The sequence below is a fragment of the Gymnoscopelus microlampas genome, assembly GCF_963454915.1.
Source record: "Gymnoscopelus microlampas genome assembly, chromosome: 24".
NCBI classification, from domain to species: Eukaryota; Metazoa; Chordata; class Actinopteri; order Myctophiformes; family Myctophidae; genus Gymnoscopelus; species Gymnoscopelus microlampas.
This window is the reverse complement of record NC_139961.1, coordinates 13,478,089-13,622,267: the sequence shown is the minus strand read 5'-3', so window position 1 is coordinate 13,622,267 and position 144,179 is coordinate 13,478,089. Positions and strand designations below refer to the sequence as shown.

The 144,179-nt window shown below is 40.4% G+C and overlaps 3 protein-coding genes across 9 annotated transcripts in view; all 3 read left to right on the top strand.

Moving 5' to 3' along the window:
- The window catches only part of dmd (dystrophin), a 555,891-nt gene extending 553,840 nt beyond the window's left edge, over window positions 1–2,051 (top strand). For all 6 annotated transcript variants that reach the window (XM_084050679.1, XM_084050677.1, XM_084050678.1 and 3 more), the window contains one exon: window positions 1–2,051. This exon is cut by the window's left edge and continues 1,326 nt beyond it. The gene's annotated coding sequence lies outside the window, so the exon portion shown is untranslated.
- A 33,500-nt stretch (window positions 2,052–35,551) lies between these two features.
- Window positions 35,552–62,750, top strand: LOC311040415 (protein NLRC3-like). The gene is made up of 11 exons (XM_084050695.1): window positions 35,552–35,617; window positions 42,051–42,130; window positions 42,258–42,354; window positions 47,722–47,808; window positions 47,979–48,221; window positions 48,419–48,466; window positions 49,045–50,827; window positions 50,920–51,090; window positions 52,034–52,207; window positions 54,898–54,953; window positions 61,408–62,750. The coding sequence occupies exons 2-11, from the start codon at window positions 42,122–42,124 to the stop codon at window positions 61,980–61,982; spliced, it is 3,243 nt and encodes a 1,080-aa protein (XP_083906821.1). The 5' UTR covers window positions 35,552–35,617; window positions 42,051–42,121; the 3' UTR covers window positions 61,983–62,750.
- Window positions 62,751–67,761: 5,011 nt separating this feature from the next.
- On the top strand, window positions 67,762–135,551 carry lrrfip1b (leucine rich repeat (in FLII) interacting protein 1b). 2 transcript variants are annotated; one of them, XM_084050702.1, is made up of 14 exons: window positions 67,762–68,070; window positions 92,765–92,851; window positions 104,052–104,102; window positions 113,601–113,636; window positions 114,535–114,660; window positions 115,684–115,854; window positions 116,511–116,603; window positions 124,240–124,332; window positions 125,398–125,533; window positions 127,777–127,826; window positions 130,030–130,144; window positions 131,396–131,475; window positions 132,095–132,199; window positions 132,511–135,551. In XM_084050702.1, exons 1-14 carry the CDS (start codon window positions 67,981–67,983, stop codon window positions 132,619–132,621), a joined length of 1,344 nt encoding a protein of 447 aa, XP_083906828.1. In that variant the 5' UTR covers window positions 67,762–67,980; the 3' UTR covers window positions 132,622–135,551. The 2 variants fall into 2 exon arrangements, with proteins under 2 accessions (XP_083906828.1, XP_083906829.1); XM_084050703.1 differs by lacking the exon at window positions 124,240–124,332.
- The last annotated feature ends 8,628 nt before the right edge of the window (window positions 135,552–144,179 follow it).

The following is a 144,179-nucleotide window of genomic DNA, read 5'->3' as shown; positions in this document are numbered from 1 at the left end:
CCTCACTGACTAAATCGAACATCATTTCGCAAAACTCAAAAGAAAGGTAAATTGATGGAAAAGTCGGCTCCTGCTTTTTAGCCTCTTCAAGCCTAAAAAAAACTGTTTTGTTTCTGACCCAGGGAACACATAAGGATATACAGTAGAGTACAAGTTATTATATCAAGAGTACTGTAAGGAGTTAGGAGAAATTAAACAAGCAAGTTTATCTCCTATTATTTATTTGAAAAACCGAGCACTACAGTGTTAAGAGGCTGCTAGCTAGCTTGAACCTAGAGGTCGTTGTTTTTTGTTTTTTTTCATTCGTATTTAATTGATTAAAATCTATAACACCCCGATTTTAGGAGAACATTTTTTTTTAAGTTCTGACAAAATCCAGTAAATGCAAGCTCTACCTCATTTGAAATTCTGGAGTTCCCACCATTTATGAGGCGACGGCTACTCTACTGTACTTTATATCCCTTGTTAGTACTCCCGGTTGCATTGGTCATACCGGGGAAGGTGTTGAATGCCCTTCTTTGATCCCTCCATGTTTATGCGTTGAAGCCTAATTTATGCTTCGTCGCCGAGAATAGCAGACCTACTGTACAAGCTCACAAGGCGCCGCGTTGTGAGCTTGTTAGTTCTGCTGTTCTCGGCCGTTTCCGGAGCTTCGGGGCATGAACTAGGCTTAGGCATTAAGGCTCTTCTGTCGGAGCCACCAATCTGAATGTCCACTCATAATAATACACTGCATTTCTCATTGCTCTGTACCGCGTTTTATATGAATGAGTAGATAAATGATACAGTATATTCATCGCTGTCGTGGTGGAAACCGTTACTTTTCAGAAACGGAACAGAAGAACCTGTGTTCCATCACACTGGGCAAGACCTAGCCGGTTGAGTGTCTAAACGGAAGTACCAGAATTTGGCGGAAGTACTACCGCCCAAGGAAAGGACTCTGACGCTTTACAAATCTGTTAACATTCTCCGTGAATGAAACAAGTGTTGTGATTGGTCAAAAAAAGACTGTTTCCGGGGGGAATACGTCTGACGGAAGTCCCGCCCCTATAGACAGTCTCTGCATTAGGTTGTGACCAGGCTTTTCTCTTCACAGAAGAGTAAAGGCTGGGAACGAGGCTAGTGTTCCACTGGATCCAATTTCTAATGGCTTTTATTTGTTTTATTGTCTAGTTACGAGCTCTTCACAGACAGACGTAACAACGTTCAAACTGTTCACAAAACAAAGTATAAAGTACGGCATTCATTTATGAACAACGTTAGATGGAATATGGAGAAACACGGTTTCTGCCCGACAGTGACTATTATATATAGTGCTGTCGGGCAGAAACCTATTTTTTCTTTCTTAAATCAACGCCCTACTTGATCATACTACAGCGTCACACAAAGGCATCAAAAGTAGCAGATCCACAAGCTTGAATCGCAGTGCGAAGCGACGCATTTTTGAGCTTGCAGATCTGCTAGTATTTGAATTTGAACAGTTTTGGACAGTTTTGGTTTCCACCCGACAGAGACGATATAGTGTATGAATCAGTGTGCACTACTGTCATACCTGGGACATACTGTAACTAGGCTTTTGTTTTCTCTAAGAGAGGGATTGTCATAGAGGTGTGTGTTTTGTTTTTGACTTATCGTCTTCCATTCAGTTAAAGGTATTTTTTTTGTTTTTGTGCAGTGTGAGCTGTTGGTAGCGTGTGACTAAAATAGGAGCCAGACATTTATCTAACGTGTTACCACTTTGACAAGGTGGGGAGACGTTGTCCTTGGCGGTGTGTTCCCGCAGTTTGAGCAGAGAGTTCATTTTTTTGTGTTGTTGATACCCATACACTGAATTTTTTTGATTGACTTTTACTTTCTAACGTTTTGTTTTGTTTGTTTCATCCTCCCATCGTTGTTTCAGTTTTTTTTTTCAATAACGCGTCGAACTTTCACAACATATCAGATTCCACCAAATATATGCCTTACTACTGTATTATAAAATGCTTTACTGTGTATCAATAAAGCACGCAGTTATGTTGAATCCAGCTGATTCCGTGAATCCTTTGTTGTTCTAGCTACTGGGATGATTTTTGTTTCGTTTTATGTAAATTTTAAACGATCACTTATGGATATGTGGATGAAAATAAGGTGATTATTACGTGTTTGTTAAATGCAAGTATAATACAGCTGGTATTATAGTGGTATTATACTGGTAGCCATTAAAGACAGTTAAAGTTGAATATTTAAATGTGTTGTGTTGCCTTACCCTTTGTGCCTAAACTTTTTTGAAAAACATTTTTAAATCGTTCAAATAGCCAATCTACAAGCTCACGTGTCGATGTAGATCGGCTATTTCCCCTATTTTAAAATGTTTTCCAAAATAGTAAAAAACACCCAAAAAGTTTAGGCATAAAAGGTAAAAGTGGCATGCACGCAAGATAGGGCGAGGGCCCCTTATGTTCAGTCATTTCACCAAGTTGTTGATTTGTACTGCTAAACATAAAACAAATCCTGCAATGCAATATTTGATAGCAACTACAGTATCATATTGTCATACTTGAACCGCGATTCAAATCATAATGCCTTGATGTCACAACCAGCATACAACCAGGTATCTGAAAATACGTTTTTGGGGAGACTTTATATTAAGGTCGGGTCTATAATGCATTATAACCACATTTATAATGCACTTATGAGGCATTTTAACACTTGTTATAAATTATATTATTATAATTATTTATAATTATACATTACATGTATAATGCATTGTAATACAGCACATGTAATACATAATGCATTATAATGCACTTAATGCTTCATAACACTCGCTATTAATGTTTATAATTATGCATAACATAACAAAGACACTTTATAACTAACTAAGTTAAAGTAGTTAATGTGCTGTTCCACTCAGCTTATAATGCAGTATGACCAGCACTTATAATGTTTGAAACATTATACTGTAAGTTGTCATACATGATTATAAACATTTTATAACAAGTATTATGATGCCTTTATAAGCACATAATGGATAATGTCATTATAATGCATTATAGACACAAACTTTAAGTAAAGTGTTACCGTTCTAGGTAAGGTATGGGGGTGAGGTGGAAGTTAAACGTGCAAAGCGTTGAAAGCATGCAGCCAGGTAAGCCAGGTGTATGCATGGGGGTGAGGTGGACGTTGAATGTGCAGGCAGCTCAAAAAGCTCTACATTACTGCCGGGTTGTGTGTGTGTGTGTCTGTCTGTCTGTCTGTCTGTCTGTCTGTGGTGGGCACAGAGATATGCCCATATATGGACTGGACAATTCACGAAACACGACACATTGTCCAACGCAATAACGCGGTAAACACAGCCCTATTGTGAACATGCACGACACCAGCGCAAATCGTCACACCACATGATGTTCAAATCATTGTAGTTAGGCAACGGGCCATGACATGGGTGGTGTCCAGTTAATTTGTAAAAACGTGGTCACACGGGCCATTAGTCAACACAGCTCGCAACATGGCCTCCACTATCTTGAAGTCCCTGAGTTCTGCTCCAGGAAAGGTGACAGACGACGGTCTCAAAGCAACAGTCATGACCTTGGAGCCTGACGCCGCTGAGGGGCTCCACAACTTTGCTCCGCTAGGCACCATGACCTCCAGCAGCCCTATGATGGCCCAGCCATCAGGGGTCATGCTTCAGGCTACAGCTCCAGGCTACACGTCCTCCAGGAACCTCGGCACCGACCCTGCTAATCGGGACAGTCCTCTACCCTTTGGACAACTCGATGGTGTCTCCTCAGACTCCACCGTAGACGTGCTCTATCGGCTCGGTACAACCCAGGACCCTGGCACCAAAGACAGGATTCACTCACTTCTACAATGGGTCCGTGACGTGAGCAGGGGCTCGTACTCCGTCGAAGGCCATTCTCCCTCAACGAGCGGGGCTTCAGCCACGTCCTCTTTGGGGGAGTATGGCATCCTCGAGCCTTCGCCCTCTCACCTCCAATGTGTTGCGGCCATCTTGTGGCACAGCTATGAGCTGCCTGTCGACTATGACCTCCCTGCGCTGCTGGACAGAGAGCTCTTTGAGCTGCTGTACAACTGGTCCATGTCTCTGCCCTGCAACGTGGCGATGAAAAAGGCTGTGGATAGCCTGCTGTGTTCCATGTGCCACATCAACCCAGATTATTTCTCCCTGCTCATGTCCCGGATGGGCATTGTGGCGCTCGGCACCAGCCACTGGCAGGCACAACACAACCGCCGTTCCAAGAAGAAGAAGCAGAATGATGCCAACATCATAAATGACTCGGAGCATGCAAGGCTGCTGATCAATTTATCACAGTCACAGCTGGCTACACTAGCAGCTGCTTCACAGTCCCCAGGAGCCATTAAGCAGCTATTAGACTCCGGCTTCCCCTCCCTGCTGATCCGGAGCTTGTACCAGCTCTGCTGTGGCCTCCTAGCCAGTGCCGAACTGCCTCTGTCCGCAGTTGCCACCTCCCAGGTTGAGGCACCCAGCCAACCACTTCTGTCGGCGAAGCTGGCCGTTCCGATGCTGTCCTTCCTGACAGAAGTGGGGAATAGCCACGCCATGAAAGATTGGTTAGGAGGACCGGAGGTCAGCCAGCTCTGGTCAGTCTTGCTCTTCCTGCTGTGCCATTCCAGTGCCAGCCCGGGTGCCAACACAGCCAGTGCCTGTGTGAGCGGCACTCAGGCAATGAAGCCTCAACCTTCAGGGTCCTGCTACTCACTGCCGTCGGCGGGCCTGGCCAGTGGTCTCACCACTCAGCAAAGGACAACTCTGGCGAACACCACGGTGGCCTTCTTCCTGCAGTGCATCTCCTGCCACCCCACCAACCAGCGGCTTATGGCACAGCTGCTGTGTGAGCTCTACCAACCGGCATCCCAGCGAGGGAATGTGCCCAAGTCTGGAAACCTCTCTGGCTTCATCCGGCAGCTTTTCTCGCAGCTCATGTTGGATGAGGAGAAAGTCACGGTTTCTGTCCAGTCCTCTTGTCCACTGTATCAAGGATGCAAGGACAGAAACGGCACCAGCCATGTGATTCAGCACCCCAAGTATGGAGCAGGCCACAAGTACCGCACCCTCCATCTGCCCATCTCCACCACACTGGCTGAGGTCCTAGACCAGATATCAGACACCCCAAGCACTACAGCCCCGGTGATTAACAATAAGGGGGAAGAAATGAAAGAGAAAAAGCAATGGTGGAGGAAGAAAAATAAAGACAAGAAAAAGATGAAAGAAGACAGTGCTTTCCAAGATAACTACAGCGCTAACGTGGCTAAACCCACCAGCGTGTCTGTCTTCCACCTCTACCACAAACTCCTTCCAGGTCATCCCCTCCCAGTGGAGCTGACCCTGGCCCAGCTGCTCACCGTCCTGTACAACCGCAAGCTGCCTCCGGGTTACCGTTCCATTGACCTGACGGTCAAACTGGGCCCGGACACGGCCATGGACGAGTCTCTGCTGGAGGCCAGTCCCATCGAGTCACCGCTGCAGGTGTTTGCCAGCATGGGTGCAAACATGTTACCATTTCACCTGCTGCAGGCACTGTTCAGCAGCACTCCCTTGACCACAGAGGACGGCTTGCTGCTGCGTCGCAAGGCCCTTGAGGTCGGTGCCATCAACCACATCCTGTCCTGCCTTTCGGCCGTCAGCCACCACTCGTCTCACTTCCCAAACACGAGGGCCAACGCCTCTGAACCTCGGGTGCTTCTCACCACTGAGAAGCAAAAGCTGTACTGGGCCAAGGGAACAGGCTTCAATTCCGGGTCCACAGCCTCTGTTTGGGACATAGAGCAGTGTCTGACCAAACGGCGCCTGGAAGAGGAGCATGTCAGCTGCCTATTACAGGTGCTGGCCAGCTACATCAACCCAGCAGGCTCTACGGGTGGCCATGGTGGTGAGGGCCCTACAGGGAGAAACGGGACGAATGGCAGCAGTGCAGCCTGGCCCTCGATGCTGCGGGAGGTGCTCAGCCGGTCCTGCCTCATCCCGGTCATGTCCTCCTACCTACGTAACGACTCTGTGATGGACATGGCACTCCACGTGCCCCTGTATCGGGCGCTGCTGGAGCTACTGCGGGCCATCTCTACCTGCGCAGCCCTGGTGCCCCTACTGCTGCCCCTGTCTGGGGAGGAGGAGTGCTCTGAGGGACAGACCTCCATGAGCATGCTGCTGGCCAAGATGAAGAACTGCATAGACATGTACACCAACTGCCTCAGTTCAAGCAAACAAACAAACAAGCAAAAATACGGAACGTATGCAGCCGCTTGTGGCAAACACCAAGGCAAGAGCAGAGGTGCGGTGAAGATGGAGGGTTCAGATGCAGAGACTGACGACTTGACACTGTTGGTGTCGGACATCCAGAGAACAGCCAAGATGGTTTGCGCCGTTACCACCAGCCTACGGCAGGCCAACCAGGATACGAAGCAGGTAGAGTCTTCAAATAAGGTGTCTTTCCAGCCCAAACCCCTGTTAATCCTACGCACCTTGGAGAAGTACGTTGCTGCCACAAAGAAGCTCCAGTTCGACACTTTTGATATGGCCTCAGAGGACAATGATGGGAAGATGGTCTTCCACGTCAACTACCATTACATGCCTCAAGTGACGGATAACAATACCAATACCAGTCATGCCAACAGTGCTGCTCGTGCCCGCCGCCTGGCACAGGAGGCCGTCACTCTCTCCACCTCTCTGCCTCTCTCCTCCTCCTCCAGCGTGTTTGTCCGATGTGACGACGAAAGGTTGGACATCATGAAGGTTCTCATCACAGGCCCACCTGACTCTCCATACGCCAACGGCTGCTTTGAATTTGATGTGTACTTTCCCCAGGATTATCCCAACTCCCCTCCACTGATCAACCTGAAGACCACGGGGGGACAAAGCGTGCGCTTCAACCCTAACCTCTACAATAACGGATATGTATGTTTAAGTATCCTCAATACTTGGTCGGGGAGACCAGAAGAGAGATGGAACCCACAGACATCGACCCTTCTGCAGGTACTGGTGTCTTTGCAGTCTCTGATCCTGGTGCCTGAGCCGTACTTCAACGAGCCGGGTTACGAGGGCATGCGTGGCACCCCCAATGGCACCAACAGCTCCCGCGAGTACAACGCCAATATCAGGCAGGCCACCGTCAAGTGGGCCATGCTGGAGCAGATGAGCAATCCCTCCCCGTGTTTCAAAGAAGTGATACACAGGCATTTTTACCTGAAACGGGCAGAGATCGTGGCACAGTGTGAGGAGTGGATCGCAGACGGCGGTGCTGCCGCGCTCAAGAGCCACACGGCCCAACTCCGAGGCAAACTCCTTAAGCTGTGCTGCCCCGAGGGTCTGGAGTCCAATGAGGAGTTCTCGGATGTGAGCCGGTGCCAACCCAAGGTTTTGGTGGCCCCAAACAAAAACTCAGTTCCGGCCGAAAGCCTCCCCTCAAGCCCCCAGCCAAGCAAGACTTGGCACAAAAAGCCTAAATGGTAACATGTATAACAGTATGGTACACTCTGTACTATTTCAAATTTGTAAAAGGAGAGTTAAAACTGAAAGAAAGAAATCGCTGTCAGTGAATCTCTGTATCAACAATCATATTGTCATCCAAATATGAGTTCCACGTGGCTCTATGTTTCAGTGGATCTGAGATTGTGAATTCATCAAAAAAGAAGAAAAAAACATGCATTGAAAAATTCAATACATTCACAAAATATGCCATGGTGACTGAATACATTTGATTATTTATTTTTTTCACCCCCTCAGCCACTTAAACCCCAGCATCCGTATTGTGGGGAAAGGGAAAGCTTTCACTGAATCGAGGCGTCGCGTTGTGAGCTTTCAATTGGCTATTTTCAGTGAAAGCTTTCCCCACAATAACAGAAAACAGAAAAGACACTAGTATAGAGTCCTGAGGGACTACTACGCTCAACCATATGGGCTTTAAGTGGTTAAGGAGTTCTGTGTGGACTGCTCGGGCCTGGCACGAGCAGAGTGTCGATGAGGGGGCATTTGAAAAAAAATAAAAGGGGCGACGTGATGCAAAATATTCAAAGTAAGACAAACAAACAAAAAAATATATATGTATCCCATCTCAAAATATTAAAAAAAAATATATATATTCAAAGATTTGAACAAATGTTCACTATTTTACCAAAAAATAGCAGATCTAAAAGCTCATAGCGCGGCACTCTGTGAGCTTGTATAGCTTCTATTTTTGAATGGCCAAAGAGATTTTTTTTTACACATATACGTTCCCGGTCTTCTTAGCCTACATGCGTAGGCTACCTCGCCCTAATGGCATAGTCCATACATTGCAATTATTCCTTACCCAGTCACAGAAAACCCATCATTAAAAGAGGGATTCAGTGCTCACACTGTCACAGCTGGTATGTGTTCTTCACGTCTGCTGTACAATTACAATACCGCTGGACTGGTTCTCAACCCCTTTTAATTTCAAGGACCCCCAATAACTCAGAGTTACAGACCTCTAAGGGACCAATTGGAGCCACCTCAAGTAACCCAGAGGGTCCCGGACCTCACTTTGAGTCTCACTTTGAGAACCACTACAATAATATGAATGCAATACTGTATGTACAGTATGATTGAATTTTTGATTATCAAACATTTTAATTATATAGATTTTTTTTTTAAATATAGGAATCGTTAAAGGGACAGTTCACCTTCTATCAATTACTCACCCCATGGAGAGTTGAATTGATGGATATTTTATTGTTCTTGTCGCATTCCTAAACCAATAATTTGATGACCGGCGGACCGGTAGGCAGCGGTTCCGGTAGGAGACACAAAATAAACTCTTTGTGTCTCCTACCGGAACCGCTGCCGGTGATCAAATTATTGGCTTAGGAATGCGACAAAAACAAAAACAAATCCATGAAAAAAAAAAATTGGGGGTGAACTACCCCTTTAAGAGGGAATCGTTACAATTCTAAAGGATCACAACCCTATCCGTGAGTAGGCTACTATCAGGGTAAGGTTCTGGCAGAAAGTCAGAAACTTCAATGTCCCATTTCATGTTTTCAAATGTATAAAAATCTTTTGAAAATAGCAGATCTACAAGCTCACAATACGCTGCGAGCTTGTAGATCGGCTATTTTCAAATGGCCGGAATATAGGCCTGAAGTGGTTAATGTATGTTTTGTAATAATAATCCAAATCTACACAGTAGTTACTAGTAACTAAAGTTTTCAAATAAATGTAGTGGAGTAAAAGTACAATATTTGGATCCGAGATGTAGTGGAGTAGAAGTAAAAGAATTGGAAATTGGAAATACTCAAGTAAAGTACAAATACCTCAAAATTGGACTTAAGGACACTACATGAGTAAATTTACTTAGTTAATCAGGGGTTCTCAAACTTCTTTGGCCCAGATACCCCTTGGAGGGGAGAGACATTTTCCCAGGTACAGTACCCCCTCATCCTTGCAACACCGATACTTGACTTACTTGACTTAAACCCTTTTGCTCTTTGGGGAGCATAGGTCATTTATGAATTTCCTCCAGCTAGTTCGGTGTTGGGCGATCTTCTCTGCTTCCCTCCAAGATGTTCCTTTTTCCCTGAGTTCCGCCTCGACAGACCTTTTCCAGCTGTTTCTGGGTCTTCCTGGTTTTCTTTTCCCCCGAGGATTCCATGTTAAGGCCTGCCTGGTTATGTTGGAGGATGGTTTCCTCAGGGTGTGCCCAATCCAGCCCCACCCTGCAACACCGATAAGCATGTTTTATAACCACCACATGTGTACATTTAGATGCCATTGGAACTATTTGTATTAAAAAACGTTTCAATCAAAATCATTCAGACCCATTTCATAGTCATAAACAGAAACCACTACTAGGCCTACTGAATCATGTGCCAATAGTAATTTTATTCAAATTGCTTTTGTGCAAAACCTGACAGCACACTTTTCAAGTAACTGATGTTACTGATCTTAATGGTTCAGACTTCAGAAAATGAAAACTTCTATAGTCCTAATAAAAGTCTAAAGGTGACTTTTAGTAGTGCTTCAATTTTAAAATAAACTTATTGTTAGGGATGTTCGATATTGACATTTTTGCCAATATCAGATATTCCGATATTGTCCAACTCTTAATTCCCGATTCTGATATCAACCAATACTTATTTATGTGGTATCTTTTCACCAAATGTTAACTAATTGTCAGGTAACAACATCACATATCTAATCAAATACAATAGCTATAATATCAATATATTGTTGTTAGATTTTCAATTAAATGAGTCCCGGGGCTCACTGGTGGTCATTTGAATGAGGCCCACTAATCTTAGATTAGATGTTGGCCTATTTGACAGTGCAGAAGCATAATTGCCATTGATGCCTATAACATTAACGAGCGTCAATGAGTGTCAGCTGGACACAAGACACACACCCTGCCCTCTGCAGTGCTCTAATTTGAAAGTGACTGGAGTCTGTTTCATTTCTCTGCAAAAGCCCTTGAATATGATTACTGTGATTATGGTAAGGTCACATTTCATACCCCCCCCCCCCCCACACACACACACACACACACACACACACACACACACACACACACACACCATGCAGTAAGAACTCCTGTAACTTTCACTACCCCCCCCCCCCCCCCCCCCCCCCCCCCCCCCCCCCCCACACACACACACACACACACACACACACACACACACACACACACTTTGAGAACCATGGCTTTATACCACTGGAAGTAATAGCCTACTCTGATTGATTCTGTAATGTTCTCCAGCCTCAGGAGAGCCTATCATCAACACAACTTCATAGAATGTTTACATTTCCCAGCGTAACTGACAGCTCGTGTTCATTGTGTGAAGTGACTTTAGTGTGGAAAATGTTAAATGAGTGTGAATGTTAATGTGTACCTCTCTTCAACCTGTCAATTACTCAACACAAACAAAAACAAAGGCACTGGTTGGTACTCCGGGTTTACTGGGATGGGGTTCCCCATCTGCATTCCCTGCAGTGCCCTGCTCGTTGTGTAGCAATTACAGTCCCATGTTTTATTTGTTCTGCTCACTATGGCGCATTTACAGTAACATTATTATTTCTAGTGTGTTCCAGCATGCACTGTATGCTGTAAGCCTGCAGAGGGAGCTGTCTGACCAGGAGCTCCTCGCCACTGCTGTGGAGTCTGTCTCTCATGGTGAGTACACACACACGCGCACGCAGTGGTGTAAAGTAACTAAGTACATTTCATCTTGAGGATTTTTTACTTTACTGGAATATTTTCCAATTTTCAGTACTTTTACTTCTACTCCACTACATCTCAGAGGCAAATATTGTACTTTTACTCCACTACAATTATTTGAAAACTTTAGTTACTTTGTAGATTTTGATTATAATTACAAAACATACATTAACCACTTCAGCCCTATATACATTTCGGCCATTTGAAAAGGTCTACAAGCTCACAATGCGTCACCATGCGACACATTGTGTGCTTGTAGATCTGCTATTTTCAAAAGATTTGTATACATTTGAGAACTTGACACTGGACATTCTGCATAATGAGTACTTTTACTTTTGGTACTTTAAGCCCCCCCCCCCCCCCCCACACACACACACACACACACACACACACACCAACTCGGTCTCCTACAGTCCTGTCGTGGTCAAACCCTTGTTTTAACACCATAGCAAACACGTTCAAGTTAAAGGCCTTGGGTATTAACAGTGCCTCTCCATCCAGCCAACTTGTGAAGTCCCCCAAGGGAGTATTTTGGGTCCTCTCTTGTTCTTGATTTATGTCAATGATATGAAATCAGCCTGTAACTGTGATCTTTTCCTTTATGCTGAATGCCTATGATACAGCTCTACTAGTCTCGCATCAAGGACATAGAAAAATCTCCCAGTCAGGAGCAGAGATCACACTTAGACTGACAGGTTATCCGGAGAAAGTGTGGCAAAAAAGTCATCTCATCATTCAGAGTGCAATTCCTTGGTAGAATGTCCACATTTCTGAACAGAAATGCGTTGGAGATTTTGTCGGAGGCTCTGGTTCAATGCCATTTTGACTATGCCTGTTCTTCTTGGTACACCAGCACCCCCAAGATAAAAACAGACAGACTGCCCAGAAGAAAATATTTAGATTAATTCTCAAGCTTGATCCCAGAACTCACCTCCTCCCAGCACATTTTGACAGCCTGAAATGTGTTTTATCCATTTGATGTTTTTTTGACAAGGTATTGTATTTTACATTATGTTTATTATCAATAAAGAGGTCAATGTCAATTCTGAACTCAGAGCTGCTAGACACTGCTAAAGTAAAAAAGAATGGATCACTGAAAAAATGACTTTTTATTGACGTGAGATGCTACTTAAAAAGAACCATGTCAATCCACCAGGTAGACCTATTATTAATGGCAACGAGGCCATTTATGAACCGTCGTACAGTATTATTAATTCATTTAACTTTTTGTTTCCACTTTACCTGCCTTTCTTCAAGACACTACAGAAAAAGAAGCCAAAAGAACCACCATGGGGGGAGCCTGAACAGCCTGAACAGGCCCAAGAACAGCCTTTGGGAAGACAGATACGGTACTGCACATCTACAGCCAAGGCAATATTCACAGGATATGAACAAGAGCTTCTCCATTTACACAAGAGCACTTGTTCTGAAGTACAATAACTAGACCGATTTCAAAACAGTGGTTCTCAAACATGTTCATGTCCAGGACCCCCACATTAATAGGCATTTGGCCCGCATTTTATTTGGTAAGGACCCCATAGAGCACCGAAGTCTGACATCACTGTCGCTAGAGGCCGCTACCCCCCTGGGTCATGGAGTTGCATGGCCAAAATCTTAGATTGCGTCATAAGAACTGTGTTCCAAAAATAAACAAATCAGCCGGGTGATTTCACTCGTGTGGATATGAAGCATCAGCTGACGGTGAAAAGGTGCTAATTTATCCATTTCTTTTTTTCAACACCAAATCTCTTAGCCAAAAATCCGATCTTCAAGCTCACAACGCGTTGCGCTGCGATGCGTTGTGAGCTTGTAGATCGGCTATTTTGGGCGAACGTTCCCCCTATGCTGTGGTTCAGTGGTTAATGCTATTCATGATGATGTAATGATGTTTTTTTTTGTGAAGGTGCACTAATGTTTTCATATTGGATATTGCTGGATAATATGGATAATATTAATATATTCATGTTGAGCTGTCCTCACTTCTACAAAAAAAAGGAGCGTAAGAATTTCTCCGTCCTACAACTTCTCCGCACGTCCCAAATAATCGCCCGCCTCTCATTGAAAATGAATTACTAAGGCGCGTCAATCGTTCCCCGTCTGAAACGGCCTTAAGGCTGGGTGACGCGAGGTTAATTCAGGATACACACCGTCAGCCGTCCCCTCTCTCCAGCTACAAGCCCAGTGTTACAGACAAAATGGTGACCTACAGAATACTGCGTCTGCAGAGGGCACTGTGCTCACTGTCTGTGGAAAATAAACTAGTTGTTATGAATATTAAATAAACAAATAAAGTGAGACAGCCTTTTAACTCATCTGCAACTTGTTCATCTTTCTCCTGTCATGACTTTACCTAATCACTTTAGTTCAGGGGTCATCACCGACACCATGCCAGCTTGTGATGGACATTTTCATCAACCTTTATTTTTTTGGCACATACAAAGTTAAATAGTATTACCAGAAACACATAGCAGGAGTCACCAACATGTCTGTACACGGACAGACTTGCATGTCTGTGACAAATTGTGACTTAACTTTGATCAGAGTTGAGCAAACTTGTAGGTTGGAGGAGGGGTGATGGTGAGGGCAGACCCCTGTAGGTTGAGAGGTTCCATGGATTATTGCTGCAGTGTTTTTAGCGGCGCTAGCCGCGGATCCTGCTCTATACCTGACTTTGTCCGTGTTCACCGTCAACGTTCTGATTGGTCAGACCCGTCAACATTCTGATTGGTCAGACCCGTCAACATTCTGATTGGTCAGACCCGTTAACGTTCTGATTGGTCAGACCCGTCAACAAAGTGATTGGTCAGACCCGTCAACAAAGTGATTGGTCAAGCTTCACGTGACACATGGCTATAAACACATTATAAACACATATCGATGACATAATGTATCAAAGGCGCCGCTACCTTCACACAGGGTGTGATTTTTTTTATATATACAGTATAGTTTTGCCAAGGCTGCGTTCACACGGGCAGATAAAAAGATGCATGCACCATGCTACCATTCATTTTCAATGCAAACCAGCGACGTAAAGATAGAAAGACATCCGACGTTTGTAGCTGTAGCTCTAGCGACAAAGATACAAAGCTACAAATTCAAGTTGAGCAGGGTTCAACTTCCAGATACAAAGATACAAAACTACGACTGTAGCTCCGATGTCCGCACGTTTGATGACGTCAACGACCGCGTTGAGCAACACAGATACAAAGCAACACAGCGACAAAGATGCTGTGTATTTTTGTATCTTTGTAGCTTCTAATCTGCTCGTGTGGACGCACCGCAGTGTGGTGCAATGTACACACATGCAGTGATGTAATGATTACACCACTGCATGTGTGTACATTGCACCACCGAGATCAGTTGTCAAACATTGTCATGTCTGTCAACTTAAGGACACCCAAATTGATACGTATTTGGCCGTGGACCCCCATTAGAAAAAAGCATTGTACCAGGGACCCCCATGAGAGAAGATTTCTGTAGTTAGATTAGATTTAGTGAAGAATTGTAGTGTCTATACTGTAGGTGTATAGAGTTAAACCTATAAAGTGTATATATTAATTCTTATACATTCTCTCTTCTAGCCAGTGAAATAATAGGGAAATTTCGATCCACATCAACAGTTACACAAAACTTACCACACTATGATTGATGTGATTTTGGCAAATTCTTTGGAGGCGCTACCCACACGTTTAGCTGTGTTGCTCATTCCACGAATGCCCGATCATTACAAGCTGTACCTCGTTGTAAAGGTGACTAATCAACGATAAAAATGACATAAAACACAATGCCAATAGGTATTATTAAAGGGGAGATATAATTGCCCGAAGTTAAGTTTCCAAACTTTTTTTGAGCAGTTTAGTTGTCAGTTGTGGCAGAGGGGAAAGTCCTCCTCTTTCTCCTCACTTCCTTCTCACTTCACTTCTCTTCTTCTTAGAAGGTTGACTGAGTCTTTGTTAAAGTATAACCTTCAGCGAGGCGGCAGATTACTGACAACACAGAGAGGTAGGCTACTGTAACTTAACATTTTACGTGAATATGTACACTGGATTATTCTACAATTCTAAACCAAAGTAAATCTAAACCTGTTTGTGAATCAGGTGTTAAAGACATGAAAACATGCAGCTTAAGTTCCTTACTGTATGTACACAGAGATGCTTTTTTTATTTTGGGGGGTGATACATTCACCCAAAAATATGTATTTTTAGAACACTACGTTTGTGGCGTGTATACATCCACATATTATGTGAATATTATACACCGATAAAGCGATATAATTGTTTTTGTGAGACATCACACTTTCGGGGTGTAAGTATCTTTAAGGTCCCTACACACCACGAATGAGACTAATAAAATCAAATGAAAATGTGTCAGTGAATATTTAGCATCAAACTCATGGGGTGAATCCTACAGGTTGATGCTTTTATTTGCAAGGAAAAATAGACCTAGTTTTGAAAACATAAACAAAACAATTAGGGCACTTTATTGACAAGTAAAGTGCGTGTTCTGTGTGGATGTACTCATGACACAAACAAGAATTGTAATTAATCGCACAAAATAAATACTCGTGGAATGTAAGGACATTAAACTGAAAACTGAACTCTTTTCTGTATGAAATATTAATTCATGTTTAATTCACCAGTGAAAGAAATACAAATAACTATGGTGTAAAAAATACAAACTTGAATTTAGTGTATTCTACACCAGTCAGGTTGTTTACTGTAAAGTCCTGTTTATTTGCTGTATGATGTATTTTCCTCACATAGACACAGAATTATATCTAAATAATTACAGCATTATTAACAGAATTGTTTTTAAATTCAATGTTCCTCCATTCATTCTTCACACACATTTTCTATAACAAACTGCACATTTAAATATTAGGCTTGGGCAGAATATGTGACTTTTACACGGGCCAGTTTTGAATTGCAGCCACCTGAAGGTACTCCTTTGGGGCAGTTTTGAAGGAGAGTAGGGTTTTACATTCCTTCACTACTTTTGGTAGGGCATTCCACATTTTTGTTGCATAGCCGGCAGGGGCCTGCTGGGCCCCTAATTCAGCCTGGGAATCTCAGATGGAGGGGAATTCTTTTTTTGCCTCCGGCCGCACGCCGAGGTCCCAGATACTAACCGATGAGCGGTATATTTCTATTTATAATAAACATATTAAAAATATTAAATATTTTAAAATATATATATTTTTTATCATTCATCATCATTTATCAAATTAGTTTTTATCATTATTGGCAGCAGAGCCGAGTCATCCGCGAACAGGAACAGGTTGCAGTCACAAGCTGATGTGTTTTTTTTTGCCTCCGGCCGCTCGCCGAGGTCCCAGATACTAACCGATGAGCGGTATATTTTTATTTAATAATAAACATATTAATATATATATGTATATTTTGAGTTTTGGGTAATATAGCTTATAATTTAGTTGCAGGTTAAAAAATGTGCAGGTAATGTGCAGAATATACAATCAACTAATCAATAGCAGCAGTGCTCAATCAAATGTGCAAGAAGAGTCAAGAATATACATAGAATAGGAAATAAAAAAGAAGCAGTAGTAGAGGAGAGGACTATTATGAATGGGTGAAGTATGAACATGAATACATTAAAATATTAGTCTGCATGCAATCAGAACTAGTTAGCTAAAGTATAGAAAACAATGGTTGGCTATTAATGATCCGAGACTTTTATAGGCTAGATCTATAGGCTATATAAGGATGGCATAACAGAAAATTCAGTGAAGGCTGTAATGTGCGTACTGTGTGTATGCAAATGCGTTGTTTTTTGTAACAGCAAAGTCATTCAGTACTTTTAATAACAGCTATGTATGACCCTGTGAACATTTTGGGAGTTCAGTAAACAATAACACTTTTACTGAAACAATAATATTGTGATGCCTACATTGCCTACATATTGTTATAAATGTCCTTTAAGCCCATGTGGGGTTCTTGGGCACCAGGAAGAATGCATATCACTTTAACCCTGGTGTCCTGGTTTAGGGGATGTCATTATTCACAGAAATGTTCATTCATTGCTTTAATAGAAGATCTACAAGGACAAAACAATTGCACTTTGTGACTTGTGAGCTTTGTTATTTTTGCATGACATAATCTTATGTAAGTATAAAATAGGATAGGGTAGTATTTGATTATTATTGCCATACTTTAGCAGTGGTGTAAAGTAACTAAGTACATTTACTCAAGTACTGTACTTAAGTACAGTTTTGAGGTGTTTTTACTTTATTGGAGTATCAACAATTTTCAGTACTTTCACTTCTACTCCACTACATCTCAGAGGCAAATATTGTACTTTTACTCCACTTTGAAAACTTGAGTTACTAGTTACTTTGTAGATTTTGATTATTAAAAAACATACACTAACCACTTCAGCCCTATATATATTTTGGCCATTTGAAAATAGCCGATCTACAAGCTCACAATGCGTTGTGATGCGACACACTGTGAGCTTGTATTTTCAAAAAAGATATTTTTTAAAACTTTTGAAATGGGACATTCTGCATAATGAGCACTTTTACTTTTGGTACTTTATGTAAATCTTTTATGCCAATACTTTTGTACTTTTACTCAAGTACATTTTTTTATTCTGGACTTTTACTTGTAACGGAGATGGAGTATTTCTAAATTGCAGTATTGATACTTTTACTGAAGTACACACTTTGAGTACTTTTTCCACCACTGTACTTTAGATAACTAGACATAGTTGCAACACACCAACATGCAGATTGCAGTGTAACGTTCTTCAGATAGCTAAGCAACCATTCTGAACTCTTTTGTGATAGAACACATGTTTTACTTTGATTGGCAGCCTACATTCACAACGTGATGTGATCATGTGTCGCTAGTTTGTGCTTACAAATGTGGTATGTGTAATTGTGTAGTAATGCATGAGCTAATGAGTGTGTATTTGCGTGTGTATTTCTATTTAAGTCCAAGCACACACTGGTGCCAGAAAGTGTCCTTGTGTGGGGAAAATAATCAGATTCAGAATCAGCTTTATTGTCACATCACAGATTTACAAAAGTAAAAAAAAAAGGGTGAAATTTGTTTCCGTGCATAGTTCCCATCGTTTTGTTATTTCCATAGAAAAAAAAGAAAGGGAAGAAGAAGAGGGGGGGGGGGGCAAGGGGGAAAGGAGATCAATCAAAGAAAAACAAAACAATGATACAGTATTTACTCATAGTACCTGAGATAAGATATAAAGGTGCGTGAGCATAGCAGCAGATATACTTAGCGCACAAACAAACACAAAAGTCAGTGTGTCAGCGTGTGTCGACTGCATAATCCACATAAGTAGGTTTTTCACTAACACTGGAAGCCACACAGCTCCACACAAACCTGAAAGAAGGACTGAAAACCAGGTTAACATATTAACCTGAGGCCGATGTCTTCTAATTTTTTTCTGAAAAAACTTGATATAAAAATTATATATTTGGCCATGGACCCCCATCTCCAAATATTTTGTTCCAGGGACCCCCAGAAGCAAAGATTTGAGTTAAATTGTTTGATTTAAAACGTGTGCTATATATGTTCAAATATTTGCACACATTTTCACAATTTGAAAAAAAAAATAGCAGATCTACAAGCTCATAGCGCGGCATGAAGTGACACGCTATGAGCTTGTATGCTATTTTTGAATAGCCAAAGTATAAGGTTAAAGTGGTTAAAATGATTGTGACACACAGATGATTTCCCGGTTTTAATGGGATAACACAACAGTTAATTCACGTGACAATCGATAGTATTTTACAGTGTTTATTTTAAGTTTGAATAAACCATTTTATGTACGTATATGGTCACACAGTTTACTAATCCTGAACCTGTTCCTTTCAGGTGCAGAGCTGTCATGCATCTACAGTAAGGTACAGTAGATACATGTAAACTATAAGTCTCTGTAGGCAAAAACAGTCCTAAAGATAAGTTATATTTAGTCTTAATCTTAAAGGACAACTTTGTTTTTTTACAACCAAGGTTTATGTTTTAGATTGTAATTAAAGTAAATAAAAGATGAGTGTTACACTTTTTTAATTTACAGCTTTCTATAGTTTTAGCAATTTTCGCGATCTTTTTTACAGTGGGCGGGGGCATTCTGTCCGGTGGTTAAATATGTCTTTTTTTACACAATAACCCGGCGTTTTCTTTATTATTATTTACAGTAGCTCTTCTAGCCCCCAATAACTCACATCTGGCCATCAAAGACCACAGGACCTTTTTTATTGTGTAAAAAAGGCATATTTAGCCACTGGACAGAATGCCCCCGCCCACTGTAAAAAATATCGCTAAAATTGATAAAACTATAGAAAGCAGTAAATGAATAAAAAAATAACACTCATCTTTTATTTACTTTAATTACAAGCTAAAATATAAACCTTGGTTGTAAAAAAAACAAAGTTGTCCTTTAATGCTAAAATCCTGCTGTTGGGATGGAAAATGATCAATGACACTGGTTTAATTATGTTACATTGTAATCAGAGGCCTTATTGCACTCATGTGATAGTGTTGTTCTAGTTAGATAACAGAATGAGGGAAGTTGTGCTTCTAGCAGTGAGTTCAGTGAGTATTTAGAGGAAGTTACAACAGGGTGCAGTCACAAGGCTGTGCGCTTGTTGACTACTGACTGACTGGAAGCCCCACAGCTCGAAACCTGAAATAATGATTCAAACCAGTTTAACACAACATTAATGTGACGGTGAATAAACCTGGTGCATAGCTGTCATGTGTCTACAACAGGCAGATATGTGCAAGCTATCAAAAGAGGCCTAAAGATAAGATTTCGATTTTGTCTGCGTTTCTCAATGCTAAAATTATGCCATACTGTTGGGATGGATAATTACCATTGACACTTGGTTGTATTGTAATCAGAGGCCTTGTTGTGCTGCACTCATTTGATAGTGATGTAGTTTAGTGAAGATAATATAATGAGGGAAGTTATGCTGCTATAGCTGTTAGTTCAGTGTGCATTTAGAGGAAGTTGCAACAGGATGCAGTCACAACGGTGTACTTGTTAGAATAATGTGGTTAAAACCACTCTGAGCAGCAGCAGACATGTTGCACAGCAATGCTGGTGTGAAACTTTGTACACAGACACTTTGTATCAGCTTGTTTGGTTTCCAGGCTTTCTAACCTTATACACTAAAGAGAAAGAGACATATTCAAACTATGTTCACACTTTTGATTTATCTAATTAGTCAATAAATATATCAGCATCCGGCCATAAATTCCACAACACTTTATTGTGTTTCCACAACACTTTATTTGATGAAGATTCATATTCAGAGTGACTCTGACTTTGAAGACACATATGCAAACACATGTTCTCTGACACACACACACACACACACACACACACACACACACACACACACACACACACACACACACACACACACACACACACACACACACACACGTTAATTACTGTAGGTAAAGGTTTTCATATTCAGCATTAGGATTGCACAATGTTGGAAATAATCAAAGAACTTTCCATGAGAATCAAAGTGAATATGGGAATTAACAGGAATAAAACTTAATATAGGGTTATCAGACAGCTGCATGGGAGCCCAAGGCATAGGGTTATCAGACAGCTGCATGGGAGCCCAAGGCATCCACTGAGATGCAGCCAGTCTGTCTAATATGTAGTAAACATTGTTGTATGAATCCCATCTATTGATATTATGACAATTGTGAGTGCAGAGAACTAGAGGGACATGGGATTTTATGTAACTTACTTCAACTATGTTTATTTAGCTTAACGTTGGAGCTTATACTGTAGGTTATAGGCTCCAACTTTAAGCTTTAGGCTATTGTTTGCTAGTTAACGGAAATATATATGATGTCATGTTATGTCTTATGTCATATAAACTATATTCACAGAGCTAGTGATAATAATCAGAACTTACCTAAATAGCCTGTAGTCCTTTGTCTCAGACAGAATATGGGCTCAGTAGCATTGCATTAGTGTGCAAGATGCTGACAATCATCTACAAATCAGATGGAAGAATGCACTGGTCAATTCTACTGAATTCACCATGTAAAACCTTCTATAGTAAACTACTACAGAGTTGACTGGGGCCTGTCTTACCCCCTCCAAATCTCTTTGCCAAAATTAGCTGATCTATAATAAGCTCACAACACGCCACAATGTGACATGTTGTGAGCTTGTAGATCAGCTATTTTGGGTGAATGTTGCCCCCAGAATGGGGATGCTCGGGATCAAGTGGTTAAATGGGATGTAGGCTGAATGTAGTGTATTCTACATCGAAGCCAGGTTGTTCCCTGTAAAGTACTGTTTATTTGTTGTATAACAATTATTTTTTTTTTAATACTGTTAACAAAAACAAAATCTATGATTTATTTTTCACATAATCTCACATAGACACAGAAATATATTATTATTATTAAATTCAATGTTCCTCCATTCATTACGGTTACGATATTTTTCTACACACACATTTTCTATAACAAACTGCACATTTAAATATTAGGCTTGGGCAGAATCTGTCATACCTTCATACCCTCCTGACGTTTCACTGGGATTATGATATATGACAGTATATGTACATAAAACAAACAAAAACAAAGGGTTACAGCCGCTCACAGCTAGTGCCAGGGTGTGTGCGAGGCAGCTAGGGCTGCTGATGATTTTAGACTTTGATACTATTAAACAACATGTTGAAACAGGTCTTTTAATCATATAGCCTAATCATCTCATAATCTAAAATTAGCAGATCTACAAGCTCATAAGGTGTCACATCGTGTCACATTGTGAGCTTATAGATCGGCTATTTTCAAATAGCCGATGCTATAACTAATTTTGATGGAGAACCCCCTGGAACCTCCCCAAGGACCCCTGTGGGTCCCCGGACCCCACTTTGAGAACCACTGCTGTAGCCTACAGAAGCATCCAAATGAAAACAAATGGACTCCATTTGTAAATTCTGAGAGTCAAATTAAGACTACGGATCCATTTGGTTCCATTTGTAGCCTAGACTATCAGCATTACATCAATACTGTTGATTAGACTGTACAGCCCATGTAAAATACAGCGCTGCAATGCATGCTGCCTATATTAGTGTTCCTTTTTGACAGTAGTTATTTATGTCATTTTTTTCCTGTTCGCTTTAACTTCATGTGAAGTTGGTGTTTTTGATTTATTGAATACTTTATTTAGAAGTTTGCATAAAAAAAGCACATGAAATTACAGTTCAAATACAAGGTCAACTAAATTGGATTTAAAAAAACAAAAACAAGAAAGCCACTGCCATGGCTTGCTTCAATTGGGGTCCTTTGTACTCAATTCTTGTGACATTAAATGACAGACAGATATACACTACTATGCAGAACATCATAAACAGTTTAGAAATGAAAAATAAGAAAAACTAAAAAAAATATGTACAGTAAAAGGTTCAAGGGGGGAGGGGTGGGGTCTGGGTTATGACTTTTACAGGGGCCAGTTTCAAATTGCAGCCACCTGAAGGTACTCCTTTAGGGCAGTTTTGAAGGAGAGTAGGGTTTTACATTCCTTCACTACTTTCATTTTTGTTGCATAGCCGGCAGGTACCTGCTGGGCCCCTAATTCAGCCTGGGTATCTCAGATGGAGGGGAATTCTTGTTTTGCCTCCGGCAGTGCGCCGAGGTCCCATATACTAAAAGATGAGTGGTATATTTTTATTTATAATAAACATATTAAAAATATTAAATATAAAAAGAAATATTTATACTTTTTTTAATTCATTTTATTTTTTTAAATAATTATTCTCTTATCCGCAAACAGGAACAGGTTGCAGTCACAAGCTGATTTTTTTTTTTGCCTCCGGCCGGCTCGCCAAGGTCCCAGATACTAACCGATGAGCGGTATATTTTTATTTATAATAAACGTATTAAAAATATTAAATATATATATATATTTTTCTTAAATGCAAATATAACCACTTTTATTATGTAATAAAAATATACAATAATGATACAATACTGGAGGTGATGGAAAGAAGAGTTTGGGTATAGCTTATAATTTAGTAGCAGGTTAAAAAATGTGCAGGTAATGTGCAAAGCAAAGCAAAGTTTGTTGTTTACCCAGGGTGTCGGACTAAGTACGAAATTTGTTTCCAGCCGGACCCTGCATGGAAGCCTTGCTCAAGGGCTATTCAGCGGTGATTCATGATTGATGTGATGAATTGGGGAATCGAATTAGGGACCTTCCGGTATCAAGGCCGCCCCTCTAACCACTAGGCCACCGCTGCCACAAATATGCAGAATATACTATCAGCTAATCAATAGCAGCAGTGCTCAATCAAATGTGCAAGAAGAGTCAAGAATATACATAGAATAGGAAATAAAAAAAGAAGCAGTAGTAGATGACTATTATGAATGGGTGAAGTATGAACATGAATACATTAAAATATTAGTCTGCATGCAATCAGAACTAGTTAGCTAAAGTATAGAAAACAATGGTTGGCTATTAATGATCTGAGACTTTTATAGGCTAGTTCTATAGGCTATATGAGGATGGCATAACAGAAAATTCAGTGAAGGCTGTAATGTGCGTACTGTGTGTATGCAAAACTTGACCCTGTGAACATTTTGAGAGTTCAGTAAACAATAAACACTTTTACTGAAACAATAATATTGTGATGCCTACATATTGTTATAAATGTCCTTTAAGCCCATGTGGGGTTCTTGGGCACCAGGAAGAATGCATATCACTTTAACCCTGGTGTCCTGGTTTAGGGGATGTCATTATTCACAGAAATGTTCATTCATTGCTTTAATAGAAGATCTACAAGGACACAACAATTGCACTTTGTGAGCTTTGTTATTTTTGCATGACATAATCTTATGTAAGTATAAAATAGGATAGGATAGTATTCGATTATTATTGTTGCCATACTTTAGCAGTGGTGTAAAGTAACTAAGTACATTTACTCCACTACATCTCAAAAGGCAAATATTGTACTTTTACTCCACTATAATTATTTGAAAACTTGAGTTAATAATTACTTTGTAGATTTTTTTTATTACAAAACATACACTAACCACTTCAGCCCTATATATATTTTGGCCATTTGAAAATAGCCGATCTACAAGCTCACAATGTGTTGTGATGCGACGCATTGTGAGCTTATAGATCTGCTATTTTCAAAAAACATATTTTTTTAAACTTGTGAAATGGGACATTCTGCATAATTAGCACTTTTACTTTTGGTACTTTATGTAAATCTTTTATGCCAATACTTTTGTACTTTTACTCAAGTACATTTTTAATTCTGGACTTTTACTTCTACATTGCAGTTTTGATACTTTTACTGAAGTACTGTACACAATTTGAGTACTTTTTCCACCACTGTACTTTAGATAACTAGACATAGTTGCAACACACCAACATGCAGATTGCAGTGTAACGTTCTTCAGATAGCTAAGCAACCATTTTGAACTCTTTTGTGATAGAACACATGTTTTACTTTGATTGGCAGCCTACATTCACAACGTGATGCGATCATGTGTCGCTAGTTTGTGCTTAAAAATGTGGTATGTGTAATTGTGTAGTAATGTATGAGCTGATGAGTGTGTATTTGCGTGTGTATTTGCATTTAAGTCCAAGCACACACTGGTGCCAGAAAGTGTCCTTGTGTGGGGAAAATAATCAGAATCAGCTTTATTGTCACATCACAGATTTACAAAAGTAAAAAAAGTGGGTGAAATTCGTTTCCGTGCATAGTTCCCATTGTTTTGTTATTTCCATAGAAAAAAAAGAAAGGGAAGAAGAAGAAGGGGGGGGGGGGAGATCAATCAAAGAATGCGTGAGCATAGCAGCAGATATACTTAGCGTGCATGCGTTAAGGTGCTAAAAACACACAAACAAATAAAAAGTCAGTGCGTTGTACATAGGATTAAGGTGCACAATGCCAGTGGGTGTCGACTGCATAATCCACATAGTAGTAGGTTTTTCACTAAGACTGGAAGCCACACAGTGCCACACAAACCTGAAGGAAGGACTGAAAACCAGTTTTCAGAAAAAAATGTTGCTATATCAGTGGTGCTCAAAACGTTTTCATGTCAAGGCCCCACAAAATTATATGTATTTGTCCACGGACCTGGCCAAATACATCTCCAAATATTTTGTTCCAGGGACCCTCAGAAGCAAAGATTTGCGTTAAATTGTTTGCTTTAAAATGTATATATATATATTATGTTCAAAGATTTGCATACATTTTCACTTTTTTTAAAAATAGCAAATCTACAAGCTCATAGCAGCGCGCCATGAAGTGACGCGCTATGAGCTTGTATATCTGCTATTTTTGAATAGCCAAAATATAAAATATGGTTAAAATGATTGTGACACGGCCTAGACCGTGGCGTCGCGGTCTAGGCACCCTGGTTGCAAATCCTTAATAGCAGTGTGCCGCGGGTTCGCGTCCCGTTCCCGTCGGCCTTTCTTGCATGTCTTCCCCCATCTCTCTTCCCATTCTTCCTGTCAGACTACTTTCCCTGTCCCTCTCCAATAAAAAAAATACCAAAAACAAATCTTTAAAAAAAAATAAAAATGATTGTGACACAGATGCTTTCCCGGTTTTAATGGGTTAACATAACAGCTAATTCATGTGACAATCGATAGTATTTTACAGTGTTTATTTTAAGTGTGAATAAACCATATTATGTACGTATATGGCCACCGTTTACTAATCCTGAACCTGTTCCTTTCAGGTGCAGAGCTGTCATGCATCTACAGTAAGGTACAGTATATACATGTAAACTATAAGTCTCTGTAGGCGAAAACAGTCCTAAAGATAAGTTATATTTAGTCTTAATCTTAATGCTAAAATCCTGCTGTTGGGGTGGAAAATGATCAATGACACTGGTTTAATTATGTTACATTGTAATCAGAGGCCTTATTGCACTCATTTGATAGTGTTATTCTAGTTAGATAACAGAATGAGGGAAGTTGTGCTTCTAGCAGTTAGTTCAGTGAGTATTTAGAGGAAGTTACAACAGGGTGCAGTCACACGGCTGTGCGCTTGTTTACTGCTGACTGACTGGAAGCCCCACAGCTCGAAACCTGAAAGAATGACTGAAAACCAGTTTAACACAGCATTAATGTGACGGTGAATAAACCATATATGTAGCCATAGTTTAATGATCCTGAACATGTTCCTGGATAGCTGTCCTGTGTCTACAACAGGCAGATATGTGAAAACTATCAAGAGGCCTAAAGATAAGATTTAGATAGGGATTTGTCTGCGTTTCTCAATGCTAAAATGAGGCTATACTGTTGGGATGGATAATTACCATCGACACTTGTGGTTTATGTAACGTAATCAGAGGCCTTGTTGTGCTGCACTCATTTGATAGTGATGTATAGTTTAGTGAAGATAATATAATGAGGGAAGTTATGCTGCTATAGCTGTGAGTTCAGTGTGTATTTAGAGGAAGTTGTAACAGGATGCAGTCACAAGGCTGTGTGCTTGTTAGAACAATGTGGTTAAAACCACTCTGAACAGCAGCAGACATGTTGTACATTAATGCTGATGTGAAACTTTGTACACAGACACTTTGTATCAGCTTTTTGGTTTCCAGGCTATCTAACCTTATACACTAAAGAGAAAGAGACATATTCAAACTATATTCACGTTTTTGATTTTGACTGGGGCCTGTCTTACCGCTCCAAATCTCTTTGCCAAAATTAGCTGATCTATACAACACGCCACAATGTGACATGTTGTGAGCTTGTAGATCAGCTATTTTGGGTGAATGTTCCCCCCAGGATAGGGATGCTCGGGATCAAGTGGTTAAATGGGATGTAGGCTGAATGTAGTGTATTCTAGATCAAAGTCAGGTTGATCCTTGTAAAGTACTGTTTATTTGCTGTATGACATCTTTATTTTTTGTAATGTTAACAAAAAACAAAATCTATGATTTATTCTTCACATAATCTCACATAGACACAGAATTATATTATTATTATTATTATTAAATTCAATGTTCCTCCATTCATTACGGTTAAAATATTTTTCTTCACACACATTTTCTATAACAAACTGCACATTTAAATATTAGGCTTGGACAGAATCTGTTTTCATACCTTCATACCCTCCTGACATTTCACTGGGATTTATGATATAAGACAATATGTGTACATAACAAACAAAAACAAAGGGTTACAGCCGCTCACAGCTAGTGCCAGGGTGTGTGGGCTGGCTGCAGCAGATCTGGCTGAAGCTCACAACGTGTCACATCGTGACACGTTGTGAGCTTGTAGATCGGCTATTTTCGAATTGCCGATGCTATAACAAATTTTACTGGGGAACCCCCTGGAACCCCCCCCAAGGACCCCTGGGGGTCCCCGGACCCCACTTTGAGAACCACTGCTGTAGCCTACAGAAGTTTCCAAATGAAAACAAATGGACTCCATTTGTAAACTCTGAGAGTCAAATTAACACTACGGGTCCATTTGGTTCCATTTGTCGATGTAAAATACAGCGCTGCAATGCATGCTACCTATATTAGTGTTCCTTTTTGACAGTAGGCTATTTATGTTTTGTTTTTTCCAGTTCACTTTAACGTCATGTGAAGTTAGGTTGACTCACATTTTTACATAAAGGACTACTTCACCCATTTTCAACCTCTATATCTTCATATAATTACAGTAAATGTATAGTCCTCACTAAATTATTTTTTTTCAAAGATTTGCACAAAGTGACGTGCTATGAAATTGCATGTCTGCTATTTTTGAATAGCCAAAGTATAACATATGGTTACAGTGGTTAAAATGATTGTGACACAGATGGTTTCCCGGTTTTAATGGGTTAACACAACAGTTAATTCACATGACAATCGATAGTATTATACAGTGTTTATTTTAAGTGTGAATAAACCATATTATGTACGTATATGGTCACAGTTTACTAATCCTGAACCTGTTCCTATCAGGTGCAGAGCTGTCATGTATCTACAGTAAGGTACAGTATATACATGCAAACTATAAGTCTCTGTAGGCGAAAACAGTCCTAAAGATAAGTTAGATTTAGTCTTAATCTTAATGCTAAAATCTTGCTGTTGGTATGGAAAATGATCAATGACACTGGTTTAATAATGTTACATTGTAAAGTTGTGCTTCTAGCTGTGAGTTCAGTGAGTATTTAGAGGAAGCTACAACAGGGCACGGAAATATGATCACATCTCCCCGATTCTTGCCTCCCTACACTGGCTCCCTGTTCGTTACAGGATTCAGTTTAATACTTTAATGTTTGTCTTTAAGTCTTTAAATGGGCTGGCACCATTGTACATATCGGAGCTTCTACCTCCCAATAACGCTACAAGGGTCTTGAGGTCTACTAACCAGTCACTCCTTAACGTCCCAGCAACAAATTTGAAAACTCGGAGAGATCATTTTCCTTCATAGCGCCCACACTGTGGAACGAGCTTCCACCCCATGTTAGAGCGTCTCAAACCCTGTGTTTAAATCACGTTTGAAAACGCACTTGTTCTCCTTGGCGTTTGAAAATTCAGATTGAGAAGCTGCTGTTTTCCTCCAGGCATTGTGTCAAATGTTGTCCTGTTTTACTGTGTGTTGTTTTTTTGCTCTTGTTTATTTTAGTATTTTGTTATTGAGTGTACAGCACTTTGGTTTCAACACTGTTGTTTTTAAATGTGCTCTATAAATAAAGTGGATTGGATTGGGTGCAGTCACAAGGCTGTGTGCTTGTTGACTATACTGACTGTCGAAGCCACACAGCTCCACACAAACCAGAAAGAATCATTGAAAACCAGTTAAAACAGTTAATGTTGACGGTGAATAAACCATATAGCCATAGTTTAATGATCCTGAACATGCTCCTGTCAGGTGCATAGCTGTCATAAGACTACAACAAGCAGATCTGTGCAAACTATCAAAAGAGGCCTAAAGATGAGATAGATTTTGTCTGTGTTTCTCAATGCTAAAATTATGCCATACTGTTGGGATGGATAATTACCATTGACACTTGGTTGTATTGTAATCAGAGGCCTTGTTGTGCTGCACTCATTTGATAGTGATGTAGTTTAGTGAAGATAATATAATGAGGGAAGTTATGCTGCTATAGCTGTGAGTTCAGTGTGTATTTAGAGGAAGTTGCAAGAGGATGCAGTCACAAGGCTGTGTGCTTGTTAGAATAATGTGGTTAAAATCACTCTGAACAGCAGCAGACATGTTGTACATTAATGCTGATGTGAAACTTTGTACACAGACACTTTGTATCAGCTTGTTTGGTTTCCAGGCTTTCTAGCCTTATACACTAAAGAGAAAGAAGAGACATATTCAAACTATATTTACACTTATGATTTATCTAATTAGTTAATAAATATATCAGTATCCGGTCATAAATTCCACAACACTTTATTGTGTGTCAAATCAACATCTATTAATAGGCTGATACATTTGATGAAGATTCATATTCAGAGTGACTCTGACTTTGAAGACACATATGCAAACACATGTTCTCTGTCACACACACACACACACACACACACACACACACACACACACACACACACACACACACACACACACACACACACACACACACACACACACACACACACACACACACACACACACACACACAGACCCCTTTACTTTGTCTCATAGAACAGTAGTATGGGCTCAGTAGCATTGCATTAGTGTGCACGATGCTGACAATCATCTACAAATGCGATGGAAGAATGCACTGGTCAATTCTACTGAATTCACCATGTAAAACCTTCTATAGTAAACTACTACAGAGTTGACTGGGGCCTGTCTTACCCCTCCAAATCTCTTTGCCAAAATTATCTGATCTATAATAAGCTCACAACACGCCACAATGTGAATGTTATGAGCTTATAGATCAGCTATTTTGGGTGAATGTTCCCCCCAGAAGAGGGATGATAGGGATCGAGTGGTTAAATGGGATGTAGGCTGAATGTAGTGTATTCTACATCAAAGTCAGGTTGATCCTTGTAAAGTACTGTTTATTTTCTGTATAACATCTTTATTTTTTGTAATACTGTTAACAAAAAACAAAATCTATGATTTATTCTTCACATAATCTCACATAGACACAGAATTATATTATTATTATTAAATTCAATGTTCCTCCATTCATTACGGTTAAAATATTTTTCTTCACACACATTTTCTATAACAAACTGCACATTTAAATATTAGGCTTGGACAGAATCTGTTTTCATACCTTCATACCCTCCTGACATTTCACTGGGATTTATGATATAAGACAATAGTGTACATAACAAATAAAAAATAACACCCTGTCTGAAGGAAGCGGTGCCTTTGGGTCCACTTACCAAATTTGTACTTGGTAGCATGCTGCAAACTGGAATAATGGCTGTTTAAAGCCCAGCCAATGGGCAGACAGAGGGGGCGGGGCTTAAGTAATTACAGTTTGTCCCTATTGGTGGTTTTAGTCCATGTACAAAATTTGTACTCCGTAGCATGCTGCGAACTTGAGTTATGGCTGTTTAAAGGCCAGCCAATGGGAAGACAGAGGGGGCGGGGCTTGAGCAATTCATGCTCATCCCGTATTGGTGGTCTAAGTCCACATACCAAATTTGGACTTGGTGGCATGCTGCAAACTGGAGTTATAGCTGTTTAAAATCCCGTGCTCATCCCGTGCTCATACGGGCGGACGTCCCTGGGGGTCCCTGGACCCCTCTTTGATAACCGGTGGCACGTGTGGCAAATTAGAGGAGAGATGGCATAGGCAATCTCCAAGTCCGTGTGTGTGTGTGTGTGTGTGCGTGTGTTTGTATGTGTTGCTTCTTTGCCGTGCTCATCCCGGGCTCATACACACAGACACACAGACAGACACACAGACACACAGACACCGAGTCAAAGCCACGTGTAGAGCGGTTGGCACCGCTAAAAACAATGGGTTACAGCCGCTCACAGCTAGTGCCAGGGTGTGTGGGCTGGCTGCAACAGATCTACAAGCTCACAACGCGTCACATCGTCCACGTTGTGAGCTTGTAGATTGGCTATTTAGAAATTGCCGATGTAGCCGATGCTATAACAAATTTTACTGGGGAACACCCTGGAACCCCCCCAAGGACCCCCCGGACCCCACTTTGAGAACCACTGCTGTAGCCTACAGAAGCATCCAAATGAAAACAAATGGACTCCATTTGTAAACTTTGAGAGTCAAATTAACACTACGGGTCCATTTGGTTCCATTTGTAGCGTACACTATCTAATCAGCATTAAATGAACTAGACCATACCCGGTCGACGCATCCGCGGGGGGATATGCGCACATGATCTGGCAACCCGGGAGGCGACATTGTTTGACACATAAACGCTAATAAGAAGCTGAGATTTGATGAAATTGAAAAACGGGCTTCACAGTTAAGTTCAGATGGTGTGTGTGTGTGTGTGTGTGTGTGTGTGTGTGTGTGTGTGTGTGTGTGTGTGTGTGTGTGTGTGTGTGTGTGTGTGTGTGTGTGTGTGTGTGTGTGTGTGTGTGTGTGTGTGTGTGTGTGTGTGTGTGTGTGTATTCAAAGATTTGCTGTGCTATGAAGTTGCTTGTCTGCTATTTTTGAATAGCCAAAGTATAAAATATGGTTAAAGTGGTTAAAATAGTTGTGACACAGATGCTTTCCCGGTTTTAATGGGTTAACACAACAGTTAATTCACGTGACAATCGATAGTAGTATACAGTGTTTATTTTAAGTGTGAATAAACCATATTATGTACGTATATGGTCACAGTTTACTAATCCTGAACCTGTTCCTTTCAGGTGCAGAGCTGTCATGCATCTACAGTAGGTACATGTAAACTATAAGTCTCTGTAGGCGAAAACAGTCCTAAAGATAAATTAGATTTAGTCTTAATCTTAATGCTAAAATCCTGCTGTTGGGATGGAAAATGATCAATGACACTTGTGGTATTATGTTACATTGTAATCAGAGGCCTCATTGCACTCATTTGATAGTGTTATTCTAGTTGGATAACAGAATGAGGGAAGTTGTGCTTCTACCTGTGAGTTCAGTGAGTATTTAGAGGAAGTTACAACAGGGCACGGAAATATGATCACATATCCCCGATTCTTGCCTCCCTACACTGGCTCCCTGTTCGTTACAGGATTCAGACTTTAATGTTTGTCTTTAAGTCTTTAAATGGGCTGGCACCATTGTACATATCGGAGCTTCTACCTCCCAATAATGCTACAAGGGTCTTGAGGTCTATTGACCAGTCACTCCTTAACGTCCCAGCAACAAAGTTGAAAACTCAGGGAAATAGATCATTTTCCTTCATAGCGCCCACACTGTGGAACGAGCTTCCACCCCATGTTAGAGCGTCTCAAACCCTGTGTTTAAATCACGTTTGAAAACGCACTTGTTCTCCTTGGCGTTTGAAAATTCAGATTGAGAAGCTGCTGTTTTCCTCCAGGCATTGTGTCAAATGTTGTCCTGTTTTACTGTGTGTTGTTTTTTTGCTCTTGTTTATTTTAGTATTTTGTTATTGAGTGTACAGCACTTTGGTTTCAACACTGTTGTTTTTAAATGTGCTCTATAAATAAAGTGGATTGGATTGGGTGCAGTCTCAAGGCTGTGTGCTTGTTGACTACTGACTGACTGGAAGCCACAGCTCACAAACCTGAAAGAATGATTGAAAACCAGTTTAACACAACAGTTAATGTGACGGTGAATAAACCATATATGTAGCCATAGTTTAAGGATCCTGAACATGTTCCTGTGTGGTGCATAGCTGTCATAAGACTACAACAGGCAGATCTGTGCAAACTATCAAAAGAGGCCTAAAGATGAGATAGTTAGTAGGCAACATTGGAGGAAGAGAGAGAGAGTGAGTGAGGACGTATGGGTGTATGTCCGTGCAAAGACTGCTCTCAATAGCCCTGGGACGGTGGATAGATCTTCCTCTTACAGTAAAAAAGTAACCGACCACACATCTAACAAGTATCACGGCCGCATGTAAGAAACTCAAAGTGGGTAGCATGTTGAGGCACCGCTGTTAAAAATGCTATGCAAATAACAGCAGGAGATTTGACTATGGACTATGGTTATGAAGTTGATCAGCCACAACGTGTAGCTAGCTGCTGTACTGTGCTCAGGTTTTGACACAACAACGCCAGTGAAAATTGAAGAGGTATTTCCATACCAAACAAATGACACTGATAAACCAGTGGAGTTTTTCAACATAAAGAAGAGGAATGTGGCAGGATAATAAAAGAGGTGTGCATTTTTCTCTCTGACACACGGTGCAAGGTCTGAGTGTAATATTACTCCTCTTTTCAAAACTCCCGTTCAAGAAAAAGTACATTAAAGCCATAAACCCAGGGGCGTAGTGGTTTGTAACGGTATACCTTTTTGACCAATTGGGAGGGGGGTCGTCTGTCTACCGGGAAACTGGTACTACCTCCTCTTAGGGGCTCCAGAAAGATGAGTTTTTAGGGCTGTTTTAAATGAGCCCAGCGAACTGCATTTTTTGAGGGATGGGGTTAGACTATTCCATACCTTGGTGGCCGTGCTGTAGAAGGAGAATTTGCCCATGTTTGTTTTATGGGTGGGTGGTACCAGATGGTTGTTTAATACATGTACACATGCATACATGTGCGTGCCCGCGAGACTGCGTGCCCGCTACATCAAATAAAATCAAGCGGTGAATCTGTGAATGCCTGGGTGATTTGCATGCATACTACTGTACCTATACCCTAACATGCAGTTTTATTGTTGGTATTAAAGACCAACTCCACCCAAAATCATGTGTTTTGAGTTTTTAATGTTTTTTAAAATATTGGATTTTTGGGCTTTTATGCTTTTCCGGATCGGGACTCGAATTCACGACGCGCTGTGAGGCACTCTGTTTTTCTCTAAAGCATTTATATGGATTTTTACCTCCAAAACTGGCCTTAAGACCGCCCTCTCTGTGAAAGCACGTGTGCCACTTGACATAAACTTCAGGTACGGCGTCCTTAGCGTCATCTGGGACACGCTTATTAAATCCTCTTCAAAGGCTTGAATAAACAGAGCGTATACATGGCTGAACTCAGCCTCTGATTGGACAACAGACCCACATTACAGCAAGAGTATGAGGCAGACCATAGATATAGAAACGTACATACGTTGGCTGCTGCAGTTCATTGGAGCGACATGGCGTTATAGATCAGGTATATTTGGTTACATGTATACCCTAACCTCAGTAAAATTATGCCCAAGACCTAAAACTTATACCTACAGTAAGACCTAAAAACTATGCTAAACCTAACCCTAAACCTACCCAAACCCAAAGGTAACTGGGGAACATACAGTATGTTTCCATGTTTACAATTGCAATTGCTTGCTTCCCATCGCCTTGCTTCCCATTGCCCGAGAGGCATGACTAACATTCAATCGGAATCGCCATGGATGGAGCCAATACACAGCTCTTTTGAGAGATAGCAATGCCCCTCGCCAAACCCACATGACCTTGTACAAGTGACGTGATTGGTTTAAAAAAAACATAACCTGGATCTACGTGGCAGCATTCAACATCTAATTGAATTTGTTGAATGATCTGCAATAGCAGGTTCTCTTTTTCCCCCTTTTTTTTTGAGAGGCTACAATGTGCAGTTTTGCTGTTTGGTTGATTTTTGACTCCTTCTGTAAGGATAATTATTGTTTTAATATATGGAATACGCAGGAAAAAACAGTTAAAAAGACAGGAGAGGCTGTTGATTATTATTATATTATAGCCTATATTACTGTGTGCTGTGCAGTTATTTGGCTGATTGGTGACTCCTAATTATTGTTCCTATAAATTGGAGTTCTAAATGGAGCTGGCTAAACACATAGTATTGTACAGTAATGTATAGTGTGTAATATAACGTATTGCTCTCGATACCAAGTAATAAATAATATATTCTTACTTGTTAAAGGCGTAATAAGTTAACTAGTAATGTGTTACTCTTCCTGAGTAGCTTGCTCAACACTGCTTGCGACATGTTGTGATCTTGTAGATTGGCTATTTTCAACAGAGAGATTGAGTGTATGGGGGGAAAGGAGGGGGCCAGGTAGAGAGCTGGAGGACCAGGTGGGTATTTTGGCAATTATTCAACCTCCATATTTCTTAAAGATAATAATAATTGGGAATAAAATGCCTTAAAGACATTCTAAGCACATTACAACCACTTAATGCTAAAGTTTGTGGTTCATATCCACAAACTCCTATTACGGAATACTGCTGCTTCTGCCCTATACTGTACATGCAGAGAATAATGTAAGCTGACACTGCATTTTCATTGCAGTTTGACAAGGTTGACGTCAGATGTTTTTCACAGTTTTATTTGAGGAAGTTACACCCTCAGATGAACTCAGACACTCTGGATAGTTGAAGGTGGATCAGCTTATAGCAGCATTTTTTCTTTGTACGTCTCCTCTGCAGATGAAGGTAAAATGTCTCTGACTTTATCTGGATATGAATTAACCTGGATCCTTGCAGGAAATATTCCAAACGTTTGATGAGTAATTGATGTGGCTTTAAATAATATGACTGTAGAAATACCTATAAGATAACTGTTCTTTTAAAATATAGATTTAATATTTACAGTCAAGATTAACACGTTATATGAGAAAATCCTCAAGGCCAAAACAGTGGCAATATTTTTCCACTTCAGTCTTGCATTATGCTCTATGTGTCTGTGCTAGAGGATGACACGGGAGTGGATTTTCACCCCCTTCCCATCCCGCTCATATTTATATTATAATATAATATAACGTATAATTTGATAATGCTGTGAGGACTATCCTGATAATGACTAAATTATCAAGAAACCAGAGGGTTCATTATGCATTGGTTCTCACAGCTGGTTCTCCCAGGGAATTCACAGGTAAATGATTAATAATTGGGAACCTTTGCACCTTTTTTGAATAACATCTAAATGTAAACACACTCCACAAGGCTAGAGGTGACGAGAGATGATTGCTACAGTTAACTCAAGACAATTAAGTGAATCATTGTGCAACTTTCCACAGCACTCTTCACAGACAGTGTAGACAGTTTGAGTTCACACCTGGAGTCCAGCAAATTAATCCGTCCCTCTCTGCTGTACTCAGGGATTGTGTTAGAAAGGATGAAACTGCGCTCGCTTTCCATAGATGATTATTCAAAAGGCAATGCGATTTTGTCTTTTGTTGCAGCATTGCTGGGCTGGCCCACATTGGATATTGTATTCACATTTACATAGCCTACTACACATTGGTCTGTTTTCTGTTGTCACATTTCACCAATAATACTGTGGAGAAAATACATCTTTATGTGCTCCAAAACTCACATTCGCCTTAATACTGCTTTAACCAGTCACTTGCTTTACCAGTTAGTAATACTGTTTTTAAACCTTATTTTGTTTTATCTTTTACAGTTTTACTGCATGCATAACGTTTTATACCAAATATTACTCAATCAAAAATACTTGTAAACAAAATATCACCAAACCTACAATAAACACTTATACAATATTACACCAAACCCAATGCTAAACAGTAGTGTTAAGGCACATATGTCAGGGAGCTTACACAGAAAATAAACACAACAACAATGTTTCTGTATCACCAAACAAACTAAGAAAGGCTTGTGAGTCCTTTGAAATAAGTTATGATACTTTTGCACACATTACTAACCTGTTTTGTACAGGAGAAATATAGACAGGAGACATTATGTTCTTCAAAGCAGGCTGCATCTGTCTAAAGAACTGAAGCCTCATAGGCCCATGCTCACCCATAGGCGGTATTACCCCTGGTGGCGTGACTAAGTAACTACTATTACTATAGTTTGAACACAAAACACATCTGAATTTGGCCTCCCACAATGCAAATACACAAAATAAAATACATAACATATCACAATTGTGCACATACACATTGTAGGTGTCACACACTCCCCAACAAAAAATAAAATGGCTCCTGACAACCATTCAACCAACAATCTACAACCATTCATCTAATACTTCACATGACCCAAAAGAACACAACTTTACGTGCATTGTATTAACCCTATAAGAAAAGGTTGGCATGTTCTGGAATACTGCACAGGGTTAAGGGGATGGCCAATATGGTGATGGGATGGAATAAGGCGTTGGGAGTCGGCACTGGTTAATGTGTCAGAGGGTATACTTGCATTCTCCAATCTGGTGATGGGGGTCCCTGAACTGAAGGCTGGCCTAGAGTACTGTAAGTCAAACGTGTTGCTGGCCTACTATCTCTAATGGACCTTCTGGGTGTGTGTTCATTAGTGTCAGGGGTTAGACAAGGTCTCTCTTGTATCCCTTCTGGAACAGTCTCCTCCGCTTCACTTTCACTCGCTGTGGAAGGTGTGCATGTGGCTGACCCTTGGCTCTCCATTTCCTTCATGTTCCTCCTCTTCAATGTCACTGTTAGGCTCATTGTCCAGAGACCCCAATACAAGATTTGTGTTGTTACATTTTTTCTAAAAGATTCACAATTTTCCAAAAAGTGTCAAAATGTTTTGAAAATAGCAGATCTACAGTACAAGCTTATAACGCGTCACATCGTGACACATTGTGAGCTTGTAGATGGGCTATTTTCAAATAGCCGATGCTGTAACTAATTTAGCTGGGGAACCCCCTGGATCCAGCTGGGTGTAGCCCATGTAAAATACAGCGCTGCAATGCATGTTGCCTGATAGGTCTGGAATCTAATCAATATCTAATCAATAGTTATGGAGAATTTAGTTATTGCATCCTTTATGATTTTCTTTCATATGGCCTATGAAACCTTTCAAAAGTCATATGCATGTCAGTTTGACCCAGAATGCTTCTCTGTTCAAGGGAGTTTTTAATAAGAATGTCAAACAACAAAATCAAATGTCACAATAGTATTAGGCAGCCTGCAGGTCTCTCTGTGTTTGATGAGTTTACTGCTGTAGCTGTTGTAACTTGTTTCTGCCTGACATCTGTTCTCGGTATGTAAAACAATGTAGATAGGAGGAATTGTTTTCAGTGTAGAAGTCGAAGCAACCTTGGTTACCATGGTAGCACCTGACTAAGCCATATTCTGAAGGAAGGTGACAAGAACTTCCAACCAGCTGAGGAGATAAACTTGGAGCCACTAATGTATAAACAATAATGTCAGCTAAGCTTTGTGAAACCACGACATGTTGTGTAAATTGTGTAGTGATGCATGACCTGATGAGTGTGTACTTGCATGTAAGTCCAAGCACTCACTGGTGCCAGAAAGTGTCCTTGTGTAGGGAAAAGTGTGGAAGTACCAAAGTTAAAGTATTCACATTTGTCAAAACCTTTTCAAAAATAGCATATCTACAAGCTCAGAACTCATCGCACTGTAGATTGGCTATTTTCCAAATGGCCAAAGTTTAAAACAGGATTTAAATGTTTAATGGATGTTTTTGAATAAAAGTACAATATTTGCCTCTGAGATGTAGGCGTGTTGAGTAGACTGTCCACAGCCCCCGGTACCATAATATGGTACCATTTTTGTCTACTCTGTCTGTGTCTCAGAGGAGGGCTGTGGACAGTTCAGAAACCCGCCTACCAGTGATATCATTGATGGGGAATCCAAGCAATAGGAAACTGCAGGCTTTCTAATTCTGAAAGGTTAGAATGCTATAATAGAAACCATTGTTCTCACATTAATACAAATAAACATTTTGAAATATTGTTTTTATTGACCAAAACTTGTCACTGGTAGGTGGGGTTTCGGTACTGTCCACAGCCCAGCCCTCCTCTGAGACATCATATAATGAGCATTAGGACCAATTATATGAAGATGGGTTGAAATAGGTGAAGTGGTCCTTTAACCCTCTAAGACCCAGATATATTTGTACTTGCAAAAAAAAAAATTAAACCTTTCAGATGGTCTTGTAGGAGTATTTTGAAGAGGAAAATATAATGTTTTTAAAAAAAAAATGTTTTGGTAAGCTTTTATGCAAATGTTGACATTTAGCAACGTTGGGTTCATCAGGTAGCAAAATTTCCTATAGGCCATTTTTATGGATAACATGGCAAATGTGTAATTACTTCACTAAAACAACTTAATGATTCATTTATATGGTTTATTATTTGGCCTCAGATCAATTATGAATAATATTTGGCCTCAGAACAGTATACATTATGAATAATAACACCAGTAAGCCATATTCTTAAATCAATTTTATTAAAAGAACAAAATGAAAATCAGTACAATATATGTAGTAAAGAAACCTAAAAGCCTAAACCATTGTCAGTGATCACACAATACTGCCTGGCCAACTCACTGATTTGCATTGATAAAAGGATGCAAACTGTTTCCAGAGTTTGTCCTTCTTGTCCTTCTCTGGCACGGTCAAGTTGTCAACCAGATGTAACGAGGTCAACAAAGACTGAAATCGGTTGCGTGGCATCACATCAGCTACAGACGCGTTTCGTGTGTCTGCTTCCCAGTACATCCGGCATCCATTCATTTGAGAAAGGCCCATTCTCAAATACATCCCAAACATTTGCTCAATTTCTTTTGGACTTGTGTTGACTGATGTTCCTTTTGTTTGAAGGCTGTAAATGTTTGTGTTCGTTGTGAGAGAGTCAATCATGTCTTTGGACACAAACTGGCGGAAGTACTGCAGTGGTGTTTGGATAGAACTCACATCTTCAGAGGTCAGAGGTGGGCCAGAAAAGTCTGTATTAGGGCTGATGAAGTCCTTCTTCAGCCACTGATATCTTGAATCACGGCGATGAGTGGGTTTGGTCAGTTGGGGCAGCTGAATGTCTGCTGGGCGGTCAGTGGGTTCACTGGGTGGTTCGGATGGTTCGTTTTCTTTGGACCCCAAGCCACAGTCCTCTTCATCTGACTCTTCATCAGTCTCATTGATGTCTATGTCAACATCACTCTCTCCGTTGAACACGGCATCCAGAACATCCCTTGCTAAGAAGCGAGGCTCTTTCCGTCTTTGTGGCATTCTGAAATGAAATAAAGACATACCATTAGTACATTAGTAATGCTAAGTTCTTACACATCACTGCTCACTGCAGGACAACATTTCACAAGTCATACAATACTGTCTGGCAACCTATTGTTTGATGTTGATCGCCACTAAGTGGTCATCATCATTACAAGCCCCTAAGTACCCACCACCCCTCGAATGAATAATGAACAACCCCCACAACACCCCAAGAATTACCACATTGGTCCCACTGTCCTTGTAGTATTGAAAGAAAATTAAACTTACTGAGAATTAACAAGGGAATAATATTGGTTGAATATGTATTGTTTAGGGGGAAAGAGAAACTTTGGGTGGACATTTTCTGAGGCTTACAGCTCAATTATCATATATATATATATATATATATATATATATATATATATATATATATATATATATATATATATATATATATATATATATATATATATATATATATATATATATATATATATATATATAAATATTATATAGTAATGTAAATACACATATAACTGTTTAAATCTATTGTGAAAACTATATATAAGGCTGAACAGTAGCAGGTGAACCCTTGTATTTTTTGCAACCCCAAGGGCCCAACGTTGACCAAAAGCAACAAGTATGAATCATGCTCTAATTTCAATTTGGGACATATATTTCACAATAATAACATATATACATGTTCTAGACATTGTAATGTTCACCCAAAAAATGATTACAGGCATATTACTTACGTTTTTGTGAGGAATATCTTCCAGAGAAAAAAGAGATCTGTTCCAGCAGAGATTTTTCAAGTTGTGATGATTCCTGCCTCTGTGGGGGGTATTTATATGCAAATATCCTGGCCAATGGCATTGTAAGACTAAACAATAGGACCCAATGAGGATTTAGAGGTGAAAAAATAACAGAAAAACAAATTATTTAAACTCCTTTCTTTATAAAATATAATTGTTGCTCTGAAGCATCTCTGGGTCTTAGAGGGTTAAGTGTATACTTAAAAAGATACATTTATTAAAACGACTAGCATGTGGACAAATGAAGCTGTAGCTGCGTATCCATAAATCCATAAATATTGTGCCTCTTCTGAAAAACGTTCTGGAGCAGGTGGAAGTGGAACATCAAGTTGACAACGTCGATGACGGTGACACAACACAGCGCTCCTGGTGGAATTTAGACGTTTTCCAAAACAATTCAAAGATTTTTCATAAATGTTCAACAAGCCTATCATTAATAGTGAAATAGCAGATCTACAAGCTCACAACGCCTCACATCCTGATTTGTGAGTGAGCTTTTAGATCTGTTATTTTCACTCAATTTGAAATGGGGCTTATGTGGTTAATTAATAATGTACCCCTACTTCCTAGAAATGTAGTGAAGTCAAAACTACAATATTTGCCTTTGTGTAAATGTAACGGCCTGAAAGTCATCATGCACGCACACGCACACAGTCCTTTAGATGTTGCCTCCATACACATGCACAGACAGTATGTATGTAGGCTATCCCTTAAATAACCTATGTGAGACCCAGTCCCATTTAGTAACAACCACTAGATGGGGGTCTCAATAAAGTGTTTGATGACTGTTTGAGCGATCCTGAAATATGAAGTGTCTCACTCTACCATTTGATGATGGTTTGAACAATCATGAAATATAAATGAAGTGATGAGAGGGTCTCACTCTACCATTTGATGATGGTTTGAACAATCATGAAATATAAATATGAAGTGATGAGAGGGTCTCACTCTACCATTTAATTACGTTTTGGACAAGCTTGAAATATAAATATGAAGTGCTTCAGAATACGGACCGAATCACACAACCTCCTTGCTCCCCCACAATCCATATTTCAACTCTACTTAAAAAATAACTCTGTTTTATCTGTCACCATCTGTATCTTTCTTATTCAATGTAGTCGATGTGCACCATCTAGTGGAAGTATTGGAAAACAACACCACCTGATCTCTGACAATAAACACCATCCCAATGGAGACAGTGAGTGACTGTTTGTAGCCTATGTTTTCATAATCAGGAGCTTTTTATCCTGTCAGATTTATTTACCTTTTATATTATGACTAAGAGATCAATGAAGTAAATGTAAATGTGAATCAATGGATGACAGGGTGAAGACATGGAAGGAGCTGTGTTGTCCTCAGTGGAGATCCTGAACACAATGGAGCAACTTCAACTTCCTGAAAAGTCAGATGAGGACTGTCCAGGTAACAATGACATTTGAAAATAGACAGATAGATAGGTAGAAGGAAAGAAAATGATGAATTAGGCTATACTATGTTTAAAGAATGTTAATTTCTAGTGACATTATTACGACACATTATCAGAAAGACTTCATATCAATGTGTTTATCTCCTGTTCAAAGTCTGTTTTAAAGCCTTCTCTGCTTTTACAATAATGTGTGTTAGTCAAGCTGTACTTATTGCATTTACTCTATCTCTCTGAGAGTTTGTAACATTGAATGGGATCATTTTTACACTCAGAGTTGTATTAACAGTTAAAGGTAGGGTAAGTGATTTTCTTTGGTTAAAATAAGTGTTAAATATCTCTATATTCTGATAGTACTCATTGCTATAGAGTGTTTGTTCAGTAACAGGAGTCTCCTTGTCTCTCCACCTCTTTATAAAACAGAAAATGCATTTTCGTTTCAGTTTCATTCCAATTGTATCCAATCAGGATAGAGAACTCAATCAGGATATAGATTAACACTGGAATGACTGGGGTTTCATTATCCTACACACAGCCTGCTAAACGATCAATTTGATCTAGAAATCAAGCTCTACGATTGGTTACTGTCTCACCTCTTTGCACCAGACTGACTGACACCTTCTCACCACCCAGTGGGGGGTTCCATTGTCTTTTAAATAGCCATTCAACTCCACTCTGCTCAGTCAGTTATCTCACTCACTCACATGTTGTTGCAGGCAGAAACATTATAAAATAATAATTTAGTAGTCATGGTAACTGCAGATTCTACAAAATGTTTATAAAAAAGCGTATAAAACAGTGCAATCTGTAGCGTCACATTAAACTCTTGAGGGAAACATGGAGCCTATATGAACGCTGAAGCCACGGTCTAATTACGTGACTATCTCCATTGTCCAAAACACATGGATATCTCTTGACAAACCAATATTATATTATATAATATTCACATAATTGTCTGAGCGTAAAGCTCTCATTCTATCAGCTGTCCACGCTGACAGAAACGTCTCCTCTCTGTCCCTCTCTGTTCCTCTCCTCTCAGCGTAACAAGTGAACACATCGCTATGTTCCACAAATATGCTCATTCCTGCTCTACTCCTGCGCTAAATATCTGATCTACAAACATAAAACAGTCGCTGCCTGACGAGCCATCTGCTTGTAGCTCAGATCTGTTGGCACAGCATTTTAAAACAGCACGATCTACTACGCTGCAGTGAATGGGTTGCCAAATTTTGAGAGAGAAATAAGCAGGCAGGTCTATGAAAATGTTATGCATACGTTGTGCCCTGAGAAAACAGTGAGACATGAAGCAGTAGGCTAGTGTGTATTTCTGTCTGTCTCCTATATGTCATCATGACTTGTGTATGCGGGGATCTAATTTTTACTTCCGTGTACTGTTTTTCAGTTTTTTTTGTCTTATTAAATAAAGTACATTAATCGTTTTTTTATTCGTTATTTTCAGTGCTTGTTTATAAAGTGATGTGATTGGTTTTATTATTGACTGCTTTATATATTTTATTTATATCTGCAAACTAACTAGTAACTAAAGTTACTATAGCCGACCTTGTTTATAAAGTGACTTTACAATGACTGAATTCGAAAAAGAGTATAGTAACTAAAGTTTTCAAATAATTGTAGTGGAGTAAAAGTACAAGATTTGCCTCTGAGGTGTAGAGGAGTAGAACATTATTGCCATTATAATGTAATTATATGGGTAATAATAATAATAAGGGTAATAATAATAATAATAGAAAGACGTGAAAAACAAGCCCAAAATCGCTTATAATAAGCAGACATGGCAACATAGACTCGCAGCGCATCAGTTCTCTGGTGCGCTGCGGGCCGCTCTGTGGGGGGTCTCGAGGTGTAAAGTGCTCTACCCTGGGGGAGAGAGGGGGAGAGCGATCAATTTAGCCGAAATAAAACGGCTGGGATGGGATACATGGTATGTATTTCATATTTATAATGAGTAAAAAAAAATAAAAAAAAAACGGAGATGGTTTGAAACATATATTTAGGAAAAGTCATGAAAGGGGAACTTTCTCAGAGCTTCCTGAGAGAAGTTAAGCCACTTTCAATTCTCAAAATCGGTCCAATTGATTGCTTAGTCACGCAAGTGTTAAACAAGTGAAATTGGAAGTGATGACACTAAGAAATGAGCAGGCAAAACTGGAACACTATACAAATGAAGCTTAAAAATTGGTACTTTCTCCTGATTGGCTGAGATTTTGACACCTACCGGAACATGTATTTTCTGTTTATTAAAGAGCTGGAGAGACAGGGAGACTCCTGTTACTGAACAAACACTCTATATCAATGATTACTATCAGAATATACTGTAGTGTTTTAACCTTCTAACAAAATACTTTTTGTTTTAACCAAAAGATATCACTTACCCTACCTTTAACACTGATGATTGCATTATGCAGGTCCTTAAGTTGTACCTGCAGCTCCTCCAGCTCATGCAACTATGGCACTAGGCCATTATGAGCACTTTAATTAAACCTATATACTGTATACATTGAAAATAGCTGATCTACAAGCCATTCTACAAGCAAATTGAAAATAGCGGATCTACAAGCTCACAACGCTTCGCGGTGTGACGTGTTGTGAGCTTGTAGATCTGCTATTTTTTTTTAAAAAGTGGAATATTTGGAAGATTTTTTAAGCATTCTAACACAAATCTGGTACGGGGCTCCAGCTGGCACAAAAGATTTTCAGATTGGGGTTATAGGGACAAATTAGCCTACATATTAATTTGGGGGTCCATGACATGAAAATATTTGAAAACCACCGGTTAGAATAATACAAAAATTGTGAAGCAAGCCCAAATAAGCAACTATGCTTTAGAAACAAGCCCAAAAAACAGCAACCCGCAACTACCAATATTTACAAGTAGCCCAGGCGTTTCGGGCAATATTTTGATGGAATCGTGCACTTTACGATAAAAGCATGAAATTTGGCACACAGTTAGAGCATGCCATAAGGAACATTTTTGGCTATAGGGCCATCGCAGATTTTTCCTGTGGTAACCATGGCAGCCATTTTCCAAAATGGCCACCACCTGCTGTTATTTTACCAATAACTCAGGTTCTAGACCACCTAGGATCTTGATTCTGGTGACTAATCCTACATTTTCAAGGATGAGGAATACAGTGGTACTATTTAGATTTATCCTGTGGTAACCATGGCAGCCATTTTCCAAAATGGCCGCCACCTGCTGTCATTTTACCAATAACTCAGGTGCTAGACCACCTAGGATCTTGATTATGGTGACTAATCCTACATTTTCAAAGATGAGGAATACAGTGGTACTATTTACAACATGCTACTACCTAACTACATATATCTGGCATTCAGTTAATTAAATAATAGTAAACCCATCAAAATATGTAATGGTGTAGTACAGTACATGTTTTCAAACTGACACATGAGAGTCAAGAATGTTTCTTTTATTAGTAGTAGTATTGCATAATTATTTTCAATGGACTATAAGACACAACAAAGGCAGAGTACTCATGAGTCATAGCATGGCATATAGACCAATTATTTGTTTACCAACATTGAGACTGGACGCACAGGTGATTGTTTCACGCAATAAATTCTCAACCTGTTGTTTTGGGGTGCGCTGATTTCAGCACACCCCAACCCCCTCTTGTGTGTTGGCTAGTGAGGCGCGTCCTAGCGAGACTTGATAGAATGGGTTTCATTGCGCGTGCTGGTTCCGCGCAGACTGGTTCTTATCAGTGTGACGTCGTCTGTTAATGGGTCTATTCAATAAAGCCAGATAATCTACACAATGTTAGTTGCACAGTCCACCACAGTAGCAAAGGGCAGTACACTGAAGTGCTGCCTTAACACATCTGCATTGTTCACTGCATCCCTTTTTGCAACCACAGCGGAGGAGTTCTCGACAGGCCAGGCTCGCTTCTGTGTGGTCCAGTGCACTTCCCATCCTCCTGTCAAAATTAGAACAGCTTTATTGTCAGATCACAGGTTTACAAGTGTAAAGAAGTAGATTCAATTATTTGTATTCACCTGTCTCCTTCCTCTTCCACCCCCATTCACCTGGGGATGGGAGTTCAGGGGCTGCAACCATCACCTGTCCCCAGCAGTGTCCAGCTTGGTAGGCTGCCCTCTTTGTATGTTGAATCAGTGCAGCTCGTGTTGGGGGGAGTCCATCAATTGTTCTACCCTTCTGGGTGAATAGCTGCTTCCGTGCCTGATTCACTGATGCCTGGCCGCTTGTGTGGTCATAGAGCAATACCACAAAACGCTCCAGAGGCTCCATCCAGTCATCTATTTTGTCTGGGGTAGCAGCTAAGGAACTTTTCCCAGTTCCAAAAGCAACCCACAGCTCAGTCAAGTGGAGGTGTTGGGCTGACGTTACTGCCAGGACCAGCACATCCGTGTCTACTGTGCGTATTGTCACCTTGCTATACCCTTCCTTCATAGCATCTTCTAGGTGTAATATGACGCGAGTATCAGCCTCCTCATGTACTGTAGTTAGTTAGGTAGTTACTAGCATGTTATGAATAGTACCAGTGTATTCCTCATCCTTGAAAATGTAGGATTAGTCACCAGAATCTAGATCCTAGGTGGTCTAGCACCTGAGTTATTGGTAAAATGACAGCAGGTGGCGGCCATTTTGAAAAATGGCTGCCATGGTTACCACAGGACAATTCTAAATAGTACCAGTGTATTCCTCATACTTGAAAATGTAGGATTAGTCACCAGAATCAAGATCCTAGGTGGTCTAGCACCTGAGTTATTGGTAAAATAACAGCAGACGGAGGCCATTTTGGAAAATGGCTGCCATGGTTACCACAGGACAAATCTGCGATGGCCCTATAGCCAAAAATGTTCCTTATGGCATGCTCTAACTGTGTGCCAAATTTCATGCTTTTATCGTAAAGTGCACGATTCCATCAAAATATGGCCCGAAACGCCTGGACTAAAGCAACTTCACAGAACAATAAGCCCAAAATCGCTTATAATAAGCAGATATGGCAACACTGTTCAGCACGTAGAAGTTGAAGTTGGATATTTCATTTCCTGTTGCCTTTTATGGTGCGAAAAGGGGAGTGGAACAATGCAAATTACCTTATCAGGAACGCGATTGAGATTTTACGACCAGCTGGCAGCCGTCCGGATTCATCATGACATACAACTGGGATCTGTTTCAGAATTGCGAATTTGTGGATTGCACGTCAGTTTTAACTTAAAGAAAATACACCCTCCTTTAGGAACTTTATTTACACCTTATTTACGACCAGCTTAGTGAATTGAGGCCAATAGTTCTACTGCATGAATGTCATGCTCCCTCACAGAGCCCACTTCCCTCACATTATCCTCTTCCCCTTATGTAGGATCTGAATTTCCACCAGAAGGCTCGGCTGACAATCCTACCATCTCTGTTCACATTGGTGGTTCTGTCAACAGCTCCACAGACAAAGGTACATAAAATATTTGTTACCAGGATAATTTGGTATTTATAGCCTACTGATAAGCCATGAAAGTTATTCTCCCTAGATAATGACAAGAGTCCCATTTCATAATGACATACTGCTACGGTATGTGAAGCATTTCTCAACCATTCTTTTTTCCCCCTTCTTCTTGCAAATAGCAACTTTTGTGACGCAGAACAGGGCACAGTTGATTCAAAAGGTTAACACAGTCATGCCTATAGTAGATAGTCTAGGAACAATGGTCCATCATGAGTTCCGTGCCAAGATTCAAGCCCAGGAGACAAGCATGGACCAAATGAGGCTACTGTATAGTTTGATGCCAGATGAAGGGGGTGTAAACATCAAAGCAGCATTTTACGATGCCCTCAAACAACACGAACGCCACCTGTTGGAGAGCATGGGTAAGATCAGATTTAGCAATACATTACTTATTTATTTTTGTGTCAGCTCCACAGGCGGAATATTGTCTACCAGGCTAATGTGTTATTTTCTATTGTAAAGATATGAATGTCATAATGTCATAATGACAAGAGTCCCATTTCATGAATGTCATGTCCACTCACTGAGTCCACTTCATTATCCTCTTCTCCTTTTGCAGGATCTGAACGTCCATCTGAAGCCTCAGCTAACAAGCCTGCTGAGAGCAGTAAGAAAGTCTTTATTTACAGCTTCATCATCACAATATCACCAAATGATGGCAACACATGATACATTTGAAAAACTCTACAATAAACTCTGGGAAGATTGTAGATTGTCACTTGTTATTGCTTAGGGATATTTATCCTGTAGTCGTCTTGATGACTGGGGGCGAGGGTGAAGGCAATCTAAATTTGGATCAATTCTGTTATTACTAGCACTAGCCTTTGTTCAGTGGCCCTTTTAACCAATTGAACCCTCTTCTGAGATGAACATTTGGCGAAAATAACTGATCTACAAGCTCACAACGCGTTGCAGCATCACCACATGATGCGTTGTGAGCTTGTATCTCACAACAAGATGAGATACTTGTTGAGCTTGTATCTGTTATTCTGCTTGTATCTATTTTCAGCGAAGATATTTAGTTTAGCCCTTGGTAATCCGGTCAACTAAATACAAGGCCCTTATGAATATGGTCAACTAAGTGGAGTTTAATGGTTAACCTGAGAATCACCAACCCTTCTCATTTGTGTTCCACAATTACCACAACATGCCCTTTCTGATGTCCTTTGCTCTTTGGTCCTTTAGAAACTCTTGCTGCTCAACAACGATTCAAGTCTAATCTGAGGGAGAAGTTTCGGGTTTTGTCCACAAAACAAGGGAAAAAAACACTTCTGAATGACATTTTCTCAGAGATCTACATCACAGAGGGTGGGAGTGGCGAGGTCAATAAAGAACATGAGGTCAGACAGATTGAACCAGCATCCATGCAACCAGCAATACCAGAAAAGATAATCAGCTTTGAGGACCTGTTTAAAACATTACCTGGAGAAGATGACCCAATAAGAACGGTGATGACGAAGGGAGTGGCTGGCATCGGTAAAACAGTCTTAGCACATAAGTACGCTCTGGACTGGACAGAAGACAAAGCCAACCAGAATGTCCTCTCCATGTTTCCATTCACTTTCCGAGAGCTGAATAGGAAGAAGGACACAGTTTTCAGCATGTTGGAGCTCCTTCATCATTACTTTCCTGTAACTAAGGAAGCAGAAATCTGCAGCTCTGACGGGTCCGGAGTTGTGTTCATCTTGGATGGATTAGATGAAAGTCGGCTTCCTTTAGACTTCGAGAACAACGAGATTTTGACCGATGTCGCAACGCAAGCCTCCTTGGACGTGCTGCTGACAAACCTTATCAAGGGAGACCTGCTACCCTCTGCTCACATCTGGGTAACCACTCGACCTGCAGCAGCCGATCAGATACCTATTGATTATGTTGACAGGATGACAGAGGTGAGAGGCTTCACTGATGCTCAGAAGGAAGAGTATTTCATGAAGAGATTCAGTGATAAGAATGTGGCCAAAACAATCTTCTCACAAATCAAGAAATCACAAAGCCTCCACATCTTGTGTCACATCCCAGTCTTCTGTTCCATCATTGCTGCCGTTCTGGAGAATGTGTTAAGAAAAGGAGAACAGGACGAGAAAGGAGCAACACCAGAGTCCCTGACTCAGATGTTCATCCACTTCACGGTGAATCTGTCCAAGGATAATGATAAAAAGTATACCGACAGCACTAAGACCCGTTCTGATCCGAATCCACGGAATAGTGATGTGATCCTGTCTCTGGGAAAACTGGCTTTTGACCAGCTTGAAAATGGCAACCTGATCTTCACTGAAGAAGACCTGAAGAGGTATGGCATTGATATCAGAGATGCCGCTGTGTGCTCAGGAGTTTTCACACAGATCTTGAAAGAGGAGCATGGGTTGTACGAGGACCAGACGTTCTGCTTTGTCCATCTGAGTGTTCAAGAGTTTCTGGCTGCTCTTTATGCCTTTGTGTCATTCATCAACAATGGTGACAACGTACTGTCAACCTCCAAGTTGTCAAAGCTACTTAGAGGCAAGGAACATCACTTCTACCAGACTGCTATAGACAAGGCCTTAGATAGTCCCAAAGGACACCTGGACTTGTTCCTCCGTTTTCTGCTGGGCCTCTCATTGGAGACCAATCAAACTCTCTTACGACGACTGCTTGATGTGAAGACAGGAAATGGGTCTAAGGCCAATAAGAAGACAATTGAGTACATCAAGGAGAAGATCAGGAAGAATCCCTCTCAAGAGAGAAGCATCAATCTGTTCCACTGTCTGAATGAGCTGAACGACCACTCTCTAGTGGAGGAGATCCAAGAGTCCCTGAGTTCAGGAAGTCTCTCCACAGACAAGCTCTCTCCTGCTCAGTGGTCAGCTCTGGTCTTCATCTTGCTGTCATCAGGACAAGAACTGGACGTGTTTGACCTGAAGAAATACTCTGCTTCAGAGGAGTGTCTTCTGAGGCTGTTGCCAGTGGTCAAAGCCTCCAACAGAGCCCAGTAGGTGCACTGATAATAACTGGTTAGATTCAAGATTATGTTATTTATTTTAATAGAAAATATAATACAATAATCATTTATTTTTTCTTCAGGCTGAGTGGCTGTAACCTTTCAGACAGATGTTGTAAGGAGTTATCGTCAGTTCTCAGCTCCAGCTTTAGTTTGAGAGAAATTGACCTCAGCAACAATGATCTACAGGATAGAGGATTGGACTTCCTCTCTGCTGGACTGGCGAGTAAGCACTGTATACTGGAGACTCTCAGGTCAGTATGCCGGTCCATGTTCCAGAAGTGAACATTTAAATCCTTGTTTAAATACATGGGGAGTTTACCCTCACAACTGTTTCAACTCAACCTTGTCAGTGTAGTAGGAGAGTTGCAAATCACCAGCATACTGATTTACTGGGGTCAAGTAGAACAGCAATTTGCATCAAAGGTCACCTGCCTGCTTGGATCAGCTCTACTGGCACAGAGTTGCTTGTCTATTGCTATTCTATGTCTATTGCTAGTTAAGATAGCAAATAGATGTCTAAAAAAGTTGCACAAACCCAATTTATAGAGTTTAGGGTTGTCTGAATGAATGAATGAATACAAAGAAACATTGTTGTTGGGATACTGATTTCATAGACATTCTGCTACATCACGTTGTTCTGTTTACAGGCTATCAATTGTATTTAATTGACTAGCTTGCCGACAAGTTTTAAGGCTCCATTCACTCCATTTGCAAGCAAAACAATGATAGTACCTTGAGGCAGTGAATAGCAAAGCCACACACTAAAGATTTCCCAGTTTTTATTTGACGTGACATTTGAGAAGTATCTGTTCTTCTCTTCCCCTTTCCACTACATTCTTGTGTACCTTCTTAACTTACTGGCAGCACAAGGAATTTGTTGCTGATGTACAGCTACACTTATACTTGAACGTGCACGCACGCACGCACGCATAGTGTACAAGTGTATACAATAACTTCACGTCATGTGTTATTTCATAATTTGTTTAAATAGTATATGCATACATGTACAGTATGTGTAAACTGCACTGTATATGTATATATGAGTAGCTATGTGTATGCATGTATATGTAAATACTTATGTTTGTGTGTACAGTCATACAGTAGGTGTGTGTGTGTGTGTGTGTGTGTGTGTGTGTGTGTGTGTGTGTGTGTGTGTGTGTGTGTGTGTGTGTGTGTGTGTGTGTGTGTGTGTAGGTTGTCAGGCTGTCTGGTCACGGAGGAAGGCTGTTCTTCTCTGGCCTCAGCTCTGATCTCCAACCCCTCCCATTTGAAAGTGTTGGACCTTAGCAACAATCATCTAGGAGACAGTGAAGTGCAGCAGCTGTCTTCTAGACAGAAGGATCAAAACTGCAGCCTTGAAACTCTCAGGTATGCAGACACTTGATGTCACTCAGGGCCCTATTACGCACGTCTTAAATCCACGTCTTATGTGATAACGCCACCATCTTATGCGCAAGTCCTATCATGCAAGGTGCAATGCGGTATCTGCTATTATGCACCTTGACTTAAAAAGACTCTGCATACCGCTAGTGTGCAAAAAGAAATGTTAGGTTTTATGGACACCAGCAGTTTAACTAAGCAGTACTCAGTCAATTCTAAACCGACTCTTAAACTTTTAAATTCTCTATTAACTGTGAAGTGTCTTTTTTCATTAGGTATATGGATCATGATTGTATTGTCTCTCCATCAAACAATATCAAGCAAAAAGGAAGCGTTGGCCGTGACGGGCGCGCAGATATATATAATATTGTTTTCAGTGGTGAAATGCACACCCATGCACGCGCGCTGCGCGCGCGTGCATGGGTCCCGTGCGCGCGCGCTTTGCGCGCGCGCGATTTTTTTGCGGTTTCGGGTCGAAAAATGTGCGGGTTTGGGTGGGTTTTGGTACTTTTTTTCCTTTACTTTATTTCGGTTTTAGGTTTAGGGTTAGGGTTAGGTTAGGGTTACTTTATTTAATTCTCGTTCTCATAAATAAATCCTGTCCCTGGGCCCACCCATGGCTGCACCCCTGATACACATGATGAAAACAGAGCTATATTGTCCAACTTGACCATAGCTACTGTCAGTGGTGAGCTGTGGATTTTTGAACTATGGGTACTCTATTTTATGACGTCACGTGCGCGCGCAAGCATGTGCACATAGCCACTCAGCTCAGTGCTTGTTGAAATACTGTATTCAACATGTGATTATTAATGTATTTATATTTCTTATTATTTTGTTGCATTGTTAATTTGTTGTTTTTATTTTTGTTTCAATTAATTAATTATTTTATTTTCCTTTTAGTTTTATATAAATGCCCTTTACATAGATTCACCCACACATAAGTGCTTAAAATAATCAGTCAACTTGTCTTTACTTGAATTACTTTTTTTTAAGACTTACATTGCTTTCAAAACAGTGTTTTTTAAAACAAGTTAAACATTTTTTTTTTTTAAATACCCTTTTGCTACTCACCAAAACAAAGACGGTTTTATGGAGTTGAAAGCCTACTTTACTAAATGGGAACACTGTGAGCCCCCACCTCACGTCTTAATAGAATAGGCTTTCAACTCCATTAAACCGTCTTTGTTTTGGTGAGTACCAAAAGCGTTTTTTTAAATTTTACTACAGACGAGAGGCTGCGCTACCGCGGTACGAGGGGAAAGAATCTAAAGTACCATAGCGTTAAGGAGAACTCCTTCTAACGCTTTGGACCAGAGCTAGATAAGGATACATTTGTGAGTGTCTGGTAGGCTACCAGCTCTTGTTATGCAAAGCAGCCAGGTTGAGGCCATTGTTTAAGGTGTTAAAAACGGCTCGCCCCTGAAGGTGCGTTGTTGTGTTAATGATTGACTTCTCGCGGGCGGCTGACGTGTGTGCTCGCGAGTCCAGCCCCCAGTCTCAGAACTAAGGGTACGCCGTACCCCCCCGTACCCCCTACAGCTCAACCCTGGCTACTGTACAATATGTACATTTTCAAAAAGCCAAAGTTTAAATGGGGCTGAAGCGGTTTATGTATGTTTTGTCATAATAATTAAAATCCACAAAGTAACTAGTAGTATTAAACTAAAGTTTTCAAATAATTGAGGTGGAGTAAAAGTATAATATTTGCCTATGAGATGTATTGGAATAGAAATAAAAATATTGCAAATTGGAAATACTCCAGTCAAGTAAAATTACCTTAAAATTATACTGAAGTACAGTATTTGAGTACATGTACTTAGTTACTTTCCACCACTATCAGCATTAGATAAGATGAATTACTCACCTTCTGAAAAGATGAAAGAAAACACACTTTTGTTCCATAGCCCCACATTGTCTTGGTTTCAGAGATCATGGTTGTAAATATGTCGAACTTTTGCCACAAAGTATTTATATTCCATAATGTCCCATGACCCACGTCCGTGTTTACATTTTTTGACGATGCACGTTAGTGTGGAGCTGTGTTCCGTGAGCAGAAAGCTGTCAAGTGGCCTCCAGAAAATAAATCTGGTTTCCTTTCAAAACGATGTGCATTTCAGAATAAGAGTTTTTTTTAAACTCTATCCTTGTTTTGTTACAATTCAACACACGTTTTATTTTGAAATCATACTACTGGAAGTAGAAGTACCCAGGTAGCCTAGTTGAAACTACTTAACTTCACGCGAAAGCAACAGTTTATGCGGAACGGGGGGAGAAAAAAAAAAGAAGTCAGGGGAAATCACGGATCTGTGAGAGTGTCCCGTCGTACGCACACATTAATGAATGGTTGTGACGCCCTGTATGTTAATCTGACGTTAGTAGATTATGTTTTATTCTTGAACATGGCCATGGGTCTCCTGGCAGGTTATTTAATATGGGATTTTCACAGCTGCCTTTGACTTTTTCTTAACGGAACGGCGTTCCGGGACCGAATCTTTTACCGGAACGCCGTTCCGGACCGTTCCGGCCCACTTTCACCCCTGATTGTTTTGTCAAGAGATATCAATGTGTTTTGGACATTGGAAACAGTCACTTGATTAGACAGAGGCTACAGTGGTTATGACGGTCATTTTCAAAGAGAAATTACAGGTCTGACTTTGTCTCTCCCTCACCCCCAGTTTTGACCATGGTGGAGTGTGTTGGCTGAAACGAGTTTTGAAGAAGTGTCCACCAAGTAAGTGTATATACTTTTTTTTCATTAAATCAAAACACATCCAGCTATCACATCCAGTGTGATATCCAGTCAGAAATGTAAATGAATAGTATGATAGTAGGAATTGTAGGGTAGGGTTGTAGGACCTAGGATAAGATATACTAAAGTATTTATTTATACATTATATTTGTTTGTAAACTGTTGCTGTATTCTATCTTGTTCTCCCATCAAATGTCAATCATTCATTGAACAGATTCGATACACTTGATTACTGAAAAATCCCTTGTCATTCAACACCAAATGTTGATATCTAAGGATTAAACATTATGAGCCAATGAGCATGCGTCCCATTATGCCAATGAGCATAATGGGACGTTGTTGCTTGGCAAACATTTTTTATCTGCAAGCTTTTTTTTATCTTTTTTGCGTGCATGTGTGCAGTGGTGGCTTATCCAACGGGCTTGAGGTGCTGAAGCACAGGGCACCAACCTTTGGGGGGGGCACCAAACGGCGTGAAGGAAAAAAAAATGCAGAAATGTAGAGCGTGCTCTTTTTTCCGCGTTAAATACTTTAGTATATCTTATCCTCGGTCCTACACACATGCGCGCCCGTGCGCGCTTGAAGATTTGTGTTTTTTGGGCGGATTTTGTTACTTTTTTTCTGTTCTCTTTATTTCGTTTTAAGGTTAGGCGGAGCACGGGTGAAGTGTGAGGTTTTAGGGTGAGGCGGAGCACGCAAAGTGCATCTAATTCTAATAAAATAAAGGTCCATGTAATCTGACGGCCCGGGCCCCCAGGGGTAACAGATCAACCTATGCAGCTCACTTAATAAATACTTTGAGATAGTGGATACATTTATATCTGTGGTATTTTAATTTCCCCACCTCATTCATCCCCGACCAAGGACAGGAGGACACTCACAGCATGTGTCCCCTTGAGATTAATCATCTCTGAAAAACGTTCTGGTTTGGTATCCAGGCAGCGTATGGCGGCTCGCCATGCCCAAGATGATTATGGGTGGATATGAGTAGTGAAGAGAGTCTGTGTCTATGGTTATGGTGGTTATAAGTGGCTGTTTTGTATGATGTAATCCTGCTTGTCCTGTTAAAATGTATAAGCAATTGGTTAATGAATTTCTCAGTGTAATGAGCAACTGAGCACTTAGATAAAATCGCTCAATCTGCACTAATTTGTTTTAGTTGAATGTGTGCTTACCGCTTACAGTACATATACTGGGGAACTGTACACAGGTAGGGGCAGACAATAACATGATTATGGCTTGCCCCTGTGAGCTGTGTGTGTGCTGGTAAACGCAATCTTGTGTCACTGTAGAATAGATTAGTGTGCTTTTTGACTGTTGATCGATCTCTTGGTGTGAAGTTATATCGTCATGTGTACACTTCCAATAGTAAAGATAGTTTATTGGAATTTGGGAATTGCATTGCAGTGATATGACTCTTTAATTGCCTATATTGTTAAAATATTCACATTTAAACATACGATAATCACACACTACAAACTATGGCTATGAACAAACCATGTTACATTACAAACTATGGCTATGAACAAACCATATTATGTTCAGCGAGACATTTTGGAAATATTACTTTAAAAGTGGTGATGGCACTATGTCAAGTTAAATACAGATACTTCAAAAAATTACTTGAGTATAGTACTCGAGTAAATTTACACCACTGCTCAAGAGTTACAAATGGGCAGTATTCTGATGTTGTTGTTTTTTTTACCTTAGTTAGTAAAAATAACAATATAAAACAAAATATATACACAATTTTACTTGAGTAAAAGTGTGGTGGCATCAACATATATTTTTTTTTTAGAGTTGTAGCAAAGTGAAAGTACAGAGAATATAGAGAAATAAAAAAGCCATTGGTACACTTAAAAAGGACAACTTCACCCATTTTCAACCTATCTTAATTGGTCCTCACTAATGCTCATGATACCATGTCACCATGTTTTTCTACTCTGCCTGTGTCTCACAGGAAGGCTGTGGACAGTTCAGAAACCTGCCTGCCAGGGACATCAATTTCAATGTTTGTTTTTTTTATTACATTTTGTATTAACAAGAGAACAATTGCTTCCATTATAGCATGCTAACTTTCCAGGAATAGAAAGCCTGCGGTTTCTATTAGCTTGGATTCCCCATGATGTCAATGGTAGGCGTGTTTCTGAACTTTCCACAGCCCTCCTCTGAGACAAAGACAGACTAGACAAAAATGATACCATATTATGAGCATTAGTGAGGACCAATTATATGAAGTTGAAAATGGTTGAAGTTCTCATTAAAACCGGGAAAGCATCTGTGTCATTTTAGCGGAGTCATTTTAGCTATATGTATATAGCACATGGATTCTAAAAGTGGGCTCCAGGGACCCCCAGGGGGTCCTTGGGGGGGTACCAAGGGGTCCCCAGCAAAATAAGTGAATATTTTAACCAATCATTTTAACCACTTTAACCATATTTTATACTTTGGCTATTCAAAAATAGCAGATATACAAGCTCATAGCGCGGCACCGAGTGCCGCGCTATGTAGATCTGCTATTTTTTAAATTTGTTCAAATCTTTGAATATATATACATATTTTTAAAGCAAACATTTCAAACTCAATTCTTTGCTTCTGGGGGTCCCTTGAACATTTTTTTTTTTAGATGAGGGTCCGTGGCCAAATTCATATCATTTTGGGGCAAAATTAAAACTTGTAACTGCTATGCTCTATAGCAGTGGTTCCCAAACTGCAAATTATTTCGGGTGGTCCACAGATGATTAGCTTAATGTGCAACATTGTTTTCTCACTCAACAGTAACAGTACTCGCAGTGCGAGGCGTTGTGAGCTTGTAGTTTGGCTATTTTCACAATATTTATCTGTGGAACCGAGTCAAACTAAATGTCATTTCTACAATTCCAAGTGCTTGTCGGGGTGGGGGGTCCCTGCAGTTCAAATATGATTATTCTTTGGGGTTGCGGCCTGAAAAGTTTGGGAACCCTTGATCTATAGGCCTTGAGTGGTGAATGTATGTTTTGTAATGTACTTTGTAATAATCAAAATCTACAAAGTAACTAGTAACTAAAGTTTTCAAATAATTGTAATGCAGTAAATTACAATATTTGCTTCTGAGATGTAGTGGAGTAGAAGTAAACATATTGATAATTGGAAATACTCAAGTAAAAAAACAGTACAAAGTTAGGTAGGGTTAGTGCTTTACTTTGGTTAAAATAAGTGTTACATAGCTCTATATTCTGATAGTACGCATTTCTATAAAGTGTTTGTTCAGTAACAGGAGTCTCCATGTCTCTCTAGCTCTTGTTAAACAGAAAAATAATTTTCAGGTCAGGAAACAAAATCAGGATAGAAAACCCAGACAGGATACAGATTAAACAAGTGAAATTGGTAGTGATGACACAAAGAAATGAGAAGACATAATTGGAACTGTAACACTATAAAAGTTGATGAATGGGTAGTCCTGATTGGCTGAAATATTGTCACCTACATAAAAAAAGAATTTCTGTTCATCAAAGAGCTGTAGAATCAGGGAGACCCCTGTAACTGAACAAACACTTTATAGCAATCATTAATGATATTCTGATATTATATATCAGAATATACAAATATGGCTCAATAGTTAATTCCTACTGTATTTGTATAAGTTTGGGTCCACTCTTAGAAATGTAGTGGAGTCAAAAGTACAACATTTGTCTTACAAAAAAATTAAAGTACTCTCAAAATGTGTTCTTTAGTACAGTACTCAATTAAGTACTTACAAGTACTTAGTTACTGTCCACCACATTCTATTTGTGCCTTCTCAGATCTATAAATGGGTTAGTACCATTTTTTATTTCCATCTGTACCCTCTCAGAGTTATACATGGGTCAGTACCATTTGGTTCCATCTGTACCCTCTCAGAGTTATACATGGGCAGTTAGCGGAGTGAAAGTACTGCAATTATATACAAGAAAAAGGTCAAACTTAAAAAATCAATAGCCAATCTACAAGCTCACAACTCATCGCATCCAGCTTGTAGATCTGCTATTTACGAATAGCCATAAGTGTAAAATAAGGTAGTGCTGATTGATTGATTGAATACTTTATTAGTAGTTTGCGAATAAAAGCACAAGAAAGTAAAGTTTGATACAAGGTCTGCTAAGAGGATTTTAAACCCAAGAAAGCCTATGGCTTGTTTCCATTGGGGTCCTTTGTACTCAATTCATTGAGACATTTAATGACATATGCAAAACATCAAATAAACAGTTTGAGGGGGGGGGGGGAGGCTAGGCTTTGACTTTTACAGGGGCCAGTTTCGAATTGCAGCCACCTGTAAGTGCTTTTGAAGGAGAGTAGGGTTTTACACTGCTTCACGACTTTTAGTAGGGCATTCCACATTTTTGTGGCATAGCAGGAGAACGAATTTAACCCCTTGTTAGAGACAAATCTGGGTTGGACGTGATTAGTGGAGCTTCCTCTGGTGTTTTTTATTTTGACAGGTACATGGGTGTCTTTGTGGTGTAGTGTGTCTTGTAGACCAGGCCCAAGTTGCTGTACTCTGTCCTCTAACAGTTATTTATTACTTATTACTCGTTACTTGTTTAAAAAGTAATATTATTACGTTACATATTATTCCCTGCCAAAAGTTACTCGTTCATAGGCCTCAGTCTTACTTTTGTATTTTCAACATTATTTTTTCCCCTTTTCTGCAGCCTACATTGTAAAATCCTCATTGTTGATTTAACTCCAAAAAGTGTACTACACATGACATGATGGGTCTATTAGGTTCCATTTGTACACTCATTTGAATTAAATTAACCATTAGACTTTTACTGTGTTTGAACTGCATACGGGTTCCATTTGTACCCTCTCAAGGTCCTTACACACTGGGAGAGACGCAAAAAAACGAAACAAAAATGTGACATGATTATTTCTCATCTAACTATGGTGTTGATGTGTCATTCATACAGGTTGATGAAAAAATATATGTTTATCGCTGTGTTATATTCATGTTCTGTGTGGATGAACTCATGACATAAACATCAGTCAGTGAATGTGAATTAATCACACAAAATCCACACACAGAGATTCAGAGTGATAAATGGGTTAGGGTCCATTTGGTTCCATTTGTACCTACTCAGAGTTATAAATGGGTTAGGGTCCATTTGGTTCCATTTGTACCTACTCAGAGTTATAAATGGGTTAGGGTCCATTTGGTTCCATTTGCACCCTCTTAGGGTCTATTCAGTTCAATTTTTACCCTCTGACAGTTACAAACGGGTTAGGGTCCATTCGGTTCAATGTGTATTCTCTCAGAGTTACAAATGTGTTAGGATCGATTTGCTTCCATTTGTACCCTCTGAGAGTAGTAATTAAGCTCGAGTCCATTTGGTTCCATTTTGTATCCTCTTCAGAGTTATACATTAGTTAGGGTCCATAAATGGATATATGGACCCTAACTCATTTATAATCCTCAGAGGGTAGAAATGGAACCAAATGGATCCTAACCCATGTGTAACTGTGAGCATTGTACTATACAGCTGTGTTTCTCCCTCAAGACTACTTTATATCGTCGTACGACGGCACTATGTGTTGTGAGCTTGTAGATCAGATGTTCAGCAAGTTACCTCAGTGTGTGTGTGTGTGTGTGTGTGTGTGTGTGTGTGTGTGTGTGTGTGTGTGTGTGTGTGTGTGTGTGTGTGTGTGTGTGTGTGTGTGTGTGTGTGTGTGTGTGTGTGTGTGTGTGTGTGTGTGTGTGTGTGTGTCAGAGAGAGGAGGTTCAGTAGCATCCTGGGGTCCAGGAGGAACACTGACACTCCTTCTCACACACACACACACACACACACACACACACACACACACACACACACACACACACACACACACACACACACACACACACACACACACACACACACACACACACACACACACACACACACACACACACACACACACACACAGTCCATTAGGTCTCATTTGTGCCACTATGATAGAACACTGAACAGGAGCACGCACGCACACGCGTGTGCACGCACACACACAATCACAGTGAGGTAACTTGCTGAAAATCTGATCTACAAGCTCAGTTAGGGTCCATTTGTACCCTCTCAGAGTAAAACATGGGTTAGCATGATTTGGTTCCATTAATATACTTAGTATAAACACTGAGAATTATACAGTGTAACATTTACTGTATATCCAATATGGAAAATGATGACAATTTACAGAAGGCTTTTCTAATGCTTACAGGATAAATAAATAAAAAATAGCAGACCTACAAGCTCACAACGCGTCGCATCGCGACGCGTTGTGAGCTTGTAGATCGGCTATTTTTGAATAGCTTAAATATAAAATAGGGCATAATGTTTGTGAATGATCTTCTTTTCATTTATTATTAATAATAATATTTATAAATCATCATTAAGTTGTATTTGTTTGTAAACTGGTGTTGTATTGTATCTTGTTCTCTCATCAGATGTGTGTGAACTCACACTGGATCCAAACACAGCACACAGACGACTCTCTCTGTCTGAGAACTACAGGAAGGTGACATATGTGGAAGAGCGTCAGAAGTATCCTGATCACCCAGACAGATTTACAGACTGGGAACAGGTGATGTGTAGAGAGAGTCTGATTGGACGATGTTACTGGGAGGTAGAGTGGAGTGGAGAGGTTTACATAGCAGTGACATACAGAAGAATCAAAAGAAAGGGTGATGGTGATGACAGTTGTTTTGGAGCTAATGGCAAGTCCTGGTGTCTGTTCTGTGACGGTGATGCTAACAGGTATACTGTGTGGCACAATGACAAGGCCACTGCCGTCCCTGTCCGTCCCTCTGGCTCCAACAGAGTAGGAGTGTATGTGGACTGGCGTGCTGGCACCCTGTCCTTCTACAGGGTGTCCTCAGACACACTGACTCACATACACACCGTCCAGACCAAATTCACTGAATCCCTCTATGCTGGGTTCCGCTGCTATAAGACTGGCTCCTCAGCGTCTCTGTGTCAGAGAGAGGAGGAGGAGGAGCAGGAAGAGGAGGAGGAGGGTTAGGTGTGACTCCACTGTGTGTGTGTGTGTGTGTGTGTGTGTGTGTGTGTGTGTGTGTGTGTGTGTGTGTGTGTGTGTGTGTGTGTGTGTGTGTGTGTGTGTGTGTGTGTGTGTGTGTGTGTGTGTGTGTGTGTCAGAGAGAGGAGGTTCAGTAGCATCCTGGGTCCTGGAGGAACACTGACACTCCTTCTCACACACACACACACACACACACACACACACACACACACACACACACACACACACACACACACACACACACACACACACACCAGATCTGATCTACAAGCTCACAACACATAGTGCCATCGTACGACGATATAAAGTAGTCCTGAGGGAGAAACACAGCTGTATAGTACAATGCTCACAGTTACACATGGGTTAGGATCCATTTGGTTCCATTTGTACCCTCTGAGGATTATACTGTAAATGAGTTAGGGTCCATATATCCATTTATGTCCAATATGGTTGATATGTTGTTCAGAGCCACAACTAAATTATGTTTTCTGTTTGTTTCATATGTTCACATAAGAATCAAGCATGCATAGAGTCAATAAGACATTTATCTTGCCATGTTGTTGTTTTTTATACTCATTGGACGTATTTTTCCTTGAAGTGTCAAGACAGTAGAAAATGTCAGTATTGATTAAATATTGTCTTGCTGTAATCACTCACTATGTAAGGTTGAGTTGGACAAGAATGTCATGATAACAGCTAATGATGTACAATGTTATGAAGTATTATGACAATAAACTTCAACTTATTTCATTATCTTTGAAAAACTGTTCATCTGTTCAATATTCATATTTTTGAATACGTAGCAAATAATGAATATCCTTTGTCTAGTATTAATCACATCATGATTGTGCAAGCGTTTGTGCTGATTATGTCTGTTGATCCTGGGGGGGTGGGGGGTGCGGTGGAAGTTAGTTAATATATAGTCACAATCATTTTAACCACTTTAACCCTTTTATACTTATTGGCAAAACAGTTACTTTTCAAGAAATGGAAAAAATAACCTGTGATCCAGTGGATCTAATGTAGTTAATATTTAGTCACAAGCTCTTGTTAAAAAAGAACAGACACTCTTAACCAGTGGTTCTCAAATGTGTGTGTATGTCAAGGACCCCCAGGCCCAGATTGATATATATTTGGCCGCGGACCCCAATCTGAAAATGTTTTGTGCCAGGGACCCCCAGAAGAGAAGATTTATGTAAAATAAGAATATATATATATTCAACATTTTCCAAACATTTTCGATATTTTTCAAAGATTTTCAACATTTTTTTCCATACAAGCTCACAGCGCGGCACAATCATTTTAACCACTTTAACCATATTTTATACTTTGGCTATTCAAAAATAGCAGATCTGCAAGCTCATAGCTATGAGCTTGCAGATCTGCAATTTATTTTTTAAATCTTTGTTCATCTTTGTTAAACACTTCAACTCAAATCTTTGCTTCTGGAGGTCCATGGCACAAAACCTTTTCAGATGGGGGTCCGTGGCCATATACATTCAAGTTTAAAGCACTTTATAGAGATAGCATTCATTGCTATAGAGCAGGGGTCTTCAACGTTTTCAGGCCAAGGACCCCCTAGCTGAGAGAGAGATGAAGCAGGGACCCCCACTATATTGTATAAAATTTTGTTTCAGATTTAAAACATTTTGTTTGCTTGATCTGCTCTTTTTTCCCTCTACACCAAACACCTCTTTGCCAAAAAAAAATAGCCGATCTACAAGCTCACAACGCCTCGCAGCGCGAGGCGTTGTGAGCTTGTAGATCGGCTATTTTTTGGCTAAAGTTCTCCTCAGAAAAGGGATGCTAGGGTTCAAGTGGTTAAGGTTAAAAAAAATCACATCACACAAAGATTTGGCGGACCCCCTGTAGTAACTCTGAGGACCCCCTGTGATATTATCATTGTGTACACAATGATAATATCATTATGTACACAATGATAATATCATTGTGTACCTGGTGCTTCAATTGTACAGAATGTTGTTTAGATGGCATATTGTTTTTTTTTTTTTTCACTAGGCCATGGAGGCCATGGAACCCCATATTATGGGGTTCCATGGCCTAGTGAAAAATGAAATGAAAACGAAAATTGAAATCACTTGGCATAGGGCAGTGGTTCTCAAATTGGGGTTCGGGGACCCCAGGATAGGGGTCCTTGACATAAAATGTTTGAAACCCCCTGGCCTCTTAATTGAGAGGGGCTGCCACTGCAGAAAATCATTGCTCTCAGGTGATATAACCTTGTATGTCCAAAACAGTTACTTTTCAAGAAATGGAAAAAATAACCTGTGAACCATGGATCTTATGTAGTTATTATCACAAGCTCTTGTTAATACTTTTCATTGGTTAAATATGTATTTTTTTTTTTTTTTTTAACACAGACACTCTTAACCAGTGGTTGTAAAATGTTTGTGCAGGTCAAGGACCCCCACATTGGATGATCAGTGCTATTTTTTAATCTGCGGGTCAGATCCATGTCTGGATGATCACACTAGCCTTAAACGGTTCAGCGAACATGTGCTCGTTATTGCGTTATGATACCACTAGAGGGCAATATAACATTGCATAAATAATTACTCAATCAAAGCACAACAGCACACCTTGGGTCGTATTTTTTAGGCATTTCTTTTTTTTTGTGTTATTTTGTATGCTATGTTAATTAATTTAACACATAGGACCACAATGGAAACAAGTCCTATAGGACTTTTTTTGTGTTATCATGTTAGCCTTAATGTCTGATTGTACCTCGTGCTGTTTACATTTCTGACTAATAAAGAATTAAATTAATCAATACAACTCATATTCCGCTGTGAGAGCAGGACAGGTATTGTCATTATTTAGGTCAATATAAAAGTGTATTCATTCAGGGCAGTGGTGTAAAGTAACTATAAGTACATTTACTCAAATAAATGCTGTACTTGACTCCAATACATCCCAGAGGAAAAAATACTCCACTACAATTATTTGACAATTTTAGTCACTAGTTACTCTGTAGATTTTGATTATCATTACAAAACATACTTACTATATACATTTCGGCCATTTGAAAATAGTCAATCTACAAGCTCATGCGTTGCAAAATCATTGACTCATTGTGAGCTTGTAGATCTGCTATTTTCAAAAGATTTGTATACATATTATAGACCAATTATTTGTTTACTAACATTGAGACTGGACGCACAGGTGATTGTTTCACGCAATCAATTCCCAACCTGTTGTTTCGGGGTACGCTGGTTTCAGCACACCCCAACCCCCCTCTTGTGTGTGGGCTAGTGAGGCGCGTCGTAGCGACACCTGACAGAATGGGTTTCATTGCGCGCATACTGGTTGCACGCATACTGGTTCTTATCAGTGTGACGTCGTCTGTTAAGGGGTCTATACATTCGAAAACTTGTGAAATGGAACATTCTGCACAATGAGTACTTTTACTTTTGGTAGCCTACTTTAAGTGCATTTTGATACCAATTTTGTTCAAGTAATTTTTGCAATTCATAACAGTAGCCTATAACATACAGAATGGGGCTTAAGGCAATGACAAAATTGGAGTTATTTCTTGAATGAATTGAACAGAAAATAAATTCCCATTAAACAAAGTATCTTGAAACTTCATGTCTTTCTATTTTGTATTATTTTCTCATGACTGTCCAACAATACCTTCTGCAGGTAGGTAGGCTACTGTTCTAATTATAGTGTCTGCCTGTGCAGGAATCCATCACCATCACAACAACAAGACAGTCAGGTATGTCACCTTTCTGGTCACACCCTCTCAGAACACCTAGAGGCCTTCAAGCCTCGCAGCAGAATGGAACAGGAGAGAGGCTGTGCTGGGGAGGGGAGCTATGATAGTGATGATGATGATCAGTGGTGTAAAGTAAATAGTACATTTACTCAAGTACTGTATGTAGGTATTATTTACTTTACTGGAGAATCTCCAGTTTTTTTAATTTTCCAGAATTTTCTGTACTTTTACTACTCCACTACATCTCAGAGGAAAATATTGTTCTTTTACTCCACTACAATTATTTGAAAACTTTAGTTAGTTACTTTGTAGATGTACTAGATTATTAGGCTATTACAAAACATACAGTATAAACCTCTTCATCCCTATACATTTCGGCCCTTTTCAAAGGATTTTTATCCTTTTTATACATATGAAAACTTGCGAAATTGGACATTCTGCATAATGAGTACTTCCTACTTTTGGTACTTTAAGTGCATTTTTATACCAATACTTTTGTACTTTTACTCATGTAATTTTTGAATTCCGGACTTTTACTTGTAAACAGAGTATTTCTACCTTGCAGTATTGATAGTTTTACTTAAGTAAGAAACGTGAGTACTTTTTCCACAACTGATGGTGATGATGAAGCGTCGGTTTTCCACACCACACACTGCCAGCCAGCCTCTCTCTCCAGCTGGCTGTTCTGCAGCGACAGGCCCTACCCCAGTGTTGCAGCCAAAATGGTGACCTATAGAATACTGCATCTGTAGAAGTCACTGTTTTTGCTGTGGGAAAATCAGTTGCCGTTTATTATAGTTATTTTCCCAGTTGAATGAATATTTAAACAAATAAACAAACAAACAATAAACAAACAAACAAACACACAAATAAATAATTAAATAAGTGTGTGTAGCAGAGTGGATCATGGATCTGAAATGGTTGTCATGATTTTTTTTAATATATATATATATATATATATATATATATATATATATATATATATATATATATATATAAAAATCATGACAACCATTTCAGGTCCAGGCTTCTCCCTACACTGCGGTGGTTTTGCGACTCCTGGAGTCACAGTATTCGATAGAGCAACATATGTTGGCGTAACACTGGAGCAGTGAACCTATCAGCGGAGAGTGTCATCCGGGATTGCTATGCAATAAAAGTTTACACCCCCCCCTCCCCCTGCTCCTCATCCTCTTCTACAGCGTTGCCATGTCCGCTTATTACCAAGTAAATATTGTTTAGTTGCGGTTTGCTTTTTTTTGGGGGCTTTTTTTTTTAAGTGTAGTTGATTATCTGGGCTTGCTTCCCAAATGTTGTTTAAACCAGTGTTTCTCAAACATTTTCAAGTCAAGGACCCCCAAATTAATGTATTTGTCTGCGGACCCCCATTTGAAAATATGTTATGCCAGGGATATAAGATTACAAGATTGTTTTGTTAAAATGTTTCAAAAATATTTTTTTTATTTTTATTTTCTAAACAATTTTTGAGGGCCGCGTAGGTATAGTTGTGTTTATGTTTTCAGAGACCCTGGTTTGCTTTCTCTCTCTCGCAAAACCTGGCAACACTGCTCCTCCGTCCAGTGAGTGTGTGTGTGTGCGTATGTTGTGACATTGTGGATTATGGCGATGCCGTTGAGGCGTTGATCATCAAACCCCCCGATGATGATGATGATGATGATGATGATGATGATGCTTGGAGGACATGCTATAACAAACGCAGGCCGTTATTAACGGCCGATGATGATATTGATGGGTGACAATGGCGGATTAAAATAGTTGACGAACGGGATCGCTTTCCAGTTTCCACACATCATCCAAACGCCGAAAGGATAACAAAATAAAACCTCCAAAAAAACGCCGGAAGGATCGGGATAATAAGGGATGCTGATGATCGAACTATGTTTTGTCAGCAACAGGCATCAATAACAACGGCAATGGTGTTAAATATACAGCAATACCACGGAATGTAATCATTATGGACCGGCGGATCGGACACACACACAGATTGGACACATTGTAGCGGTGGAAACGGCTACACTGTCTCCACACACACTCACACACACAGCATTTTTTTTTTTATTGCTTTTTTTCCATTACGTGAATATGATGGTATTTCCATTGAGCTTGACAGTATCTGCTCTCTTTTCTGTGCGACCATCGTGATTCTCTGTGGTTTTGACACGCAAACCAAGGCATCTTCAGACAGTACATAGGGTTTATTTTATTTTTATTGTATGATTTAACATGGGAACTCAGGTCACCGGGAGAAAACGCATCCCCAACCGAGAGAAGCTGACCGCCGAGGATGATGCTCTCAACCAGATTGCTCGAGAGGTACGTTTTATGAATTAATATTACTTATTATTATTATTATTATTATTATTATTATTATTATTATTTATTATTGTATATTTTGTATTTATTTATTTAATAAATGTATTTATTGAGTTCTATTTTTATTATTATTTGTTATATTATTATGTATATACATATACATATACATATACATATTATTATTATTATTATTATGATTCATTGAAGGAATCAGCTCAGCTGTGTGTGTAGGATAAACCCACACTGCGCAAAATCCACAGGGCTGCATTCAGTTACAGCAGAGTGTTTCTCAACCTTAATTTATTTTTAAAATGTATTTAATATGTATTTTTGTTATTTTAAGGACCCCCAGTTTGATATGCATTAGGCCAGGGACCCCCCTTTGCTAAGGTTTTTTATCCCTGGGCACCCACTCTGTATTGTCCTGTTAGTTTAACTCAGAGAGGATACAGGTGGAACCAAATGGACCCATAAGGGTCCATTTGGTTCCACCTGTACCCTCTCAGAGTTACAGACCCCAGGAGGGTCCATTTGGTCTTTCAATCTCTTAGCTGGGGACCCACGCTGGAACCCCCTCAAGGACCCCTGGGGGGTCCACACAGATCCCACATTGAAGGTTGTGACGTTAAAATCCTACACGGGTCCATTTGGTTCCATCTGTACCCTCTCAGAGTTGCAGACCCCAGAAGGGTCCATTTGGTCTATCAATCTCTTAGCTGGGGAGTGGGGACCCTCTGTAACCCCCTCAACGACCTCTGTGGGGTCCCCGGACCCGCACAAGGACCACTACAAGTTCAATAAGTCTTTTATGCTTCCTTGAAAATGGCACAACCTTTGCTGTGAAGGTTGTGGCATTAAAGTCCACATCAGTGACATGTCCACAGTGTAGTGGACTGTGGACCCCCTCCTCGACCCCGCCTACTGTTTATAAAGAGTGCAAACACAGCGGTCATTAGGCTAATGTATTCGTCCAGGACACACGCATCATATGCGTCCATCCTAAAAAGCCCCATCAGACAAAAGCTCCATTATTGGTGCGCAGAGAGCGGTGACATTGTTGGTTTGGCCTACATAGTCAAGAATGTGGACGGATAATGTAACCGACACGGACAAATGAATGGGGGAATTGTTAATGGGGCGAGGAAGGACTTGTTTCATAAAGTTAAAAAAAAAGGACAATCTGTGGGAGATCAGAGCATCTTCTGTGGACTCAAAGAAGACAATATTATGTGAAGTAGATCCGAGAGGGCACATTATGTGGCGGTGCTTTCAGTTATCCCGCTGTGCCAGCTTAGTGGAAATAATAAGACTTTAAACTGTTATTTTTCGTGTTATTTACAAGACGGGAAGAGAGTTGTGAATGCTGCTGCTGACATCATTTCCAGAGGGAGAACCTCGCACATGCCACACAGTGTGTGTGACCGTGGCGGCTCTTGCTGTGATCATCAGATGGTCTCTTTAGGCCAGTGGTTCTTAAACGTTTTCATGTCAAGGACCCCCAAAAATGATATGTATTTGTCTGCAGACCCCCCCCCCCCCCCATCTCAAAAATATTTAGTGCCAGGGCTTTTTCAAAGATAGTAGAGCTTGTATATCTGCTATTTTTGAATAGCCAAAGTGTAAAATATGGTTAAAGTGGTTAAAATGATTGTGACGCTGTATTAACTAATTTTGCTGGGGACCCCCTGGTACCCCCCGTCCCATTTTGAGAACCAATGCTTTAGGCATTCTTCAGGCACTGCATTTATTAACAGCCAGTTGTTTCACTGGTGTGACCCTAATAGCGTTATCTCGCCCGCTTTTGTGTTCCACTAATTAAAGGAAATGTTAAAGACAATTGAAATGTACCAAGTCCATTGATACCTTAAGAATACGATTCTATTCTATCTTATTCCATTCTATTCTAATCCGTTGTAGATGCAGACAGCATTTCCAAAGCTTGGGTTTAGAGTGGCAGTTGCCAGTTCCTCAAGGAACCCTATTCTGACGGCAGATGTACAAGCTCACAACAAGTAGCAACGCAACACATTGTGAGATTGTGGTTCGGCTATTTTCTGCGAATAGATTTGGTGGAAATTTAGTGTAAAAAGGAGTGGGCCTAGTAGGCCCCAATTGATGCTTTCAGTCTGGTTCTGTTCTGTTCTGTTCTGTTCTGTTCTGTTCTGTTCTGTTCTGGAGATAGAGATATAGATACAGGTTAGAAGTGCAGTTGCCATTATAGATCATGGACTGTTTTCTATATACATACACGTTTTTGGAGATTTTACGTTGTGTATTTGTTTTGTTGTCTGTTTTTTTTCTTTTTTCTTTGTGAGTGTTGTCTGTTTTTTTGTTTTGTTTTGTTTGAATGTTGTTTATATCTTACTCTCACTGTTTGGAGATACTCTGTTTATTTGCTTAATTACTTCAATAAGTGTCTGTACTACCTATGAGTATGTAAAATAACAAAAATGAATAAACAAAACGTTTAAAAAAAAAAAAAGAAGTGCAGTTGCCAGTTCCTCGAACTGTGCAATTCTGAACAGGGGGACGGTGATCAGTAAAGCTCTCCCCCCACCGTCTATGCAGTATTAGGTGCCCTTGAGCAAGGCACTTATCCCTCAGTTGCTTTAGTGAAGATGCAGACTAAAATAACATTGAACGACTGCTATCGATAACACATTTCAGTATGGAGAAGTTTAATCTATTGAATATTCATTTTTTACCCCCACTCAATTCATCACTAATCAAATATGCCAGTGGCTTATGGCTTTCCCTTTGAATTGCGGTGTATCACTGTCAGTGAATAAACCGGTTAATATTAAAAGGCATAGTATCTAGCTTATTTACCTTTTTTTTTTTTACCTTGTTTTACCCATCATTTCCCTCTGTGGTGGTGTTTACTTGCAAAAACACATTGCCCTCTCACTGCATTTTGGTATTTTCACTGTTTGTTTTGGTAGACGGGATGTTTTTGGGCTACCAAAACAAAACAGTGAAAACACCAAAATACAGCAAGAGGGCAATGTGTTTTTGCAGGTAAATGCCACCACACACAACTCCAGTGGGAATCGGGAAATGATGGGTAAAATGTATTTGTTTTTTATTTATGCAAACGCAGGGCAAAGTTACATACTTATGCCTACGAAGGATGTTTAGGGAAAAGATAATGATATAAAGACATGCATTGCATGTTGCATGTAGATTGATTTGATCCATAGATATCATGACATCACTATGAGCCACGTTGCTGAAAGCCAGTGGTGTAAAGTAACTAAGTACATGTACTCAAATACTGTACTTAAGTACAATTTTGAGTTATTTTTCACTTTACTGGAGTATTTCAAATTTTCGGTAATTTTACTTCTACTCCACTACTCTCTCAGAGGCAAATATTGTACTTTTACAACAATGATTTGACAACTTTAGTTACTTTGTAGATTTTGATTATTATTACAAAACCTCTTCAGCCCTACAGTATATACATTTTGGCCATTTGAAAATAGCCGATCTACAAGCTCACAATGCGTCGCGATGCGACACATTGTGAGCTTGTAGATCGGCTATTTTCAAAAGATTGTTATACATTTCAAAACTTGTGAAATGGGACATTCTGCATAATGAGTTTTACTTTTGGTACTTTAAGTACATTTTGATACCAATACTTTTTTACTTTGTCTTTTACTCAAGTCAATGTTGAATTCCGGACTTTTACTTGTATTGATACTTTTACTTAAGTAAAAAAAAATAGTACTTTTTCCACCACTGCTGAAAGCAACGAATGCCCAGATGAGTTGCTGAGGATTGGTTCCGCCGCACATGTTGTGCTCGTCGGGACATGCTCATGGTCACCTATAAACCAAGGTCTGCTGACCTCTACATCTGGAAGGAATCACCTCTGCAGCCTGAAGGAACGTCTGGCCCCTGTACGGAGAAGTTCTTCTTCTCCTGGGTCCCTCCTCGTCTCTAGTGCAGTGCTTTTCAAATGTTTTCATGTTGGACCCCCCAAAATGATGCTATGAGCTTGTATATCTGCTATTTTTAAATAGGCAATGTATAAAATATGGATAAAGTGGTTAAAATTATTGTGATGCTATATTAGCTAATTTAGCTGGGGAGGACCCCTGGGGGTCCCCAGACCCCACTTTGAGAACCATTTCTCTAGTCTAGTGCGTCCTGTTGAGTTTAGCGCTACATAACTCTGCCCTTCAGGTGGACAGAGTTAATCACAATTATCGGTATTACGATTATTATTTAATGAACCTACATGAGTAAGGTGAAGTTATTGGTTCTATATAGGTTTTGATATATTTAGGTTAATTGCCCAGCCCTAACCACTGTGTACTACAATGGAAGAGAACAATGTGGTCACTGGAAACTATGTGGAATTATAGGCTAGTTCTACACAGTAGATGCAGGTTTCATGGAACTCCTCCAGAGAGTGGTGCTGAGGTTGATTGATGGAAGCCGTCTTAACATGTTGGGGAGAAAATGCAAGGGTTTCAAAATGTGAAAATTGCAAACTCATTTGACCCTCACCTTCAGAGGCCAGATGCAGACACTGCACAGAGATTAAGGTCAGGATGGGTCCAGACATGTTAAAGTCTCCCCTGCACTCAAAAACATGTTTCTCTTTCCTACAGTTAAAGGACAACTTCACTCATTTTCAACCTATCTTCATATAATCGGTCGTCTTTAATACACATTATAAAATGGTACCATTTTTGTCGACTCTCATAGGAAGGCTGTGGACACGACAGTTCAGAAACCCGCCTACCAGTGACATCAGGTTTCTGAAGTGTCCACAGCCCTCCTATGAGACACAGACCGAGTAGAAACAAAGGGTAATATTTCATCATGAGCATTAGTGAGGACCAATTATTATATGAAGATGAAAATGGGTGAAGTCGTCCTTTAACTCGCAAGCATGACTTTGTCCATGCAGATTGTTCATTTATGTGCAGAACTTGACTTGTACAGAGCCTTCCTTTCACATTCTTCCCCTGGAGGTGGCAAGTCTCTCTGTACTTCCTCAGAACCTGAGCCGGCTGTGTGAATCACTCTGACATCACACAGTGTGATGTCACCAATCCCACAAAATCTATCAGGGGGAAATATGCAAATTAGTAATTTGCTGAAACCTGAAATCAACTTGCTTTGAGCAGCAGTGGTGGGTGGGGCATGAGGCCTGTGACATTTACATATTTTAATAATCATAGGTTTAGGAGCAGACTTTTCTCAATGAGGGAGAAAGAGCAGATGAGCTTCCAGCCTCTTCTCAGAATTTGTTCATTTGGGGAAACCATGTTGAGCAATACATCCTTACAATAATTCCCCAAACCTCTGTCTGTCCCCAAAATCGTGTCTGTCCCCAAAATCTCTTCTGCCCGGTTCTCCTCAGTGGCTCGAGCAATTGATCTGTATTTGCACACGGCCATTGACCATTAGCATGTGCACGGAACAGCGAGCGCCGTTTTTCACTTTCCCAAAATGTAAGCTGTTTATTAGTGTTTTTATGTAAAAGAATTCGGGCTATGGGAGCTATCATAGGCATGCTTACAGCCGTCGCCATGGTTACAGCCCCCCAAGCTATGGGAGGAAGGGGTCCTCCTTGGGGCTAAAAAGGTTTGGGACTATTGCTGTACAGCACAGCACATAATAACCCAAAGTCTGTTAATACTTTGACTGCACACATCCCCGGGTATGGACTAGTTAATCATAAACGGAGGATGTTTACATTCTTAAAAAAACATTTCTGAAGGAGAGGGGCCGTTTTAAAGGTAAAGGCAGGAAATGTACAGCAAGATGGGTAAATAACATACATGATTTCACACAAACGTCCATTCTGAGCCTCCCGTTGTGGCCACTTTGTCGCATCTCGATGTATATAGTCGAGACAACGTGTCTCACTCTTGTCGGCATTATTAACCCTGCTTCCTGACTTGTTTGCTCACTGGCACAGAATGCGACTCAGCAGTTTTTTTTCAGGCCTCTCTCGGAGACGCCAGAGGCAGAGCAGCGTTGAGCTGCTGCTGTGTAATTGTCAATTAAACGCATGTCCATGAAGCATTCCCACCGGCATGCTAATTACTAATTAGGAAGCTCCTGGAGATGCAAGTGACATCACTAGGGATGGAGCTCGAAAACCGGGTCCATTATATACCCGGGCATGAATTTATCGAGACCCGGTTTTCGATAAGCTTTAGCCTTGTCGAGCCTGTTATCGAGTGTAGCGGCCCATGACGTCATGTCTAAACTATCAAAACAAGAGGCGATCAAGAAATAAATCTAATCACCCACGCTGGCACAAACATGTTGGTCTAAAAGTGTATTGATAGCTGCAAGTTATGCCAAACAGCGCTGTCCGTCCCTCAGTCTATCGTTGCCGAAAATGGCAGATCTACAAGCTCACAACGTGGTGCGAACAGACGCAGTGTGAGCTTGGAGATCGGCCATGTTTGGTGCGTGACACCGTCGTACGATGAAGTATACATTGCGCTTTTAAAGTGACAGTACACACATTAACCGTTTCTTCAATATTATTTTCCAAAAGTAAAAAGGTCACTTGCCTTCTGTCTGTTAGAAAAGTACTGTATTTGAAGGCCCTAGCAAAATGTAGTGCAAGTGATATATTTTGGTTAAAACAAAGAAAAAATAATAGAAAAAATAACTATGCATTTTTTGTTTATAAAAAGTTGAAGAGACATGGAGATTTTATAGTAATTATTACAGTACTATTCATAATATAAAGCCATTTAACACTTATTGCACATTATATGAATGTTTTTTTTAATGATAGGCAAAAATATTTTTTACTTTTGTCATCTTCATTTAATTTTAGATAGTGGTCAGCCACAAACTCACTGTCACAACTGGCCAATAAAAAAAGATACCGGTTCTGTTCAGAATTTTTCGCCTCACGTCTTTTTTCTTAATAATAGAAAAAGATCGATAGTGGGCTCGATAAAAGCTCGGTTCGATAAGCAGGCTCGATAAGGTGCTCATTATCAATAAAAATTAACGAGCTCCATCCCTAGACATCACCACCACCACCAGATGGTCAAATGGGTTTGTATTGTTGATGAGTAGAGTTGCTAGTTTGAGCAAGGGTTCCCAAACTTTTCAGGCCGTGAACCCCCAAAAATAATCATGTTTGAACTGGGGACCCCCCACCCTGACAAGCACTTGGAATTGTAGGAGTTAAGGCATTACGTTTAGTTTGACTCGGTTCTACAGATACATTATTGTGAAAATAGCCGATCTACAAGCTCAGCTTTTTTTAGATTTGTTTGCCTCTTTCTTAGGTAATATTTGACAATATGGCCAATGTTTGAATTTTTTTGATAGTATAGTTTGTTGTTTACTTTTGACATAGAAATGGTCTTATTAGTTTATTTCTTTCATTTTAGAGGTATTAAAAAGGTCTTAAAAGTCCTTAAATTGACACTTTAGAAATGTGCAGATACCCTGTATACACTTATACTGTATGTTGGTTTGTTTACTGTTGAGTGAGAAAACAATGTTGGTGGTGGTGTCGCTCCGCTTGACACCGCAGTTATGATTGCCGCTCTGTGAATTCGTCTATACCAGGCCACCTATTGTTTCCCCTCTACACCCAAAATACCGAAAATAGCTGATCTACAAGCTCACAGCGCCATGCGTTGTGAGCTTGGAATGTTTACCTATTATGACATGCATAGAATAGGGTGATGGGTTCAAGAGTAAAACAAAAAGAAGGAAATTGTTATTTGTACTTAACATTTTTCCAACTCTTTCGCTTGTGTTCTGCAGGTAGAGTGTAGACCCCTTTGAAAGCGTCCCCAGACAACCGATTGAATCTGTACGACCTTCAGTAATCACAAAAAGCTTGTTTAGCTTCACATTCAAACCCACTTTAAATATTATAAAATAAAATATCGGCTAAAAGAATATCAGGATTATTTTGACAATACCGTTTTCACAGATATTGCATTTATACACTGGTATCGATATAATGAACAGTTAATCCCTATCCAAGTGTCCACAATGACAGTGTTTTCACATCAGTCACCCCCAGCCACCCCGGTGCTACAGTACAGTACATGCTGTCAGACCTCACCCCCCGCATGGTTCCCATTCATGAAATGTATCTCCCCGGCCCACGCAGCAGCCCAGTAAATTCATCTCATTCTTATAGGAACAGACTATTGGATTCTCCATAAAGGACGGATGCATCCATCATCCCTGCGGCGCTGTAGATTATCAGATTATGTTACTGGATTCACTGTGTCTTGGGTGGAGAACCTGTTTTAACCACTTCAGCCCTATATTGTTGACAGGAGTCCCTCGGGGCTGTTTTCTGTTATTGTGGGGATAGCTTTGGCTGAAAATAGCCGATCGAGAAGCTCACAGCGGGTCGCAACGTGAGCTTGTCGATCGGCTATTTTCAGCCAAAGCTTTCCCCACAATACGGATGTTGGGGTTTAAGTGGTTAAAAGCAATCATAATGACAAAAGGTAGGATGTGCACATCCCCACAGTTGTTTAAACATGGTGCTGGGCCCAAAAATAATCAAGTGAAGAAAAAAGGAATGTCCGCACAGCACACGATAAACTGCTCTCCCGTCTTTTTTATTTTAAAGGAATAGTTCACCCCCCCAAAAAAAATCCTTATTTTCTATCAATTGCACGGCCCATGAAGCCTTGAATTCATGGATTATTTTTTAGTTTTTGTCACATTCCCGAGCCAATAATTTGATGACCGGGTGTATTTCCGGTAGGAGACACAAAGAATCTACTTTGTGTCTCCTACCGGATACATTAGCCGGTAGGAGACGGGAATCAAATTACTGGTTTAGGAATGCGACAAAAACAAAATCCATGAATTCAAGACTTCATGGAGTGTGCAATTGATAGAAAATAAGATTCTTTTTTGGGCGAACTACTCCTTTAACCAAAAGTGAACAACGTTTCACACATGCAGGGCTTCATCAAGTCCTTTTCTCTTCACTAAAAGCAGTGACCAACCAGAAGACACTCTGCACCCAGCAAAGACGATTCAGCCTGTGATAGATAGATACACTCCATTCATACAGTACAAATGGTGTGCAGCCAACTGAATTATTAATTCAAATCATTTTACTGCTTGCAGAGTCACCGTAGACCAGTATAATGTTTCTAAATCCATGGCTACATGACGGGCAAGTAAACAAAACATGGAACATTCCTACACAGTTTGGTTGTTAGGGGATAGGAGACGAATATACTTGAACGAGAAGTTTAGAGAACACAGCCCGTATTAGGCCATTAATAAACTCTGAAAATGCTTAGCTTGAGAGATGCTTATTCTAAGCGTGCGCTGCATTCTTGCACGTTTGTCCGACTAGTACCAAAGTCATAATGTTCTGTCTATTAGCCCATTAAGACCTGGAACTGTGTCATTTTTAGATTTGAGCTAAAAAGCATTATTTTACACTTTGGGCTATTCAAAAATAGCAGATATACAAGCTCATAGCGCGGCACCGAGTGCCGCACTATGAACTTGTAGATCTGCTATTTTTTTTAAATCATGAAAATGTGTGCAAATCTTTGAATACTTTTTTTTTTTTTAATTTTTTTAACTAAAATCTTTGCTTCTGGGGGTCCCTGGAACAAAATATTTTGATGGGGGTCCGCGGCCAAATACATATCATTTTGGGGGAAAATAATTGCGCATCACTGATATAGAAACATACGTTTTTGAGAATACTGTTGAGATTTAGGAGACATGTAGAATCGGCTTCAGGTCTCGATGGGTTAGTAGGCGTGGGTGCTTACAGTGTGGGTCTGTGTGTATGCAGTATGCACACGTGTGTTTGTATACAATATAATGTTGTGTGTGTGACGTGTGTGTGTGTGTGTGTGTGTGTGTGTGTGTGTGTGTGATGGCTGGATGTTGTGAGGTTTAGAAGAATTGTTTATGCCAAAAAGGGGTCTTGCATCCTCTCAATGAAGGATTGACCTAATGAACAGCTGTTTACTGGTGTGTGCGTGTGTTATTTGTATACATGTGTGCGCGCGTCTGTTTATATGTGTGCAAGAGGGGGGAAATAGTGTATTTATTGGTGTTTGTATTTATCTATATTGTTTATGGGCGTATGTGTTTGTATATACAGTAGACATACACATGTCGCCTTTGTAAGTGTGCGTGTGTGTATTTGCATACGTGTGTGTGTACGCTTCAGTTTTGGTTACTTTGTTTACAATGCTGGCCAACAAGTCAGCATATTCGAAGTTTCCTGTTTTGCTGTTTTTCGCCGAATTAAACTATTTCGACAGGCCTATGCTAAGGTTCAAGTGGTTAAACTATTGATTAGAATATGATTGTGATGCACTGCCTCGGTTTGCAGTACTCCTGTCCTGTCCCATTTCTGAAATAGTTTTACTACTGGAGAAGCTTGCGAGGATCGTTTGGAATGAAGCAAAGAAAGACTGTTAGTTCTTCTTAACCCATTCAATCCGGGAACGCATCTGTGTCATTTTCAATGTTTATTTTCGATAGTATTATTTCATACTGTGGCTATTCAAAAATAGCAGATATACAACCTCATAGGGCAACAAGCTTGTAGATCTGCTATTTTATTAAAACAACATTTTTAACTCAAATCTTTGCTTCTGGGGGTCCCTGGAGCAAAACTTTTTCATGTCAAGGACCCCTAAAATTATTTGTATTTTTGCCACGGACCCCCCATCTCAAAATATTTTTGAGAGCAAAGATTTGAGTAAGAAATGTTCGCTTTAAAAACAAATAGCCTATATTCAAAGAGTTGCACAGATTTTCACGAAAAAATAGCAGATCTACAAGCTCGTAGCGCGACACTCGGTGCCGCGATACGAGCTTGTATATCTGTTATTTTTGAATTGCCAAAGTATAAAATATGACTATAGAATCTAAAATGACACCGACGCGTTCCCGGTCTTAATGGGTTAAACAGCCTCGCAGTGGATCTGTGTTTTGCCGCAGTCCAAAAAAAAAACCCCATCACCATAGTGATGGTTTTCAAAGGGTACATCTACACACTCAAAACTATTCCAAACAAAAACACTGCATGCACTGATTATGACTGGAATACTGAAGCATTAGTCCTTCTCTGTCTGTCTGCTGTAGGGCCGTCACGATTATGACTATTCTACATGGCGATTATTTGTCTCGCAAATAAGCACGATTTGAACAATTGAATTGTGTTTTTGACGTTGAACACTGGAACGCATTAATAGAAATTATATTTCTGTTTGGCTTGAATAGGCTTCGTAAGCTAAAGGTGCACAGGGCAGATATTACAAATAACTTCATAGCTTTGTGCTTTAAACAAAAAACATGAATTGTGGAAATAGCCGCTCTACGAGCCGCGTTTTGAGCTTGTAGATCAGCTATTTCCACTGTTTTGGAAAATGAGAATATATGAAACATTTTCAACGTGGAAATGATTGAGGATCATGCCAAACATAATTGCGATTATCTCAAATAATTGCGATTATCTGTAATAATTGTTACAGGCCTAGCCTGCTGCAGATTCTGGTATCTCTGTGTGGAAACCCTTTCATAAACCACCTCATTCAAGAGCTACTTGTATATTGTTACATCTTGTGCACAAGTGCGTAAGAGTAAAGCAAGCTCATGATTTGATGAATTGAATACATAGGGCCACAATGGAAACAAGCCCTCAGGGCTTTTCTTCTTACCCTTTTAGCATCATTGTCTAAGCGTACCTCTGTACTTTTTTGCAAACTGTTAATAAAGTATTCAATCAATCAATCAAATCAATAAACGATAACAAATAAATAGAAATAATAATCAAAGAATAGCAGCAATTGTAAGACGGGATAACATAGTTTGTTCTTAGAGCACTTGAGGTGGCTGTTGGTGCTGCTGTGTACAAGGTTCCTGCTCATAAAGTAAATATCCATTTACATGTATCTCTATAGTACTGTATGTGTTTGTGTATATTAAAGCTGCCTGCAATGTGACATGTTTGGGGAAACAGTGGTATACAGTCGTATCTATGTTGTCTGGCAGGCTGGTATGAGACAGTTGACTGCAGTGACAATGTCCCTGTAAGCCTCTTCTTAAGTCCCTGGGTGGGGCGTCACCCATGGAGGAAGTGATGCGTAATGGGGACTACAGCAGCACTAGTTGTCATGCTTAACGGAAAGGATTAGCCTTTTGCTGTGTCTGAATTCTGCCGGGCACATGCACAGACCTGTCAGCGTGCTGCTAACCATGCATTGCTGCTGGGCACATGCACTGACCGGGGCAGCGTGTTAACCATGCATTGCTGCTAGGCACATGCACAGACCAGGCAGTGCTAACTGCTAACCATGCGTTGCTGCTGGGCAGCAATGCGATTGCTACCTAATCGCAATTATTTTGCATAATTTGTGTTAATTGCAATTGTTTGTGTGACAATTAATCGTCAACTTAAAATGTTGTAATTGTACCAGTCCTACTGGGCACATGGGACTGGCAGCATGCTGACCAGGCATTGCTGCATGCATGTTGCATGCTGCATGTGGGACATTGCACTATGCTCCATAGCAATTATGACACACAATACTTCATAGGCTGCTGCACATCTATAGCAGTGGTTCTCAACCTCAAAATAATCATATCTGAACTGAACGGGACCCCCCACCCTGACAAGTGCTTGGAATGTGGAGTTGGGGCATTCAATTGTGTTTGACTCCTTTCCACGGATAAATATTGTGAACATAAGAGATCTACAAGCTCACAAAGCCTTGCGTCACTTGTAGATGAGCTATTTTCCATTTTTTCTTTCTTATAATTTGACAATTTGGCCAATGCTTGACGAGTTTTTGTAGTATAGTTTGTTGATTACTTTTGATGCAGTAATGGTCTTTTTCTTAATTTTTTATTTTTTTAGGTATTAAAAATACCTTTAAAGTCCTTAAATTGTCCCCCCCCCCCCCCCCCACAAACATGAAATAAAAATCATGTGGGGGTCCTGACCCACAGGTTGAGAACCACTGGTCCATAGCACCACGTCCCCACGATCTGTATTCTGTACACCATTACGGGTAACTTTCCACTGCATGGAAAATATGTGACACCAGAGCTATTGAGAGTTACGACACTCCCATAGACTGCTCTATGGGACAGTGTCTCATATGATATTCAATATTCAACCATTTATTGCCAACGCTAGCAACTCAAAGTTGTTTTGGAATTTGTTTAGGTGTGCTCACAGGCAACAACAAGAACAAGAAGAATGCAGAAGTAATGTTCTCCATCGGGTAACAAATAGTTAGATTTTCACATTGACACACACACACGGTCACACACACGGTCACACACACGGTCACTGGGTCAACCCTAGCGTCCCTATCCTTGGCATGTCACAGTAGGTGAACATTCAGCAAAAACGTACACAACACAACACGTTGCATTGTGAGCTTATTCGACAAAGAGAGAAAAACTGCGGGGACCAAGTATAGACCCCTGGGGGACCCCAGTCAACAAAGTATAGCATTTAAGTGGTTTAAAAATTGCTATCAATTCAAGAGCATACACGTAGCGCATAAAGGACTGCACCAGTGCTGATGGAAAGGGTTTGTGCAGGGCAGAAATGTGATAGCCAGGGAGTCGAGTTGTAAAGAGCGCATGGTGGTTATGGGTGGAGAGGACTGTGGCTCTGTTTTTGTTTAGATTTCCAAAAGCAACGCTTGCATCTGTTGTGCCAAGTCGACCGAGGATGGCTCCAATGGGTTTGGGTGCGTTCGGCGGTGGCAGAGACTGCTCACGGCTCTAAAAAAGACAGAGACAGCTGTCTGCTGTGTTGTTCCCTCCAAATAAATGCTATCATGCCGTTGTTATTGCATTTCATACCTAAGGGGGAAAAAAGACGTTGGATCTTTAATGGATCTAGCACGCAAATTGATGAAGTTGTGCTTTAGATCTTTCTGCAATGAGGGGAGAGGTTGTGAAGGATAAAGTCAAGAGAAAATTAAATCATAGCACTGAAGCATCTGATATCATTGGATAGTGTGTTATTATTTGATATCTTGCACAAGACACTGCAGAACGCTGTCAACGCTGTGTTGAAATTGGTTTCGGGTATTTTTACTTTTTCCTTAAAGATAGGGTAACAAAAAAAACATATATATATATATATTGGATAAAAAGTTAATTCTATAATTATTTTTTAAGAGATATTTTGTGGGGAATTTTCTGCCTTTATTGATAGTACACAGTATACAGACAGGAAATGGGGAGAGAGACACGGGAAGTGACACGCAGCAAAGGTCGCCGGGATCGGGACTCGAACCCGCGACACGCTGTCAGACTGCAATGAGCCTATAGGTGCCCGGACCGCTACCACCAGCCGTCCGGGCCTTATCTCTATAATTCTGATAGATTGCTATGCGAGTGTTTATTCAGTAACACAGCTTGGTTGCCAAGTTCATGCAATCAGGAGAGAGTGCCCATTTGTCAGCTTCAATTTTATAGTGTTACAATTCCAATTTTGTTCTGCTCATTTCTTTGTTTCATCACTTCCAATTTCACTAGCTTATTCTATATCCTCTATAACATTGGTTCTCAAAGTGGGGTCCAGGGACCTCCAGGGGTACTTGAGGGGGTTCCAGGGGGTCCCCAGCTAAATGATGGGTAGGAACCAAATGGACCCTTATGGGTCTGTAACTCTGAGAGTGTACAAATGGAACCAAATGGACCCGTTAGGGTCCATTTGGTTCCATTTGTACACTCTCAGAGTTAAATTAACATTGATTTTACAATATAAATTGGGGTCCCAGGGATAGAAATGCCATTAAATGGGGGTCCGTAGCCTAATGCATGTCAAACTGGGGGTTAAAATGGTTGTGAATCACTGCTAGAGCCGTAAAAATCTTCTCTTATGGGGGGTCCCTGGCATATCTTTTGAAATGGGGGTCCGTGGGGCGTGGGCTAATAAGTGTCAATTTGGGGGTCCTTGACATGAAAAAGTTTGAGAACCACTGCTCTATAAGTTCTCTCTTCTGGTTGGCTAACATTGGTGTCCCGACCTGAAAATGTGTTTACTGTTTATTAACCCATTTAGACCGGGAACCCCTATACGTAACTATACCTTTCAATCCAGGAACCCCTTATGGGGTAGTTGTTGCTATGAACAGTATATGGCAATATATATTTTTTGTCATTTTTGAATGAATATTTTAAGTTTTTCAGGAAACTTAGGTCAGGATTTAGAAGGTGTTTTTAGAATCTGCCTCAGGTCTAAATGGGTTAAAGAGGGTTGGAGAGACAGGGAGACCCCTGTTACTGAACACACACTCTATAGCAATGATTACTATCAGAATATAGAGCTATTCAACACTTACTTTGATAAACAACTTCAGTTTAACCACTTAGACCCTTTGCTTAGTATATAAACAATGGAGCTGTGTTACACTGCACTTGGTGTGTTGTTTTTGGATCTACACCAATTTGTCTTTGCCAAAAATAGCAGTTTTACACTGCTATTGTTGGGTTTGGCAATCCGCAGGGGTCCTTGGCGGTTTCCAGGGGGGTCCCCAATTAGTTGTTATAGCATCAAAGTCAGTTAAACCACTTTAACCCTATACATCGGCTATTTGAAAATAGCCGGTCTACATAAGCTCACAAGCCCCTCAAGGAACCACAGGGGTCCTTGAGGGGGTTCCAGAGGGTCCCCAGCTAAATGAGTTAATCTAGCATCAAAATCTGTTCAACCGCTTTAACCCTATTTGTAAACAGCCGATCTACAAGCTCACAATGTGCCAATGCAACGAGTTGTGAGCTTGTAGATTGGCTATTTTCAAATGCAATCTTGAACAAAATGTTATTTAAAAAAAAAAAAAAAATCTTCAAAACATTTTAACAACGCAGACTTTGTATGGGGGTCCCCTGGCACAAAGCATTTTCAGGTGGGGGGTAGGCGGCAAACTACATATTAATTTTGGGGGTCCTTGACATGAAACGGTTTCAGAACCACTGCATTAAGAGACCTGCCGGCCCCTAGAATTCCTCCAGTGGGACACCCATGAGATCCTTCCTCTGGTAGAGCCAAGAAACATCTGGAGGATGGAGCAAGCGTACCCTGTTGTTAATGTGATTGATGATGACTGCCTGCCCTGCACTGCACTGCAAATATGTCGACAAGTCACTTCATTTACTGGAGAACCGGCTCTTGAACTATCAGCCGGAAAGACGTGTGAGATACTATAGATTTCACTTTGTTTCCAATGCAGTGTCACTTGATTTGATAGATTTTTTATTTTTTAAGGAACAAGTTTCAAACATCGCGTTGAAACCACTTAAACCCTATACTTAGTTGACTGGAGTCTCACATGGCTCTGTAAGAGGCCCCCTTCCTGTTTTCAGTTTACAATAAATACTGTATCTGAGCTTGTAGATCGACTATTTCCGCCAAACTTTCGCCCCTAAAATAGGGACTCAAGGGTTTAAGAGGTTACATTCTTAAAGGTTCTTAAGTCAAATGGTTAAAAAAGGTTAAAAAATCTTTAAAAATGCTGACACTGGCTGGGAATGTTTAAAAAACGGACGTTTACTTGTAACAGAGAATTTCTACATTGCAGTATTGATACTTTTAGTAGTAAAAAAATTGAATATTTTTTTCCACCACTGTCCACTAGGCTAGTAAATCGCCCCGGATTTTTTTAAATCTTAACTTACATCGACATGCCCAAAACGGGGACACCAGGGCTAAAGCAGTTAAACCAACAGTCAGGATCTTGACAGTGTGCTAAAGTGATATAGGATTACAAAAAGCACTGCGGTATACGGAGGAACAGTGACTCTGCCAGTGGCCTGTGAAAGCAGTATGATTATGGTCAATGGACTGCTTCCACTCACAACATATTTCTTCCCTATTTATCCTCTTAACAACAGCTTATCTTTGTCTTTGTTTTGTTTTATTCTTTGGGGTTTTGCGTTTTTCTTTTGAGTTGGTTTGAGGTCTTTTTCATATAGTTTAAAAAAATATATTTTATTATTAAACTCTTGGTTCTTTACTTGTGGTTGCATGACTTACTTCTCTTTTTTTGTTTATTTTAAAATATCTTTGGTGTTATTACTGCTCTGGTATTTTTATCATTTTGCTGCTCAATCCAAACGTAACTAAACATATCGTCTCTGTCGGATGGAAACCTCATTATGTCCAAAACTATTACTTTTCCGGATTCAAATTTAAAAATAGAAGTAGCAGATCGACAAGCTTAAAATGCGTTGCTTCGCGCTGCGTGTTAAGCTTGAAGATCTGCTACTTTTGATGCTTTTGTGTGACACTGTGTAATGATCAAGTAGGGCATTAATAAAACAGTTAAAACATGGAGATTCCAGTTTTTTGCCTTGACTTTAGTGAGCCAGAACTGGCTCACAGGCCAATGCAGTGTGCGTGCGTGCTTGCGTGTGTGTGTGTTCCCATTAGACCACGTTCAGAGCCTTCCTTCCAGGAAGTGTCAGGACCTGAGGAGTTGTAACTCACCATGTGGTTGTTTTTATTTTTCGTAGAGAGTGGGGGGGGGGGGGGGGGGGGCTCGTCTCTGGGGTGGTGGAGAGGGGCCTAAGTCAGGGCGTTGTTCAACATATGAACCCCGGGCAGTCACAATACTGTAGGCCAGGGGTTCTCAAACTTTTTTTGTGTCAAGGACGCCCCAAATTAATATGTATTTGGCCGACCTCTGACGCCACTCTGACTCAGACATAACCATAAACAAACCCCATACGCCCATATATAGGCAGGACCATGGCCACGTCACTCGGACTCAGACATAATCATAAACAAACCCGAAACGCCCATATATAGGCATATTATGGAGATCCAGTTGTCCAGAGCCACAGATCCTCTGTGCGCAATGGCATTGGCAAGGACTCGAGGGAGTGCGGTGCCCGCCGCCGGGTTGTCGGTTATGCGGTTGTCCAGAACCGCCAATCCAACCGATATGTCCATTTATGGGCATATAATCCAGTTGTCCAGAACCGCCGATCCAACCAATACCAAGAACTCTAGATGAACCTCTAGTTTAAAAAAAAGAAATAGCAGATATACAACAAAGTGACGCACTGTCGCACTGTGAGCTTGAAGATCTTCTGTTTTAGAATAGCCAACACATAAATGGATAACGTGTTGTACGTGGTTAAACTTTGACATGTGGCTTCTGATAAGCCATTATGCAGAGAATAACGCAGCGAGAGCTACGCAACGTCGGCTTCTTGTGGTTGCACTGTTCCAGCTGCTGTGTGTGAATCATTTCGTGGCGCGTTGAACCCAGGTCTGCATGTTGTACAGGACCTGATCCATGTACAGGACCTGATCCATGAGCCCTGCTCACCCACTGATCTGGATTAAAGCCTGCCTTGGCTTTGACCTCCGTGAGCTCCCGTCGATCTGCATCACCGCCGCTGATTTTGATCTCATGAGGCTAGAGATGTCTCTTTGGAAGTGACTATACATGATGAATGAAATGATACTGAATAGGCTCTGTGCATATTACTGTAGTACCAGGTTTCCAGAAGGTGGCATGCCTGTTTCCTGCTCGGGTTCATTGTATCTTAGCTATCGCAATTATTTGAGATAATCGCAATTTTAAAATGAAAAAGAAAATGTTTCATATATTTTCAAACATTTTCAAAAATAGTGGAAATAGCAGATTTTATAGATCGGCTATTTCCATATTAAGTATGAAGTTATTCAATTATGCCATGTTATTTGTCATATCTGCCCTGTGCACATTTTGTTCATGAACAGAAATGTTAACACATTTTTACAAATGTTCCAATGTCGTTCCAACGACAAGAAACACAATTAAATCGTTAATCGCAATTATTCGAGCGACAAGTAAAATGTCATAATCGTGACAGCCCTAATCATAGCTCTGTCGATTGGGCAGGCAGCAGATTTTAGCCACATGTGACGGTGTCATGTATAATATAAATATATGTGTAGTTATAAGTATACCTTGCAGAGCCTTGTGGGCCGGCCCATAGGTCAAGAGCCTACTGTTTCTTTAGCATGATGAGACGGCTTGATGGACAAGTGCATCCCGGAAGCCATGATGTGTTTCACCCAGATGGGCGTGGTTTTGTGGTTAGGGTTAAGGCTAGCTTTAGGCATAGTTTCTGTGAGGTTAAGGTTAGATTTAGGCATAGTTTTTGTGAGGTTTTACAGTCTTTAGTATGACCTGGCCGGGGATCGAACACCGACCCCCTAACCTCAGAGCGGACACTCTGACCACAATACCACTGATTTGGTGCAGGTATCATATGTTTCCGGCTAAAATCTGCTGCTGAGTCAACAAACAAAGCCATGGGTTAACTGAACGGTAAAAGTACAAATATGTTTTTTTTTTTGGAGGGGTCCCCAGTTCAAATATGAGTATTTTGGGGGCCTGAAAAGCTTGGGAACCCTTGGCCTACCGCCCCGGTGTCGGTTCCCACCAGAAGCATCTGTCCTGTGACTGTCCGTTTGCTCTCAGTTCTCCTGCTGTCTCCATAAAGCAGACATGGGAGGGGGAGTGGACTGCACACTCTTGTTAAAAATGAATTATGCAACCTTTATTGCTAATGGCTATGCCATGTGTTCGTTTTTTTTTTAAACAACAGCAGCCAGTCAGCTCTCAGAATGATGTCTCACTCTCCTAGCTCCCTGTTCGGGGTTATTTTTAGCCTCATGTGGTTGTAATTAGTTGGTAATGTTTTTTTTTGGTTAAATTGTTGCCGTTTGCTCGGCAGTGGAAATAAGTGGATGTCGTTGCTATTGGGTGGAAACCGTGTATGTCCCAAACGGCTACTTTTCAGGACATGGAAAAAAAGTGTTCCAATGGATCCAATGTAGTTATTTAGATGCAAGCTCAATACTTTTCATTGATTACATATTTATAAAACCAAGAGACAAACTTACTTAAAAATAACTTTAAGTTTGTCATAGCCGTCCAAATAGTCCAAAATGTTCATGTATCATCAAAAATAATGAAAATAGCCAATCTGCAAGTTCACGTTGTGAGCTTCTAGATCAGCCATGTTATTTTTGCATGATACTGTCGTACAACAAAATATACAATAGGGTATTAATTTATGAAAAGGAGAAAAAAGGAGGCCTTGACAGTGATGATTCATCTTCTAATTTGGGGTTTTGCTGTAGCCTATATTAGTTTAGCTTGTGGTGGTTATTACCTAAGTGTTCATTCCAGTCGATTTGTAAAGGAGACTTTACGTTCAATATGATAGCACATACAACTAAATATGGCTAAAGTCCTTCCCGCAGCCAGCTCGGGTTCAAATCCGACCTGAGGCTCTTTGCTGCATGTCATCCCTCATCCCTCCTAACTCTACTGCCTCTCTGTCTGTCTATCTGTCTGTCTATCTGTCTATCTGTCTATCTATCTGTCTATCTGTCTATCTGTCTCTCTGTCTCTCTGTCTATCTGTCTCTCTCTCAGTCAGAATGCTGAAAAGTGTTTACAGCAGAGGGTGAGGTGATACGCTGAACACTTTCAACCTGGCGTGCCTATTTTGGGAATGTCATCACAGCTGAATGTTTTCCAAAATTTTCAGAAATAGCCGATCTACATGCAGTGCGTTGTGAGCTATACCGACTCTACTGAGCTTTTGGATCAGCTATTTTTGAAAGGTTTTGAGTGTTTTAAGCAATAGGGATGTGACAATTTAGGGTCACAGGTTCAAATTACGCAGCTGGTTGGTTGTTTTGAACACTGCTCCCCTCCCTCCTACAATTCACCTTCCTCACCAACTAGGTTAAGGTGCCCTTGAGCAAGACTTGAACCCCAATTTTTTTAAATGTTTAAAAAATTGTTGCCTATAATGACGTACGTAAAAGAGGGATCGATTCATTATTTCATTAAATTATTGTGTGTGTGCGCGTGTGCGTGTGACACTGGGAACCCTGCCATGCAACTGTCTTCACTCGATAAACCGATGCAGTCTCCTCCTGTACGTTAAAGGAGTTGTTCACTCAAAACAAATCTTACTTTGTATGAATTACACACCCCATGAAGCCTTGAATTCATGGAGATCTTTTTGGTTTTGTCCCATTCCTGTGCCAATAATTTGATGACAGGCGGAATCTCTCTGGTAGGAGATTCAGCAGGAGACTCAAAGAGAGTCTCCTACTGAGTCTCTTATTGGTTCAGGAATGCGACAAAAACAAAAAAAATGTCCATGAATTCAAGGCTTCATGGGGTGTGTAATTGATAGAAAATAAGTCACGTTTTTGGGTGAACTACTCCTTTAAGGCCCTAGCTGTCTCTCTCTGCATTCTGGCACGCAGACGATCTGAACTGGGATCAGATTGCTCCAGCCGCGGCGGAGCGCATACAATAGCCTCCTCAGAACGAGTGACAGTTGAGCAGGACTGGATTGTCAGGCTTGTTGTGAGGCTGCGGGGTGTTTTGTCGAGGCGTTGTCCGCCCTGGGAGGGAGTGTCACCGGTACAGGGAGTGTCACCAGTACAGGACAGGACACACCAATGCCGGCTCGCCCGCATTCATTCTCCTCTCCTGCATCATAGTGGAAACATCCAGTGTTGCCAGGTTTTGGGAGAGAAATAAGCAACCAGGACTAGGAAACCTAAGCCCAAGAGAAGCGACTGTAGGCCATATGAGCACTTTAAACCTATACTGTGTACATCGGCTATTTGAAAATAGCCGATCCACAAGCTCGTTGTGAGCTTGTAGATCTGCTATTTTCAAAACAAATCTTGAAATAAAATGTAGAATATTTGGAAGATACTTTAAACATTCTAGCAACATAAATCTGGTATGCGGGGCTCCCTGGCACTAAACATTTTGAGATAGGGGTTAGTTAGGGGACAAATACATGACTTGAAATGAAATATTTGAGAACCACAAATCTTAAGCAACTACACTTTAGAAACAAGCCCCCCCCCCCGCAAACGACCAATATTTACAAGCAACTTTACAGAAAAAGAAGCCCAACGTCGCTTATAATAAGCAGACATGGCAACACTGCTCCTCCTCCGGCATCAAGCATGGCTCACAGTGCAAACGTCCCATAGAGGCTGCTGCCCCCTGCTGGCCACTGACTGCAGAGTCAGTGAGTGCATCATGTGAGTCAGGGATTTAGGTGTGGCGAGTCACTCTGCATGCAGTGGTGTAGTACATTTCTACTCCACTCCACCCATCAGTGGTTCTCAACCTGTGGGTCTGATTTGGGGGGGGGGGGGGGTGCCCAGATGACAGTAAAGTGACAATTTAAGGACTTTTAAGACCTAAAAAAGAAAGAAAGACAATAAAAAAAAATAAAAAATACTGCATCAAAAGTAATCAATAAACTATACTATAAATTACAAACATTGGCCAAATTGCCAAATGGCGGCCACCTTGAATATTCAATGACAATTTTCTATTATCCAAAAGACATTTACCAAGTACTATGTATAGTAAATAAGTCTGAAATATCATATTATATCCATCATTCATAAGAAAACAGTTGTTGCTGGCGGCCATTTTGAAAAATGGCTGCCATGGGCGCCATGTTGAAAATTCATGATGGCTCCATATCCAATTCTTTTTGGAATGCCTTTGGCTATAAGTGTACCAAATGTCATGCTTTTATCACAAACTGAACGATTCCTTTGTATTTGGGAGCTAAGCTCTTGGACTATGTCTATAAATTATGTTTTGAAGGATTTTGTTAGTATTGGTTTCAATTAGGAGTTGTTACTTTTTGCTTTCAAAGTAAATTTCCGTTAGAACGAGGAGGGCAGAGGGAGAGAGAGGGGGGGGGGGGTGCTACTAGCTACTATTGTACATGAGATGTATTAAACCTTGTTAATACGTTTGCCAGTTATTTAAGAAAAGTATAAAAACAACCTTAAAGTGTTTTCATTGTTGTATATACTGTAGGCTAAACAGTGCAGTGGATATACAGATAGGACAGACAGAGCCGAGGCCGTCACCGTCATGTGATTGTAACTGTCCAGGATGTACGATGTAGTGACCATAGGTCAGGTCAGTGACAGTGCACAAAATCCTTTAACCACTTAAACCCCAGCATCAGCATTGTGGGGAAAGCTTTCGCTGAAAATAGCTGATCGACAAGATCGCAACTTGTCGCAAGCTTGTCGATCGGCTATGTCAGCTAAAACTTTCCCAACAATAACAGAAAACCAAAAAGAAAAAACACTAGCATAGATCCCTGAGGGACCATAGAGGGTTTAAGTGGTTAACTTTACACAGTGCAAAATAATGAGTTAACAACACTGACAACACTAGTACAGGGTGTATGTTCACAACAAATGTAAACACTCTGAAATGTAAACATTGACTCCGTTTGACGGGATACAATTACATCAATGTATTGTGTGTGTGTGTGTGTGTGTGTGTGTGTGTGTGTGTGTGTGTGTGTGTGTGTGTGTGTGTGTGTGTGTGTGTGTGTGTGTGTGTGTGTGTGTGTGTGTGTGTGTGTGTGTGTGTGTGTGTGTGTGTGTGTGTGTGTGCTCACGCTTGTGTTATGTGCAGACAACAGAAGGAGGAAATGTCTTTGTGTGTAAAGTGATAACTTCCTTCCAGTCTGAGGAAGGAACAGCTGGACACTGAGTTCTTCAGGAACCAGTGATAGAGGGATGACTGAAAGAATGATATGACTACTGTAGATGAATGAATGAACCGTGTGTGTGTCTGTGTGTGTGTGTGTGTGTGTGTGCGTGCGTGTCAGACGTTACTGTTTTCACAGCATATACTGTATAATCAAGTGTCTTGTTCAGACAATGGTGATTAAATCACTAGTGACACAGATAACCGTAACCTCAGAGACTATGACCCCTAATTCACCACTATGAATGGTGAATTATCTGGTGGTTTCTATTGTTACATTAAACTACTGAGAATGAGAGTGCTGAATGTTTGCATCGATACTGTATGTGATCCATGGACCAAATGTTACCCAGAGAGCACTAGAATACCTTTGAAAGCATCTGTCATTTTAGATTTTCACCACTTTAACTTTGTTTGGCTATTCACAAATGGCAGATCTACAAGCTCATAGTGCAGCCCTATGAGCTTTTTGATCTGCTACATTTTTGGCAAATCTTTGAATATATACAGTATATATATATATATATATATATATATATATATATATATATATATATATATATATATATATATATATATATTTAAAGTGAACATTTGTAACTCCAATTTTTGCTTCTGGAGTTCCCTGGAACTAAATATTTTGAGATGGGGGTCCGCGGCCAAATACATATGATTTTATAGCAACAAGTGTTTCAGAAAACTGTTTTTAGAAGACATTTAGATTTAGAAGACATTTGTAGAATCGGCCTCAGGGCTTAATGGGTTAAAAGTCCATTGTGCTATATCCTAGCTATAGCTAGAATCAGCTCAGTGGCCTTGCGGTTAGAGTGTCCGCCCATAGATTGGAAGGTTCGGGGTTCAAGCCCCCGGCCGGGTCGTACCGAAGATAAAAGATTAAAAAAATTAGACCGCATGCCTTCCTGCTTGGCACTCAGCATCAAGGGTTGGATTGGGGGTAAATCCTTGTGACATTCTAGCGTAGTTTGGAAAGTCTCTGACTCTCTGGTATATTTTGTATTTGCTGTTGTGGATTTCTTAAGTTGCATGTGTCTGTGGGTTTGTCGAATGTCACACTGAAAGTCATTGTTTGCTTCCGTCTCTAAATTTCTCTCTCTCTCTCTGTCTCTCGCCCAGGCGGAGGCGAGGCTGGCGGCTAAGCGGGCGGCCCGGGCGGAGGCGCGGGAGATTCGGATGAAGGAGCTGGAGAGACAACAGAAGGAGGTGAGGAGGACTGAGAGGAGGTTCACAACACCTGCACCGTTTACTTTTCACTGTGTTTTAGGTGTTTTCTCCTGCTCCTGCTAATAACATGTTCCAGTGTTTGGCTCGATGGAGACATCTGGCTCGATTAGGGCTGGACAATTATCTGAAAATAATATCAAAACATTTAGAATCAATAAGAAACTTAATCTTGCTCATGAATGTTGACTTAAATTAGTCTGATTAGTCTATACTTTGTTGTACAATGGTGGCGTACAAACATAGCTAAAATAGCTGGTCTACAAGCTTGTGAGCTTGTATATCTTGTATATCTTGCATATCTTGTTGCGAACGCGGAAGGAGGCGCGGCGAACCGCCCAAGTGGAGCCTACTATGTAACTCGGCTCGGCTTGTGTCTCTGTCTGTCTGTCTGTGTGCAGTATGTGTGCAGCCGCGCCCCCATGTGACTCACGCTCTCATTGGCTCGCGCCCCCATGTGACTCAAAACTCCGTGACTGAAATATAGCAGCTGCACTACCTGTGTGCAGCCGCCAGAGTGCGCCAGAGTTCACTACTACAGTGTGGCTGAAATATAGAACTGCGTTCGCTTCCAGCGTTCGCGCGTCTTACTTGTATTGTAAAGTCTTTCTATTTGTAAGTACTCGTTCATTAACCGTAATCAAGGCAACATTCTGTGAAATAACGGTCATATTGATTGGAAGTCGTATCGCCCCCAGCCCTATAGGCTTCAGGTCAGATGTCGATTCCCCAACCTTGAAGAGAGACTCACTGAACAGGGGGGGGGGGGGGTCAAAGTACGCTGTATACCTCTGTATAGGTATTCTCTCTTTACGTCTACCAGAGGAGCTGAGACTGAGAGAGCATGGGCCGTGTTGACAGTGAGTTTAGTCAGCAGCAGGACTGATGGGGCGAACAGGTTTCTGTCTTCCGTTCAGAGTTGAGGACTTGAGTTGCTCGTTTGGCCCTGGCTTAGAGGTTTTAGATATGCATTGTCCTGTCGCGGTGAGTAACCTAACCCATTACAACCGGGAACGCATCTGTGTAACCACTTTAACCATTATTTTATACTTTGGCTTTTAACAAATAGCAGATCTACAAGCTCATAGCGTGGCACCGAATGCCGCGCTATGAGCTTGTAGATCTGCTATTTTTTGTTTAATCTTGAAAATGTGTGCAAATCATTGAATATATTCATTTTTTTTTTTAAAGCAATTTTTTTTTACTCAAATCTTTGCTTCTGGGGGGTCCCTGGAAGAACATTTTTTGAGATGGGGGTCAAATACATAATAATTTTGGGGGTCCTTGAAATGAAAAAAGTTTGATTTCTTTTTTTAACGGTTTGAGTTAAAAATGTTTACTTTAAAAAATATATATTGAAAGATTTGCAAAAATTGAAAGATTTGCAAAAATTGAAAGATTTGCAAAAATTGAAAGATTTGCAAAAATTGAAAGATTTGCAAAAAGATCATACTGTAGAGCGGCAATCGGTGCCGCGCTATGAGCTTGTATATCTGCTATTTTTGAATAGCCAAAGAAATCTAGAAATGATACGGATGCGTTCCCTGTCTAAATGGGTTAACACACCGTGATACAAATGGATCTGCACACAGTCATGTAAACTGTGTGTGGATCATTTGGACGTACTTGTCAAGCTGTCTAGCACAGATGTTTCCCCTATCCAGCCTTCACACTGCTGAAGGCTGGATCGCCGAAACGTCTGTCATCTTTGTCATCTTGAGGCATATGGAACAAAAATAAAATATGGACTTTCGTTAACGAGTGAGATCCTCCAGGTTTTATTGAACAGTTTATTTGGACAGTGCACCAGTGCTAGATCCAATTTTAAAGACGTGTATCTAACGCATAACCACTAAACTACGATTTTTTTAGCAGATCTATATACCAACAATTTGATATTTTAAAGTTAAATTGGGACACCAGTGTTAAAGTTAACACTAGTTAAGAGAGTTTCTCGAAGATGAATCTTTGTTTATTTCGCTCCAGATTGTGCTGTGTATTGTATTGTATGCGGTAAGCTAGGAGCTTATAATTTTGTCCAACCCTAGAATAAGTAAAGTGGTATTATAGGACATCATGGGGTGACATTCTTCTCATTTACAGCAGATGTATCCTTTCCATCTAACACCTAACTTATCATCTCATCAGAATGTGACAGAACATTCTTTATAATCTTCACAGCTGTTCTCTGCTTTTCATTGTGATTTATGACCGCTATTAGATACCAGTATCGGTTGCCGATAATGCCTAAAACGCTGGTATCGGCAAGTATGCCAGTCTATGGGCAACTGCCATTCCAATCCCACATCATTTATCACATGATGATGTGTCATTTACAGGAATCAATTATGCTGTATTTTGAATCCCTCAGCTGATGTTGCACTACTGTTTTATACTCTTACTCTGCCATTTACTGTACATTATTTTACTAAGTTGTAGCTGCACTTTTAACAGAATGTATATGTATTCCTAGATCAGTGGTTCGCAAACTTTTTCATTCCAAGGACCCCCATTAACTCTGAGAGTGTACACATGCACACGTTTGTACACTCTCAGAGTTGCAGACCTGTAAGGGTCTATTTGGAACCCCCTCAAGGAACCCTGAGAGTCCCTGGACCCCACTTTGAGAACCACGGATCGGTAGGGTACTCGGTATCGACCGATATGCAAGCTATGGTTTATCGGACTTTGGTATCGCGAAGGAATTTTTTTTATTGGTACATCTCTGACTGCTATGAACTAACATTGCTAACCCTGAGTTTCTGTCATTTCATTTTCTCTGCTCTTCCTCTTTGGCTTTAGATGTATCAGAGCCAGAAGGTAGGCTTCCTTCCTTCCTTCCTTCCTCCCTTTCGTTCATTCCTCTGTTGTATTTCCTTTCCTTGCCTTATCTCTCTCTCTCGCTCACTCACTTATTTACTAATTAACGTCCTCAATTATGCAAGCTTGTGTGACTTTTTCTTACGTATGTGTCTCGACTCTAAGATTCTCGACTCTAAGATTCACATACGTTGTAACACACACACACACACACACACACACACACACACACACACACACACACACACACACACACACACACACACACACACACACACACACACACACACACACACACACATTCAAAACTTCAGTTTTGATATCAGGCCAATATTATTTAAGAGTAATTTGTTTGTATTATTCTCCCTAATGTACAGGATGGGTGGGGTTTGCCACAAGGACAAATTCAGTAACTCGTAACTTTTCAAAAATTATAGATCTACATGCTCATAGCGCAGCACTCTGTACCACGCCTATGAGCTTGTAGATCCTCTATTTTAGACCAATTAGGCCTATATGAAGACATGTTTTGAAAATGGGTGAGGTGCTCAGGTCACTAGCTAGAAGTATTTAAATGCTAGATCTTTCTCATCTTCCTCTTCACTAACCTTTTTCCTTTCTTCCTGGTGTCCTCCTCCTCTTACTCCTCCTCCTCCTCCTCCTCCTCCTCCAGAGGTATTATGGGATGGACGGCAACAGCAAGTGGGGTCATATTGAACAGTGGATGGTAGGAGGCAACGTGGCCGACAGACTCTGCCGCTAGACGATCATGAAAACCTTGTAGCTTCAAAAATGTCTGTCTATTGGCAATTAATCAAAAAACGGCTTCCTTACTACTTTTTTTATGCTTTCCTTTTCTTTTGCCACATTAAACTTGGCGTCCCTATTTTGGGGCTTGTCATTATTGGCAGAAATGTTCACCAAAGCCAGCTGGCTGTTTTCACGTGACACAAAACGTGCCGTAGTTCAATTTTGAGACTTTACAGTCCTTTTTTTTTGATTGACTTTACCCGATGGGAAATGTGGAATGCAGGAAAACATCAAATGTAATGCATGCTCACTAACATATTACATTTTCTGATTGGATTATGAAATGATATGAACTTGTGATATGAGTCTAAGTAGATCATCATCTGGGATTTTAGACAATAATGTTTATTGAAGAGCTGGAGAGACAGGGAGACCCCTGTTACTGAACAAACACTCTATATAGCAATGAGTACTTTTAGGATATAGTTCTTTAACCTTTTAACCAAAAATATCACTTACCCTACCTTTTAATATACATTTTATTCACTCAAAAAGGGTCTGTGTTGCGGCTTTAGATTCAAGCTAAATAAACAGTTGTCTTTTATTTGTTTGAAGTTACAAGGCTTTCATTGGATGACATTAGGGATGCCTGCTCTCCTGTGCATGATTGTATCCAGCCTACACTGTCAAATCCTCAGCGTTAATTTAACTCAAGCGAGTGTACAAATGCAAGAAAATGGGTCCATTATTTGGTTCCATTTGTATACTCTCTGAGTCAAATTAACGGCATGGATTTGACTGTGTAGTGTACTACTACTAGAGGCTTGTTTATGTGTCGCAGCCCCCCCTCCTGCGTGGGGGTCTGGTCTTACAGTCATGGATTAGACCCCCACCTCAGACTGACTGCAGATCTCCTACTAATCCATGTCTGGTAGAATATCCCCTCATATATCGACTCTGTCGGGTGGAAACCTCAATACAGTAATGCCAAAACTGTTACTTTTCGGGATTCATATTCTAAAATGTCAAAAGTAGATCTACAAGCTCGAAACGTGCTTCATGAAAAAAACACCAAAAGTAAAAATATTAAGATAAGAGGTTTCTGCCCGACAGCAACAATATACTACAGTGCATCCCGGTATTGGTATACTGTATGCATGGATGTAGCATGCATATTTATATCTAGGACATGTTGGTTATTATATGATATAGAATTTATTTCTATACATGTAGTGCCTGTGTGGACTTAGTGCACGCTGGTATGAAGCTGTTTTTGTAACTGTTAGGATAATATATTGTTATTATCATGACATATTGTGATTGATAATGTGTTATTCTTACTGGCATGCATGTGAGTGTTCTCCTGACATGGTCTGGAGAGATCCGTTTGCTCCGCTGTGCAGGGAAAATACTACTTAACTGACATGAAGAGAGAGAGAGAGACGATTTCATAAATCAACATTTTAACATTTCAGCAATCCCTTTGGCTGGCAGGGGGTCTATTATTGTGTGTGTGTGTGTGTGTGTGTGTGTGTGTGTGTGTGTGTGTGTGTGTGTGTGTGTGTGTGTGTGTGTGTGTGTGGTGTTCCACCCATTGTGACACACGGAACGGATTACATGCAAGTCACATGACCTGGAACACACACACACACACACACACACACGTAGTGTTGCCACCCTCAGCAGTCTGCTCTTAATCCCTATAAGTGCATGTATGACAGTAGCTTAAGTGTCCATAATGGTATGTATGTATGTGAGGTTTGACGCGTATGAAACCTGGGGCCAGAACACATTTATTTTCCACTCCGTCCTGGGAAACCAAACCCTACATGCTCCAGTGGAGAAAGCAGTGGTTCCCAAACCTTTTTAGCAGAGAAAATAGCTATACTATTGAAAATAGCCGATTTAGAAGCATATGCGTTGGGGTACTAATTATGCAGAATGTCCCATTTCAGGTTTTCAAATGTGTAAAAAAGCTCACAGTGCGACTCATTGTGAGCTTGTAGATCTGCTATTTTCAAATGGCCGAAAATAAATGTACTTAGTTACTTTCCACCACTGCTGTTCGCTTAGTTGTCGTAGTGGGGGAAAAAAAGAGCCGTTATTTTCCAGTCCGTCTAGGAAAGCAAAGCGTACATGTTCCAGTGGGAGAGAGTTGTGTCTTAAGTTGACTGGAATGTTACATGGAACAGACACCATGAAGGATAGGTTTCCCACTGCGATTCAGACACGTGTCCATGCTGGCAGTGGTGGAAGACGTACTCGGATAGTTTTTTATTTAAGTAAAAGTAGCCATAGCACTAGATAATTTAAAAAAAAAACTCTGTTACAAGTAAAAGGCCTGTATTCAAAAAATGAGTATTGGCATCAAAACATACTTACAGTACCAAAGTAAAAGTACCAAAAAAGCTTTTAGAATTGGATAAATGTTTTCAAAAATGGAAGATATTTTCGAATAGCTGGAGTATAAAACAGGACATACAGTGAGTGGTTAATGTATGTTTTTGGAATAATAATTGAAATCGGCAAAGTAAGAATAAAAAGGTACAGTAGGCTAACTTGCCTTTGAAATGTAGTGGAGTAGAAGTATGAAGAATAGTAGTACAGTATATGCATGTAAAAGTAAAAGGGCAGTGAAATTGTTCTTAAGTGCAGTACTTGAGTAAATGTACTTAGTTACTTTCCACGACTGCATGCTGGTGTGTGTATGTGTGTGTGTGTGTGTGTGTGTGTGTGTGTGGTCCCTGCTCTGTGTCGCTTGTTGTTTTTTCCATCGCACAAGTGTTGAATGCACAGTACAATCCTCTGTGTTAAGGCTGTATAATCCGTGAGATTCGTGTCCTTTTCCTGGATTCAAACCAAGGTCTCCTGCACGGGAGACACAACATTTCTGTACAGGGGATATATTGCGCTTTGAGTTTCAGGCGATACTAATTGTGAACCAGTATGTGTCATACCAGGGTCTAAATGCCTCAATGGATGTGTGCGGAGACCACCTCCAAGCACTGCACATGGACACGTTATAGTATTAAAGCGCCACTATGTGACTTTATTTAAATTAATAAAATCCAATCTGTATGGTAGAGTATGTTAATACTACGGTATAACTTATACAATTGGGGTGGTTGTATTTTATCTCCCTGCTCTTCTATTGAGACATTTAGATTGTGTCTCACCTAGACACCTGGATCTGACATGAAGTTTGACCTGATGGTCAAGATTCAGTTTATCCCCTGAGCAAGCAGGCAGGCTCTATTAGCTCAATGGTGAAAATGTCAGCACTTGCGCGGGAAACCGGGTTAAAATCCGGGGTAAAAGGAGGAAAGTTGCATAGTGCAGCTTTAACATACTGTACAGATGTACAGTTATTGTATTAACATTTGTTTGTGCACTCTCTGCCTTAAACATTTATAACATTTATACATTCTTTTAAGGATCACTGAGAATTGTGCTGTGTATGTTCAGGATCTGCTAGGTAGCATTTTGCTCTGGTGACAGCCGAACTGGATCTACTTTTCCAGCAAAAAAAATGTCAGCACTTGCGCGGGAAACCGGGTTAAAATCCGGGGTAAAAGGAGGAAAGTTGCATAGTGCAGCTTTAACATACTGTTAAAGCTGCATCTACTTTTCTGGATCTACTTTTCCAGCAAAAAAAATCCCTCTTCGAATAAGTTGCACTGCTCGCACGGCCCGGGAGAAGAGATTGACGTTAAACCAATCCCACAATGTTTTTATTTTGAATAGACGACCGCCGCTCTGTCCAGTTTTAGTTCTGTGGGAGATGCACAACAGCACCAGAAGTGATGTACTTGTAAACATCTGCACACATTTGCATTGCAATGGAAAACCCAAAGGCGGACTGTCCAGTGGTGGAAAAAGTACTCAATTTGTTTGCTTAAGTAAAAGTATCAATACTGCAATGTAGAAAGTGAAAGTCCAGAATAAAAGAATTGCTTGAGTAAAAGCACAAAAGTATTGATATCAAAATATACTAAAAGTACAAACGTAAAAGTACTCATTATACAGAATGTCCCATTTCACAAGTTTTCAAATGTACAGTATACAAATCTTTTGAAAGTAGCAGATCTACAAGCTCACAATGTGTCGCTTGTGAGCTTGTAGATCGGCAATTTTCAAAGTTCAAATGGCCGAATGTATATAGGGCTGAAGTGGTTAATGTATGTTTTGTAATAATAATCTAAATCTACAAAGTAACTACAGTATTCAAATAATTGTAGTGGAGTAAAAGTGTAATATTTGCCTCTGAGATGTAGTGGAGTAGAAGTAAATACTGAAAATTGGAAAGAATCCACTAAAGTAAAAATACCTCAAAATTGTAGCCTACTTAAAGTACTGTACTTGAGTAAATGTACTTTACACCACTGGTTCTGTCCCACATTGGCCCGTATAAACCTACCGATATAGACCTACAGTACACAGCATTCAAGGGAAGGCCAGTATGGGTGCGATGGAACTTGTGCGATGGAAAACCTTTGTCTCTCTGTCTCTCTTATGGTAAAAGCCTTGCTGTGCCCCCTCACCCCCACCCCACTCTTATCCTGGACTTTTAACCGTCTAATGCTTATTTTCAATCTTTCTGTCCTTTTCCCCTCCTCCTGGGGCCTTGCAGGAGGACAGCGAGAAGTATTCTCGGCCCTCAAGGAGACACACTTCGGTCTGTATTCTTCCTCTCTTTTCCTCTATCTTCTTTTCTTTCTTTCTTTCTTTCTTTCTTTCTTTCTTTCCCTTTTCTTTGACTTTCACTCTTGTCTCTACTACTACTACTAACCCATCTGTCTTTTATTTTCTCGGTTTTCTTAATGTGTCCACCTTGCCGTAAATCCACCGCCGTTTACGAGGGACATCAGCAGGGTTTAACCCATTAAGACCGGGAACGCATCTGTGTCATTCTAAGATTTCTTCGACTATTCAAAAAATAGCAGATCTACAAGCTCGTAAGTTCCGCGCTACGAGCTTGTAGATTTTGTGCAACTCTTTGAATATATATATATTTGAAATGGAACATTTGTAACTCAAATCTTTGCTTCTGGGGGTCCCTGGAACAAAACATTTTGAGATGGGGGTCCGTGGCCAAATACCATTTTGGGGGTCCTTGACATGAAAAAAGTTTGAGAACCACTGATATTACTGCAACAGAGATTTAGAGGCCATTTGTAGAATCCCCCGGAAGCAAAGATTTGAGTTAAAAATGTTCGCTTTAAAAAATATCATATACATTCAAAGATTTGCACAAATTTTCATGATTTAAAAAAAAAATGCAGATTGCCGCGTGCCGCGCTATGAGCTTGTACATCTGCTATTTTTGAATAGCCCAAAGAAATTTACTAAAATGACAGAGATGCGTTCCCGGATTGAAGGGGTTAATGTGTCTTCTCTCTCAGAGCCACAGACCACAGAACTGACAGTCTGCTCAGTGATGACGTGAAGATGGACTGTCTGAAGTCTCTCTGTTGACAGCCAATGGGGCTTTATGGACTCATAAATCATAAAGAGAAAGTTTTGTTTTTTAACCTTTTGAACCGGCGTTCATCTCGGAGCCTTGAGTACCGATCTGAAATGGAAAACGTACGCAGACAGTTGTTTGCTCGATCAGTAGACTTTTAAATGTAAAGGGATATTTCACTTTCAATTTTTTAAGTCATTTTATCGTTTGCTTAGGCGTTTGGGAGCACCCCGGACGTGAGGGGGCCGTGTTTACAATAGAAAAATGTAATGAAATGAATGAAAAAAGTAATAGAAAAAACATGGCCCCCTCACGTATTGGGAGGGCAGTATGAGTCACCAGAACCAAGGACTGGTGTTTTCGATGAGTCTAACGTGGTAAAAATAGAGTTTGAAGTTACAATGGGTTTATATAGGAAGGGTGCGTGTCTGATAAAATGAATATCAAATATCTGAATACTGAATCGAGCAACTCAAAAACTGTCCGGGGTGTTCACAAAAGCCTGAGTAGACGATAAAATTACCTATTTAAAAAAAAGTGAAATATCTCTGTAAGTTTATGTTTGGAGTCAATCTTTTGCTTCCATCCAGTCAAAAAGATGTCCCTCAGTGGTGGATTGACTCCATGGCCCAAATGTGTAAGAAATAATGAGACAAATCCTGGATTGGAACTTTATGGGGCTGTGTCCTCAAGGTAATTTTTTTTTCTTCCTGAGACCAGCGTAAGTTTTGAATTGTTATCAATGGAAGTGCCGCATATTTACAATATTATACTACAAACGCAGGCAGCGCTTCTATTCTACGTTGACCTGTGTATGTTTCATATCAGTGGTTCTCAAATTGATTTACAGACCTCTAAGGGTCCATTTGGTAGGGTCCCTGGACCCCACTTTGAGAACCACTGTTTTATATGGTCGCTGAGAGCTGGAGATTTTCCGTTTTGGCCGTTTGGATGAGCGTTTTAGAAGAGCAGCTGAAAAATCCAGCACCTGGCCTAGTGACACACTTTAACTAAGTTCACATGTCCATCATCCTCAGTTCGTGTGTCATTGCTGACATCTTAACCCATTGAGACCTGAAGCCGATTCTACATGTCTCCTAAATCTCAACAGTATTCTGAAAAACGTATGTTTCTATATCAGTGGTGCTCAATCTTTTTCATGTCAAGGACCCCCAAAATGATACGTATTTGGCCGCGGACCCCCATCAAAATATTTTGTTCCAGGGACCCCCCAGAAGCAAAGATTTGAGTTAAAAATGCTTGTTTTAAAAATATATATATTCAAAGATTTGCACACATTTTCACGATTTTTCAAAAATAGCAGATCTACAAGCTCGTAGCGCGGCACTCGGTGCCGCGCTACGAGCTTGTAGATCTGCTATTTTTGAACAGCCCAAAGTGTAAAATAATGATTTTTAGCTCAAATCTAAAAATGACACAGTTCCAGGTCTTAATGGGTTAATTTAGTGAGGCATTCCATTCTGCTGGTTATAATTAATTAATAATACAGGAGAGGCTGTGATATATATATCAGGATTATATCACAGCTACGGGTGGGGTTGTGTACTGTATGTACCCACACAGACGTGATGCAATATAATAGATAACAGCCTCGAGAGTGTTATTCCTTGTGGATCACAGCGCTACTAAAGTTTAGCAGCCAGATTCATCCTCAATTCTGACCAAAAACATTAGGTTGCTAACCAAAACCTAGCAATGGTCATAATACGACGGAGAACTCTGCGTTCAAATGTGGAGTTATATAACCGTGATATAATGGCATACACAGTCAAATTCTTAGGACCCGCATTTGGTTCCATTTTTAAACTCTTCAGAGTTATATTAACGCAAAGGATTTTTTTGGCATGTGTACTTTATATTAACATAGCAGTATAGTATATTGGTCCTAATATAAATTATACGTTATACTTATGTGCTACTGTGTAGCAGTAAAACTCCTGTGTCATTGTAAAGCCGTAGAGAAGTTTTAAACATAATACTGTTGTTTTGACCTCTGCTCTCCTCGCTAATCGATGGGCTGTCATCTTGGCACTCCAGGAATTTAAAGTCTTCTGTGTGTGTGTGTGTGTGTGTGTGTGTGTGTGTGTGTGTGTGTGTGTGTGTGCGTGTGTGTGTCTCTCCCCCCAGATCTCTGACGATGAGGAGCGCATGTCAGTTGGAAGCCGAGGAAGTCTCAGGGTCAGTACCACTTCACACGTGCACGCGCGTGCGTGCGCACACACACTCTCTCTCTCACACACACACACACACACACACACACACACACACACACACACACACACACACACACACACACACACACACACACACACACACACACACACACACACACACACACACACACACACACACACCCACACACACAGTCACGTGCCCCATTGACCTGTTAAAATGTGACCTCGAGGTTAACACCAGAGAGATACACTGACTGATGAAGGTGTGTGTGAGTGTGTGTGCACTCGTGTGTGCGTGCGTGCATACTGTATATTCAGGCAGAAAGGCTTCATATCAGGTTTTAAACATACACACCAGGTTTGTGTTCTCTAGTCATCATTACTGTGGGTTTATACTCGATGTTCACGGCTAAGCATCACAACATTAGCTTCTGCTTCATGATAATTCACTATTTTCACACACGCATGCTAAATAGAAGACTAAAGCTAAATAGATGAGCTCTATGTGTGTGTCAGTTTTTAAGAGGACACACCTGTCTCAGCTAACTTCACAACGCCGCTAACCAAACCATTTTGTATATCAGTGAAATGAACACACTCCTTCAGGCTAAATGGAAAAAAATACACATTGTATGAATATTATCAGCTTTTTACATTGACATTAACTTCTGCAAACCTGTCAGTACTGTTTGGGTTTCGTGGTAGAGCACTCGGTAGAGCACTCGGCTTTGGACAACAAGGTTCTGGGTTCGATCCCCGGGCACCGGCAACTCAGTGTATGAGTGGCACGGCTTGGGTGCGGCAAGTCGTGCGGTAAGTACTGGGAGCTGATGGTAGGTGTGGCGCTCCACCTCAGCGATCCATCTCAGGGGTTCTAGCGCATTGACACGGGGACAGACTCGTTCTGGCTGAATAAGCCACTCCAACCTACATATGTACTTACTTACTTACTTGGACATAATGCAAATAAATGAGTGTCTATATCTGTTAAGTTGATTCAGGATGTTCAGGACTTCACAGTATGTTGTAAATGGAGTCAGATTACATTAGATTCCATGCGTTCCAGCGTGACAGCTGATGTAAATCAAATAGAGTAGACCAGTGTTAACGAGAATGACAGTACACGTTAATATTTTAACCCATAATTGAATGACGTCAGGAGACCTGCCTACAAATAGACACAGAAAGTACACTGCTGCTCAGGGGCTGGACACGCATATGTGCTCAATATTTCTGGAGTGAAGAAACCTTACTATTACTACTAACTGCAGTCAGTGGTGGAAAGTAATTAAGTGCATTTACTCAAGTACCGTACTTCAGTAAAATCTTTAGGTATTTTTTACTTTACTGGAGTATTTCCACTTGTCAGTACTTTTACTTCTACTCCACTAAATCTCAAAGGAAAATTTAGTACTTTGACTCCACTACAATTATTTGACAACTTTAGTTCCTAGTTACTTTGTTGATTTAGATTAGTATTACTAAACATACATTTACCACTTCAGCCCTATATACATTTCGGCCATTTGAAAACTTGTGAAATGGGACATTCTGCATAATGAGTACTTTCTACATTTAGTACTTTAAGTACATTTTGATACCGATACTTTTGTACTTTTACTCAAGTCAATTTTGAATTCCGGACTTTTACTTGTAACAGAGTATTTCTACATTGCATTATGATACTTTCACTTAAGTATAGGATTTGAGTACTTTTTCCACCACTGACTACAGTGCACTATTTTATGACTACAGACTACCACTACTACTACCACCACCACTACTACTACTAATGTTTCTACCATGCCTTAGTAGTCTGTGTCCAGGCTTAGTAAAGGCCTGGTCTTTTTTGAGCTTAACGCAGTGTGAAATTGGTTGTTTGTGACGCCACCCTAACTGTCTGGTATTCAACCCGACTCTGTTTGAACAGCATTACTGTCTGCTCATTTCACCTGTCCATATTCTGGATGTCCTCTTCTCACCATATTTGTGTATATTTTAATAAATGTGCTGCTCTCAAACTAGTTAAAAGGCACCACTAACAGTCCAGAGTTTACCTAAAAGGTTTATATCTACAATCAATGTTATATTTGAATTGCAAAGAGGACAACATTCTCATAACCTATAAAGTATACGGACAGATTTTTTTTGTTTTTAGTTTGACTCATCTCAGTCTCCTGTAAAGTGTTATTTTAGCATTAGCGGGGGTTGTATTATCACAGAGTAGATCAAAGGAAGACGCTAAGGCTTGTTGGCTGTTGTTTCAACATTGTTGCGTTAGCAATGTTTGCTGATGCCTCAGGGCACAGAACAGGAAAATCCAGACGTCGGGTGTTTTCGTCAAAGTGTTTTCCTTGGCCTTATCGACCTCTGTCTGCGCCGCCGCTGAATAATGGGAATGCAGACGCGCATGTTTTCATCTCAAAATGTGTTTTTTTTCCCCCGCACGCTAACATAACATACTGCATTTTCTTCCTTTTGCATCTCATATATCTCTCTCTCTCCTTGTCCTCTATACCAGTGGTCCTTGAGGGAGTTCCAGGGGGTCCCCAGCTAAATGAAGGATAGTTAGGAACCAAATGGACCCTTATGGGTCTGTAACGCTGAGAGTATACAAATGGAACCAAATGGACCTCAATGGGTCCATTTGGTCCCATTTGTACACTCTCAGAGTTACCGAGTTATTAACATTGATTTTATAATATAAATTGGGGTCCCAGTCCTCCCAGAGATAGGAATGCCATTAAATGGGGGTCTGTATCCTAATGCATGTTAAACTGGGGGCCCTTGAAATTAAAATGGTTGATAATCACTGCTAGAGCCGTAAAAAATCTTCTCTTATCGGGGTCCCTGGCATATCTTTTCAAATGGGGGTCCGCGGGCTAATAAGTGTCAATGTGGGGGTCCTTGACGCGAAAAAGGTTGTAAACCACTGCTCTGTCTGTCCCTCTGTCCCTCTGTTTCTATCACCCTTCCTCCTTATCGCTTTTATTCCCCTCTTCTCCCTAATTTCTCTCTCTCTTTCTCTCTCTCCCTCCTCTCATGCCTCTGGGTGTGGTGTTGCTCCACAGGGCCTCAACTCTTCAGATCTCCACTGCAGCACCAGCAGTCTTCCATCTCTTAGACATCATAACTCCACTCACAACGGACGGGTCTGTCCCTCTCTTTCTCTCTTTCCTTCACCCTCTCCACCTTCCCTTCCGCTTGCAGAGCTTCCCTTGAGCAAAGGCACTGACATCTGTCAAAGGTTCAGTGGCCAGTGTGACTAATGTGTGAATTTGTTATGTAAATATGACGTCCACACACCCCCGCCCCCCCTTCTGTCTGCAATAAAGGTGTGTTTTTAGAGACAGACTGTCTGGTTCAGATAAAGTGTTAATCCTGCAGATTTTCTGTTTGGTGGTTTGGCGCCGCCATGTGGTCACTGGTGGTCACACATGTTTATGAGTTTGTTGTATTCACCTGTTTCCTAGGCTGTGTGTTTTCCACTTCCTGTCGATTTGATCCAATGAAATCCAATGAAACTGGTCAGATGACCAATGATATCCAGTGAAATCGACAGAAAGTGGAAAACACACAGCCTAGGAAACAGGTGAATATCACCTGTTTCCTAGGCTGTGGCTGTGGCTGGGCAGTTAACTGAAATATATATATATCAAAACCAGTATTTAGAACCAGTATTTAGACTTATAACTGCATAATCGAGAAGCAAGTTTTTTTTTTTAAATATTTTTTTCGTATTATATCAACAAATCGACAAACAATATTTATTTCTTTTTTAATGATCGACTAAATTGATTAGTCTGATCAACCTCTTAACGCTGTGTGATACTTTGTTGTACAATGGTGACGAGTTGTGAGCTTGTAGATCGGCCATTTTTGTTTAAAAACAACAACAAAACAACAAAAAAGAACACTTCAAATCGAGGCAAAGGTTTGTAATAATCATGATATTGTTGTAAAGACATATCGCCGAGCCCTATCATGTAATAATGCAAACAATCTAGGCACTCCTGGTTCAGATGTAAATGGTTTATTATCCTCCAGATGAAATTCAAACTAGTGCTAGTCTGTTTAGTTATATTAGTCACCGGCTCTTCTCTTCCGCATTCGACTATAGCTAACAGAACACAATTACATTTTATGGGTGCGTTATATAAAAATATCATTAAATGCAATATTTCTTTAATAAACTAATCTTAAGGATCAACACTTTAAATGAAGATGAATAATACCAGTCCTCAGGCAAACTTGCTCTCCTAGTTCCTTCGCACCTCTCCTCTCCTCTCCCCTTTCCTCGCAACCTTGACCAAGCAGCACCCTCTGTCCTAAGGCATCCATTAGAATGTGTGATGTTACGTTTTTTTTTTTGTGTCTTTTCGATATCTGAAACACTATTTATCCCAATGACTTTTGCATTTTATTTTCTTCTATTATTTTTTCCGTTCATCATCTTTGCCTTTACTTTATATATGTGTGTGTGTGTGTGTGTGTGTGTGTGTGTGTGTGTGTGGGTGTGTGTGCGTGTGTTTGTAAACTACATCACATCTTATTTATCATTTTTATGTCTTCCTTTCTGTATGTAGCCTTCCATGCTCTATATCGATGGTCTACGTTCTCACAGTCACAGGGTTGGTCTCTCTGTCTCTTCTCTAGGGCTGGGCCCATAATGGAATTATCAGTACCAGTTATTACAAGAGGAAGAATTTAAAAAAAAATGTAATATCAAATGATGTTGAACAAATAAAAAAACAAGATACAATATTTTACAAAAAGTATGTAAATATTAATCTAAAATAAGGGGGTATTTCTATATTCCATGTTTTTTAGAACACCATCAAGAGAGGTAGAGATATCTGCTTTACCAACACATTCACATTTAAAGCAAGTGGCTTTTATACATTTCAAAGAACCCCCGGTTTGGCATGCAGAATAGGCCACGGAACCGCATAACTCTGACCGTGTACAAATGGAACCAAATGGACCCATTTGTACACTCTCAGAGTTATAGACCTTACGGGTCCATTTGGCTCCTAACAATCAATCATTTCATACAAGGTTTCACACACACATGCTAAATAGAAGACTAAAGCTAGTATTCTATACCCCCAAGAACCCCTGGGGGTATCCCGGACCCTACTTTGAGAACCACTGATTTAAAGATATATTTTTTAATATATATAAACATTTAGATTATATGATACAGTACAATTATTGATCAAATTATTAGATTAAATGGATTATGGGCCCATCTCTACTCCCCACCTCCGCTGTGTCTTCCAGTAGTGCAGAGTAGATCAATAGACTGATGAGTAGTTAGAGTAGATATTTAGTTACTTAGAAGTAGCTCATTGGAATGGATGGATGGATTGATGAATGAATATATCCGATAATTGCAATTATTTTGCATAATCATCAGAATTGTCTCCATTCACCCGTATGGATTCATCTGTTGGAATGTATGTCATACATTTTCCAAAATAGCAGAAATAGCAGATCTACAAGCCCATTAACTGAGCTTGTAGATTTGATTTTTTTAATACATTTATTTTATATGGACTATTTTGGCCAAACAGAAATGCGATTTTTCTTCATATGTTCTAATGTGCAATGCCGAAAACACAATCGCGTTAATCGCAATTATCTATAACAGTTAATCGTCAAGTATGAACCCATTAAGACCTAGAACGCATCTGTGTCACTTTAGATTTCTTTGGCTATTCAAAAATAGCAGATATACAAGCTCATAGCGCGGCACCGAGTGCCGCGCTACGAGCTTGTAGATCTGCTATTTTTGAAAAATCTTGGGAAAAAAAAGGTTTTGATTTTTTCCCCAAAAACTGTTAGGATTTAGATTTATTTTTAAATCGCCTCAGGTCTTAATGGGTTAAGTAAGTATTCTATGATCGTGACAGCCCTAATGGATGAATGCATGGCTTGATGGAGGGATAGACAATGTGGATTGATGATAGAATGCATGGGTGGATGCCAGGTGTGGTAGACATGGGAAGGAAGGCTGGGCTGGCTGGGTAGATGGATGGATAGACAGAGGATGATTGATGAATAGCAGGAACAAAGGATAGATAGTTGTGTGTATGGATGGATGGATGGATGGATAGGTGGTTGGCTGGCTGGATATACAGCATAAACAGACTGTCAGAAGTATAGTTTAAGCTGCTAAATATGGAGATAGAGATACATGTTTGCACAGGAGACTTTTAAATGTTGATGCTTAGGGTCAGAAATGCATTCACACACACAATCTTTTCAGACGGGGGTCTGCAGTCCAAATATACATCAATTTGGGGGACCTCGACATGAAAATGTTTGGGAATCACTGGTGTGTGGAGTAGGCTACAAACATACCAGTGTAGTACGTGCACAGAATAGATGTGCTCATGCATGAATGCATGTAATTATGGATGGTGTGATTGCGGTGATGTACATGCTAAAGGCTAATACTTTGTTCATGCATACAGTGCCGCCTTCATGATGCAATACTTTGGCTCATGCATGAATGCATGTCATTTTCGCACTTCGTGCGAGTGCGTGCGCGTCTAGGTGTGTCAAGGTTGTTATAATGTTTGTCATTATTGTTTTTTTGTACTGACCTTTTTGTTTTTTATTTCATTTTAAATATTGACACACATTTTTATATTGTGTGCTGCCTTTTCAATCTAAATTATTTATTCATAATGTTGCCAACATGTTGATGTGAGTTGGGTTTGCGGGGTTGTTTTCCCACTGAAAACGAGCCCTTGGGTCAGGCAGCACCGGGAGAGATGATCAGAGGAGCAGAGTTTGTACCGTCGTTATCAACACCAGGACTGAAGTACGGAAAGAGTTTCCCAGCGAAGGTGCTGCCAGTGAACGAGTAGAGATGTACTCTGGCCTCCACTTCATAAAAGGAGACCAGACCCTCCTCATAATCCACAAACACTCCCACTTTCTGGACCTCCTCCTCTCTGACGGGGAGGAGGACAGCAGGGCCAGCAGCGGCCTTGTACTCATGTCCGTTCCTCAACAACATGGTCCAGTAACCGCTGTCGGGGTTCAGTGTGATTCTTCCCTTCCTGTTGCTGGACTCTCTGGCCACTCCTAAACTCCAGCCAGTCTTCCCTTCAACCTGAACCTCATAGTAAAACCTCCCTGAGCGGAAGCTTTGTTTTCCTAAGACACAGACACATGTAGAGAATCTCTTTGCGTTGTTTGGTAGTGTTAGCTTCTTTACGTCTCCCCGAGCCACTTGTTTTCCATCCTCAGACAGGGTGAGTTTACTGTGTGCCGTATCAGGGTCCAGAGTTACATCCACTGCGTATTGCTGGATCCGCCTCAGCTCGGCGTCAACCTTGTGTCTCACGTACTGCCGAACGACGTCGGAAATGAAAGTGTTGACGGAGAATTCCTGCCTCTTATAGATGGTTCTGTTACATAGTGGGCACTTGCACGCGTCGGTGCCGTCCCAGTGGCGTGTGATACAGGTTTTGCAGTAGTTGTGTCCGCACGGAATGGTGACTGGATCGGTGAACACATCCAGACAGATAGAACACAGGAGTCGCTCTGCGGACAGGAGAACGCTGGCAGACGCCATTTCTGCAGTTAGTAATTATCTGATCTCAATAGGAGGTGAAGACACCTGGCGAGGTATAGCGTGCTTCGTAATCTGGTGGATAGCTCCTCGGTATCTGGCCCAATAATACCTTTTTGCATCCTCATCACTATGACGTCACTATGATGTCAGCCGTGACCCGTGACCAAATACGGAGTTCCATGTCAGTCTTGCCAAAAAATATGGATGTGCCCAAATATGGATGTTTTTTTGGGGGGGGCGTTTATCATTCACAGGTTATAGGTTTAGGTACAAGGAGTTAGGAGTTTTAGATATCTTTGGGAAATCTGGAATTGTGTGTGTGTGTGTGTGTGTGTGTGTGTGTGTGTGTGTGTGTGTGTGTGTGTGTGTGTGTGTGTGTGTGTGTGTGTGTGTGTGTGTGTGTGTGTGTGTGTGTGTGTGTGTGTGTGTGTGTGTGGGGCAGGTGGGTTATGAGTCTGAAACAGTGCATTGCCCCCTTTTTTTTGTCCCTCCTTTTCTGAAATAATTTCAAACTAACTAACTAACAACACTGACTCTCTTCTCTTCCTCTTCCTGTTTCTCTCCCTCTCCGCTTGCCTTCAGCCTTCAGACTACAGTGGGTTTCTGGGCTCCAGCTCGCGGGCTTCCTCCAGGGCCAGTTCGGCCCGTGCCAGCCCTGTGGTGAGCGCCTCTCGTCGGTCACGGCCTCTAAATGCCTCTAGCCCCCATTATGGTTCATGTGTATTTCTTTGACCTGCGGGACAACTTGAATAACTTCATGCGCAGTTCAAAATCCTGGCCGTTAATCTCACTCATGAGAGTGCACAAAAGGTAACCCTTTTGTGCACTCTCGGGAGTTACCCGCGGATCAAATGAACATTGATCCGGATCCTGGATTTTACCTGGTGCTCTAAAAGATGCATCTTCTACACAAGTTGTTTTACACCGCTCTGGTTGCACAGTAAGGTCCCCGGTTCGATTCCCATCTGGAGAGACCTGTTGTGTTGCTGTGTCTTTTCCCCCTCTCCGCCCTTTTGCTAATTTTCCTGTCTCTATACACTTTCCCCTCTAAATAAAAGAATGAATAAATAAAAAACAAACAAACATAAGCCTTAAACACAAACAGTGATGATAGTGGAAATGTGACACGTTTCTGTTAATTAGCGTCATCATTTTATGTCTTGATACCTTCACTAGTTTTGTCATTGATTGAACAAGGTGCTGTATGGGCTGCTATAGAAAAAGCTGTCTCTTATGCCACCTGGTGGCCATGTTGTGCACTTGCAGCTTTTGGTGCATCCTTTAAAATCTCAGGAGCCTAAGTGAGGTTCCAGCCTATTAGAAGTGAGCATCGGGTAGGGATATTGGCACGTACGAGCGTGCGTGTTTCAGTGATGCTATCAGCTCAACTGTAAACTGCAGTGGAACGTGCTAACCAGAGCGTGCTGTAGATAGAAGAGATGATGCTGAAATGAGAATGAGCATGGCCTGAATATGTATTATTAAGTCTAAATTATTGAAGGAATAAACCTTAGATGCTTTAGGATGTTTCACCTGATTTTTCTCCAACCTTCCAGCATCCATATACCACGTGCAAGCATGTGCGTGATTCATTTGTATACGTTTGTCTTTGTTAATGTCTTTTGTTGGTTATGTCTTTGCATCAACGTCATCAGAAGAATGCAGTGAATATTCTTTAGCTTTGGTCGTGACCAACTGGAATGAAATGTGTGTGTGTGTGTGTGTGTGTGTGTGTGTGTGTGTGTGTGTGTGTGTGTGTGTGTGTGTGTGTGTGTGTGTGTGTGTGTGTGTGTGTGTGTGTGTGTGTGTGTGTGTGTGTGTAATGCTCATGACATTTTTGTAATTGTGTGTCTGGATATGAAGTGTCGCATCAATTAGTCAATTAATAAAAACATGTGCATTCATTTTCAGGTGGAAGAGAGGCCTGACAGGGAATTCGTGGACAAAGTAAGTGTTTTATTATCAAGTAATTAACGTTCCACGTTCAAATATTTTTGATAGGTTGCCATAGTTACCCACTGAATATTGGTACTCCATATATGGAGCTATCCGACATATCTACTGTAACTAACCTATCTAAGTCTGACATCACAAACTCCATATTTGGGCGTGGTTGATCTAGAGCTCCATATATGGTTACTTTAACTTTCTTTTCTTTTACCACTTAAGCCCTGTTAAAAAAAATATATATATATTAAAAAAAAATCTAAAAGCTCACAACACGTTGCTTTGTGACATGTAGATCTGCTATTTTGTTATTATTATTATTATTATATATATTTCCCCCCCGACATTCTCAAAATAGGGACACTAGTTTGAAGGTGGGTTGCGACACATACAGTTGGCTGATGTCATCACAAAAGTGAATTTGTGTAGTTCTAGTGTGTGTGTGTGCGTGTGTGTTTGTGTGTGTGTTCGTATGCGTCTGTGAGAATTCTGCAGTTGCGCTTGTGTGCATATACAGTAACTTTAGTCATCTGGGTATGCCATGTGTGTGTGCTTATTTACATTTATCTTTAGTCAAAATACATCACTGACCGTAAGGGTCCATTTGGTTGGTTCACTCTCAGAGTTAGATGAACACTGTGGATTGGGGTCCCAGAGTCAAAATAATTATGCAAAATAATTAGGGTATGAAATGGGGGTCCGTGGCCTGCAGATGCATATCAATCTGTGGGTCCTTGAAAAAAAGAAGAAACAAAGGTTTAGAATCACTGATATACACATGCATGTGGCTAAAGTGAAGAGTTACAGTCTGTGTCAGCGGTGTGTTTGTGTGTAGTGACCGACCGACCGACCGACCGCCAATCATCGCGTGTGTGTGTGTGTGTGTGTGTCCACCCAGGGCTCCAGGACGGCCTCCACCCTGTCGGCTGCCACCCTGGCCTCGCTGGGGGCTCCGTCCTCTCGCCGGGGCAGCTGTGACACCTCCTTCTCCGTGGAGACAGAGGCCTCCATAAGGGACATCAAGGCACGGCATTAACACTCATTCACTGCCAGGAATTCATACATTCATTCATCCGTCTACTGTCCCCTTGCCTTGCCGAAAACGGCGATTTTACTGTACCTTTGAAAAATCATGGAATATTCTCTGTGACCAGTGTTGCCAGATTCTTTGAGAGAAACAAGCGAACCAGGTCTAGGAAAACCAGCCCAAAAGAAGCGACGACTATGGGCCATATGAGCACTTTAACATATACATCAGCTATTTGAAAATAGCAGATCTACAAGCTCACAACGCGTCGCGATGCGACGCGTTGTGAGCTTGTAGATCGGCTATTTTCAAATAAAATCTTGCGGGGAAATTATAATAAGCAGATCTGGCAACCCTGTCTGTGACAGTCCTCACGGGCGTGGGCCTCCGTTCTATAGCTATGGCCGCTTGAATGTGACTTGTTTTTTGAAGAGAAGCGAAGATTTTTAACAAATCTTCTCTTCTGGGGGGTCCCTGGCACAAAACATTTTCAGCTGGGGGCGCGGGGCCAAATGCATATGAATTTGGGGGTCCTTGACATGGAAAAAGTTTTGAGAACCGCTGATCTAAAGCGTTGGTTCTCAAAGTGGGGTCCGGGGACCCCCAGGGGTCCTTGAGGGAGTTCCAGGGGGTCCCCAGCTAAATGATGGATAGTTAGGAACCAACGCTGTGTACGCTGTGTACAAATGGAACCAAATGGACCCTAACGGGTCCATTTGGTTCCATTTGTACACTCTCAGAGTTAAATTAACATTGATTTTACAATATAAATTGGGGTCCCAGAGATAGAAATGCCATTAAATGGGGGTCCGTAGCCTCTATTGCATGTCAAACTGGGGGTCCTTAAAATCAAAATGGTTGAGAATCACTGCTAGAGCTGTACAAATCTTCTCTTATGGGGGTCCCTGGCATATCTTTTCAAATGGGGGTCCGCGGGCTAATAAGTGTCAATTTGGGGGTCCTTGTCATGAAAAAGTTTGAGAACCACTGATCTAAAGCGTGTCATCATCCCTGTTCCAGGACTCTCTGGTGGAGTCGGAGGAGAAGTACCGCAAGGCGATGGTGTCCAACGCCCAGCTGCACAACGAGAAGTCCAACCTCATGTACCAGGTGGACACGCTGAAAGAGGCGCTCATCGAGCTGGAGGAGCAGCTGTGGGAGGCGCGTCGGGAGTACGACGACAAGACCAAGGTCAGGGGGGCTCACACCTTTCATGGGTTGTTATTATTATTATTGTTATTATTATATGATTCTAAACATGATTATAATGCAGGGTGTCGTCACCTTCTTTTTTTCGGGGCAAAGGGACCCCCCTTAGCTGAGAGAGAGATGAAATAGGGAGCCCCCCCCCCCCCCCACTACATTGCATCAGATTGTAGGGGTGCAATCGATTTCATCGAATATGAAAAAAATAAAATCTGTTTTGGGGTGGGGGGTGTAAATGTAGTTTTTTTGCTCTCATTTTTCTTATTTTTTTATAGCAAAAAGAGGCAATCTACAAGCTTGTAGATTGCCTCTTTTCGTGTGATATGTGATATTTTTGTGGCATATCGCATCAAAGTGGGGTCCAGTAACTCCCCACGTGGGGGCTCCCAGCAAAATTTGACCACCTACAACTAGAACTACTAGCTTATTTTTAATTGACAGATTATGGAAAACTTAAATCTGACGTATCATTTTGAAAAACACGATGATTCTCTTATGGAGCAGGCAATCTTTTCAGAGGGGTTCCATAGCCTAAATATACATGCAATATGACAATGTTTGAGAACCACTGAATTAGACACTGTGTATTATTTTTGGTATAACTTTCTATATCATCCATCTGATCTCTGCTTGTACTGTAGGAGTTTGAGAGGGAGAGACACGCCCACAGTGTTCTGCAGTTCCAGTTCAAGGAGATGAGAGAGACGCTGAAACAGAGCGAAGAGCTGCTCACGGTGAGCATTGTGACCTATGACCTACAGTATGTGACCTATGCAGCGCACAAAAAAACGAATTTATGCTACGTCGCATTTTCCAGGTCACACACCACTGAGAAACACTGTCCCGACATTTTCCTGTAGAGGAAAAACAACCCAGCAGTTTGTTGTCTTCCAAAACCGTTTATACCCTGTCACTTGTTGTCCGTAGCCAATCAAACCTTTTATACCCTGTCACTTGTTAGTTGGGTCATTTATGGCACTTCCGTGACCGCGGAGAGCGAAGGTCCGTTTCTCAATGGATTTGTCATCTAGGAGGGTTATTAAACAAATTTAGCCGGGGTGTCTTTTTTAAAACGGCGGGGAAAATTTGTGGGAGACCAAAATCCAAAATGGCTGCCGTGAAAATGAACTTTTTAATGGTTTGACCTACAATGATGCACAATACATGGTTTCAGAGCTTATTTTGGTCAAGGAATACATATATGGTGTTTATATAATGATTTGACCTATTGTCGACCTTCAAATGCAAGATGGCTGCCAATTATGAGCTCCAAAAGGGAGTTTTTTCAAAATCGTCACAGAGCCTTCATATTAGGCTCAAATGAAAGCTCTGCTCATGATGAGTTGAATAATATACAGTATAAGTACACAGAAGTAATCTCTGAGGTCAATAAAGTCAATGTTTGTGTGTAAACAGCAGTTGCTGATTTGCGGTTTCCCATTAAATAGGGTAGGCTACTGAGAATATGGTGTCCAGTTCATCCCATCACATTTTCATAATGAACCAAAAATAAATGAGCTCTATAGCCTAACATAAAATAGTATTCTGTATGCAAAGCTAGAAAGGTTAGTTGCTTGAGGTGAATTTAAAGGTCAACTCATTTGTCACCCTTATTTTGTAGTATTGCTCCCAGTGTTTCCTGTCTGTCTTCCTTGCCTTGTCTAACCAGTCTTGTGATTTTGTCAGTGTTTCCACCTGTGTCCTCCTAGTCCCCCAGCCTATCCCAGTGTTGATTGTCAGTTGAGTTCACCTGTGTCCTGTTAATCCCTGTATATTTAAGCCCTGTGATTGCATTGTGTTCTTATTGGTCTGTAGACCTTTGTCATGTGAGGTTTTTAGTCGTTGTTCTTTGCGCTCAAGAATCTTGGAAGTGATTTTGGATAAGAACCTCTCGCCAGAGCAGGATGCACAGCACGCCCTGTCTGTAGTGCTTTCCTCGTAGTGCTTGGTCTACCAACCCCTCCACTACTACCCCTGCTGTAACCAGAGTGTCTGCCATTCCACAGCCCTTGAATCGCTTGTAGATGGCATAGATGTACTGTAGGACATCAGCTGGTGGAAAGGTACGAGGATTGGGAGGATGTCCTTGAACATTTCTGGATTCTCTGCCTTGAGCTCAGTGAGCATCTTGTAGGTGGGCAGGTCACCAACAAGAAAGGAGAATGGAATATTCTTCTGCCACATGGCCTCCACATGTTCCACCATGATGTCATTCACCACTGACTGACTTGAAGGTTCATTGTATGTTGTGTGGTAATAAGGCTTGCTCTTGTTGGGTGGTGGATGACAGCAGGACTGGGCACCACTGTATCCTGGAACTCGCTGCTCTTCAGGTGGTGGTCTTGTACCATGACTGTCTACACGAGACAGTGCATGTATCACAGAGCGAGCACACTGCGGAGCTCTGCTATCAACCTGGGAGTAAATGTCCATGGCATGACAAGGAGTAAAGATCTGGTAGACACTCTGCACAAGAGCGGTGTCTGCATCAGCTTTGCAGACACACTGCTCCTCTATGACCATTGGGCTCTGATGGATGTGGAGGCATCAGCAACCTGCCCACACGAGATCGCAGACAGCAAGCCAGCTATCGTGATCATCGACAATGACGACTTCAAGATTGACACTATGACAGGTGACTCTACAGCAGTCCATCGAACAAATGTCATGTACATGCAGCCAGAGAGCTATGAAAAGAAACCAGGCAAAGAGACTGCTGAAACGCTCACCAAGAAGAAGGAAATCTCTGCACAGCTAAAGCAGAAGTGTGCGGAACTGACAAAGGTTTGCCAGTACAGATGCCCCCCCTGGTAGCAAGAGTGAGTCACCTGCTTGTCCCAGGGTAGATCCACCAGTGGATGGGTCAGCTCCGCAGCGTGCTCGCTCTGTAATACATGCACTGTCTCGTGTAGACAATCATGGCAGAAGACCACCACCTGAAGAGCAGCGAGTTCCAGGATACAGTGGTGCCCAGTCCTGCTGTCATCCACCACCCAACAAGAGCATGCCTAATTACCACACAACATACAATGAACCTCCAAGCAAGTCAGTGGTGAATGACATAATGGTGAAACATGTGGAGGCCATGCGGCAGAAGAATATTCCATTCTCCTTTCTTGTTGGTCACCTGCCCACCTACAAGACGTTCACTCAGCTCAAGGCGGAGAATCCATTAATGTTCAAGGACATCCTCCCAATCCTCGTAACTTTCCACCAGCTGATGTCCTACATCTATGCCATCTACAAGCGATTCAAGGGCTCTGGAATGGCAGACGCTCTAATGTCCAAGATTCTTGAGCACAAAGAACAACAACTAAAAACCTCACCTCGCATGACAACAGACCAACAAGACCACAGTGCAAACACAGGGCTTAAATATACAGGGATTAACAGGACACAGGTGAACTCAACTGACAATCAACACTGGGATAGGCTCGGGGACTAGGAGGACACAGGTGGAAACACTGACAAAATCACAAGACTGGTTAGACAAGGCAAGGAAGACAGACAGGAAACACTGGGAGCAATACTACAAAATAAGGGTGACAAATGAGTTGACCTTTAAATTCACCTCAAGCAACTAACCTTTCTAGCTTTGCATACAGAATACTATTTTATGTTAGGCTATAGAGCTCATTTATTTTTGGTTCATTATGAAAATGTGATGGGATGAACTGGACACCATATTCTCAGTAGCCTACCCTATTTAATGGGAAACCGCAAATCAGCAACTGCTGTTTACACACAAACATTGACTTTATTGACCTCAGAGATTACTTCTGTGTACTTATACTGTATATTATTCAACTCATCATGAGCAGAGCTTTCATTTGAGCCTAATATGAAGGCTCTGTGACGATTTTGAAAAAACTCCCTTTTGGAGCTCATAATTGGCAGCCATCTTGCATTTGAAGGTCGACAATAGGTCAAATCATTATATAAACACCATATATGTATTCCTTGACCAAAATAAGCTCTGAAACCATGTATTGTGCATCATTGTAGGTCAAACCATTAAAAAGTTCATTTTCACGGCAGCCATTTTGGATTTTGGTCTCCCACAAATTTTCCCCGCCGTTTTAAAAAAGACACCCCGGCTAAATTTGTTTAATAACCCTCCTAGATGACAAATCCATTGAGAAACGAACCTTCGCTCTCCGCGGTCACGGAAGTGCCATAAATGACCCAACTATGTTGTCTGTAGCCAATCAGACCTTTTATACCTTGTTACCTGTTGTCTGTAGCCAATCAGGGAAGGTCTCTGAACTTAGTGCAAAGATCCTTGATCTTCTTGACAAGATAGCCCGTTCCACATCTGGCCAATAGTACTAAATGGTATAAACAGATCTGGTCTCCTAAGTGGTCACCCCACGTGATTTTCAGATCTCGTGAACATCCTATGATCATTGTTGCCATATCTAGAGCATTAGTTAAATGCCCAATTACACCTTGACAATGCTATTATTCAGATATACCTTCAAAAGGCATAATCAAAAACATACATATTTGTTAGTGAAATTGCAAAATGGTAGACATTCCCCTGTAACATTATAGCCAGAACAATCACCCACCAAGACATTTTAAAGGGGGATGTGATGCCAACACTGAGGCAAAGAAATGACATGTTGGAACTAGATAAATTAGAAAGTCACACCACAGCTATTTTCGCTTTGAAATCGCAAAAGGCTGCTGTTGCGCTCAGAGGCAAAGTTTTTCCACGTGGCCTCCGACTCACGTGCACACAACACAGTTGCAGTGTTGTGCTGTCCCAACCATACCGTAAAAAGAATGGACAAAGCTCTACAGACTGGCTGTAACCGCAGCAAGGGCGTGGGATCTTCACTCGGTTGAACCAATAGAAACCCTAGAAACATCCTTCAGAATATGTATTCTGGCGTGGCCAAATACATATTACTTTATCGTTGTTTTTTTATTTAATGGGACCATATTTTACTAAACCTATATCATGATGGTTTAAAAAAAACAGTGTTTATGAAAAGGTTTACTAAGGTAATAAAATCAAGTATAAATTCCGCCCCAAAACCTCATTCACTTGTATTGAGATTATAATGTATTGTGACCGGTAGAAGGTGAAATAGCGACATCGGCTGGGCCATTAATGGGAACAGCACTGTGTAAGAGAGCTTCAATTCCAGAGGAGATTCCTTGCCGCCTGTGCCCAACACGGAAAATCTGTCTTCATATTAAAACAGAGCAAATCCTAAATACCAGATCATTGTTTTCTTCCCTCACAGATTTTTTTTGTTTAGTTTTTTCACTTGTTCAGTATTCAGAGAGGGGAACGAAATCACACAGTCTGTACTAATCATGCAGCAGCATTTAAAGCCACAATCCGGGATTCAGTAGTGTATGTTATATACACTATAACTAGTACATGTGGTCTCCCTGTTCTTCCATTGAGAACTTTGAATCCTGGTGTCGGTTAAGGACACCTGCGAGTTGACAATGTCGATAACGTTATTTGAAGCAGTGCACCGGATTGGACATTAGATGTGCTGCCATCTTTATTACCTCACTCCATTGGCCAACGGACATAACGCGTATGCATTGTAGCTTTAATGCATCTGTGCCTAGACTAATACACTCACATGGTTACACTGTAAACTCCTGATTTATTCTGTACATCGGTATTTTGCAGTGTAGGCTTTGCTTACACAACTATCACTGCTTTTCCTGCTTTTACTTCTCTTGCTTGCTGATTTTTCTTTTCTTCCTTCCCTGCTTCCTTCCTCACTTCCTTCCTCCCTTTCCTGCCTCCTCCCTTGCGTCCTTGTGGTGGTGGTTCAGGAGGTGGGTGAGTTGCGGCTGAAGGGGGTCAGCACTGCCAGGGAGATCTCAGACCTGCAGGAGAACCTGGAGTGGAAGGAGAAAAGGATCGGGGTACAAATGCAAACTCTGTTCAAAAGTTCAAACGTGATAATCAGTCAACCAGTCCATCGCACAGAGCTACTGAAGAATCAGTTTTTTCACAGTCTTAAGACTACAGTAGCTACAATATACTGTGCAGCAGTGGTTCTCAAAGTGAGACACCCTGGAACCCCCTCAAGGACCCCGGGGGGTCCTTGAGGGGGTTCCAGGGTGTCTCCAGCAATTTGTTAATATAGCATCAAAATAATTGTACAACTTTAACCACATATACAGTAAACATCGGCTATTAGAAAATCGCCAATCTACAACAAAAAAAATCTTGAAAGAGAAACGGTGAAAAACAATTGGCGTATTCTTTGAAACATTTGAACACAAATCTTGTATGGGGGTCCCTGGCACTAAATATTTTCATATGGGGGGGTCTGGCGTGGCCAAATACATATTAATGTGGGCGTCCTTAACATGAACATGAAAAAGTTTGAGAAACATCGCTGTACAGTAGTAATTAACAGTGGAGGATGCCAAAATGGCCTCTCAATGATTTAATACTGAAGTGATCAGGACTATAGAATTCAGCTATTGCAAAGATAACGGCTGTATAGAATGACTGCTACAGAACAGTTCAAGCATCACAGCATAAAAAAATATGTGTATGATAACTGCTTTTATTTGTATTTGAGTGAGAAGTCTGCTTCCTTTTGTACGCACGACTTAATAGCGAAGCTGAGATGGAAAATATGTCGAGCACACACAGGAGTGACAGCTCTGGAGAAATGTGATCCTGTAGGGCAGTGGTTCTCAACCTGTGGGTCGAGACCCCCCCCACTTGATTTTGGAGGGTCCCCAGATGACAGTGAAGTGACAATTTAAGGAATTTTAATACCTCTCTAACACTATACTATACAAACTGGTCAAACATTGGCCAAATTGTCAAAGAAAGAGGCAAACATTTTGAAAATAGCCGATCTACAAGCTCACAACGGCTTGCGTTGCGAGCCGTTGTGAGCTTGTAGATCTGCTATTTTCACAATATGTATCTGTGGAACTGGGTCAAACTAAATGTAATGCCTCAACTCCTACAATTTATGCTTGTCAGGGTGGGGGTCCCCGGTTCAAATATGAATATTTTGGGGGGTACCCAGTTCAAATATGATTATTTTGATGTGTGTCACCAGAAACAGACAGGGCTCTTAAAGGACGACTTCACCCATTTGCAACCTATCTTCATGTAATTGGTCCTCACTAATGCTCATGATGAAATGGTACCATTTTATCATGAGCATTAGTGAGGATTGTTTATATGAAGATAAGTTGAAAATGGGTGGTGTAGTCCTTTAACCCTTCCAGCACCTCTGGACAACAACACCAACACCAACCCACTCAGCTGCAGTTTGCACATGTCCTGCGTTTTCTACCGCATGCTTTCTGAACCGTTACTCCTCTGGGATTATTGGAAAAAAGGACAAATAAAAAGAGAGAGGAAAGATCTGAAGTTAAAAGGAGTGGTTTTGGTGACTAGCTGGTCGAAGTGTAGCCGCTCTATTGTGTAACAGTGAATAAGAAATTGTCTGCAGTATAGTGAGACTGGAGTAGCTACCACATACACTACCAATGCTACATGGATGCATGAACAATATCTACACTAGGCACAACCAGTGTTGGGCAGTAACTATTTACTAAGTAATATATTACTCTACTTTGAGTTACTAAGTTCCAATGAATGTGATTGTTTTTTGATCAAGATAGACTATATAATAGCTATAATTTATACTCCTTAGTAGGAGTTTGTCACATGCAAAAAAGGAACCGATCTACAAGCTATCAACACGTTGAGAAGTGACACATTGTTAGCTTGTACATCTGTTCTTTTTAAGTTTGCACCCTCTCACAAAATATGATGTAACATGTGTGTGCACAAGTAATATAGTAATACAACTTGTAATTTAACTAGTTACTCTTGATACCAAGTAAAAGGAAATGTAATATTAGGCGCAATAAGTAACTAGTAACGTGTTACTCTCCCTGAGTAACTTGCCCAACACTGGCCACCGCAATAGTACACAATGCAGGAAAGATGCATTTGAAGACATGCAGAAATGGCTACCATTGTATGCAGTACCAATGCATCTTAAATGCCTTAAGATTAATGTGTACGATAGCCATCACAACACTATTTAATCAGAGCTGCCACAATGCAGGAAAGATGCATTGAGGAGTGCATTGTACAACAGGCACTGTGTACAGTGCCAATGCAAGATGGAGGAGTTATGCAGTGGCCACTAATGTCGCTATCTAACCAACTGTGGCACTAAAAAAAGCCTATTTATTACGTACCATTTCTTAACTACTCTAATTTTCCTACATATTTCCACTGTAACATCTCTTTTGCTTCTAGCCTTAACCTTTGTGAACTCATCCGTTTCCTTCCTCTCCTCTCTACTAACCTCTGTCTTGACCTCTTGCTGCGGGGTGACCCCTCAGGCCTTAGAGAGGCAGAGGGACTTCTCGGACATTGTACGGATCGAGCGCGACCGTTTCAGGGACGAGGTGGTCCGACTCAGGGAGGCGCTCAAGGTACACGGGGGTCAAAGTCTGCAGTCAGCACCAAGTTAGCTGTGTGTGTACTGTATGTTTGCAATAATGGTGCAAGTAACTGGGTACAATGCACAATGAATGGCAGTACTGTATGTCGTCTACTTGATCCTTCTAAACCCATATTGGAGACAACCACCCATGATAGAGTCTCAGTTCTCACATTTCATTGACTGTGACCGACTGAGACCGAGGTAAAGGAAAGGTGTTGTGATTGAACTGGGACATTTTGAAAATGGATTATTCTTCTTTTATTAAAGGTGTAGTTCAACCAAAAAAACATTTTTTGGTCCTAAGCCAATAATTTGATGACTGGCGGAAAGATGCTAATGTATCTGGTAGGAGACTCAAATTATTCATCAAATTATTAGCTTGCGACAAAAACAAAGATTTTTTTTTTGGATGAACTATTCCTTTAAACTTCACCCTCCCAAATCTGTCATCTTCTTAACGCTTTTTGAGCCAATTCGTCCACATTCATCATCTTTATCACATCTGTTTAATCGTGTAAATGACACTAAAACAATGACGGGGCAGACAATACTGTCCCGTCTTCATTTCGTAATGTCAATGGTCTTCAAAGTGGGGTTCTATTGAGGGGGTTCCAGGGGGTCCCCAGCAAAATGAGTTAATATAGCATGCAAAGTCAGTTCTTCTTATCTTCATATAATTGGCCCTCAGTAATGCTCATAAGATGACACAACTCACTCTGTGTCTTATTGGTGGGCTATGGACAGTTCAGATACCTGCCTAATGACTAAGGATTCCAAGCTAATAGATGCAGTACAACCTTTTCCCTTCCTGTGAAGTTTGCATGCTGAAATGGAAGCCATATATTGTTCTTGTATTAATTTAAAAAAAAGTACAGATCCTGCCTACCGATGATGTCACTGGTAGGCAGGTTTCTGAACTGTCCACAACCTTCCTCTGAGACACGGAGTAAGTAGACAGAAATGGTGCCACCTTATAGCATTAGCTAGGACCAATTTGAAAATGGCCGAAGTGGTCCTTTAACTTACTGACTTGTCTGTGGTCTCTCCGGAACAGAAACACGGAATCGTGCTGTCTCCTGAGGTGACAACCAATGGGGAGACGGGACAGAGGGACGCTGATGATGACATTGCAGATTCCGCCTCCCGATTGGCTCAGGAGTCACCTCATGTGGGAGCAGAGAGCATGCTGGGTAAGAGAGCCATAATCGACCTAATTATATGTGTTCAGTGTGTATACATGATATGTCTTTATCAAATGAAGAGTTTTAGTTCCAAAAAGGAGATGTCCAACATTTGAAATGTGGGGCATATTCTCTCCAATTACTCTTTACTTTACTTTCCTTTACTTGAACCCCAGCATCCATTTTCAGGGAGGGGCCATTAGCCAAAAATAGCTGATTTACAAGCTCACAACGCTCACGTCGGCAAATGGAACCACGTCGGGTACAAATGGAACCAAATGGACCCGGGAGGGTCCATTTGGTTCCATTTGTACACTCTCAGAGTTATGGGGGTCCTTGAAATTAAAAACTTTGAGAACCACTGTGCTACACTAAAAGGAACAGAGCCTTCATTAGTGTCATTGGTAACACCTGTGAAGGAAGCAAGGAAGGCGCCCAATTTCTGTCCAATATGGCTGCTGTGCATAGAGCCTATCGTCCGTCTCCACCTAATGAATTCTACTCTTCCTCAATGTTATCCTGGTGGTCTTTCAGGGAGAGCGATAGAGAGGCGTGGCTATGGCTGTGACAATACAACACACCCGGAGGAGCAAGGACCAGGGGTCCTTGCAGAAAAATTTGTTAATATATCATCATAAAATCAGATGTCCCATTTTGACCCTGTTTTATTTCTTGGTTATTTGAAAATAGCTGATTTACATGCTCACAGCGTGCGACGTGTTAAGAGCTTGTAGATCAGCTATTTTAAAAAGATATTGAAGAATTGTGAGAAATTTTGAATCATTTTTTAACACATACTGTAGAACAACACATAAATTCTCTTATGGGTGTCCCTGACTCAAAATATTTTAAGATGGGGGGGGTCCATTGCCAAATACATCAATTTGGGGGTCCTTGACATGTTTGAGAACCACTGCTCTAGTAACCTCGGTCCCAGCCTCACTCATCTGCGAAAAGAAGAGCCTGGTCACGACCTAAAGCATCGAGTGTCTAGGAAGTCCGAGTGGACAGGATTTCCGTTTCCCCCGGAAACTATATTTTTTGACCAATCACAACACTCGTTTCATTCACGGAGAATGTTAACAGATTTGTAAAGCATCAACGTCATTTCCTTGGGCGGTACTTCCGCCAAATTCAACCGTTTCCGGTTGTCAACTTCCTAGACAACCAACATCCCAGGTCTTGCCCAGGGTGCTGCTCTAGCCTATATGAGCTATTGATCGCCCACCACCAGACTCCCATTATCTTCCTCTCAAATAGTCCTCAATAAACTGTCATGTCCCAATTAACCACATGAACCCTAGCCTCCCTATTCTGGTCATGTCATAATAGGCGAACATTTTGTAAAAATACATGTGCTTTCTGTGAAAATAGCAACCGTGCATGTACTGTAGATTAGCTATGTTCAAGAGAATTGGTGGCGAGGGGATAAAAGAAGGCACCAAGTATAAAGCACTGAGGGTCAAGGAGGTATATAGGTATAAGTATGTGGTTAACTACAGTATATAAACTGTATAAATGTTGTTATAAAAAAATAACTGAAATGCTAGCTCCTCAAGCCCAGTGACTGACGGCCAAATTTTGCTGCATACAGTATTTTTACTGAAAACTTGACTCAAATCCTCCTCTATTAATTAATTTATAATCTATTCTTTGTGTTACATTCTGTTTAATTAAGTTCAACACTGGAGCAATTCATTGCGTTTCAGGCAATCTGTGCTATTCCATTTTTAACACATTTAACGCCAGAGGTTAATCTCATAATGTACTCACCAGTGCCAAGCTCTTTTTGTTGTTTTTTTGTTTTTTTCAAGCCGCCATAGCCCCCGCTAAATCCGTTTAAAATCCACGTTCATTTGGTTCAACACAAACACGGGATCCGAGAGAACAAAACACTGAAAACCGCGACGCGATCCGTGCCTCCATTTTGGAGTTAGAGACGATAACGTTAGAATGGTGGATGCGGAGAGGAAAACCCCAGCTGAGATAACCGCTGTTGAAGTTGATCGCTAGACAGGAAACGGAGGCGGGACAAAAACCGGAACCAGATTTATTTCGTTTCCGGTCCGCCCCCCCCGAAACCGGAAGGGCAAAAAAAAAAAAAACGGAATCTGCACCTGTTCGATTTAACATGGGAAATGCGAGTCGACTGGCACGCTGCGGCTTTAAATCGGTTCGCGTAGATCTACGCGATTGGCAGTCAATGTGTTAATAGTGTGGCAAAGGTCTGATCTCTCCCTGTTTTGTTGCAGAGCTGCGACTGAGGAAGCTGGTTGACGAGAGAGAAAGTCTAATGGATCAGGTGAGGTAGACGTCATGACATCGTTACGTAACACTAATGAATGAATTCAGTCCATCCCAATTTACTTTTTTTGTGTATGCTTGTGTTGATATACAGTATGTGAGCACGTGTTTGAGTGTGTGTAATCTGTGTGTGGGTGTGTGTGTGTGTGTGTGTGTGTGTGTGTGTGTTTGTACTGTATTTACACTAGGGCTGTGCAATATATCGAAAATGTATCATCATCGCAATATCAACATGCACTATCGCAAAAAGACATGTCTTTTACATCAAGTGGGGTCCGGGGACCCCCAGGGGTACTTGAGGGGGTTCCAGGGGGTCCCCAGCTAAATGATGTATAGGAACCAAATGGACCCTTATGGGTCTGTAACTCTGAAAGCGTACACATGGAACCAAATGGACCCTAACGGGTCCATTTGGTTCCATTTGTACACTCTCAGAGTTAAATTAACATTGATTTTACAATATAAATTGGGGTCCCAGAGAGATAACATTAAATGGGGTCCGCAGCCTAATGCATGTCAAACTGGGGGTCCTTGAAATTAAAATGGTTGAGAATCACTGCTAGAGCCGTAAAATTCTTCTCTTATGGGGGACCCTGGCTTATCTTTTCAAATGGGGGTCCGCGGGCTAATAAGTGTCAATTTGGGGGTCCTTGACATGAAAAAGTTTGAGAACCACTGTTTTACATGACTTTTACATGTCGCAGAGGAGATTATTTAACTTGTTTTGGGGTTTTTATCCATTTCAACATTCCAGGTATAAAGGATGTTTTTGTTTAGATTAGAAGAAAATGTTTTACGCGGAGCAGTGAGCAACTGTGTTCCTACGTTGGTGGATGTACAGTGTATCTCTGTCCAGTGGAAACCTCATATGTCCAAAACTGTTACTTTTCAGGATTCGAATTTAACCCATTAAGACCTGAAGCCGATTCTACTCTATGTCTCCTAAATCCCAACAGTTTTCTGAAAAACGTATGTTTCTATATCAGTGGTGCTCAATCTTTTTCATGTCAAGTACCCCCAAAATTATATGTATTTGCCCGCGGACCCCCATCAAAATATTTTGTTCCAGGGACCCCCCAGAAGCAAAGATTTGAGTTGAAAATGTTCGCTTTAAAAATATATATATTCAAAGATTTGCACACATTTTCACGAATTTTCAAAAATAGCAGATCTACAAGCTTGTAGCGCGGCACTCGGTGCCGCGCTATGAGCTTGTATATCTGCTATTTTTGAATAGCCCAAAGTGTAAAATAATACTTTTTAGCTCAAATCTAAAAATGACACAGTTCCAGGTCTTAATGGGTTAAAAAATATCAAAAGTAGCAGATCGACAAGCTCAAAACGCGCAGTGTTTCCAGCTGGTGGATCTGCTACTTTTTGTGTGATGCTGTGATGTGTTCAAGGTAGGGGGTTCAAATATGGAGATCAGAGGTTTCTGCCCGACAGCAACGATATGCACTGTCAATAGCAGCTGTTGCCAGGTGCTGTTTTCAGTAAAAACCATGTCGTTGGAACGGAAATATAGAGTAATCCATTTCTTTCTTTCTTCGTTTTCTCTCAGTGAGTCCATACAGTTAGGCTATTCACTCTCTGGGTTCTATGTGAGCAGAATGTTGTTCAAACTGTATACTGTACCCAGTGGTGGAAAGTAACTAAGTACATTTACTTAAGTTATTTGTACTTTACTTGAGTATTTCCAATTTCCAATACTTATACTTCTACTCCACTACATCTCAGAGGCAAATATTGTACTTTTACTCCACTACAATTATTTTAAAACTTTAGTTACTAGTTACTTTTCAGATGTAAATTATGATATAATGAAACATACATGAACCACTTTAAACCTATTTTATACCTAGGATTGTAGATCGGCTATTTTCAAATATTTAGTACTTTTACTTTTGGTACTTTAAGTACATTTTGATGCCAATACTTTTGTACTTTTACTCGAGTACATTTTTAATTCTGGACTTTTACTTATAACCGAGTATTTTTATATTGCAGTATTGGTACTTTTACTTAAGTAAAGAATTTGAGTACTTTTTCCACCACTGAGTCAGTATTTGTTTACTATTATCGCGACTTATATTGTCATCACAATATTCAACAGTGTTATAGCATACAGTATCACATGCTTTCCTAATATCGTGCAGCCATAATTCATACCTTATATATTGTGTGTGTGTGTGTGTGTGTAGGTGCGTAGGATGAAGTCTCAGTTGGACCAGAACCAGCGTAACGGGACAGAAGGTTCCAATCCAGAGGAAGAGAGACTGGAGAACGGCATGGATCCACATCTACTGGACCTGCAGAGTGAGTCTCACAACACAGCAACTGAGCTGCAAACGTCCTCACTGTCACACGACACCTGCAGTGGGAAATATCAAATGGCTGAGTTGTACAATGTTTCATTACTTTAACCCATTGAGACCTGAAGCCGATTCTACACGTCTCCTAAATCTCAACATTATTCTGAAAAACGTATGTTTCTATATCAGTGGTGCTCAGTCTTTTTCATGTCAAGGACCCCCAAAATGATATGTATTTGGCCGCGGACCCCCATCAAAATATGTTGATCCAGGGACCCCCCAGAAGCAAGGATTGGAGTTAAAAATGTTCGGTTTAAAAATATATATATTCAAAGATTTGCACATGTTTTCACGATTTAAAAAAAATAGCAGATCTACAAGCTCGTAGCGCGGCACTCGGTGCCGCGCTACGAGCTTGTATATCTGCTATTTTTGAATAGCCCAAAGTGTAAAATAATGCTTTTTGGCTCAAATCAAAAAATGACACAGTTCCAGGTCTCAATGGGTTAAGCCTTCCATACTGCTTGTTTTGCAATCAACCGTAAATTGACGCTTCACCGGCGCGTTGCACCGTTTTGGCGCTCCTTCAGCAGTCGTTGCTTCTGAATTTCGCCTCTCTTCTGCGATAGCTGAGTCTTCTTTCACTTTCTCCCCACCGTTTGGTGCCCCCCCCCAAGGTTGGTGCCATGTGCTGCAGCACCTAAACCCCTTCCATTACGCCAGCACTGGTCAGAGAGGTCATGCCTACTGTATGTTCCTTCAGTTTAGGGTTGAAGGCCCTTACACACCGGGACGGATAAACTACCAGAAAATGCATCTTTTATTCCCCGTCTCCAAAATAAATTAACGTTGCTTTTATTGCTGCGTAATATTCATGTTCTTTGAAGATTTTTTTTTTTAAATAGCAGATGTACAAGCTCACAGTGTGGCACAAAATGACACAGATGCTTTCCTGGTTTTAATGGGTTAATCGCACAAAATAAATGATCCCGGTGTGAACGGACCTGTAGGCTTGAGGTTAGAGGTTTGAGTGTTCACACACTCAGAGTTACAGACCTGAAAGGGTCCATTTGGAACCCCCTCAAGGAACCTTGACGGTCCAGGGACTTTTTTAGAGAACCTCTACTGTACAGAAAGAGAACTTTGAAAGACATCCTGCTGTAATCTGGCTCCTGCGATTGAGCCTGTTACAAATCATATAATGGTTAATAATCATATGGATATGATTTTTATTCTTCTATTTTTCTATTCACAGGAGATGCCAACAGACAGATATCTGACCTTAAATTTAAACTGGTGAAATCAGAACAGGAAGTCACTGCTTTAGAACAAAATGTAAGTACTGTGTGGTTGTGTTTCATTCAGATTGTGTTCACATCGTTCAGATTAAATCATCATATATATTAACCCATTGAGACCTGAAGCCGATTCTACATGTCTCCTAAATCTCAACAGTATTCTGAAAAACATATGTTTCTATATCAGTGGTGCTCAATCTTTTGTCAATGTCAAGGACCCCCACAATTATATGTATTTGGCCGCAGACCCCCATCAAAATATGTTGTTCCAGGGACCCCCAGAAGCAAAGATTTTAGTTAAACATGTTCGCTTTAAAAATATATATATTCAAAGATTTGCACACATTTTTACAATTTTTCAAAAATAGCAGATCTACAAGCTCGTATCGCGGCACTCGGTGCCGCGCAATGAGCTTGTAGATCTCCTATTTTTGAATAGCCCAAAGTGTAAAATAATTATTTTTTGCTCAAATCTAAAAATGACACAGTTCCAGGTCTTAATGGGTTAAATGATGTCATTCAGATGAAATCACGTCATTTAGATTAAATTGTACATTTTTCTTGATTAATTTGAGCAAATGAAACGCCTACCGTGCGTGGATTCGTGACGCACCCATGCAATGAAAAGCTGTCCCTCACGTGTATGTGTTGTGCAGATCATACGGTTGGAGGGTCAGGTAACGCGCTATAAGTCTGCCTCTGAGAACGCAGAGAAAGTTGAAGATGAACTCAAAGTGGAGAAGAGGAAGTTGCAACGAGAGGTAAGACCGAATATCGGCCGACAGGACCTAGTGAACACTCTTCCAATCACAGCTGGCCTTTTATGGCCTTTTAGTATGTTTCACGCGCAATGTTCGCTTTAATACTTTGATGCCTTGTGAAGCGCTTGTAACCGTTTTTAAAAAGTGCTATACAATTATTATTATTCATAACAGCTATTTCACTCGCTCACTCTCTTTCAAAATGTAACACTGCCAAAGGAGTTTACAGTCAAGCTTTAATCCATGCTCTCTCTCTCTCTCTCTCTCTCTCTCTCTCTTCCCCCCCCCCCCCCCCCCCACCCCTCCTCTAGCTGAGGTCGGCTCTGGACCGTATAGACGAGCTGGAGGCCAGTAACAACCATCTCTCCAAGAGACTGGAGAAGATGAAAGCCAATCGCAATGCCCTGCTCGCCCAGCAGTGATGCTTCTTTTCTGGGATAGGACCCTCCCCCCCCATCCTTCCTCCAGCCGGGCCCCTGATGGTCCTTGACCCTCCCCCAGAACTTTGAACTCTCTCTCAAGAGAGAGACGCTCCAAAAATAAATCCACGATATTACAGCTGAAAACAAACAAAGGCTTACAATGCATAACCTCTATGATACAATTATAACAACGGTTTCTCAACGTTGGGGCCATCCGGGGACCACCAGGGGGTCCAGGTCTGTAACTGTGGCGTACAAATAGAACCCGTACTACGGGTCCATTTTGGTTCCATTTGTACACTCTGAGTTAAATGAACACATTACATTACAGTGTAGATTGGGGGTCCCAGAGATGAAAAACTTTCGCAAATGAGCGGTCCGTGGTCTAACGCATATCAAACTGGGGGTCCTTGAAATTAAAAAGGTTGAGAATCACTGACATAGGCTACTGGAACCCCAATCTACACTTTAAACCCCTCTCGAGTGTTCAGATGTGTACACTTGCAGGGTGTCACAGTTAGCGACCCAAAAAAAGGGGGGCCCGACGTTGAGAACCAGTACAATATAACACGATAACACCACAAGTCATAACCACACACAGTTAGTCATGCCATGTTATGAACGATTCTGCTACCGTATGCCCCAGTGACTGACAATCAACCAAAGTGATTGGTGGAGGTGGACTGTCTCTGGACTGGAAACAGAAAGGGACACACACACACACACACACACACACACACACACACACACACACACACACACACACACACACACACACACACACACACACACACACACACACACACACACACACACACACACACACACACATATTTGTAGCGATTGTTGTAAACTGCATTGAGGGCCAAATGGGTGGAGGTGGACCTCCCACCCACCCACCCATGCAAGTACAGTTAAAACATGTATGCAGATACTGCAGATGTGGAAAATACAGGAACGAGACACCAGAGTGAAGCCACGCAAACAGCCCGTTAAGCTCATTGACCACTTTCAGTCTGTTGTCCCGACGTGCAAGCGCTGTGAGCTTATAGGTCAGCTACTGTCGCTTGAACATTTATGAAACTCTTTGACAATTCTTGACAATCATAGGTATATCATTTTGTCGAGAATTGTCAAAACATTTTGACAATCGAAGGCATATCATTTGTTTATAATGTTTGAACACCCTGGCAGCGCAAAATAGGGCTTAAGTGATTATAGTGTCTGAAAAGATCCCCTTTTCTGCCAGACTCACACAATGCGAGTGGCAGAAACGTTTAGTCAATCGCAGGAGGATGGCATTTATTTCAGAATCAATTTCTTACGTACAAGTACACTCTCACAGTCACGAGGGGTCCGTGGGGCCTATTGCATACCAAATTTGGGGTCCTTGAAATAAATGTAAAAAGTTTGGGAACCACTGTGGTAAAAGCCACACTCCTGTGGGACACCGCGGCAAACACGTTGTTTGGTTTGGCCAAAAGGCCTGCTTGGTCTCACTCGCTCTGTTTTCCCTGTGAAACATACAACAAACACTGTTGTAACACATTCCAGAGTTATTTCCTTTGCAGTTTTACTCTTAATGCAGAGACGCACCCGGTTGCCTCACGCTAGAGTTCTCAAATTCTACCCGAACCCGACCCGGCCCGACCCGACGTTTTCGGGCCGAGCCGGGCCTCAAAAGTATGCTAATTGGTCTCTCCATGGAAAAAAATAATAATAATAATAATTTTTAATTTTATTTATTTTTATAATATATTTTTGAATTCTGTTCTGTCTGAATGTGTATTTATCTATTATGAAGATGGCGCTGACAGCGCTGACTTACTGGCGTTAACTTGCACTGTGCTGCTCACCCTCACTGAGCCAGCAGCAGAGTGAGAGAGAGTAAAAAAGCGAGCGTTCCGGTGGTAAACAGAGCACTCGCCCCAAAACACACTCACCCCCATTCATTTCGCAGACAGAGGCCGTCGGATTAGACCCTGTTTGGGGACGAGCGTTCTTGTAATCCATTGCCGCATATGTAGCCATGGTTCACATTCATGTTTCAGGGCTACTGCCTACCGCATGATGCATCCATGCATCATGCGGTAGGCATATCAAGGGCCCTTTTAATACAAAAACCCACGGCAATTTTGGTCTACAGTACACCAGCCTTCAACAATAGTGTACATTCAGTGGTCAGGTTTGTTCAGAAATCAATTAAAGAACGCAGGCGAGTTTTCCATATATATCAAGCCACGCGCGAGAACGTGCACACACGCAGTACACTACATATGTGTCGTTGTTGACGTTGTGAGATGGTTTTAATTTGAAGGTTTAACAGGATGTTCAATGTGTTTTTGTGAGTTAAGATAACTGACCGGCGTGCTCTATGCCGGCGCGCTGTGTTAAGTTACACAAGTGGCAGAAACGGTGCTTTCTGATTTTCACAATACAATGTAATCCACCCGCGTTTAGTTCAGTATTATAATATTTCTCACCCAACGCGTGTAAACTTAAGCTAATAGGTTAACAACAGTCTCGAGTCGGTCTCAGACAGTCGGGGGGGGGGGGGGGACAAAGACTCGGTCGAGAGAGGCAGAGAAATGCAGACGATGCATTGCATTGCACAGAGGTGCGTGAGCAAGACAAGGCTTTAACTTAATTTAAATCAGCACAGTGTAAGCACAGTGTAAGTTAATGTCCGCTGCCGTCAGCGCCATCTTCATAATAGATAAATACACATTCAGAACAGAATAACATGATGGAAATAGTCGGGTTCGGGCCCAGTTAGGGCCGAGCCTTCATTTTCAGGCCCGTTGAGAACTCTACCTCAAGCGTGACCAAAACGTCCTGCTTCATCTGAGGTGGTCTCATGCTTGAGTCATGAATGGGTATCGAAGCACACGCTGGTCTCATGCTGATCTACAGCATTGGTTCTCAAAGTGGGGTCCTTGGGGGGGGGGGGGGGGGTTTAGGGGGTCCCAGCAAAATGTGTTAATACAGAATCACAATAATTTTAACCACTTTAACCTTTGGCTATTCAAAAATAGCAGATCTACAAGCTCATAGCACGGCACCGAGTGCCGCGCTATGAGCTTGTAGATCTGTTATTTTTTTGATAATTGTGAACATTTGTGCAAACCTTTGAATATATATATATTTTAAAGCGAACATTTGTAACTCAAATCTTTGCTTCTGGGGGGTCCCCGGAACAAAATATTTTGAGATGGGGGTCCGCGGCCAAATTACATATCATTTTGGGGGTCCTTGACATGAAAAAGTTTGAGAACCACTGATCTACATTCTACAGTACATCATAATCAGGATTCAGAAGATGTTGAAAGGTTTTAAAGTGTGTCAAAATGTTGGATCTCACAAATGTATATTTATGCATACGGGTCTTTGCAACTTAGGAATGTTACACAAACCCAATTACGCCATTTTACTCAACACAGGAAGGCTTCGTTGGAAAGAAAGAAAGAAAGAAAGAGTGTTTTATTCTGAAAGAAGAAGTATTCCACTGAGGCTCGGCCCTTGTTTCATATTCTGATCTGGTTTGGCAAAGAGCAACATGTAAACATTACAACTGAACCGGGAAACTCAAGCTTATTTCTTTTATCTTCATGTGTTTATTTTGATTGGGAAACGGTGCTTACCATGGCACCGGGGAAATGATTTCACAAGCCTGTCGATGTCTGATTATTATGTCCTATTATTATTGGGGGGGTGGGGCTGATTTATAATTGTGGTTATGTAAACATGAGTGTTTAATGTCACAGTTTGAAAATGAACACAACTTACTTGCCTACTGTTAGGCTACTTAATGATTGCTGGCAAGTGCATTATGCATTACTATTAACCACTTAAACCTCTAATTGTGTCAATCTCTATTGTGGGGAAAGCTTTCGCTGAAAATAGCCAATCGACTCGAGCTCACATCGTTCCCACAATAACACAATAGAGCCCCTGAGGGATGCCGCTCAACCGCATGGGGTTTAAGTGGTCAATGCTGTGAGTCATGGAGAGACCTCTGCTTTTGAAATAACTGTGTTTTGAGGATAGAATTCTGTTTGTTTTGTTTTTTATATCGACCGATGAATTTAAGGGTAGCAACGTTTGTGTGTGTGTGTTCTCTTTCTAAACATGGATATGTAACATTAATGAATGAAACTCTTATGGCAAAGGAGAAAACGCAACAAAAAGAAAGAAAAAGAATGATCAGTTGTTTTGAATAATGTATCGCAATAACATTTTTTGTTTTTGAATGTATCAGTTGCTGCCCCGAATTGTGGGGCAGCCCTGCAAGAAATATCAACGGACAAAAAGAGGAAATCCAATAATATTGTCAGCTATCCTTTTCTTGGCCCTTGTGGGGAGACTCGAGCACGCAAGGTCGTGTGCGTGCACGTGGGAAAAGACACACCGACGCCAGGACGCTCTCTCTTCCGCCGTCGACCTTGACATTTTGACCTCTGGTCAAGCACGGACGACTGCAAGTGTCGCGAGGGAACTCCAGCGAGTTGACGAGGCTTTGACGTTTTCTTTGTTTTCGGTTTCATGATCGTATGTGTGGACACACAACAAGCTCATTGTAAGCACTGTGCAATACTTCTGTCTTTTAGAGAGTGTGCGTGCGTGTGTGTGTGTGTGTGCGTGTACTTGTATTACTGTACTTGTGAGGACCAAATGTCCCCACAAGTATATAGTATAATTTGAGATCTAGACAGGCAATTTTGAGTTTCACTTACAATTAGGAAACAATTCAGGTTGGGGTCAGAATTAGACATTATTTTACAGGTTAGGTTTAGGGGTTGAGTTGTGAGGTAGGCCTATGCCTGATAGTTCATGCCGCAACGCTTGTAGACCGGCTGACCCCCCAAAAATGTTAAATCGCATTAATAAAATCAGCCTCCTAAATTGTGATTGTCCTCACTAGTATAGTAATACAAAGGTGTGTGTGTGTGTGAGTGTACGCGCGCCTCGTTCCAGTTTCAGCGGGTGACTTCCATTCCATTGTTGGTCCTATTGAGTAGGACGGTGGGTTTATCTTCTTAAATGGACACCAGTTTGTGGTAGAGTGGGTTTTGTTGATTCAGTGTAATGTGTCTTACGCTGTAAAATCCTCAATCTTAAATGTGTATCTGAGAGTGTGCCAATGAAACCAAATGCACCCTTCATTCGTACACTCTTGAGTTACATATTGACAAATCAACTCTGAGGTTTAACAGTGTAGAGTTCTGGAGATGCCTCTTTGAAGCACTATATTAAACTCATGCAACAAAGATTTATCTGCTTTCTCTACTTGTGTGTGTCCTCAACAGTGGTGGAAAAAGTACTCAAATATTTTACTTAAGTAAAAGTATCAATACTGCAATGTAGAAGTACTCCTTTACAAGTAACAGTCCGGAATTCAAAATTTACTTGAGTAAAAGTACAAAAGTATTGGTATCAAAATGTACTTAAAGTACCAAAAGTGAAAGTAATACAATGTTTGAAAATAGCAGATCTACAAGCTCGCGACGCGTTGTGAGCTTGTAGATCGGCTATTTTCAAATAGCCTAGGTATAAAATAGGATTAAAGTGGTTATTGTATGTTTGTATGTTTCCAGATGTATACTTCTCAGCTCTGTGCATAATGGGTTATTTGAAAGGTGTTAAATAATCATTTTTGGTTAAATCACACCCCCCCTTTTAAGTTGAAGCTCTATATTCTGGCTTTCTGATCTAATCAGTGCTATGGTCTTGTAGGGAATCGATGGACTGTGCCGACTGTAGTGGCCGAGCTTTGAACCTGTAACCTACGGCTCACCAGGTAGTCACACTAACCATTCACCTACAGCTCTACTTAGATCTGTGGTTATAAAACATTTGGTAGCACTTTACAATAATGACCCGTTATAAAGCATTTATAAACGTTTATAAGTAGTTTGTAGACTATTAACAAATCATTAACAACCTGTTTGTTGACATTCGTAAATGATTACTAAAACCACTATAACTACAGTTACAAATCATTTGTAAAGTATTAGTAAGTAGGGAACTATTCATGAATAAGCCATTTATATCCATCTGTAAAAGATTATTAAATCATGTGTAACGACCCATTCTAAAGCATTTATAAACGTTTATAAGCAGTTTGTAGACTATTAACAAATCATTAACAACCTGTTTATTGACATTCGTAAATGATTACTAAAACCTTTATAACTACGGTTACAAATCATCTATAAAGGTATTAGTAACTATTCATGAATAAGCCATGTGTAATACATCTGTAAATGATTATTAAATCATTTGTAACTGATGTTACATAATATATACAAGCTATTGGTAGCTTGTTCATGTTTAACATATGCTTTGTTAAACATTCCTAAAGTATCTATAAATCCTTAGTACATGTTATTATGTGCCCTATAGTAAAGTGAAGACAGTTCATCATTTACAACTGTCTGTTAATGTGTTTGTTCATGTTTAACATGCTTTGTAAAACATTCCTAAAATATCTATAAATCCTTTGTACATGTTATTATGTGCCCTACAGTAAAGTGAAGACAGTTCATCATTTATGACTGTCTGTTAATGTGGACTTTCTCCTTACCTGTTGCAAACTACCTGGCTTTCATGAATGCAGACACCAAACAATTACTAGAATTATCATTCATGTTAAGCAAATGATGCGTAAGACATTCGTAAAGAGTATGTAAACCATTTGCAGACGTTATCATGAGCCTGAGCCTAGTTGCTTCTTTTGGGCTTGTTTTCATAGACCTGTCCGCTTGTTTATTTTGCAAAATCTGGCAACACACTGATTACCTGCATTACACCTGCAGTAGCCTACTAGGGAGGAAGTGAACAGTGATGCAGTTGCAGACTGGACAGAAATATGTCTAATTCATGTTTTATGTGTTTTAACTGTCTTGTTGCAGGTGATCGAGGTAACATAAAATGGCTAATCTTACACACATGAAGTAGCATTATGACTAGGGGGTATTTTGATGGTGGCTGTTTGTATCCACAATGTTTGTTTTGATGTGTAGGCTAGTAATGTCCTCCATGCTTAGCAGTTTAGCTTAGCAGCTAAAGCTAACTTGCACTGGGAGGTGGTGACTGCAGAGGCTCCAAGCTGCTACTCTGTGATTCTGTTGTGATTAATTTCTTTGTTTAAATGTCAGTGTGTGTGTTGTGGCCAAGAGTTGCTACATTTTATATCTTAATAAATTGTTGTATACTTGTATACTATATAACGTTACTTTTGCCACTTTTTGATGTCACATGTTTTACTAATCACTGTTGAACATGAAATAATAATGCATAGTCTTCACTTTAGAACAAGGCCCATGATAACGTTAGCAAATGGTCAACACACTCTTTACGAATGTCTTACGAATCATATATTAAACATGAAAGATAATTCTAGTAATTGTTTGGCATCTGCATTCATGAAAGCCAGGTAGTTTGCAACAGGTAAGGAGAAAGTCACATTAGTTGTAAATGATGAACTGTCTTCACTTTACTATAGGGCACATAATAACATGTACTAAGGATTTATAGATATTTTATTCTACTCAGAGTCATAAGTTTACAAAATGTACTAAAGTACAGTGAACGTCTGTGCGGTTTGTCTTCATCACTGAAAATAACGTACATGTAAACTGATATAAAACTGCTGTCATGTGCAGTTGGGGTGAAGAAACACAACCATTTCACTCCTAATAATACCTATTTGATTTGACATCCTGACTTGCTGCTGTAGCTGAGGCTTGAGCCTGTTACCTGCGGCTCACTAGTCAGTGACTATCCATTCACCTACAGCTGTTTCCTTGGAATCTGTGGTTCTGAAACGTTTTGTTGTCAACCCCCCAAATTGACATGTATTTGGGCAGTGGACCCCAATGTGAAAAGATGTAGTGTCAGGGCCCCCCATGAAAAAGATTAATATTTATGCTGTAACACATTTTTTGAAAGTTATTTGTCTTGTTTGTTGTTCAAGTCAAAGCACCAGGAAGGCTGTACTTGTCAGCCATCTGTTAGCTCAATGGGTTGAGACGCAGTATTCATGATCCAGAGGCCATGAGTTCAAATCCCATTGATGTCTTTCCTATGATTCTTTCCTTTGCAGACTGGCTTCCAGAAGATCAAGTGAAAACTACCAGGAAGGCTGTACTTGTCAGCCATCTGTTAGCTCAATGGGTTGAGACGCAGTATTCATGATCCAGAGGCCATGAGTTCAAATCCCATTGATGTCTTTCCTATGATTCTTTCCTTGAGTGGGTTCGATTCCCACTCCGAGTCATGTGTCCCCGGTAACTTGGGGCAACGGATAAATTGACTGATATCCTTAGTGATGCTTCCCTTTGCAGACTAACTTCTAGAAAACAAGTTAAATCCACCAGGAAACCTGTAACTCTCAGCCAACAGTATAGCTCGACTGGTAGAGCGTCTGTCCAATGACTTGACTTGACTCGAGTGGGTTCCCACTCGAGGCAAGTCAAGAAGCTGAGAGTTACAGGTTTCCTGGTGGATTTAACTTGTTTTCTAGAAGTTAGTCTGCAAAGGGAAGCATCACTAAGGATATCAGTCAATTTATCCGTTGCCCCAAGTTACCTGGGACACTTGACTCGAGTGGGAATCGAACCCACTCAAGTCAAGTCAAGTCAAGTCATTGGACAGACGCTCTACCAGTCGAGCTATACTGTTGGCTGAGAGTTACAGGTTTCCTGGTGGATTCAACTTGTTTTCTAGAAGTTAGTCTGCAAAGGGAAGCATCACTAAGGATATCAGTCAATTTATCCATTGCCCCAAGTTACCTGGGACACTTGACTCGAGTGGGAATCGAACCCACTCAAGTCAAGTCAAGTCATTGGACAGACGCTCTACCAGTCGAGCTATACTGTTGGCTGAGAGTTACAGGTTTCCTGGTGGATTTAACTTGTTTTCTAGAGTTAGTCTGCAAAGGGAAGCATCAAGAAGTTATATAGTAGTAAGTATGTTATATAGTAGTAAGTATGTTAGTTAGTTATATAGTAGTAAGTATGTTAGTTAGTTATATAGTAGTAAGTATATTAGTTAGTTATATAGTAGTAAGTATATTAGTAAGTATATTAGTTAGTTATATAGTAGTATGTTAGTTATATAGTAGTAAGTATATTAGTTAGTTGTATATTAGTTAGTTATATAGTAGTATGTTAGTTATATAGTAGTAAGTATATTAGTTAGTTATATAGTAGTAAGTATGTTAGTTATATAGTAGTAATATTATATAGTAGTAAGTATGTTAGTTAGTTATATAGTAGTAAGTATATTAGTTAGTTATATAGTAGTAAGTATATTAGTTAGTTATATAGTAGTAAGTATATTAGTTAGTTATATAGTAGTAAGTATGTTAGTTAGTTATATAGTAGTAAGTATATTAGTTAGTTATATAGTAGTAAGTATATTAGTAAGTATATTAGTTAGTTATATAGTAGTATGTTAGTTATATAGTAGTAAGTATATTAGTTAGTTATATAGTAGTAAGTATGTTAGTTAGTTATATAGTAGTAAGTATATTAGTTAGTTATATAGTAGTAAGTATATTAGTTAGTTATATAGTAGTAAGTATATTAGTTAGTTATATAGTAGTATGTTAGTTATATAGTAGTAAGTATATTAGTTAGTTATATAGTAGTAAGTATGTTAGTTAGTTATATAGTAGTATGTTAGTTATATAGTAGTAATATTATATAGTAGTAAGTATGTTAGTTAGTTATATAGTAGTAAGTATATTAGTTAGTTATATAGTAGTAAGTATATTAGTTAGTTATATAGTAGTATGTTAGTTATATAGTAGTAATATTATATAGTAGTAAGTATGTTAGTTAGTTATAGTAGTATGTTAGTTATATAGTAGTAATATTATATAGTAGTAAGTATGTTAGTTAGTTATATAGTAGTAAGTATATTAGTTAGTTATATAGTAGTAAGTATATTAGTTAGTTATATAGTAGTAAGTATATTAGTTAGTTATATAGTAGTATGTTAGTTATATAGTAGTAATATTATATAGTAGTAAGTATGTTAGTTAGTTATAGTAGTATGTTAGTTATATAGTAGTAATATTATATAGTAGTAAGTATGTTAGTTAGTTATATAGTAGTAAGTATATTAGTTAGTTATATAGTAGTAAGTATATTAGTTAGTTATATAGTAGTAAGTATATTAGTTAGTTATATAGTAGTATGTTAGTTATATAGTAGTAATATTATATAGTAGTAAGTATGTTAGTTAGTTATAGTAGTATGTTAGTTATATAGTAGTAATATTATATAGTAGTAAGTATGTTAGATAGTTATATAGTAGTAAGTATATTAGTTAGTTATATAGTAGTAAGTATATTAGTTAGTTATATAGTAGTAAGTATGTTAGTTAGTTATATAGTAGTAAGTATGTTAGTTAGTTATATAGTAGTAAGTATATTAGTTAGTTATATAGTAGTAAGTATATTAGTTAGTTATATAGTAGTAAGTATATTAGTTAGTTATATAGTAGTATGTTAGTTATATAGTAGTAAGTATATTAGTTAGTTATATAGTAGTAAGTATGTTAGTTAGTTATATAGTAGTATGTTAGTTATATAGTAGTAATATTATATAGTAGTAAGTATGTTAGTTAGTTATATAGTAGTATGTTAGTTATATAGTAGTAATATTATATAGTAGTAAGTATGTTAGTTAGTTATATAGTAGTAAGTATATTAGTTAGTTATATAGTAGTAAGTATATTAGTTAGTTATATAGTAGTAAGTATGTTAGTTAGTTATATAGTAGTAAGTATATTAGTTATTTATATAGTAGTAAGTATGTTATATAGTAGTATGTTAGTTATATAGAAGTAAGTATATTAGTTAGTTATATAGTATTATATAGTAGTAAGTATATTAGTTAGTTATATAGTAGTAAGTATGTTAGTTAGTTATATAGTAGTATGTTAGTTATATAGAAGTAAGTATATTAGTTAGTTATATAGTAGTAAGTATGTTAGTTAGTTATATAGTAGTAAGTATATTAGTTAGTTATATAGTAGTAAGTATGTTATATAGTAGTATGTTAGTTATATAGAAGTAAGTATATTAGTTAGTTATATAGTATTATATAGTAGTAAGTATATTAGTTAGTTATATAGTAGTAAGTATGTTAGTTAGTTATATAGTAGTATGTTAGGTATATTAGTTAGTTATATAGTATTATATAGTAGTAAGTATATTAGTTAGTTATATAGTAGTAAGTGATAGTAGTATGTTAGTTATATAGTAGTAAGTATGTTATATAGTAGTAAGTATGTTAGTTAGTTATATAGTAGTAAGTATGTTAGTTAGTTGTATATTAGTTAGTTATATAATAGTATGTTAGTTAGTTGTATATTAGTTAGTTATATAATAGTATGTTAGTTAGTTATATAATAGTGTAGTAAGTAATATAATATAGTGTAAGTTAGTTATATAATAGTGTAGTAAGTAATATAATATAGTGTAGTAGTTAGTAATATAGTATACTAGTGTAGTAGTAAGTAATATAATAGTGTAGTAATATAGTATA

What these genes read in the sequence shown, in the direction of transcription:
- LOC311040415 (XM_084050695.1), top strand. An exon ending in CCACCTGTTGGAGAGCATGG is followed by an intron (nt 48,222 to 48,418) that starts GTAAGATCAGAT and finishes CTCCTTTTGCAG; the next exon opens with GATCTGAACGTCCATCTGAA. An exon ending in TGTATACTGGAGACTCTCAG is followed by an intron (nt 51,091 to 52,033) that starts GTCAGTATGCCG and finishes GTGTGTGTGTAG; the next exon opens with GTTGTCAGGCTGTCTGGTCA.
- lrrfip1b (XM_084050702.1), top strand. Translation starts at nt 67,981, where the DNA reads ATGGGAACTCAGGTCACCGGGAGAAAACGCATCCCCAACCGAGAGAAG. An exon ending in GACTCAGGGAGGCGCTCAAG is followed by an intron (nt 124,333 to 125,397) that starts GTACACGGGGGT and finishes TCTCCGGAACAG; the next exon opens with AAACACGGAATCGTGCTGTC. An exon ending in AGAGGAAGTTGCAACGAGAG is followed by an intron (nt 132,200 to 132,510) that starts GTAAGACCGAAT and finishes CCCCTCCTCTAG; the next exon opens with CTGAGGTCGGCTCTGGACCG.